A 144,179-nucleotide genomic window follows, 5' to 3' on the forward strand; every position below is an offset into this window, starting at 1 on the left:
ACCAGAGATGGACGGGCGCGTACCGCTCGATGCTAACAGTGTTAGCACTGACACCCCTTCCCCCCTCCCTCGCCCTCTCCACCCCCACAACCACTCGCGAGTGCGCAGCTGACGAGACGGCCAAATGTCCGCCGTCCGTCACACACCCGTCCTCCAGACACCGCCACTGGCATTGTCTTTTTATTGTGCTCCAGTCCACGAACTAGCAATGCGACGATTGTGTCCGTCGCAGATTTAACTGCGAGGTGGATAGTAATATCAACTAAATTGCGCCAAATGGCGCGTGCTTCATTTGGTTAGCGCTGCTGGTACAAATTGCGTGAGTCAGCTAGCTGCCTTCTCGAGCAGGGCGCAGTTGGCTCGCTTAGGCCTGTGGTGCATTCAATTAAGTACGTTCGCCCCATACAGATCTAGACTTCCTGAGCCGGCCGCGGCTGCAGTCCGGAACCGCGGGACTGCTACGGTCGCAGGTTCGAATCCTGCCTCGGGCATGGGTGTGTGTGATGTCCTTAGGTTAGTTAGGTTTAAGTAGTTCTAAGTTCTAGGGGACTTATGACCAAAGATGTTGAGTCCCATAGTGCTCAGAGCCATTTGAACCATTTTTAGACTTCCTGAAGACCATTCGGCACCGTTCCTCGCAAGCGACTTCTAATCAAACCAGTAACCCCCTACCCACTACTTTTAAAGAATTAAATGAAACACAAGGTGTGCTGGATATATAACAAGAATGTCATAATGCCAGTACGACACTGGGAACGTGCTGGCAAGTGTTTTCGGAACCACGACAAACAGCACGGGAAAGAAAAGAATGGAAGAGCTTTAAATTTGGTGCAACAGGAGAAGATTGAAGATTAGATACACTGGGAAACTAATGTAAAGTCTCTGAATCGAAATGGGGAGGACAGAACTTCATAACGTGAGTAAAAGAATGGATCGATAAACGGTGTTGGAGAAGATAGACTAACGTGAAGAGCTCCATTAAAACAGCCTTCGGACTGACAACAACAACAACAACAACAACAACAAAATAAACAACCTATGTCTCAAAAATAAAACGTAGTGGGTATATACAGGGTGTTTCAAAAATGACCGGTATATTTGAAACGGCAATAAAAACTAAACGAGCAGCGATAGAAATACAACGTTTGTTGCAATATGCTTAGGACAACAGTACATTTTCAGGCAGACAAACTTTCGAAATTACAGTAGTTACAATTTTCAACAACAGATGGCGCTGCGGTCTGGGAAACTCTATAGTACGATATTTTCCACATATCCACCATGCGTAGCAATAATATGGCGTAGTCTCTGAATGAAATTACCCGAAACCTTTGACAACGTGTCTGGCGGAATGGCTTCACATGCAGATGAGATGTACTGCTTCAGCTGTTCAATTGTTTCTGGATTCTGGCGGTACACCTGGTCTTTCAAGTGTCCCCACAGAAAGAAGTCACAGGGGTTCATGTCTGGCGAATAGGGAGGCCAATCCACGCCGCCTCCTGTATGTTTCGGATAGCCCAAAGCAATCACACGATCATCGAAATATTCATTTAGGAAATTAAAGACGTCGGCCGTGCGATGTGGCCGGGCACCATCTTGCATAAACCACGAGGTGTTCGCAGTGTCGTCTAAGGCTGTTTGTACCGCCACAAATTCACGAAGAATATCCAGATAGCGTGATGCAGTAATCGTTTCGGATCTGAAAAATGGGCCAATGATTCCTTTGGAAGAAATGGCGGCCCAGACCAGTACTTTTTGAGGATGCAGGGACGATGGGACTGCAACATGGGGCTTTTCGGTTCCCCATATGCGCCAGTTCTGTTTATTGACGAAGCCTTCCAGATAAAAATAAGCTTCGTCAGTAAACCAAATGCTGCCCACATGCATATCGCCGTCATCAATCCTGCGCACTATATCGTTAGCGAATGTCTCTCGTGCAGCAATGGTAGCGGCGCTGAGGGGTTGCCGCGTTTGAATTTTGTATGGATAGAGGTGTAAACTCTGGCGCATGAGACGATACGTGGACGTTGGCGTCATTTGGACCGCAGCTGCAACACGGCGAACGGAAACCCGAGGCCGCTGTTGGATCACCTGCTGCACTAGCTGCGAGTTGCCCTCTGTGGTTGCCGTACGCGGTCGCCCTACCTTTCCAGCACGTTCATCCGTCACGTTCCCAGTCCGTTGAAATTTTTCAAACAGATCCTTTATTGTATCGCTTTTCGGTCCTTTGGTTACATTAAACCTCCGTTGAAAACTTCGTCTTGTTGCAACAACACTGTGTTCTAGGCGGTGGAATTCCAACACCAGAAAAATCCTCTGTTCTAAGGAATAAACCATGTTGCCTACAGCACACTTGCACGTTGTGAACAGCACACGCTTACAGCAGAAAGACAACGTACAGAATGGCGCACCCACAGACTGCGTTGTTTTCTATATCTTTCACATCACTTGCAGCGCCATCTGTTGTTGAAAATTGTAACTACTGTAATTTCGAAAGTGTGTCCGCCTGAAAATGTACTGTTGTCCCAAGCATATTGCAACAAACGGTGTATTTCTATTGCTGCTCGTTTAGTTTTTATTGCCGTTTCAAATATACCGGTCATTTTTGAAACACCCTGTATATTAGATGAAACAACATATGTAGAAAACATTGATGTCCAAGTAATATGGCAACCTCAAGTAATGTCTACACATTTATAAGCTAACGAAAAATATTAATATGACTAGCCTTTCACTTTATATAGTCTTTTATAAATTAATGACGTATTGTGTGACTGATGGAAAGGGAATAGAAGCACGGCAGGGGGGAAGGGGTCTGGAAGAAGAGGAGGATATAACGATGTTAGAAATGGAACTAGCTCTGGGAAAAATGATATCAGGAAAGGCACCTGGGATAGATGAAATTATTGTGGAGATGATAAAAGTAGCTAGATCAGTTGGGCTACAGTGGCTATATGAACTAATAAGATGGTTTTGGACCCAAAAATGCGTGCCTGAAGAATAGGGAAAGGGAATAATAATCCCAGTTTTCAAAAAGAGTGACAGGAAAGTATGTCACAACTATCGAGGGATCACACTCATATCCCTAGTAGTAAAAATAATGGTGAGGATACTGCAAAGAAGAGTGAGCGAAAAAATGGAAGGGCAGTTAGAAGAGGAGCAGTACGGCTTTAGTCACGGTAGATCAACGGTGGACCCAATGTTTAGTATGAGACAGTTGATGGAAAGACATTGGCAGTATGGAAAAGATCTGGTGATGACATTTCTCGACTTAGTGAAAGCATATGACAGTGTTCCCAGGGAAAAGCTATGGACAACCTTGAAGAGGAAGGGAGTTGGAAAGCAAACACTTGAAGTCATCCAGGCAATGTATGGAAAAAGCTCTAGTTGTGTGCAGACACCAGTTGGGAGAACTGAATGGTTTAAGAATGTTACAGGGACTAAGACAAGGAAGTGTGATATCGCCACTACTATTTATAATGGTGATGGATGAAACAGTCAAAGAGGCGAAAGAAGCCCATAGAGGAAGGGAGATGAAGCTGTCACTATTTGCTGATGATATTGTGGTGTGGGGAACAAATAATAAGGAGGCACAAAAACAAATAGACATCCTAAATGATAAGGTCGAGAAATATGAAATGAAATTTAGTGTGGAGAAAAGCAAGACCGTGGTGGTAACCAGAGGGTATAGAGTGGGCTGGGGACAAATTCATATTAAGTGACAGGATATTGAAATAGTGGACTTTAAATATTTGGGAAGTGTATTAATGGGGAATGCTCGTTTGGTGACAGAAATTAGCAAAAGAATACAACAGCGTAGTACATTTTACCAGTGTGTGAGGGGGCTTGCTGTGGGGAAGGGAAGTGCCAATGAGGTGCAAGCTGGTGCTATACAAGACTTACTTTACACTCATACTAATTTACGGCTCAGAGACTTGGACTATGACTATAAGAGAGGAGAGTAGGATACAATCCAGTGAAATGAAGTTGCCCGCATCTCGTGGTCGTGCGGTAGCGTTCTCGCTTCCCACGCCCGGGTTCCCGGGTTCGATTCCCGGCGGGGTCAGGGATTTTCTCTGCCTCGTGATGGCTGGGTGTTGTGTGCTGTCCTTAGGTTAGTTAGGTTTAAGTAGTTCTAAGTTCTAGGGGACTGATGACCATAGATGTTAAGTCCCATAGTGCTCAGAGCCATTTGAACCATTTTTTTGAAATGAAGTTTCTGAGAAGTATGCTAGGGAAGACGAGGAGAGACAGAGTGAAAAATGAAGATGTTAGGAAGGAAATTGGAGTGGAGAAGTTGACTGAGAAAACTGAAAACAATAGATTAAAATGGTTTGGGCATGTGAAGAGGATGGGACAGGGTAGAATTCCAAGAAGAATGATGGAGTTCAAGATTGAGGGCAAGAGGCCAAGAGGAAGACCGAAAAGAAGATGGATTGATACAATAAAGATGAGTTTAAGGAGGAGAAACATGCTATGGAATCAGATTGTGGAAGAAGAATGGTGGAAAGACCGAGTAAAGTGACAAAGTACCATTGATAGCTGACCAGAGTGGCCGAGCGGTTCTAGGCGCTTCAGTCTGGAACCGCGCGACCGCTACGGTCGCAGGTTCGAATCCTGCCTCGGGCATGGATGTGTGTGCTGTCCTTAGGTTAGTTAGGTTTAAGTAGTTCTAAGTTCTAGGGGACTGATGACCTCAGATGTTAACTCCCATAGTGCTCAGAGCCATTTGAACCGTTTTACCATTGATAACCCAACCCGACCAGATGTTGGATAGAGTGGAAACGAAGATGATGATGATGTGTGACTAATAACCGACTGTTTTTATATCTCTCTTACAGGAGCTGGTTTTTCAAGCGCACAAGTCAATACATTTATACACTAACCAGACTTAGCGAATATGATAAAAATCTGTTAAAGATTACTACGATGTCTACGAACTCTACATAGAGATAAAAATAATCTATATACAAATCTTGTAACCCTCAGAGGACAGTCATATAGTCCACAGCAGAAATGTGCAATAATTCACGGAAAGACGAATTGTAACAAAGAAAATCAGAATTACAGAATTAAACAACAGTTTATATTATCATTCCTTCTTTCTAAAAATCGCCTAATATTCGTACTCAAGGACAACCAATCTTTAGCAGTACTCTAAGCAGTAGTGAGCATAATTAAATAAGTATTCATCCTTAACTGCCACTGAGATGATATCTTTCACCCTACAGCTAGTAATCGTACATCTACATAAATATAAAACAGTTTTACTTGATAAACAGAAGGTATTTTAAAGTAGTATATTTTTAATACTTAAATGTATTATTTCGAATCAGCTAAAATGTATTTGCAGTAGGCTAGATCCTATCCTTCCAATAATAACAAGCAAGACTGACTATGTTAGTTTTTGGTGCAGTACACAATACGTAATTTATACTTACTGCTTCTCGCTATTCATGTAGTTCTTCACGTCTCTGAAAGTTGCCTGTATGGACACGAAGTGCGCCTAATGATGTCATAGTATCGTCTGCTAATGAGGTTGGTTCCAACTTACCAGACTTTCTTCCAGCCAGAATCATTTCCTTTGCTGTTCTCCTTGGATTTTCTCGTTTTGAAGACGATGGATGTTATCAAATCACAGAGTGTGCTTATGCATGGACACTTTTTTTCTCCTGTCGAAGAGATAACTTCCTTCAATAACACAGCAGATCGTCGTCCCGTGTATGTGGCGTTTATTGTCGAATAAGCCAGTCCATCACGTAGCAGTTTTAATTTCAAATACGTCAATTATACACTTACTGAAATCATATCAGCGCCTTAAGAAACTTTCTATCCAGTATCAAGTTAAACAAGGAATAAAAATGGATGTCATCGTTTCATATCGTTCAGGGGAGTCCTTTTATAGTGACCCTTTATTCTAGTATAGTCTGACCTGTGCTCGTTTCTAGTGCAATTTTTTTTTGTTGCTGACTTTAGTAAATCACACCATCTGTTCACCTCGGGAATTAACTTGGGTAGTGAATATGGAATACAAACTGATATATTACAAGCGTGCAGGGTGTGTTTTTTAAATTAATAGGCCGAAAGGAGTGGCCGCGCGGTTTGAGGCGCCATGTCACGGATTGCGCTGCCCCTCCCGCCAGAGGTTCGAGTCCTCCCTCGGTCATGGGTGTGTGTATTGTTCTTAGCATAAGTTATTTTAGGTTAGTTTAAGTAGTGTGTAAGTCTAGAGGCGATGACCCCAGCAGTTTGATGCCTTAGGAATTCAAACACACACATTTTTAAACGAATACATTTACTTGGTAGAATAAGCATGAAACAGGAAAACATATCTCCGAAACAACAGTTCAGAAGATGAGGTTTCGTTAAAATGTGGAGTATGTCTGTTTCTGTAATTTCTTCATTTAATCTGGCTTAAAAAGTCGTTCAAATAGCCGTCAACGGGACCAACATAAACGACTTCCACAAAACTCCGTTTTCTTTACACGAATAAACTTTTTTTCTTTGTGGTTGCCTGTTGTTAGTTCACTCCATTGTAACAAAGACGAGTAAAGTAAGAAATCAATATTGTGACTGACACAACGATGTTTGTGTTCAGAGTCAAATGACAACAACAGTTTACATGTTTAGCGTATGTGTGGAAGGTAGTAATTTTGTCAAATTGAACGATTATTGTAGCACATCAGTATGATGGAAAATGCTGGATATAGCGTTTCGAAAAGTAAACAATCAGTAGACAACATGATTTTTTATGCAGCTGTTGATAATAAAGCTGTTTGGTTATTTTGCAAAGAAGGCACCGCAGTTTCCAATACGCGTGATCTGCAGTGGCATTACAGTGCAAAACATTCAGGCTACTGTTGTGAACGTTCCAAAGCCGCAAGAACTCGAAAGTTGTTCCATGTGATGGTTTCGTTGAAAAAAAAAAAACGTGCAAAAACGAGCCACGACTAAAGGTAGTTTTGTTGTGACAGGTATTATAGAAAAAGAAAACAGGGTATTTGCGGACTGTGAGATCATAAAGTAATGACTGCTTAATGTGGCTGAAAAGTTGCGACTGCACCAAATCTCCCCCATGAATCAACTGCTTTTCCCTAACGCCAAATTTAAGCTTTCTTGGGTTTATTTAGAATCCCTCTATAGAAACCAAAGACTTGAGCACTTTTTTGTGGACGCTTTTGGATCGCTTTTTCTGTCTGCAAAGTGTGAGGTGTATCTCTTTCTGTAATTCCTTCACTTATTCTGTAATTTACTAGCCTGTCTCATAATGAAGACTCTGAAACCAGCCTGCAAACAGAAAACTTTTCCCATCTCTAATAGAGATAGAGCGCAACAAAAAAGATATTTGATTCACTGGAACAATAGGCACACTAAGCTAATATACTGCAATTGTAACTATTGCCTACGTGATCGTTTGCAATGGAGGAAGTTTACAAGCTCTCTAATTAGGCAGAAAAGACTGGTAATGAAATCAATATAACCAGAGTACATGCCACCACACTCATCAAGTACCATGGTATACTTCTTCTAATTTTCTCAGTATCAGTAATAAAGGTCTGAATTTCGATTATTTTTCTAACTACTGGCTAGCGTTGGACCATGTTATACAAACCGAAAGCTAAGGTGTAAGGCATACTTGAGACTTCAAACATCATAGTTTCGTTACAAGCGATTTGATCTTCATTTACAAAATAGGTGATTGGTGTTGACTTGGAGGGAGTGTTTGCTTAATGTGAAAATCTGAAGACTCTAAAAGGCTACAGGTATCTGAACAAACATTTCTTTTTTTTTGTCTGTAAGACTTGTGTACCGACATAAATAACTTTGTGAGTTAAACATTTCATTCATTGGGACTTCATCAGTTCAGATACCAACAAGCATTGTTTGCTACCACACAAATTATGCCAAATTCAAGAAAATTAATATTTTGTAGTCCCAGTCTAGCAGAGCTGTAAATAAGGAGATGTTGAATCATCATCTTTCACCAAAGCTATTTACATTTGGCTCTTATATTTTCTGAAAACTTTCTCCTTTGTAGATTATGTACAATTGGATGTATTATCTGCTGTAAACAAAACTTTCATTTTAACAGCAATGAAAGTGGTATTTCTTTTTTTAAAAAACTTAAATGTTCATCACATCCTTAACGCCTTGTTGGTAATTACACTGATGGATTATGGACAAGTGAAGTTTAAATATAGCAACTAATTATACATTAGCCACACAAATAGTTTTATTATGTAGAGTTTTTTAATATTTTACAGGCAAGAAGGTCATATCACATATTCACTAGCACATGTCAGAACTGGAATGAAGTCTTTGACTTCCAAATTAAACATAAAATTTTCTCACAGTAAGCGGATCAGTACAATCTCAAGCATCAGTTCATATGTGAATCTAGACTGAAGCCATTTGGAGAAATTTTGACTGTGACGTTTTGCTTCGACCTGTTCAGTTGTTTGCTGGGTGAACATCACTTTCAGTATATGATATGCTGACAATGATGTTTCAGTTTGTATTTTCAGTATTCACATTACGCCAAGACAAACTCATAACATTTCACAGGGACACTCCACCATGATGCTACTGTCGAAATAGTCCACACAGTGTTGTGTTCGTTGTTAGCACTAGCGAAGAGTTATGCAGTGTTATGTCATTTGTTGGATACCTCAGAAGGTGCGCCATTGGTCCTGGTGAACCTCTGGGGAATACTGTGTGCTGTTCTGCAGTTGGCACTACTGAGGAGTAGTACAGTGGCCCCGTGGCCTCTTGTTTGCTGTCTCAACTGGTGACCGCTGAGCCTCCTCAGGCGACAGCACACAAATGAGGAGCCACATCGTTCATCTGGCAGCTGCAGGATGCCTCAGCTGGTGCCGGAACCCCTTTGTCCATCCGCAGGTGGCCCCATTTGACACCCTGTTGGCTACGTGCGGTTGGTATTACTGAGGAGCAACGTGGTTCACCTGCTGGTTGCGGGCTGGGCAGCCTCATCTCCCGCCTTGCTCCAGTGCAGGTGGCCCCATTTGACGGTCCGCCAGCTAAATCGTGTTGATGTGTAGTTGGCACTACTGAGCGGCCATGTGGGTCCCCGGGGCTCAGCTGGTGCCAGAGCTGCCGCCGCCTTGCTCCTGCTCGGACGGCTCCATTCGACCGCCCGCGGGCTACAGCGTGCTGTGGCGCAGGCCCAGGGCCTCGGCGTGCTTGCGGGCCTTGAGCCGCAGGTCCGCGATGCTGTGGTTCTTGTGCTGCAGCCGGTCGCGGTGCACGGCGGCGAGTGCTGCCTGCAGGCCCAGCGGGTAAGGGCCGGCCGGCGCCGCCTGGTACATCGCAGCGACCGCGTACTGCAACACAGCACCGTCGCATTGTAATCTACCAGTTTATGGTGATGCTCGTGGTCAAAACTCTCTGCAAAATCATTGTTGTTCTTTCTATACTCCAGCCAAGTAACTGAAAGTGTCTCAAAAGCGAATCAAACAAAAAATTAGTCACACACCAGGAAATTGTTGGCTGGGAGGCCCCATTTGTGGATAGGCACTTGGTGCAGGGAGTGGCAACTGACCCTTAAAATAGACGAATTTAATGTATTGCGAATACATAGAAAGAAGGATCCTTTATTGTATGATTATATGATAGCGGAACAAACACTGGTAGCAGTTACTTCTGTAAAATATCTGGGAGTATGCGTGCGGAACGATTTGAAGTGGAATGATCATATAAAATTAATTGTTGGTAAGGCGGGTACCAGGTTGAGATTCATTGGGAGAGTCCTTAGAAAATGTAGTCCATCAACAAAGGAGGTGGCTTACAAAACACTCGTTCGACCTATACTTGAGTATTGCTCATCAGTGTGGGATCCGTACCAGATCGGGTTGACGGAGGAGATAGAGAAGATCCAAAGAAGTGCGGCGCGTTTCGTCACAGGGTTATTTGGTAACCGTGATAGCGTTACGGAGATGTTTAACAAACTCAAGTGGCAGACTCTGCAAGAGAGGCGCTCTGCATCGCGGTGTAGCTTGCTCGCCAGGTTTCGAGAGGGTGCGATTCTGGATGAGGTATCGAATATATTGCTTCCCCCTACTTATACCTCCCGAGGAGATCACGAATGTAAAATTAGAGAGATTAGAGCGCGCACAGAGGCTTTCAGACAGTCGTTCTTCCCGCGAACCATACGCGACTGGAACAGGAAAGGGAGGTAATGACAGTGGCACGTAAAGTGCCCTCCGCCACACACCGTTGGGTGGCTTGCGGAGTATAAATGTAGAATGTAGATGTAGAAGTTCGGCCGCCAAGTCTTATTGCAGTCGACGCCACACTGGGCGACTTGCGTGCCGGTGATGGGGATGAAACGATGATGAGGACAACACTCAGCTCACGAGTGGAGAAAATCTCCAACCCGACCGGGAATCGAACCCAGGCCCGCTGCATGGGAGGCAAGCACGTTACCACTGAGCTAAGTGGGCGGACTAGACAGCACGGTATTATCATGTAGAGTGTGCATGGAATAATGTGGCCAGTAGATGTGCAATTGGCGGGGCATGCGTGGGGGTAGTGGTAGTGGTGAGGGTTATGGGCAGGCACTGTAGGGGAAATGCCATCCTAAACTGAAGCGTATGATCAGATTTTTTGTGATGATCAAGTGGAGCCCCTCCATGGCTACACATGCAAGGTGACCATTCAACAAAATATACTGTCACTTTTGCTTTGGTTAGTATCTAGAAAGAATTCCGCTGAAAATCCAACAAAAGCATCGATTTCTTTCAGTCTGGCTTGTTAACCGTTTGTAACTTTAAGAGAAACATCATGAGTGGCGAATTTTGCAAAAAACGAGCATTTCTCTTGCTGCCATGTTAAAATTCGCTTCTTTTGCCAAAACCCAGTGTAGTTGCACGGACAAAACTGCGAGAGAATTCTGAAACCATACTTTATTAACTTTAACTATACCTGCAAATAAGATAAAGATAATGGGTTTCACAGGAAAGAATCCAGTCAGATCGAAAACAAAAATAAATGAGAAAATTTAAGAACAAGTATCTCACTTCAGTTATCTACAATGTGATATTAGTTCTAGCTATGACGAAAACGTTGAAAGGAAAGGGAAACAAATGAGAGAACTTTGATAAGAAAAAGAAGAAAAGAAACCCAAATGAAATACTAGAACGTTATGGCTGTACCTACTCTTGTATGTGGTTCCAAATCATGGACAGTAACATAAAATGAAAACTCACGTACATAAGTGGCAGAGACGAAGTTCATGAAAATGTAAGAAGCTGTAATAAAATGTATAAAATAAGGAAGGAAACAATAAGTTCAGATTTAAAAAATTTTCATTTGATGACAAGATAGAGTATTGAAAGAAATAGAAGGATCATGTTGACAGACTGACAGAAAACAGACTGCAAAGAAAGATACTGAGTTATCGAATGACTGGAAAGAGAGAACTAGCTAGACCTCGTAAGAGATGGATGGATAGATGACAGAGACCTTATTACACCTACTCCTTGAAAGGAAAAAAAAAGAACCTTAGGAAAAATAAAGTTAATAGCTTATGAAAAAGCACATCATCAGTGCAAAAATAAACGTGTAATGTCTTCACTGATGCTGTTTCAAGACCCACAGCGTTTCTCATTCTACCAGCTATTAATGGCCCTTAAAAATTACATTCTTTCATAGAAAAAGTCTGTAGTAATTGGAATATCGTGGTAGATAGTGAGGTTTTTCATAAGAACCAGTGGCAAAATACTATCCTTTTTGTGTGCTATCACTTTCAAAAATGGCGTTTCTGTATCTGAGTCCGTTTATGAAAGATGAGGAATGTTGATGATATACATTCCAGCTTTACCGTTAGTGCGTGTGATCGCAAATGAGTGTGCTATATCAGATCAATTTACTTAAGATTAGCGACAGACAGAGACCTTCACCCAAGCCTAAAGAAAAATTCAATATGTTAGTTAAATTTCATACACAGCAACATATTAATATAGACCAAACACAAAATCATAGCGACCCTTATTTTTTATTGTAAAATTTTTCGAATTTCACGCAGTGTCTTACTTACATAGCCGGCCGCGGTGGTCTAGCGGTTCTGGCGCTGCAGTCCAGAACCGCGGAACTGCTACGGTCGCAGGTTCGAATCCTGCCTCGGGTATGGGTGTGTGTGATGTCCTTAGGTTTAAGTAGTTCTAAGTTCTAGAGGACTTATGACCTAAGATGTTGAGTCCCATAGTGCTCAGAGCCATTTGAACCATTTTTTACTTACATACAATTATCACGATAAGTATGACCATTAACGAAATAATGGGCTTGTCATGTAGCTGACATGTGAAGCTGTAAGTAACGCAAAAATGAATTTGTTTTACAAATTACTTTCTGTAAAATAGTTTGAGAAAGACTGCAGAGCTAAATCTATACATAAGGCAAAAATGAATTTGTTTCACCAAATAGTTTCTGTAAAACAGTTTTAGGAAGACTGCAAGGCCTATGCTTTTATTCTGTCATCGCAGTGCGTTGAGGACCAGCGGGAAGCGGGTAAACAATGTCGGCCTTTCCCCTTCCAAATAAACAAATGAACTCGCCCTTCGCTTCGGGGCATTAGTCATCGTATGCTGTATAAACTCTAGCACCGTCGAGGTAGAGAGTCAACAAGTTTCATCAGGTATTCCATATACAGCTGATGCCATCCACTAATTATATGCAACAAAACTACCAAAATGAGGCATGCTGACCATTACTTTTCACGGGCTGTCCCAAATAATCCCAGACATTTTCTGTAGGATTAAGACTGCTCATTTAGTGGCCCAGTCGAGGTGTGGTAGCATGCTAGAGTATTGCTCAAATCAGGAATGTGGTAAGCTGGTCGAGTGTTGGTCAAATCAGGAAAGTATGTGATCATGGTTCTTGTTATCTTGGACGACAGGTGTGTGTTCACGGTAACCTGAATGAGTGGGCCCAAATTATGTTACGAAAAACACTACATTACATAAACACCTACAGACTGAACTACAGGTGAGCAAGTTTTTCATTTTGAAGGTTAATTTCAGGTTCTGTTTTGCAAGGACGATTTAGAGACATAGATGGCAGAGTATTTCCGGTTAACAGTGATTGTCAACTTTTTTTATCCCACACACCTTTTTAAATTCAGAGTCCTGCTGAAGTTTTCTTGTGATCATATGCCAGCTAAAGTGTTAATATCTGTTAGCTAGTGAGTAGTTTGCTCACAGTCTTTCAAATGAAAGCATGATTGACGAACATTTTATGAAAGCATGTATGAGAAAGCAACCGGAGAAATTAAGTCTTTTGTATGTTCTGCAAATTTCAATGGCCAAACGTGACTGTAGTTACCAATTTTTTATATTTACGTGTTGCCTATCTAGAGAGGACTACATGCCTCGGCAGAAGATACCATGTTCATTATAGCCTTGGCTAATCTCCTTGTTCCAGGCCGTCTCTTTATAAAACTCCAAACTGGGTAATTGTAGCGTGTAACAGCGCGATCGGAGCAGAGGCTCTGCCCTTGAACAGAAATAAAAATGAAAAAGGTCCGCAGTTGTTTAATGCCCTCGCATAGGCTAGATACAACCTGTAGCAATTCATTCCTGCAGATAGTTACTATCAAAGAAGTCCAAAATGTCCACCTCCTGCTTGAATCGAGGCCTTACCTCGTTATCTCTTAGTCCTGTGAATACGATCCCAAATTCGAGGAGGACTGCATGTTTCCTCGTAACCTGCCACAATTCCGTTCTGATGTGATTTCATGTGAGACGACAGAGATGAGCGCACCAATGATCTTAAGTGGCCCCAAAGTAGAAACCGATGGGGTTAAAATCATGTGAAAGTGAAGACCAAGCAAATAGTCTACTCCTACCTATCCATCGATCAGGAAACATTCGATTCAAGTACCCGTGAGCTGTACAGAAACGCCATCATGCAAGAGGTGAGCTTGTCGACAAATGATCAGTGGAGTGTCTTCAAAATCAGCAGGTGTGGTGTTTCCGACGTGTTTGAAACATCCTATATTGTGCTAGATGGCAATTAGAAGAAGAGCCATCAATGAGTCATGTAAACACTGATGCTATCTTATCTATGTAATATTCACAGACGCAGAAGCAGCGCTTCCATTGTTGCCCCCGGGCAATGTATTGCTTTCTTTAGTGTTGTAAAGAGCCAATATTCATTGTGTGTTCTTTTGTGCAGGTTAGCTTCCGTGATAACTTTAGATTTTGCTGTATTCAGAACGGTCCAGATTAATTAGGTAATCGTTAATGTGAGGGGGTGATTTTCTTGATAATTAGGGCCAAGAAAAATCCTCAGAGATCAATCCAAGGGTAGAAGTGATGTAGAAAGACCAGCATGGAGATGGACTGAGGCCGTAACGGATCACAAGATCAAGATGAGTGTTGTAGTGGAACGATGATTCCATGAAATAGTTTTCTCGTGAAATAGTTAGTGAAGAAATTTACGTACTTGGTGAAATTTTGGGTTTACAGGTTACAGTAAACTGTTTGTTATATTAAAAGTAATCGTCATAACTATTAAACGGTTTATTTATCCCACTGTATCATAAAGTGGTCAGAGTCTTCATAGAAAATATTTGTGGTTGCCTATGGAACCATGATTGCTCCTCTTCGTTCGAAGCAAATCTACAGCCACGAATGTCTTTCTTCAAGGTTTCAAAATATGGAAATCGCACGGGGAGAGAATGGGAGTGTTTAGTGAATGCGTAAAGGGATTTCCAGCGAAGCTTTCGCAGCGCAGTGAAAACAACAGGTACACCAGCTCCAGGGAAGACATGATGATCTGCAAGGGTCCACTGCTCATTGACTTTCTGGAACACGGTGTCACAATTGACGCACAGCGATACATGGACACTTTGCAAAAATTGAAGCATGCCATCAGTTCCAAACGACCAGGAGTATTGATGGACGGTATCATTCTGTCGTAGGATAATGCCCACCCACAAGTTGCCGAGGTTGTTTCGATTGCGCTGCAGAAGTTTTGCTGGGAAGCCATTACACATCCTCCATACAATGTCTCCCTATGCGATTTCCACATTTTTGGAGCCCTGAAGAGAGACACTGATGGCCGTCGATTTGTTTCGGACGAAGAGTCGCACGCCTGGGTACAATCATGTTTCCGTTGGCAACTGCAAACATTTTTCCATGATAGCATTGACCGTCTTGTCTCACAGTGGGATAAATGTATTATTATAGTGATTGCTCTGGAAATAATTAACAGTTTACTTATTTTTTCCGTCAATCTCATTTTCATTTAACTGACCCTTACGAAATATCGGACCGGCGAGAGTAATATTACCTTGCAACAACTCGTAAGAAAAACTTCGTGTAAACTAGCAAAAACGTTTCACATTCCGCATTCATTTGTGTAAAAATAGTAGAGTTTTTCGGTGACGACTAAATAAATTTGAGACATATTACCTAAACAAAACATTAGGAACACTATCACAGCTACAGTTTAGTAAACATGTAACAAACTAACAAATAGCATACGCGTTATAAGAGATGGTATTATACTGGGTGGTTATAATTTAAGTATAGCTGCTTACGGAGGTCCAGTGTGGGCTATAATAATCGTATAGCAGTGAATCTTGCCGGACATGCTTTAAAGCGGAACCGATTTACGCAGAAAAAAAAGTTCCAATTCTGGACACCATGTGCGAATTTGGCACTGTGAATGCAAGAAAGACGTACAGAAATGTTTCCATATGTAACGGATTAGGAACGAGACATGATCAAAGGTCGAATAAGTGAGAAAGCCATAATGTTGATTTTATTATTAACCACCTTTCATGAAATCAGTGGTTTCCACGCATTCGCGCTCTCCCAAAGCGGGAATCAAATGCTATACAAGGTCTCGATAACGTGCAGACGTCATGGTACATCTGACAGGCTGTCTGGTGTGTTCTCTTCAAAGAAGAACGGAGCGACAGTAAAGGCGCCTATGATCCACCCCGCGCAGTGACTCAAGGCTCTTCGTGCACGACACGCGTTTTAACAGGACGCCAAATTCGGCAGTTCTGTGTTTCCACTGCACCCTGCAGTTTAAAAGGTGCCTCATGACTCCATAAAATATTGCCTTCCCACATGTTATTAACTTCGATCCGTGCCTGAAAATTAACTGCAATAGTTTCCGCACTGTTGACCATCGAATGGACAAATCTCATAACACTGCACAAACACTACCACTACGAGGGACACGTGCTGCATGGTCAGTTTCAGCAACGGCAACATCATCAGTAGTTTCCTCTGGGACAGTATACTTTCCTCTTCAGGTGCAACACCAAGTTTACCAGTGTTTTGAAATTTCATTACTGTTGTTGTTGTGGTCTTCAGTCCGGAGACTGGTTTGATGCAGCTCTCCATGCTAATCTATCCTGTGCAAGATCCTTCATTTCCCAGTACCTACTGCAACCTACATCCTTCTGAATCTGCTTAGTGTATTCATCTCCCTCTACTATTTTTACCCTCCACACTGCCATCCAATGCTACATTTGTGATCCCTTGATGCCTCAGGACATGTCCTACCAACCGATCCCTTCTTCTAGTCAAGTTGTGCCACAAACTTCTCTTCTCCCCAATCCTATTCAATACCTCCTCATTAGTTACGTGATCTACCCACCTAATCTTCAACATTCTTCTGTAGCACCACATTTCGAAAGCTTCTATTCTCTTCTTGTCCAAGCTATTTATTGTCCATGTTTCACTTCCATACATGGCTACACTCCACACAAATACTTTCAGAAACGACTTCCTAACACTTAAATCTATACTCGATGTTAACAAATTTCTCTTCTTCAGAAACGCATTCCTTGCCATTGCCAGTCTACATTTTATATCCTCTCTACTTCGACCATCATCAGTTATTTTGCTCCCCAAATAGCAAAACTCCTTTACTACTTTAAGTGTCTCATTTCCTAATTTAATTCCCTCAGCATCACCCGAGTTAATTCGACTACATTCCATTATCCCCGTTTTGCTTTTGTTGATGTTCATCTTATATCCTCCTTTCAAGACACTGTCCATTCCGTTCAACTGCTCTTCCAAGTCCTTTGCTGTCTCTGACAGAATTACAATGTCATCGGCGAACCTCAAAGTTTTTATTTCTTCTCCCTGGATTTTAATACCTACTCCATAGTTTTCTTTTGTTTCCTTTACTACTTGCTCAATATACAGATTGAATAACGTCGGGGAGAGGCTACAACCCTGTCTCACTTCCTTCCCAACCACTGCTTCCTTTTCATGCCCCTCGACTCTTATAACTGCCATCTGCTTTCTGTACAAATTGTAAATTGCCTTTCGCTCCCTGTATTTTACCCCTGCCACCTTTAGAATTTGAAAGAGAGTATTCCAGTCAAAATTGTCAAAAGCTTTCTCGAAGTCTACAAATGCTAGAAACTTAGATTTGCCTTTCCTTAACCTTCCTTCTAAGGTAAGTCGTAAGATCAGTATTGCCTCACGTGTTCCAACATTTCTACGGAATCCAAACTGATCTTCCCCGAGGTCGGCTTCTACCAGTTTTTCCATTCGTCTGTAAATAATTCGCGTTAGTATTTTGCAGCTGTAACTTATTAAACTGATGGTTCGGTAATTTTCCCATCTGTCAACACCTGCTTTCTTTGGGATTGGAATTATTATATTCTTCTTGAAGTCTGAGGGTATTTCGCCTGTCTCGTACATCTTGCTCACCAGATGGTAGAGTTTTGTCAGGACTGGCTCTCCCAAGACCGTCAGTAGTTCTAATGGAATGTTGTCTACTCCGGGGGCCTTGTTTCGACTCAGGTCTTTCAGTGCTCTGTCACTCTCTTCACGCAGTATCGTATCTCCCATTTCATCTTCATCTACATCCTCTTCCATTTCCATAATATTGTCTTCAAGTACATCGCCCTTGTATAGACCCTCTATATACTCCCTCCACCTTTGTGCTTTCCCCTCTTTGCTTAGAACTGGGTTTCCATCTGAGCTCTTGATATTCATACAAGTGGCTCTCTTTTCTCTAAAGGTCTCTTTAATTTTCCTGTAGGCTGTATCTATCTTACCCCTAGTGAGATAAGCCTCTACATCCTTACATTTGTCCTCTAGCCATGCCTGCTTAGCCATTTTGCACTTCCTGTCGATCTCATTTTTGAGACGTTTGTATTCCTTTTTGCCTGCTTCATTTACTGCATTTTATATTTTCTCCTTTCATCAATTAAATTCAATATTTCTTCTGTTACCCAAGGATTTCTACTAGCCCTCATCTTTTTACCTACTTGATCCTCTGCTGCCTTCACTACTTCATCCATCAGAGCTACCCATTCGTCTCCTACTGTATTTGTTTCCCCCATTCCTGTCAATTGTTCCCTTATGCTCTCCCTGAAACTCTGTACAACCCCTGGTTCTTTCAGTTTATCTAGGTCCCATCTCCTTAAATTCCCACCTTTTTGCAATTTCTTCAGTTTTAATCTACAGTTAATAACCAATAGATAGTGGTCAAAGTCCACATCTGCCCCTGGAAATGTCCTACAATTTAAAACCTGGTTCCTAAATCTCGGTCTTACCATTATATAATCTATCTGATACCTTTTAGTATCTCCAGGATTCTTCCATGTATACAACCTTTTTTATGATTCTTGAACCAAGTGTTAGCTATGATTAAGTTATGCTCTGTGCAAAATTCTACAAGGCGGCTTCCTCTTTCATTTCTTAGCCCCAATCCATATTCACCTACTATGTTTCCTTCTCTCCCTTTTCCTACTGTCGAATTCCAGTCAACCATGACTATTAAATTTTCGTTTCCTTTCACTACCTGAATAATTTCTTTTATCTTATCATACATTTCATCAGTTTCTTCATCATCTGTAGAGCTAGTTGGCATATAAACTTGTACTACTGTAGTAGGCATGGGCTTCGTGTCTATCTTGACCACTATAATACGTTCACTATGCTGTTTGTAGTAGCTTACACGCACTCCTATTTTTTTATTCATTATTAAGCCTACTCCTGCATTACCCCTATTTGATTTTGTATTTATAACCCTGTATTCACCTGACCAGAAGTCTTGTTCCTCCTGCCACCGAACTTCACTAATTCCCAAATTCCCTTTTTAAATTTTCTAACCTACCTGACATTCCACGCTCCGATCCGTAGAATGCCAGTTTTCTTTTTCCTGATAACGACGTCCTCCTGAGTAGTCCCCGACCGGAGATCCGAATGGGGGACTATTTTACCTCCGGAATATTTTACCCAAGAGGACGCCATCATCATTTAACCATACAGTAAAGCTGCATGCCCTCGGGAAAAATTACGGCTGTGGTTTCCCCTTGCTTTCAGCCGTTCGCAGTACCACAACAGCAAGGCTGTTTTGGTTAGTGTTACAAGGCCAGATCAGTCAATCATCCAGACTGTTGCCCCTGCAACTACTGAAAAGGCTGCTGCCCCTCTTCAGGAACCACACGTTTGTCTGGCCTCTCAACAGATACCCCTCCGTTGTGGTTGCTCCTACGGTACGGCTATCTGTATCGTTGAGGCACGCAAGCCTCCCCACCAACGGCAAGGTCCATGGTTCATGGGGGGGGGGGGGGAGGGGATTTCCTTACTATATTTTTTAAACCATTTAATGAGGTACGACTTTTCAGTCAGCGATTCTCTCTCAACGCAGCACTATAATTACTAGCATTCACATAAAACAATTTCACTAACAGTGCATGTTCTATTTTCTCGATAGCTATACTGTCCACTCACGTTATGACTTATGTGGATCTCATACCATGATAGAAACAACACACAGCGCCAGATTTGCACCTGGTGGTAAAAATTGGAACTATTTTTTTCAGCGTAAATCGGATCCGCATTGACGCACAAGCATATCTGCCAAATTTTGCTGCCGTCCAATAATTAGAGTCCACAGTGACCTCCGTAAGCAGCAGCACTTAATTTTTTTTCTTTTTTGATGAGGAGTATGGGACTTAAGTTCTGAGGTCATCAGTCCCCTAGAAATTAGAACTACTTAAGGGGGGTAGGACGACAAACGGGCCGACTTGCAGCAGGAAAGGCACCACAGGACATTTTAATACCCAGTGCCTATACTTTTACAAATAAATTCATAAAGCTTTGTCAGCACGACCAGGAAGGCTTCAAGATTCACACTCATAGCAGTGGAAGTTTAAAAACATAACAAAATAAATTTTTTTTAGAAATGAAATTTCATCATTTTTTTCACATACTGTTGGCTGCGTTTATTGTTATAGGTACATTTTTCTTCACAAGTATGAGAGATTCTTTGATGAATTTAGCACAGAATACAAATTATACTTACAGATGTATGAAACTCTAGAATTTTCCAAATCTATTAAAAACTGTGGTGAAAATTGAGATAATTAACTACAAAATTTGATTTTTTTCTAATCATTAAATTTAAAACGTAACAGCTCATTCATTTTTTCATAAGTTAAATAGATTCTAGAGTTTCAGACACCTGTAAGTATGGTTTGTATGCTGTGCAAAATTCATCAAACAGTCTCTCTTACTTATGAAGAAAAGTGTGCCTATAGCAACAAGTGCAGCCAATAGTAAGTGAAAAAATGATGGAATTTCACATGTAAAAGAATTTATTTTGTTATGTTTTTGAACTTCTGCTGCTATGAGTGTGTATCCTGAATCCTTCCTGGTCATGCTGACAAAGTTTTATGAATTTACTTGTAAAAGTATAGACAGGGGAAATTAAAATGTCCTGTGATGCCTCTCCTCCTCTAAGTAAGCCCGTTTGACGTCCTACCCCCCCGTAAACCTAACTAACCTAAGGACACCACACACATCCATGCCCGAGGCAGGATTCGAACCTGCGGCCGTAGCACTTTAATTGCCTCCCTTGTGAAGTAAGGAATCTGCACAGAGAGTCAAGAAGGCGTCGAAACAGAAAGCGGTGCAAGAGACTGGTGTGAGACTGACGTGGACGTGCCGTGGCAGGTGGCAGTTCACTGCGTGCTCACCTGGTGCAGCAGCGTGGGGTCGACGGCGGGCACGGCGAGCGGCAGCCGCAGCGCCGGCACGCTAAGGTAGGGGGCGCCGCGGCACGGCTCCAGGGGCGTGGCCACGGGCGGCGAGCGCCGAGACGCAGACCCCAGCACCAGGCCCGCCGCTGCAACACGCCAAGGCACAGCCGGGGCTCAGCAAGCGGTACTCGCTCCACAATGCGCTGCAGGGCTCTGTACAGTATCGACTGATATTCGGAAAAACACGTGACATACACTACAGGCCATTACAATTACTGCACCAAGACGAAATGCAGATGATAAACGGGTATTCATTGGACAGATTTATTATATTAGAACTGACATGTGATTACATTTTCACGCAATTTGGGTGCATAGATCCTGTGAAATCAGTCCCCAGAACAACCACCTCTGGCCGTAATAACGGCCTCGATACGCCTGGGCATTGACTCAAACAGAGCTCGGATGCCGTGTACAGGTACAGCTGCCCATGCAGCTTCAACACGATACCACAGTTCATCAAGAGTAGTGACTGGCGTATTGTGACGAGCCAGTTGCTCGGCTACCATTGACCAGAAGTTTTCAATTGGTGAGAGATCTGCAGAATGTGCTGGCCAGGGCAGCAGTCGAACATTTTCTGTATCCAGAAAAGCCCGTACAGGACCTGCAACATGCGGTTGTGCGTTATCCTGCTGAAATGTAGGGTTTCGCAGGGATTGAATGAAGGGTAGAGCCACGGGTCGTAACACATCTGAAACGTAACGTCCACTGTTCAAATTGCCGTCATTGCGAACAAGAGGTGACCGGTACGTGTAACCAATGGCACCCCATACCATCACGCCGGATCATACGCCAGTATGGCGATGATGAATACACACTTTCAATCTGCGCTCACGGAGATGTCGCCAAACACGGATGGGACCATCATGATGCTGTAAACAGAACCTGGATTCGTCCGAAAAAATGACTTTTTCCATTCGTGCACCCAGGTTCGTCGTTGAGTAAACCATCTCAGGCGCTCCTGTCTGTGATGCGGCGTCGAGGGTAATCCCAGCCGTGGTCTCCGAGCTGATAGTCCATGCTGCTGCAAACGTCGTCGAACTGTTCGTGCAGATGGTTGTTGTCATGCAAACGTCCCCATCTGTTGACTCAGACATCGAGACGTGGCTGCACGATCCGTTACAGCCATGCGGATAAGATGCCTCTCATCTCGACTGCTAGTGATAAGAGGCCGTTGGGATCCAGCACGGCGTTCCGTATTAACCTCCTGAACCCACCGATTCCATATTCTGCTAGCAGTAATTGGATCTCGACCAACGCGAGCAGCAATGTCGCGACACGATAAACTACAATCCCGATAGGCTACAATCCGACATTTATCAAACTCGGAAACGTGATGGTACGGATTTGTCCTCCTTACACGAGGCATCACAACAACGTTTCACGAGGCAACGGCGGTCAACTGTTGTTTGTGTATGAGAAATCGGTTCGAAACTTCCCTCATGTCAGCACGTGGTACGTGTCGCCACAGGCGCCAACCTTGTGTGAATGCTCAGAAAAGCTAATCATTTGCATATCACAGCATCTTCTTCTTGTGGGTTAAATTTCGCGTCTGTAGCACGTCATCTTCGTAGTGTAGCTATTTTAATGGCCAGTAGTGTAAATGTGGACCGAAGGGAAAATGAAAATTTATACAGAGCCCGGGATTCGAACCCGGGTCTCCTGCTCAGTTGGCAGATGCGCTGACCACTACGCCAGCCTGGCACAGTGGCTTTGCGCAACTGCTCGTAGTACTCTAACATTGCTCCCTCCTCAACCCAAACTCCCGTTCACACCTCAGTCCACTTGGTATTCCAAGTAAACTCGAATAGCATTTCAGAGGGGCTCCAACTGAATTGGAATAGCACCTTAGTATTGCACGGAACTGGGGATGCTACCAGAAACCCAGGCAGAGGTGCTTTAATCAAATGAAAGTATATGTTTCCAAGGACCTTTTCGAGCCTCAAACATCCATTATCTACAGGGTGGTCGATTGTTAGTGACCGGGATATATATCTCACGAAATAAGCATCAAACGAAAAAACTACAAAGAACGAAACCCGTCTAGCTTGAAGGGGGAAACCAGATCGCGCTATGGTTGGCCCGTTAGATGGCGCTGCCATAGGTCAAACGGATATCAACTGCGTTTTTTAAAAATGGGAATGTTTTAGTTGGACCACTTTTTTCGCTTTGTGTAGATGGCTCTGTAATAGTGACAAACGTATAGGTACGTGGTATCACGTAACATCCCGACAGTGCGGACGGTATTTGCTTCGTGATACATTACCCGTGTAAAAATGGACCGTTTACCAATTGCGGAAAACGTCGATATCGTTTTTATGTATGGCTATTGTGATCAAAATGCCCAACGGGCGTGTGCTATGTATGCTGCTCGGTATCCTGGACAACATCATCCAAGTGTCCGGGCCATTCACCGGATAGTTACGTTATTTAAGGAAACAGGAAGTGTCCAGCCACATGTGAAACGTCAACCACGACCTACAACAAATGATGATGCCCAAATTGGTTTTTTAGCTGCTGTCGCGGCTAATCCGCACATCTGTAGCAGACAAATTGCGCGAGAATCGGGAATCTCAAAAACGTCGGTGTTGAGAATGCACCCGTACCATATTTCTATGCACCAGGAATTGCATGGCGACGACTCTGAACATCGTGTACAGTTCTGCCACTGGGCACAAGAGAAATTACGGGACGAAGACAGATTTTTTGCACCCGTTCTATTTAGCGACGGAGCGTCATTCACCAACAGCGTAACGTAAACCGGCATAATATGCGCTACTGGGCAACGGAAAATCCACGATGGCTGCGACAACTGGAACATCAGCGACCTTGGCGGGTTAACGTATGGCGCGGCATTATGGGAGGAAGGATAATTGGCTCCCATTTTATCGATGGCAATCTAAATGGTGCAATGTATGCTCATTTCCTACGTAATATTCTACCGATGTTACTACAAGATGTTTCACTGCATGGCAGAATTGCGATGTACTTCTAGCATGATGGATGTCCGGCACATAGCTCGCGTGGGGATGAAGCGGTATTGAATAGCATGTTTCATGAGAGGTGGATTGGTCGTCGAAGCATGGCCCGCACGTTCACCGGATCTGACGTCCCCGGATTTCTTTCTGTGTAGAAAGTTGAAGGATATTTGCTATCGTGATCCACCGACGACGCCTGACAACATGCGTCAGCGCACTGTCAATGCATCTGCGAACATTACCGAAGGCGAACTACTCGTTGTTGAGAGGAATTTCGTTACACGTATTCCCAAATGCATTGAGGTTGACGGACGTCATTTTGAGCAGTTATTGCATTAATGTGGTATTTACAGGTAATCACGCTGTAACAACATGCGTTTTCAGAAATGATAAGTTGACAAAGATACATGTATCACATTGAAACAACCGAAATAAAATGTTCAAACGTACATACGTTCTGTATTTTAATTTAAAAAACTTACCTGTTACCAACTGTTCGTCTAAAATTGTAAGACATATGTTTGTGGCTATTACAGCGCCATCTATCACAAAGCGAAAAAAGTGGTCCATCTAAAACATTCATATTTCTTTACGTACTAGACGAATGTGTAATACAAAATGGGGGTTCCTATTTAAAAAACGCAGTTGACATCCGTTTGACCTATGGCAGCGCCATCTAGCGGGCAAACCGTAGCGCCATCTGGTTTCCCCCTTCAAGCTATACATGTTTCGTTCATTGTAGTTTTTTCGTTTGACGCTTATTTCGTGAGATATTTGGCCCGGTCACTATCAATGGACCACCCTGTATATACGCAGACTGAAGCGACGGAGGGAGGCGTCCGAGGGTAGTCCGTGCAAGTGTGCGACGCCACTGTGCCAGCGTGGCGTAGAGGTTAGAGCATCTTCCCATTGAGCAGGAGACCCGGGTTCGACTAACAGCCTTTGTACAATTTTCATTCGTCACTTCACTCTGCATATTTACATCACAGATGTTTGAGATGTGAAAAGATTTTGGGAAGAATATAGTTTCATTTGATTAATTGCCTTAAACATGACTCACGTCGCGCGAGAGCAAGCGATTGGGAGCAGCTAAAAAGATGCCGTAAGAACAAGCTACAACTCTGATCGAAATCCGACACTTTCGGGAGACATAGGTGGAAATGATAATAAGCCCTATCACCGTACAAATTCCTGAAATTAATTTACAATAAGAGTTTTTGTATTTATGAATTCCATATATAAACATTTACGACGTTTCACGTAAAGCTAACAGTCAAACACGAAAGTATTGTCCTTCGTAAGTATTACTTCACTCTGAACCCAATTCTATCTTTTATTTAGTTATTAGAGACCATCGTAATTTACCAAACGAATTACAAATGAGTATTTCGGTGCCTGTTCATGTATTATAATAGCGTGAAAAAGAAGTTAACAGTATTAATCAGCTTTAAAACAAGATAGCAACGCTCAGATCAGACGATGAAGAAAATTAATTGGCAATTGAATGCCTAATATTAAAGTGAGTGTAACTGTGATCGTGAGAATAAATAACAGTGGCAAGACCTGTTGCAGACATAGTACCGAAAGATTTTATTAGATCGCAGGACGAGTTGGAGCTCGAGAATTACATCGAATCCTTACTGTTACCATTTATTTATGGTTTTGTTTAGATATGACCTCCACTCTACCAGATATTGCAGTACATGTTTCACGCTTATTTTTATGATTATGATTTATAGCTCATGATTTATGATTTTTATGATTATAATCCATATACCTAACATATTGCCGGCCGAAGTGGTCGAATGGTTCTAGGCGCCTCAGTCTGGAACAGCGCGACCGCTACGGTCGCAGGTTCGAATCCTGCCTGGGGCATGGATGTGTGTGATGTCCTTAGGTTAGTTAGGTTTAAGTAGTTCTAAGTTCTAGGGGACTGATGACCTCAGACGTTAAGTTCCATAGTGCTCAGAGCCATTTGAACCATTTGAACCAACCTAACATATTAATAACGCTATGACACTTCGGGCTAATAGTACCAACAGAAATCCCTAATCATGCGGCGATGGAAAACTCGCGCAAAGCCCGAGATTTCTCAACGTGTGACGTCAACTACTCGAACAATTCGAGTCGTGTTCAAGCACAGCACTCGTTGCAACGCTACCAGAATCACTGCTAAAGCTGCCATTCAACAAGAGTTACGAGAATCTCCTTTCTATGGCCGCAACTCACGTAGGATTGCTTCACGAACACAGGTCGACCAGTTCTCCATCTACATCTATACGCTGAAAGCCACCTTACGGCGTGTAGCGGTAGGTACTTTGGCTACCACTGTCGTTTACCCCCTCTCCTGTTCCAAAGATAGTTAAGCCTTCGTATGAACTCTAATCTCTCTACTTTTACCATCATGGTCTTCCCGCGAGGTTTATGTAGGAGGCAGCAATTTACTGCTTGACTCTTCCAGGATAGTCCGCCCTCGGAATTTTAACAAAAAACCACACAACATTGATAGAGGAAATAGCGAAGATCCAAAGAACAGCAGTACGTTTCGTTACAGGTTCATTTATCGAAACCGTCTGCAGTTGCTCAGCCACTTCCAGTAACAGATGCTGCAAGAGTAATGCACAGAAGAACGGAAAAGGAAATTGAGGATCTGTTAGATGACGATCAGTTTGGCTTTGAGAAGCTAAAACTAGCGGAGAAGTTTGCGATTGATAATAAAAGTAAGACTCAACAAACATTAACACACGTTCATAGGGTTTGTCGGCCTGTGAAAAAGGTTCGATAATATAATATGGTATAAGATGTTCGAAACTGTAAGAAAACACGAGTAAGTTGTAGGGAAAGATGGGTAATATACAGTATGAACGAGGACGAAGAGGGGACAATAAAAACAGAAGACCAAGAACGAAGTGCTCAGATTAAAAAGGGTGTAAGACGATGATACACTCTCTCGCCCACATTGTTTAATCTGTTTATAGGAAAAACAATGTCGAAAATATAAAGGTTTAGTAGCGGAAAAAAATTCAAGGTGAAGAGGTATGAATGATCCGGGCAGAAGAAGACTTACATGATCTGTTGAGAGGAATGACCGGTCTAATGAGCACACACTATCGATTGAGAGGAAACCAAAGAAAGACGAAAATATTTAGGAGTACCAGAAATAAGATTAATGGTAAACTAACAACGAAATCCTGCTATCTTGAAGCAAAATAGCACATGGTGGACGTAGCAAAAAGAACATAAAAATCTGAAGACCACAGGAAAAAAGGGCATTAGAGGCCGAAGTAAGTCGAATTACATGAAGCATTGGACTTGTATTGAGAAAAAAATTTCCGAGAAAGTACGTTCACTACTGTATGGTAGTGAAATAAGGACTATGGGAAAACCGGAAAAGAAGAGAGTCGAAGCATTTGAGATTTGGTGCTAGAGAAGAATGTTGAAAAAGACTGCAATATTTACCTAACGGTCCTATGGTTCCAAGGCTCTCTAAAATGTTCACAGACTGTATTTCCCTTAATCAAGTGCTACGTTACACCAAAAATTTTAATTGTAACGTAGCAAAATACGATATGTAAAAACCTATGCCATAGTCACAGACCAATTAACTGACCAAGCCCCATTATAGGATGGGAATAAGTTGTTTTGATGAGATGTTTATTTCTATATAACACTTAAAATGGAGATTTTTTGTAACACACAATGTGACCTTCAGACTACTAAATGTTTATGTAGAACATATCATGCTCAAACATGGTGGTGTTCCAAGATAGAGATTAAGCATAGCCAAAGACAATAAAGGCAATGATGCAACAAGACAGAGATGAAAAATCGATACCTCGAAAACACAATATTTACCATCAAAATAGAGTATTTATTAAAATAAGTAATATTTTGAGTAAAAGGCATACAACACACACACTTGAATATCATAATACACAAGTATAATTACAGATTTATGGTCACAAAAAATACTGAACTTTGCACCAAAATAAAATTGTATTATTTCTCAAAAAGTACAAAATACTTGTAGAAATAGTACCATAACTTAATTGTTCTGTAACAGTTAAAAAAAGAAATGAGGATTATACATTTTACTTAATTATAGGGTGAGTTGCGCTTGTCAACATTTATAGTTTGATATTTGTACCACATTTTCCAAACACAGTGAACCCTCAAATTAAATATTTCTAGTCTAAACTGTCTTTATTACTTATTAGAATGCACACAGCTCAGTTATCGCCACTACTGAAATAAATTACAAGTTATTCGATGAGCATAGTTCGGTCATTGTACTTCGCATTAAATTCGTTAAAATACATAAAAACTGGTTCTATAAGATTGCAAAACTTACAGCTTCGAATACACTTGTTGATGAGAAATGCTAAAGTAAACAATATTATTCCTACATATAAACTCGTCTCTAAAACCGATGTCAAAGTCATCCAAACATTGTAGTGAGTAAATGCTAGGATATTCATCTTGTAGGTCAAAACTTTTGCCATTTTCTGCTGTCACAAAGTAGAAATTAAATGACACCACTATGAAATAGCGTACTGAAGAGTAGTAATACACATTAGTATAGTTCACGAATGAGGACCGCAGTGCTTTCAAAATCATCCAAACAACAAAACTGTAACATGTTTCCCCATGTCACAGTGAAAACGTAAAAAGTTGCCCTCCATGTTGCAGAAAAACTGTAACGTTGCCCCATCTTACAACAAAACTGTGTTCTACATCTACACTGCTGGCCACCGTAAATGCAACACCAAGAAAGACAAGAGGTAGCACAACAAAATTTATTTTGTAGATAACATGTTGACCAAGTATCAAATGATTACGTTTACAGACGTCTGTGACATGTGGTTCCTGCCAGAATCAGTAGCCAGAGTAGCCGCCATTGTTGGAGATCACCGCTGCCACACGTCTCGGCATTGCGTCAAAGAGACGTTGGATGTGTTCCTGGGGTACAGCAGCCCAAGCAGCTTCCACACGTTGCCAAAGATCATCTGGTGTGGCAGCTGGGGATGTAATCCGTGTCACTCGTTGAGCAACCATGGACCACATGTTTTTTATCGGCGAAAGATCCGGAGAGCGAGCCGGCCAGGGAAGCAATTCAATCTGGTTATTGACGAAGAACCTTTGGACAATGCGTGCCACGTGTGGTCGCGCATTATCCTGTTGAAATATGGCTGTGGCCGAGCCCTGAAGGTAAGGAAGGACAACTGGCACCAGCACCTCGGATATGTAGCGCCGGCTATTTAAAGTACCGGCAATGCGTACTAGAGGCGTGTGAGAGTAATATCCAATACCGCCCCATACAATAATACCCGGTGCAAGACCAGTGTGGCGGTGCATAATGCAGCTGTCCAGCATCCTCTCTCCACGGTGTCTCCACACTCGAATCCGACCATAGTGGTGCTGCAGACAGAAGCGTGCCTCGTCAGTAAAGACAACGTCATTCCATTCTGTCGTCCACATCCGTCTGTCATCACACCATTGGCGACGGAGACGTCTGTGGTTCTGCGTCAATGGTAGACGAAGCAATGGACGTCTTGCGGACAGACCAATCTGCTGTAAACGGCGTCGAATGGTACGCGCAGACACTGGATGATGCGTTACAGACGCAATGTGCTGTGCTATGGTTCGGGATGTCACTGAGCGATCCGTCACTGCCATGCGCACAATTTGCCTATCAGCACGTGCAGTGGTGCACCGAGGTGAATGCGATCGACCACGTCGGTCCGTCGTACCCTCCTGCATCCAACGGTCACATATCCGCATTACAGTTGTTTGGTTTCGTCCAACACGACTAGCGATTTCTCTGTATGATAATCCACAATCTCGGTAAGCTACTATCCTTCCTCTGTCCAACTCGGATACTTGATCAAAAGATGTTCGCTGTTGTCTACGAGGCATAACTGATCGTCTTGTGAAACAACCACAAGGTAAACACACGTGCCGAACGTACACTCGTCAAAATCGCCAAGCTTTAAATGGCGCTATGAGGTGGCGCCACAGGCGCGCGTGATGTGCGTCTGCGCTGAAATTCTAATCAGTTGCATATCTCACCGCTGCAAACTCATGATGTAAATTTCACTTGATTCGGATGCTTCCTTCAGGGTATTGCATTTACGGTGGCCAGCAGTGTACATCTACATAGATACTCCGCAGGCCACCGCAAGGTGGGTGGCGGAGAGTACCCTGTACCACTATTTGTCATTTCCCCTCCTGTTCCACTCGCAAATAGAGCGAGGGAAAAACGAACATCTGTACGCATCCTATGAGCCCTAATTTCCCGTATCTTACCTTCGTGGTCTTTACTCGCGATGTATGTTGACGGCAGTAGAATGGTCCGGCATTCAGCTTCAAATTCCGGTTCTCTAAATTTTCTCAATAGTGTTACTCGAAAAGAACGTCGCCTCCCCTCCAGGAATTCCCATTTGAGTTTCCGAGGCATCTCCATAACACTTACGTGTTGATCGACCTACCGGTAACAAATCTAGCAGCCCGCCTCTGAATCGATTCGATGTCTTCCTTCAATCTGATCCGGAACCGAGCGACTGCTATGGTCGCAGGTTCGAATCCTGCCTCGGGCATGGATGTGTGTGATGTCCTTAGGTTAGTTAGGTTTAAGTAGTTCTAAGTTCTAGGGGACTGATGACCTAAGATGTTAAGTCCCATAGTGCTCAGAGCCAGCCTTCAATCTGACCTGGTACGGTTCCCAAAATCTCGAACAGTACTCAAGAATGGGTCGCAGAAGCGTTTTACATGCGGTTTCCTTTACAGATAAACCACATTTTCCTAAAATTCTCCCAATAAACCGAAGTTGACCATTTGCCTTCCCTACCAGACTTTTCACATGCTCGTTCTACCTCATATCGGTTTGCTACGTTACGCCCAGATATTTAAACGACTTGACTGTGTCAAGCAGGACACTAGGAATACTGTACCCGAACATTACAGGTTTGTTCTTCCTACATATCTGCATTAACTTACATTTTTCCAGACTGTAGGAAGATAAAAGATGAATTTTGTCAAAGTCGTGTTGTATCTTGCTACAGTCACTCAACTTCGACACCTTGCCGTACACCACAGCATCATCAGCAAACAACGGCAGATTATTGCCCACGCTGTCCGCCACGTCATTTATGTATATGGAGGACAACAGCGGTCTTATCAACTTCCCTGGGGCACCCCTGACGATACTCTTGTCTCTGATGAACACTCGCCGTCGAGGACAACATACTGGGCTTTATTATTTAAGAGCCTTCGAGGCACTCACAAATCGGTGACCTTATTCCATATGGTCGTACCTTCGTTAACAGGATGCAGTGGGGCGCCGTGTCAAAAGCTTTCCGGAAATTTAGAAATATGGAATCGGCCTTTTACCCTTCATCCATAGTTCTCAGTATACTATGTGAGAAAAGGGCAAGCTGAGTTACGCACGACCGATACTTTATAAAACCATGCTGATTCGTGGTCATAACATTTAGTCTTAAGAAAATTTATTGTATGATATTAAGTTGCTTTCCATCTTACACCAAAACTGTGACAAGTTACCACATGTTACAGCATTTTCCAAGTATAAACATTTTCCAGTGAAACCATTTTCCAGCGAAACCATTTCCACCATAACTCATCAGAATGGAACCGAATGAATCGAGTTGGAATTTCGTTTACACAGACCATTAACAGTAGAACGGCGGAAGAGGGCCTAATGAATCCTGTCATACTTTTTTACTTCAGTCTCATATCCATGTTTTTTGCATTTTTTCATGAAATCACGTAACTTTTCCTAATCTTTTTTACTCTTTAATATGATTTACATAATATTTATATTTTCTTGGACATTTCATTCAATATACCTACAACAGCGGAAGGGATCACCATTAATACTGCTGCAATTTCTCTGCTGAATATATGTAAATTATCCAACAATGAAATGGCAACAATCAGAAATCATGCATAATTGTTTCTGGTTGTTGTTGCATGCTGATGTGTGCACATTACAATTTGCCAAAGTTTATATCGCACTTTTCAGGCAATATTGTTTGTCCATGAAAGACGTTTTCGAACACCTCTTAAAAGACGTGGACTTTCTGCTGAAGAAATGTTGTGTCTCTTAGAGAATTCCGTCACTGAATTGGAAATTGACTTCACTGATGCCGATTTTCTATCAGAGACAAGTGGAGATGAAGGTGAAGACATTTTGAACGAGGAGGGATTAGTGGAGAGGTTTAGGATGCTGGTGTACGTCAATTCTCACCTCAGCCATCGCTGCAGGCTGTGTTCTAAAGGAAAGAGGAGAAGCCTGCATCTCGTGGTCGTGCGGTAGCGTTCTCGCTTCCCACTCCCGGGTTCCCGGGTTCGTTCCCGGCTGGGTCAGGGATTTTCTCTGCCTCGTGATGGCTGGGTGTTGTGTGCTGTCCTTAGGTTAGTTAGGTTTAAGTGGTTCTAAGTTCTAGGGGACTAATGACCATAGATGTTAAGTCCCATAGTGCTCAGAGCCATTTGAACCGTTTGAAAGAGGAGAACCAGCCACTTACACTTGCCAACTAAAATTTCCAGGCGTTAAAGTGAATTTATAACAAGTTTATGTTGTCAGTACCAAAATCTGAAATAACTGCCTGTAGTGAATTATAGATCATCACTACCCACAGGTCTTCAGTTAATTCTTTCGGTTTAGGAGTAAAGTGATCGGCTGTGAAACTAAACATCAATTAACCAATTACATGTAATTTACCTACAACGTAATTCACACACAAACAGACTTAGGCACGTATAAGTGATATGAATCTCGGGTACGTTGAGTACATAAATTTGTTATTGTCTATGGGACACACCAATGCCACTGTGAACAACAGAATCCCGCAGCCAGGGAGAGGAGCATATACTTATAAACCGAATGGTAAAACCTGTGACCGACATCAGGTTCGTAAATAGAATGTACATATCGGAAATTCGTGCTTCTATTGGTACACAATCTATTACGTTATTACTCCCATGGTTCTCAGGGGTAGTGCCGCATCCAGTAGTCGAAAGTATAAGATGTTTCGGTAGACAACAGGTAGTGATCACGACCTAGTGATGGCGGAACGGTTCTCCGCCAAAATATCCTGGACTTTTGGCGACTGGATCCGGCTGTACACCCGGGAACCATGGAAGAAGTATATACGCTTGCCCGCGAAAGGCAAAGGTCCCGAGTTCGAGTCTCGGTCGGGCACACAGTTTTAATCTGCCAGGAAGTTTCATATCAGCGCACACTCCGCTGCAGAGTGAAAATCTCATTCTGGAAACATCCCCCAGGCTGTGGCTAAGCCATGCCTCCGCAATATCCTTTCTTTCAGGAGTGCTAGTTCTGCAAGGTTCGCAGAAGAGCTTCTGTAAAGTTTGGAAGGTAGGAGACGAGGTACTGGCAGAAGTAAAGCTGTGAGTACCGGCCGTGAGTCGTGCTTCGGTAGCTCAGATGGTAGAGCACTTGCCCGCGAAAGGCAAAGGTGCCGAGTTCGAGTCTCGGTCGGGCACACAGTTTTAATCTGCCAGGAAGTTTCATATCAGCGCACACTCCGCTGCAGAGTGAAAATCTCATTCTAGTATATACGCTGTGAAAGCCTCAGATCACATAATACCTTATTGTGACAGTTGCTGGAATGCTCTCTACACGTAAAAGAAACGATGACCCATGCTTTTCTGAAAGTACATTCCATTCTATCAATGTATACAATGAGCCTTTTTAACTTGATTCTCATACTATTCTCAATAAAACATTTTCTCACATGTTTGTTGTTGGACTGATGCCTTATCGAGAGTATCGAAATGCTGCCGTCAGACAGAATCGAACGGTGATGATCTACGTCTACTTCTATACCCCATAAGCCAAAGTGGTTCAAATATTGGCAAAAAATGACGTCATTTGACCTATGCCACCAGGATTTTGGAGTTTCCATGCGCAATTTTGGTCACATTACTCGAGTGTAGTCACTTAACACTCACGGGGATGATGCCGCAGGGCGACTCTCTTGTCTCCATCGACTACTCGTGGCAAGCGAGTCTACAGTCGCGCCCCTGGCGTTTTGTTTCTTTTTTGTCACACGTCGGAACAAAAATTGCGTTGTGCTGTCTTGCTGTGCAGTTTGGCTCCTGAAAAGTGAAACGGAGGCTATGGCGGACCATCTTTCTTGCTAAAAGCCGAAATATAACAATAGAATTATGTAACTAGCTATGATACAACCTTCCACCACCAACACCCCCAACATCACCCCTTCAAATCATGCACGTAACTTACCATTTTATTAAGTGAAGCCATCAACAAGCTAATTTCTGGTTTCTTCTACGTAAGCGATGTGAAACAGGTAAATAACAACGTGATAAATGTAATTTAAATACCAAGAAATATAGTGCAAATGTTATTTGAACTCTAGTTTTAGAGATGTTGTAAATTGGATTTTTAAAAATAAGAAATGTAATTTAAATCCATATATATATACTTGTATTCAAAATCAGCTGCAACTTTCGGGTATGGGAGTATTATTCAATGAAAATCTTCGTTTCAACGCAAAATATTTGAACGTTAGCTGAAATCACACTCTTTATTTTAGGTACATCCCGAAAATTACATGGGAGTCCTTAAGTGTAGCACAGCTAGTGAAAGACTATGTAATTATCATAACTGAAAATTGTTAAATTTGTTTTCCAAATCGATTTGCACACCAAGACTAATTCCGTGGATCAAAATAACCGTAAGTAATAGCACCAAGTGGACTTTATGATGTAAATAATTCGCCACGTTCAGTGCTTACATGTTCCGATTTTTTTTTCTCTGTAGCAACAGCTGTACAACGACATCCACAATGCTACAAACACTAAGAACTGCGTAATACATGATGATGAGTCGCTGAGCGACTTGAAACAGGTAGTGGCAAATTAAAAATTTTCTACCGTTACAAAAGGTGATTTGTTGCAGTCATTTATAATAACCTCGAACTTTTTTTACTGTTGAACAATTTTTATTAATAATAGTGTTCCACCTATTTAAGCGAGCAACTAATCGCTGCAAGCCGTCGCCAGTAAACGCAAATCGCACGTGTGTGGGCACATTGCTGTTCGCAGCGATCGATCGCTGATCGCTCGAAATTCCCGAGCGTTTTGATGAATCGCGTACGACGAATTGGCCATGTGTGGCAATATGGTTACCTTGTTGCGACTCGTTTGGCTGGTTGTAATGAGTGGTTGTGTATTTCTGATTCGTGTCAGTGTGTCCATATAGAGCAAGGACTTTATGTTAGAGTTTATAGTTGTTCAGTGAGGACGAACAACTCTGTAAAGTTGAATGCGGAGTTATGAATAATATTTAGAAGAAATGCAAATCTGAAAGTATTAATATTCTGATATTTTGCAGTGATCATCACTTTGAATGTTAAGTTGTAGAAGTAGAAATTTACAGGAAGTTCATAGTAATAGTCACAATATATTAGACTCCAGCCAGTGAATTTGAATGTTTATTAAACAACTAGACGCATTATAACGTTTTTGAATTCAAAAGAGACTGAGGTAATATTAAATAGATATTTCAATTTAAATGTATAGGAGACACATATTCTATAACTATAATTAAGTCCCTTGCATTTTATATAGTCTAACTCACCCTTACACTCTTTAAATAAGAGTTATGAAAACCAGTAATAGTGCTGTCGATAACAATTCTACGGTCTCAAGCAGACTGCAAGCCATTGTGCATATATTTGTAGCAGAAGTAAAAGTCTGGTAAATGAAAAAGGAAGTGAGGACTTTAAAATGAATTTTCGAAATACAGACTTAAAAGATGTACACATCACTGTAACGTAGTCTACAGCTCCCAAGAAAAGCGTTCGTAAACAAGCTTAATAAATTTCAAGTCCTTCTTTATTACTTTTTGTTGTTGTTATAAGTATTGGTTGAGATACGGAGCTCAAGAGCTACTGCTGCTAAACATAGTTCACTTTCCACAGCAGAACTTAAACACAGTAGTGTCTAAAATACTGGGTGAAATTGCTTGGCTAATCGCTCTTGTGTGGCCGGCTCGAAGGGACGACCGATTGCAGACATCACCAGCGATTCGTCGCTTATGTCATTTATGCACAGTGCAGGATTTTCTTTGCACAGGTACTGTAAAACATATTTTTTCTTTTAGATTTTGGTGCCTCATTTGGGAAAGTTAAAATATCCGCATGTAACTTTTGCAGTGTGTCGCGAAAACGAAACTAACAATAAAATAAAGAACAAAGTAGACACGAATGCACAAAATCCATTAGTATAGGCGTGGCCAAACAGCCGCTGAGCCGGACGTCGTTAGAGCAACGGAGTCGGCTTGTTACACGCCAAGAAATTTGCTAACAATACCAAAGGTCTTAAATTAGATTTATGTTCTGTATTAGGAACAGTGTAGCGTCTATGTACTTTTGCTAAAAAAGAAAATGTTTGGAAACCATGTCAATCAGTATGGAATGGGAATTGCTTTACTCTTTTGAAGACTGTGCAAATTGCCTAATATGAATTGCACTATAATGAGCTGGAAGAAACACACTCATTAGACGTCACTATACAGTATAATCAGACACAAAGACGATATGATGGACCTGTCTTCTGACGAACAAGAGCGAATGCTGGCTGAACTGCAAGCGGTCATTAAGGGGAAAATACTGAGGTACACATAAGTAGAGCAATGAAAAAATCCTTTACAGTCGGCGTCACAAATTATTTGAATTCATTACATATCTTAAAGGAAGTGGAGGTTCATTGGTTAACAGATATGTGGGCAAGATTGATACACTCAATCAAAAATTAATTCTGTGGAAGGAGCAACTTTAAGTTCAAGACATGTAACATTTCCCAGAATTCAAGGCATTCATTTGTGAACTAAACATGATTGACAACATTTCATTAATTGAAATATTTGATTCATCATCATCGTTTTCATAGTGCTTTGTTCCACTTCAACGTGGGGTGGGCCTTGTTGGTATTGATTTGGTGATGTTAGTGTTGGAGGGTGGCCGGATGCCCTTCCTGCCCCCCCCCCCCCCCAGGACGGAATTTTGTACCCCAGTTGTCTGCGTCTAGTATAAGCCATGAAATAGTGCGAACGTTTGCAAATGTCTGCGAGTCGTGTAACTGAGATGTATTCACCTAGTGCGATGTGGAAAACCGCCAAAAAACCACATGCAGGCTGGCCGGCACACCGGCCCTAGTCGTTAATGCGCTAGATGGATTGGATTCGGGGCCGGCGCGCCTACCCGAGTCCAGGAAGCAGTGCATTAGCGCCCTCGGCTAACCTGGCAGGTAACTGAAATATTTCATTAAGCACTCTAAAAGAGACTCCACGAATTTGCGCAATTGAAGACTGTTTTCGATTTACTTTTCGACCGTTCATGTTCCTGGCTTCTCATGTACCTCAGTTTAGTGGCCAGATGTACAACGTAACTTCCGGCGCAACGAATTGTTGGCCAATCCAGGAATTTTCAAGACTTTTATGAAATGTTTTCCCACGAGCAACATCCTCGACTGCACAGACAAGCCGCTGAAGTTAATTCAATGTATGGTTCAACAAATGTGTGCGAAAATTTGTTTTCTGTTATGACATTCACAATGTGCCGCCAACGTTTGTGTTTAACAGATTTTAATGTGTGTAACTCCATGTGTTTGACTGTATTACGAACCATAGTTTTAAATATATTCCATATTCAGAAATCGAGAACCTCATTCGAAGATTGAAGTCCTGGTCCAGCACACAGTTTTAATCTTTCAGTAAATTTCAAATCAGCGTACACTCCGCTGTAGAGTGAAAATATATCCCGTGGTCAGAAGTTAAAGTTAAATGTCTGTATGTAAAGCTTGTTGCAGATCTGCTCATCATGTTAACACTATTTAACACAGGGTGTTCGGAAATTCCCATTACAAACTTCTAAGACTCGTAGAGGGGAATGAATAGATAATATTTTGATCTAAAACCCATGTCAGGGAACGTACTGTTTCCGAGCTACAACCGTTTGAAAACACGTTGGTAACGCGGCCACTTTGAAAAGTAATTGATTAGGTGCGACCCAGAACATCACTTGTTTTATTGTTCCACCCATTAATAGCCAACGAAACTGCTCGTGTTCTCTTTGATGGGTTCTCTTCAACGTGCTGCAGTACGGCCTCATCCAGTTCGGTTGTACGGCGTCTCCTTGGAGCACCACGGTCACTCCTGCTGACGGTGAACGTATCCTTTCTCGAATCCGTTCCGTAATTGTGGCGGAAAGGCTATGCGATGGAGTGCGACGTTACGGAGAACGATTTTGATAAAGGCTATGAGCAGCTCTCCGATTATCGATGAGCTTCACCATTCAGAATGACCTTGTCGATGTATTCTGCAAACGTGTGCTTAGCTATGTTGCTCTAACACTAACAGACACGTGAATGAGGCTGGAACTGTTTTATGGATATGTAGCACACAATGGTAAAAAAAGTAGGACATTATCGGTCGATGCAGAAATAATGTAAAGTTATAATTTACAAGTTATTTATATATATCAACATACATATAAATTTATGTTTTCTTGAAATAGTGACTCATACATTGTTGCATGCGATCATCAGTAGTAGTCAGTTGTACTTCCTGAAGAACTAACCTTACGCAAAACATCTAGTTTATTTGAAAGATATTCAAGAAATTCCAAACAACTGAAGTTTTTAAAATTGTATCTCAAAAGAGCAATACCTCTCACTGAAACAGTAGATAATCTGTTAATTTTATCTGTCCACTGTGCTGTCATTAGCGCGCAGAATAAAAACGAACACTTATATCTTTCCGTGCGAGCTCTGATTTCCCTTATTTCATTATGGTGATCGTTTCTCGCTATCTAGGTCGGCGTCAACAAAATATTTTCTCATTCAAAGAAAGTTGGTGATTGAAATTTCGTAAGAAGATTATGCCCAAAGAGTAACGCCTCTGTTTTAATGATGTCCACCTAAAATCCTGCGTCATGTCCGTAATACTGTCTCCCCTATTTCTCGATAAAACAAAACGTGCTGCTCTTCTTTGAACTTTCTCGATGTACTCCAATAATCCCCACAGGGTCTTCTGTGTGCTCTTTCCATTTTAAGTTGTTAGTAATGGTAATTCCTAGGTATTTAGTAGAATTTATGGCCTTTATATTCGACTGATTTATCGTGTAACCGAAGTTTAACGGATTCCTTTTAGCACTCATGCACACTTTTCATTATTTAGGGTCAGTTGCCAATTTTACCACCAGACAGATGTTTTATCTAAGTCGTTCTGAAACTGGTCTTGATCTTCTGACGACTTTTGTAGTCGATAAACGACAGCATCACGTGCAAACATCGTACGAGGACTGCTCAGACTGTCTCGGAATTCATTTGTACAGATAACGAACAGCAGAGGGCCTATAACGCTACCTTGGAGAAGGCCAGAAATCACTTCTATTTTATTCGATGACCTTCCGTCAATTACTACGAAATGGTACTCTCTGACAGGAAATCACGAATCTAGTCGCATAACTGAGACCATATCCCATTAGCACGCAATCTGCTTACAAGCCGCTTGTGAAGTACGTTGGCAAAAGCCTTCTGTAAATCTAGAAACACGGAATCAATCTGAAATTCGTTGTCAGTAGCACTCAAAACTTCGTGTGAGTAAAGAGCTAGTTGTGTTTCACAAGAACGTTTTCTAAATCCGTGTTGATTATGTGTCAATAGACAGTTATCTTCGAGGTGATTCGTTATGTTCGAACACAGTATATGTTCTAGAACCCTGCTGCATATCGACGTTAATGCTATGGGCTTGTAATTTAGTGGTTTCCGGTGATTTGTGGAGCTTTCCGATCTTTGGGTACTGATCTTTCATCGAGAGAGCGGTTGTATATGATTGTCAACTATTGAGCTGTTGCATCTGAAACGAACGTAATCGGTATACGGTCTGATCCGGAAGACTTGCTCTTATTAAGTGATTTAAGTTGCTTCACTGCTCAGAGGATATCCACTTAGAAGTTACTCATGCTTGCAGCGGTTCTTCATTCTATTTCTGGAACATTTACTTCGTCTTCTTTGGTGAAGGAATTTCGTAAGGCTGTCATCGATAGTACACTACTGGCCATTAAAATTGCTACACCAAGAAGAAATGCAGATGATAAACGGGTATTCATTGGACAAATATATTATACTAGACTTGACATGTGATTACATTTTCACGCAATGTGGATGCATAGATCCTGAGAAATCAGTACCCAGAACAACCACCTCTGGCCGTAATAACGGCCTTGTTACGCCTGGGCATTGAGTCAAACAGAGCTTGGATGGCGTGTACAGGTACAGCTGCCCATGCAGCTTCAACACGATACCACAGTTCATCAAAAGTAGTGACTGGCGTATTGTGATGAGCCAGTTGCTCGGCCACTATTGACCACACGTTTTCAGTTGGTGGGAGATCTGGAGAATGTGCCGGCCAGGGCAGCAGTCGAACATTTTCTGTATCCAGAAAGGCCCGTAGAGGACCTGCAACATGCGATAGTCCACTATCCTGCTGAAATGTATGGTTTCGGTGGGATCGAACGGAGGGTAGAACCACGGGTCGTAATACATCTCAAATGTAACGTCAACTGTTCAAAGTGCCGTCAATTCGAACAAAAGGTGACCGAGACGTGTAACCAATGGCACCCCATACGATCACACCGGGTGATACGCCAGTATGGCGATGACGAATACACGCTTCCAATGTGCGCTCACCGCGATGTCGCCAAACACGGATGCGACCATCATGATGCTGTAAACAGAACCTGGATTCATCCGAAAAATTGACGTATTGCCATTCGTGCACCCAGGTTCGTCGTTGAATACACCATCGCAGGCGTTCCTGTCTGCGATGCAGCGTCAAGGGTAACCGCAAGCATGGTCTCCGAGCTGATAGTCCGTGCTGCTGCAAACGTCGTCGAACTGTTCGTGCAGATGGTTGCTGTCTTGCAAACGTCCCCATCTGTTGACTCAGGGATCGAGACGTGGCTACACGATCCGTTACAGCCATGCGGATAAGATGTCTGTCATCTCGACTGCTAGTGATACGAGGCCCTTGGGATCCAGCACGGCGTTCCAGATTCTGCTAACAGTCATTGGATCTCGACCAACGCGAGCAGCAATGTCGCGATACGATAAACCGCAATAGCAATGGGCTACAATCCGAGCTTTATCAAAGTCGGAAACGTGATGGTACGCATTTCTCCTCCTTACACGAGGCATCACAACAACGTTTCACCAGGCAACGCTGGTCAACTGCTATTTGTGTCTGAGAAATCGGTTGGAAACATTCCTCATGTCAGCACGTTGTAGGTGTCGCCACCGTCGCCAACCTTGTGTGAATGCTCTGAGAAGCTAATCATTTGCATATCACAGCATCTTCTTCCTGTCGGTTAAATTTCGCGCCTGTAGCACCTCATCTTCGTGGTGCAGCAATTTTTATGGCCAGTAGTGTATTTCCACTGCCCTGTATTAGTATGTATGAGATATGCGAGAGTTGGTTATCTTCCGTTGTTAGCAGTCGACGTCACTGCTCTCGATTTCTGCTCATGTGCAAGATTTCAGAGAACTCAGGATTTTTGAATTCAACACTCGGCACAGTCGATCGGTCACAGACGTCACGTGACCCACGCGCGACGCGGCTGGCGGCTGATCTAGACACTTACCTACCACGAGCCTGGATTTTGGGCAGAGGTTCGCCGTTGTAAGACGGGCCTCAGTATGGATCCCGGCAGCGTTTAGTAGCTGCGCCGCTTCATTAGGCGGTAGTGGGGGAGCAGGGCGCCGGCTGCGAACTGCGCGGGCGATGCTTAAGCGAGCGGCAGTCCGCCCCGGCTGTGTTTGACGAGCCGACGCCGTCCCCAGGGCGCCGTTTGTGAAACACGCCGTGCTGCGGGGCGGGGAGTGGGGAGCGCAATCCGATTACCGCCACCCGCTGCAGGGGGAGCGGAGAGCCCTCTGCCCCGCGAGCACGCCTATTTGCACCAGTATGGTCCGCGGGTGCTGTCCAAGTTCCGCGCCGCCTGTACTGTCCATACACATTATTACAGCCACCTACACTATATCATCGAAAGTGTCCCGACATCCCTCTTTAATTCGGATTTGACAATTAGATGTCACTAGAGGTGGACCCGCCGGTATCTACATCTACACAGATACACTGCTGGCCACCGTAAATGCAACACCAAGAAAGACATGAGGTAGCACAACAAAATTTATTTTGTAGATAACATGTTGACCAAGTATCAAATGATTACGTTTACAGACGTCTGTGACATGTGGTTCCTGCCAGAATCAGTAGCCAGAGTAGCCGCCATTGTTGGAGATCACCGCTGCCACACGTCTCGGCATTGAGTCAAAGAGACGTTGGATGTGTTCCTGGGGTACAGCAGCCCAAGCAGCTTCCACACGTTGCCAAAGATCATCTGGTGTGGCAGCTGGGGATGTAATCTGGGTCACTCGTTGAGCAACCATGGACCACATGTTTTCTATCGGCGAAAGATCCGGAGAGCGAGCCGGCCAGGGAAGTAATTCAATCTGGTTATTGACGAAGAACCTTTGGACAATGCGTGCCACGTGTGGTCGCGCATTATCCTGTTGAAATATGGCTGTGGCCGAGCCCTGAAGGTAAGGAAGGACAACTGGCTCCAGCACCTCGGATATGTAGCGCCGGCTATTTAAAGTACCGGCAATGCGTACTAGAGGCGTGCGAGAGTAATATCCAATACCGCTCCATACCATAATACCCGGTGCAAGACCAGTGTGGCGGTGCATAATGCAGCTGTCCAGCATCCTCTTTCCACGGTGTCTCCACACTCGAATCGGACCATCGTGGTGCTGCAGACAGAAGCGTGTCTCGTCAGTAAAGACGCCATTCCATTCTGTCGTCCACATCCGTCTGTCATCACACCATTGGCGACGGAAACGTCTGTGGTTCTGCGTCAATGGTAGATGAAGCAATGGACGTTTTGCGGACAGACCACTCTGCTGTAAACGGCGTCGAATGGTACGCGCAGACACTGGATGATGCGTTACAGACGCAATGTGCTGTGCTATGGTTCGGGATGTCACTGAGCGATCCGTCACTGCCATGCGCACAATTTGCCTATCAGCACGTGCAGTGGTGCACCGAGGTGAATGCGATCGACCACGTCGGTCCGTCGTACACTCCTGCATCCAACGGTCACATATCCGCATTACAGTTGTTTGGTTTCGTCCAACACGACTAGCGATTTCTCTGTATGATAATCCACAATCTCGGTAAGCCACTATCCTTCCTCTGTCCAACTCGGATACTTGATCAAAAGATGTTCGCTGGTTTCTACGAGGCATAACTGATCCTCTTGTGAAACAACCACAAGGTAAACACACGTGCCGAACGTACACTCGTCGAAATCGCCAAGCCTTAAATGGCGCTATGAGGTGGCGCCACAGGCGCGCGTGATGTGCGTCTGCGCTGAAATTCTAATCAGTTGCATATCTCATCGCTGCAAACTCATGGTGTAAATTTCACTTGATTCGGATGCTTCCTTCAGGATGTTGCATTTACGGTGGCCAGCAGTGTACAATCCACCGTAAGCAGCGTGGGAGAGGTTGGTTACCCTGTACCACTACTAGTTCCACTCGCAGACAGAGCGAGTGAAAAACGATTATGTGCCTCGGTATGAGCCCTAATTTCTCGTATCTTATCTTCGTCTTCCTTACGCGCGATTATGTTGGGACGCAATAGAATCGTTCTGCGGTCAACTTCGAATGCCGACTCTCTAAATTTTCTCAATAGTGTTACTGGAACAGAATGTCGCCTTCCCTCCAGGGATTCCCATTTGAGTTTCCGAAGCATGTCCGAAACACTTGGCAGAAAATCCTAAGAAATTTTGGTCTTATGTCAAAGCGGTAGGTGGATCAAAACAAAATGTCCAGACACTGTGACCAAAATGGAACTAAAACAGAGGATGACAGACTAAAGGCCGAAATACTAAATGTCTTTTTCCAAAGCTGTTTCACAGAGGAAGACTGCACTGTAGTTCCTTCTCTAGGTTGTCGTACAGATGACAAAATGATAGATATCGAAATAGACGACAGAGGGATAGAGAAACAATTAAAATCGCTCAAAAGAGGAAAGGCCGCTGGACCTGATGGGATACACGAAGGAACTTGCCCCCCTTCTTGCAGCGGTGTACCGTAGGTCTCTAGAAGAGCGTAGCGTTCCATGGGATTGGAAAAGGGCACAGGTCATCCCCGTTTTCAAGAAGGGACGTCTAAGAGATGTGCAGAACTATAGACCTATATCCCTAACGTCTATCAGTTGTAGAATTTTGGAACACGTACTATGTTCGAGTATAACGACTTTTCTGGATACTAGAAATCTACTCTGCGGGAATCAGCATGGATTTCGAAAAAGACGATCGTGTGAAACCCAGCTCGCGCTATTCGTCCACGAGACTCAGAGGGCTATAGACACAGGTTCCCAGGTAGATGCCGTGTTTCTTGACTTCCGCAAGGCGTTCGATACAGTTCCCCACAGTCGTTTAACGAACAAAGTAAAAGCGTATGGACTAGCAGACCAATTGTGTGATTGGATTGAAGGGTTCCCAGATAACAGAACGCAGCATGTCATTCTCAATGGAGAGAAGTGTTCCGAAGTAAGAGTGATTTCAGGTGTGCCGCAGGACCGTTGTTATTCACAATATACATAAATGACCTGGTGGATGACATCGGAAGTTCACTGAGGCTTTTTGCGGATGATGCTGTAGTATATCGAGAGGTTGTAACAATGGAAAATTGTACTAAAATGCACGAGGATCTGCAACGAATTGACGCATGGTGCAGGGAATGGCAATTGAATCTCAATGTAGACAAGTGTAATGAGCTGCGAATACACACAAAGAAAGATCCCTTATCATTTAGCTTCAATATAGCAGGTCAGCAACTGGAAGCAGTTAATACCATAAATTATCTGGGAATAGGCATAAGGAATGATTTAAAATGGAATGCTCATATAAAGTTGATCGTCGGTAAAGCTGATGCCAGACTGAGATTCACTGGAAGAATCCAAAGGAAATGCAATCCGAAAACAAAGGAAGTAGGTTACAGTACGCTTGTTCGCCCACTGCTTGAATACTGCACAGCAGTGTGGGATCCGTACCAGATAGGGTTGACAGAAGAGATAGAAAGATCCAACGGAGAGCAGCGCGCTTCGTTACAGGATCATATAGTAATCGCGAAAGCGTTACGGAGATTATAGATAACCTCCAGTGGAAGACTCTGCAGGAGAGACGCTCAGTAGCTCGGCACGGGCTTTTGTTGAAGTTTCGAGAACATCCTTCACCGAGAAGTCAAGCAGTATATTTCTCCCTCCTACGTATATCTCGCGAAGAGACGATGAGGATAAAATCAAAGAGATTAGAGCCCACACAGAGGCATACCGACAATCCTTCTTTCCATGAACAATACGAGACTGGAATAGAAGGGAGAACCGATAGAGGTACTCAAGGTACCCTCCGCCACACACCGTCAGGTGGCTTGCGGAGTATGGATATAGATGTAGATGTAGAGGTGTTGTTAGAACCTACCAGTAACAAATCTAGGAGCCCGCCTCTTGAGTTGCTTCAAAGTCTTCCTTTAATCCGACTTGATGTGGATCCCAAATACTCCAGTAGTACTAACGAACAGGTCGCACCAACGTCCTATATGCAGTAATACTGTGCACTGACGGTCTGCCGTGGAGAAACGTAATGCGTTAGGATAACACCATCTCAGTTGTACACGAGAATCACCATAACTTTAGACGTGTGAGTAAAACCAAGAAAGTGTGATATTCAATCGATCGAAATATTTCATCGGAAAAACTGAAGGAATAAAGCTAATTAGAGTCGAGAATTGTATTCACTCTGTGGAGAAAATCTTGGTAAGAGCTAGTTGAAAGCTTCCAACATGTTCATGGTTACGAAACTACGAGTATTCTGGCTAAGGGATCAGGCAGAAACAAGTCTTTTGCGACACACATAAACAATTGGTGGCATTAAGGCAGCACTGATAGGCCAAGTTCTGAGGTTTGTGGACTTATCCCACAGTTGTGAAAGAGATACCCAACGTAATGGTTGGAGTGGGCAGCAGCTGTAACGAGGGTGGAGGTGATGTCATCCCACTTAGGCGGCGCTCAGAAGCATCTCCTACTGTCCCGTGACTTTTATGGCAACCTACTGTGGAGGAGCAAAGTCACCCCTCAATGACTCTTGAGATTCTCAGTGAACTGTTTGCCATAGCTCCAGTATTTGTCTTGGTGAGTGAGAACAGACATTGTCATCCAAAAAATCACTTCCTCTGTCAGGAGTCAAGATTGTTTGCGGCCTGCGGTGTGCCATAGTTCCTGCAGAGAGGTACTATGAACGCACCATTAGCAGTTCACCGAAATGACACTCTGAAAGTTATAAAATGCAGCTAGCATGACCTTGAACCACATAAGTAGTGCGGAATAATTCAAAAAATATTGGAAAGACAGGTAAGTTTAGTGACTGCGGACATATAATGAAGGGATTCCCCCAGGATTCAGTTGTGGATCCATTCCTATTTCTTGCATATGTGAATGCCCTCCCAACTAACATTCATCAAAAAGTATCCTAGTTTTTACAGATGATACTAGTGTACAGTAAGTCCCATTACAGAGAAATCAAAAGAAGAAATTGTTAATGTTTTTCAGAGTGGTTTTCTGAAAGTAGACTCTCCCTCAAAGATGAGAAAAGGCATTACAATCAGTTCTGTACAACAAATAGAGTCATACCAACAACTGATGTAGCCTATGAGCAGGACTAAGTCAACACACTATAGTGATCCAGATTTTTAGACGTAAGTATTGATGAAATCTTGAACTAGAAGAAACGTATTACTGAGCAGTTCAAATAATTGAAGTTCAGCTACTCTTGCTTTTTGTATAATTGCTAAGCTAGTTTGCATATGTATACTGAACAACGGATTATGGAATAATTTTCTGCAGTGACTCATCACTTAGAAAATAGTACAAAAGCAGGAGGTAAGAATAATACTCGGTGTTCACTCACAGTCATTGCCCCCATGGTACCGCTGACACCATTGAAAAAGTGAGTGAAATAGATATTACTGTCAGTGGGACTCAAAAACATCTTAAGTCATTAAAAATGAAGAAAGGTCAAGGGACCAGTGGAATTCCTGTCAGATTCTATACTGAATTTTCGGCTGAGTTAGACCCTCCTTTAATTATAATCTATCGCAGATCGATCGAGCATTAGGTCGAGAAAAGCACATGCCACACACATCTACAGGAGGTGTAGTAGAAGTGATTCACAAAACTGTCTCCAATATTTCAGATACAGATTTGTCGTAAAATCAAACGTAATGAAGTATCTTGAACAGAATTACCTCCACCATAGCAGTCAGCATGCATTCCGTGAACATCTACCACGTACAGCCCAACTTGTACTTTTCTCATATGACGTACTGAAAGCTTTGGATCAAGGCAGTCATATGGATATAGTATTTCTAGATTTACAAAAGCATTAGCCTAAGTAGCACATCTGCGCTTATTACCATATGGGGTACCATGCGAAATTTGCGAATGGATTGAGAAGTTTTTGTATCAGACTTATCGCAGATGATGCAGTTATCCGTAAAGAAGTACTGTGAGAGAGAAGCTGCATAAACGATCAGTCCGAACTTGATAAAATTTCAAAGTAGTTCAAAGAATGGGAACTTGTTTTAAATGTGCAAAAGTGTAAAACTGTCCACCTTACAAAACGAATAAACTTTCGTATATTATGGTTATAATATCAATGAGTCACATTTGGAATCGATCAATTCAGACAAATGTCTCTGTAGCGGTATGAAATGGAACGATCGCACAGGCACACTTATAGGTAAAGCAGGTAGCAGTCTTCACTGTGTGGGTAGAATACTAAGAAAATGCTATCAGTCTACAAACGCGAACAGTTACAAATCACTTGTACGACACATCCTGGAATATTGCTCCAGTGTGTGGGACCCATAGCAAATAGGACCAACTGAGGATACTGAACATATACTGAAAGGGGCAGCACGAATGGCCACAGGTTTGTTTTGAGCCATGGGAGGGTGCTACAGAGATTCTGAAGAAACTGAACTGGCAAACTGTTGATGATTGACGTAAACTACCCCAAGAGAGGCTACTTACGAAGTTTCAGGAATCGGCTTTAAATGATGGCTTTAGGAATATATTACAACCCGTACATGTCGCTCCCTTGGGGATTATGATGACAAGATTATAATAATTACAGTGTGTACCGAGGCAATAAAACAGTCATTCCTCCTGCACATGATCGGAATGGCAGAAAGACCTCAGAACTAGTACCACGGGACATAATCTCTGCCATGCAGTTCATAGGACTATGCAGAGTATAGATATACATGTTGGTGCAGGTATATCCTCAAAGATATTCGCTAATGAAATTCGTCATAAAATGTTTTGATGAATAGCCATGTCCAAAAGGAGAAGAATTACCTTTATTACTCATTATTAAAGCTCTTGGAGGCTCAGAAAGGATTTAAATAAGCCTCACCAAAACTTCTGATTATTTGCCAAATAGCATGAAATGTCTACCAGGTAGCAAGCAAATTTTAAATCTACCCTAAAATCATTTCTTCTATACTACAAGCAATTTTTTATTTAAAAGCTGAAAACTGTAAAAGAGAAAAAAATAGTTTTACGTTTAGTTGAATGAGTAAAACAGAAAATTAATCTGGTCATTAATGTTACCGTAAGGCCAGTATGCCATTAGGAAGTTGTAAATGGCCAGTACGTAGATACCCACTGAAATTAGCCATGCAGCATCCTGTAAACTGGCTCATTCCATATCATTTAGATGAAAAAATCCTTTAATTACCTACAGAACATGTAACTAACTAGCTTAAATATTTTGAACATGACTGTTCTACACCAGGAACAGTAGGAATAAAGGACAGCCAACCAGTTGCAAAAAAATGGTCGTTTTCAAATAACCTGGACCACGGTTTCGACGGATCTAAACCCGCCTTCTTCAGACGGCCAGACAATTTTACATTAGCAATTCAGTCGGTAAAAGCTGTCTCCACATGTCATTTATCGGCAACGATCTGTACGTCCATATGTAAAAATTAAGGCCACTAGGATCAAGGGCTTGTCACATGAGTAAAAACAATCTATAAGAATAATAGACAATGTTAGTAGCTACATGCCGACTCGGCATACCACTGCCTCGACTTTCTAGTCATACCTGTATAGTGCTAGGACTGGAGACGATATTAGCGGTTCCTTAAGGACATAAAACATATTTCATGCGCCTCATTCCAGGAAAATTTAGTGTTTCCAGGCAATACTTCTTGCAAGGGATGGTCTTGGTGTGGAAGTCCTTTATGAGTTTCCAGTAGCACGAGCATATTATGTATGCATACAGGTGGGGAAAATCAGCTGCTACATAATCTCTGAAGTTCATAGTGAAATCCTTCAGCTGTGTTTTATTTTGCACCATGCTGCTAGTTTCCTTCCTAGGCCATTTTCAAGTTTCGTAGGCATAAATGACAGGAATGTTATACCAGACGTGAACGATTAAAAGTTGCTGTTCTGGGCCAACTATAGTCAAAAAATTGGCAGCAATATAACTGTAGAGAGCAATTGTCACTAGAATGCTAATTCACATCGACAGTCAATAACAAACTAATTATTATTAGTAGTCGGCCTGCAACCGGACCTTGTAATCGTTTACATCATGATATAACATTCTTGCCACATGTGCCTCCGAACCTTGCAAGTGGGCTATCACTGAAACTAGTAACACTGTGCAAAATAAAAGACAGCTGTAGCTTTTCACCATGAATTTCAACGAACATGTGCTAAGAAAACTTATCTCGTTACGAATGTGCCGAGGAGTCTAAAAACTGTGACTGCTTTTATTGCCCCTGGACCTGCATATACCCCATCGCCATTAACTTACTGCAAGCAGAAGCTTACAGTTTGAACACACTTTAATAAAGTTGTCAGACAGCTTACATGTCCTTCAGATGTCTTCAAAGTAAAGACAAGTCATCCACTTCAGGCATGGAAGCAGATCGTCCATCATATGCTCGAAGGTGGTGGGAGTGTTACATAGTCCAAATGGTAATAAATTCGCAGTCATAGAGGCCATCAGGTGTTGTGAGGGCGGTCTTTTTCCTGCCAGCCTTGTCGACATGGTATTGCCCTTAGCCTGTCTGTATGTCCATACATTAGAAATACTTGGCTCCCTTCAAGTAGTCTAGGATGTCAGCATTGCATGGCAATGATAAGAAATCTTTTTTGTTTTGTTCAGTCGCTGATAATCGATGCAAAAACGCCTTGTGCCATCCTTCTCCTTCACGAGGCCCACAGGAAAGGACCCTATGAAAGTTCAATGCTCTCATTTTGCAGCATCTTCTCCACTTCCACCTGAATTATCCGGTGTTCAGCTGGAACACCCCATATGAACACTGGATATTTGGTCGATCTACCACTGTGTTAATATGGTGTTTTACCTTGCGCTGTTTGGTCTGCTTTTCTCCATTCCGGATTTGAAAACATTCGAAAATTGGAACAGAAGAGCTAACATCTGTCGATATTGTTCCTCGTTCGGACCAGATCATGTTAACATTTCGACAATTGCATCCTCTTCTACGTTCTCAGCAATGATAATGGAGCACGATTCTTCATCGAAGACACTAAGCTGCTCCACCCGAACCGGTTCGACTGTCGCTACGAACATGCTTTTAGGGATAAGTTATGGTTGCTCATGACAATTATTGATTCACAGTCCTTCTTGACCACCTAAAATGCTTATGAACTTCGCCTGAGTAGCTTTCTCAAATCGACAAAAGCTTCACAGTTTAACAGAATTTTGACGGACTACTGGAACTCGTCTCGTTGATGACGGCAGGATAACAACGTTGGCAACTGCAAACAAACAGACCGATCATTTTTTATGTGCGCTAATTACAACAAGCACACATAATAAAAATTGCTCCAACCGGCTGGACCTCTGATTTTCCGCGGTCTATAGCTGCTTGTGATGACTGCAAGAAGTCGCATCAGAGAATAACATTATGATTACGTTCTGATAAAATGACAAATTTGAAAGGCTTATATCACGAGTAGCATGTAACGATAATACTGCATCTCTCAACTACAAGATGTTAACGATATAATTATTTCATTTACTGACAGTTTGAGGAAAGGAAAGTAGGTTTAATGTCCTGTCAACATAAAGGTGACTGGAGACGGAGCACAAGGTTCCTTCATTTGGTGGAAGTTTGAGGAAACGCATAATGATGAGTTTGATTAACAACAGTGATTGCAAGCAGATTACAAACTATATGGTTTATTACCGAAATCGTTACTCATTTCAAACACTTTTGAACACACTTAGTTTTATAAATATTCCACATGCCGGTATATGACATTAATCGTTACATACTGAAACCTTTAAGTGAACAGAACGGAGCATGAATAATTGTACAGAAATCAAATTCACAAATACATTTGAGCAATATGGGCACTAACATCGTCTGAACTCCACTAGCCATCTAGCACTGACGTCACCCACACTAAGTGTTCGTGCCGAACAACACAATCACTGCTACTGAATGTGCGGTTAGTGGGCGTGATTCCTCTGGCTGTTCGATTCGGCTAAACCAGCGGAAGTTGAATCAACATAATATACTCTGTGGTGAAGCAGATCGATAAGTTTACGACCAAATGTCACAAAGGACGACATCCTCAGATCTCAAAACAGAAAAAAAGAAAAAAATATTTATAGAGACATAACGTTAATGTGAAATAAATAGATAAGGGCCTTAGTAGATAGGAAATATAGAAGAGATCATTTTTTTATTTTTATTTGTTTAGCGTATGGCTAATACAGACATATCATGAAATTAAATTACATATACATATGTAGATATTGACACACAAGAAACTTAAGTTTGTCTTTACAACTGAATATCCAGTCCTTCAATCCGGCGCACTGCATCTGGAGTTGCTAGCAGGAAGTCCTCTTCGGCGCAGGATAGGCTCGAATCCTGCATTCACTGACAATGTGATGAACAATCTGGTATGGAGCCCCGCAGTCACAGGCTGGATCAGGCAGCTTCTTCCACTTAAAGAGAGCGTCCCTGCATGGGCCATGGCCGGTACGGATTCTGTTGATAATAGTCCAGGTCTTGCGTGGTAGGTCGAATCCACTTGGAAGTTTAGCACCTGAGGAGATGTTATGCAGGTGCACATCTGTCACTGCTTCCCACCAACCTTTCCATTCTTCAAGAGGTTTGAAATCCTTAGCAGCCATGTCAGCAGCACCGCACAGAGTTGGATTGCGTGATTTCAGTCTCTTGCGATTTAAAAGTGGCAGGTCGTTATGCACGGGTAGGTTAGAATTCCTGGATATCTTGTGGAATTGTCTCATGAGGGCAGTACGTCTGTGTAGATCAGGAGGCATTATACCGATTAACAGTGGAAGTCAATAAACTGGAGTAGATCTGATTGGGCCAGATATTATGCGCACTGTCGTATTCAGCTGAGTATCAACAAGCCTAGTATGATGACTGTTCGTCCAAACAGGTGCACAATACTCAGCACTAGAGTACACCAAGCCCAAAGCTGAAGATCGCAGAGTGGTTGCTGAAGATCCTCAGGTAGTTCCGCATAGCTTATGGAGGATGTTGTTTCGCGTCCTCAGCTTTTGAGCTAAGTTAAGAAGCTGTTGTCTGAATCATAGTGTACGATCCAGGATGACACCAAGATATTTTGGGTTCCAATTATGACGAAGAATTCTGCATCTGAAACTTACCTCCAGTTTTACGTTCGCCAACTGATCATTTAGATGGATCCAATACACTTCTGTTTTACTCACACTGGGTTGGGGTCTCCAGATTTTGAAGTAATTATCTAACACAGACAGGTCATTGGTTAGAATCTCTTCTGTTGTCTTCATTTTCTGGTGTTGTACAGCTAGAGCCAGGTCATCGGCATAGCAGTATTTTCTGGACGAAGTGTCAGGTATATCAGAGAGATATAGGTTGAACAGTAATGGTGAGAGAACTGATTCTTGAGGCAATCCGCTGTTCAGCTTCCTCTCCTTACTTATGTTGCTTCCAGTGATTACCTGGAATTTCCTATCGCTTAGCATGCTGTTAATCAAATGGTTCAAATGGCTCTGAGCACTATAGGACTTAACATCTATGGTCATCAGTCCCCTAGAACTTAGAACTACTTGAACCTAACTAACCTAAGGACAGCACACAACACCCAGTCATCACGAGGCAGAGAAAATCCCTGACCCCGCCGGGAATCGAACCCGGGAACCCGGGCGCGGGAAGCGAGAACGCTACCGCACGACCACGAGCTGTGGACTGCTGTTAATCAGTCGAGCCATTGTTCTGCATGGTATGATACGGAAAAATTTGTAGATTAGGCCATCCCTCCACACTGTACCGAAGGCGGCAGTTAGCTCAACAACCGCCACAGATGTTTTCTGCTTCATTTGGTATCCTAACTCTATGAAAGATTTGACAGACAATACTTGGTCGCAGCAGCTACGCCCTGGTTTGAAGCCTGCCTGATCAACTGGAACGTTGTCTAGGATACAGCTACTTATTCTGTTATATACCAGCCTTTCAAAAAGCTTGTAGCAGTAGCTAAGCAGGGCAATGGGGTGATAGCTTTCTACCGTGTTGCTGGGTTTGCCAGGTTTCAGAACAGATATTATCTTCGACTTTTTAAACTCCAATGGAAGTTGACCAGTCAGTAGGATGTCAGTGAAGAATTCTGCCAGCCATTTCTTAGCTTTTCCTTCCATATGAATCAGGAATTGTGGATGGATACCATCGAATCCAGGCGCCTTAATAGGTTTGAGGTCCTTCAGTCCAGAGCCAATTTCTGAAACTGAGAAGGGATGGGTATACTCAGATGAGGGAGATGCCTTCTTTTTCAGGACACGAAGCTGTCGTCTGATATGTCTTGTATGTTTGTCAGGGGGCACTCTTGAGATAGTAATGATGTGGGAAGCAATTTGGTCTGGTGTTACTTCGGAATTTTTTCTGCATGCTGGTGCACTTCCTCCCAGTTTTCGCAGAAGACTCCATGCTTTCCTGCTCGAGTGGGTAATGTCCATATTTTCGACTGTTTCCGCCCATTTTTGAATCCGAGGCTATCCATAGGATCGCCTGGAAATGACATATCAACTAAACAGCAGAAAGAATATATCAATAATATATAATGTTAATTTAACAGGCGCTTGAACCATTTACACTTAATGAATGTCACCACATGCTGGCGCTGTGGCAACTTGTTCCACCGGTCGATTATGCAATGTCGACCGCAGAAGCGGACGAGAGCTGTTACAACACTTGCAGCTCTACTCCGGGATAACGTCCCGTAGCTGGGGCTTAAAAAATTTTCGCTCAGCGTACATCGAGAACCAAGGGCCCTAACCAGAAACAATATAAACAACTGAGCGAAAGAAATATGTTTGTGGCATACAGGTTACAGACCTATTTACATAAATACCAAGGAGTTTGTAATATCCAGTTCTACATATGTTGCGTTCACTATTTTATCTTAACCATTCGCTGCTCTTGCTGGTGCTCTGCTTTGCAAAGGGGGACGCTATAAATATGTCACACGAAACTGAAGACTCGCGTCATCACCTTGGTCCACGCGACCTTGCTGACAGACAGCTCCCACGTTGCCTCCCGTGGGGAGATGGGTGCGCAGCGGATCCACACAGGATCGTCGTGTGCGCGACTTGATTCACGCATCGTCGACTGGAACGCCGCTCGGCAGAAGGCACGCCCACTGTTTGTCTTGCATTTTTGACGTGGTGCAGCTTCCATCAATCTGTTGTCCGCATTCATGACGTCACGGTGACATAGTGTCACACACCAGAAAATCGCAATCATATAAAAGAAACCCTCGCGCCGCCACATCATAAAGATTAGTCACACGACAAAAATGTGTTTGAAGTATTGCAATGACGTTAAATACTCACTCATTTATGGAAACACAAATAAATCCCTACACAACACAAAGTAAAGTTTTGGAAGGTATCACTAGTTACTATTCGTCGAAAGCAAACATTAAATTTAATCCTCTTCTCTTTCCAGTCGCTTTATCCTTCCTCATGAAGTGAGGGTACAACTTCCTTCTGTTTCTTCTTCTCACGCTGTTTTTCGAGCTACTGTTCTACTTGAATTTCTCCTCAATCATTGTTGTGCAGTTCCTATCACAATTTTTGGAATGCTCGTCGTGGTTTAATAAATTACGTTACTTCTTTCTGCTGATCCTTGGCCGAATATGCAGTTGAGAACGTAGTTTTGAATCTTTGTGTGGTAAGATTTTCAATGCTGCACTTTCCCTCTATGTAGTCTCTAATATACAGAGGGCGCGAGAAAAAATGTATACACTCTTTGACAGTTAATATCTTTAGAACAAAATGGCATATCGTTGTAATTTTGCGTGGTAGTGTAGTTCATTGTTTCCTCATCAGATCTAGCCGTGCATTTTCCAGCAGATGACAGAGCAGCAATGAAAGAAGTAAGAGTGTCGTTTGAGCAACGTAAGGCCATATTGAAGTGGTGCTGGAAATACGAAAACAGGACGGAGTTACAACGGGTATTCGGGATAAATTTGAAGCCGACTGCACTGTTCAGGATGTGCATAAGGAAAGTCTGGCCGACCAAATACGTAACAAATCCACCTTACAGCATTGCTGTGTTGCAACATTTTACTACATCACCTCAAAAATCTGTGAAGCAAGCTGTACGTGAAAGCGGGGTAGGCCGATTAAGCGTACGACGAATTATGAAGACTGCAAAGTGGAAAGTGTACATTGCAAGATCTCTGCACGCTATTAAATAGGATGACCCGGATCGAAGGATGGAGTTCTGCGAGTGGTTTGAAGACATGCTTCTTGAGGATGAACTATTTGCAGGGGTGGCTATCTGGTCTGACGAGGTGCAATTCAAACTGAACGGTACAGTAAAACCGCCACAACTGCGTGTACTGGGTCCTGAAAACCCTCAAGTTCACTTGGACAATCATATTAATCTACCAGGTGTTAATGTGTCATGTGGTCTCATGGCGCTGTTTGATTGGCCCATTCCTCTTGGAAGGTACCGTAACTGGTGAGGTGTATCTTCATATGCTGCAAACATAGTTATTACTTACCATCCGAGAGGTGTTTGGAAATGAAACATTTAACCTACAACAAGATGTCCCTCATCCTCACTATCACAGAAATGTCTGAGCCTATTTGGATGAAAATCTACTGCGATGATGGATAGATCGAAGAGGAGCCGTTGAATACCCACCACGGTCTCCAGACCTTACGCGTCTTGACTTCTAGCTGTGGGCGACCTTGGCAAATGAAGTTTATCGACAGAAACCAGCTACACCGAACGACCTACGAGAAACCATCGAGGCGTCCTGTGCGGCTGTCACACCGGCACCATGACAGCCGTAGTTGGTCAACAGTTCAGCGGCATCGGCGTTGTTTGGCTGCAAATGGGTGTCTTGTAAGTAGGCTGTTTAGGTTTTTATGGTGGTAATGCCACGTAGTGCTCTGTATGAAAATCGCTGACTGCACTGTGTGCAGTCTGTGCCTGATTGGAGTCATTGTTGGAATATTCGCTTGTGTAGTGTTGGGCAGTTGGATGTGAACAGCGCGTAGCGTAGGGCAGTTGGAGGTGAGCAGCCAGCAGTGGTGGATGTGGGGGGAGAGATGCTAAAGTTTGGAGAGGTTACTATGAGCGTACGATCTGGACGTGTATCCGTCAGAAAAAGGAAATTTGTAAGACTGGATGTCATGAACTGAACACTATTAAGGTAAATACATTGTTTGTTCTCTATCAAAATCTTTCATTTGCTAACTGTGCCTATCAGTAGTTAGTGCCTTCAGTAGTTAGAATCTTTTATTTAGCTGGCAGTATTGGCGCTCGCTGTTTTGCAGTAGTTCGAGTAACGAAGATTTTTGCGAGGTAAGTGATTCATGAAAGGTATAGGTTATTGTTAGTCAGGGCCATTCTTTTGTAGGGATTATTGAAAGTCAGATTGCGTTGCGCTAAAAATATTGTGTGTCACTTTAGTGATGATCAGAATAAGTAAAGAGAGAACTGTCTGAGTACGTTCAGATCTGCTCAGCTATTCGAAAACAAATAACGTAAGAGTTTTTCCAGATCTGTCATTCTTTACATACAAAGGGGAAGTTTCAGTCTCTTTGATCACATAAAACAACCTTCCCCCCACCACCGATGCAAAAATTGTAACAGCATGTAATTTTGCTTCATTAATATCGACTATCAAAAAGTATCTACATTTTTCTGGTCTCCTCTGTACATTTGCTGTGAACAAAAACCGATCTGATCTGCCTCATTAGAAATACGTGAACGCGAAACTTTAAATTGCCCGTTGGTAGTGAAATCGTCGTTCATTACGTTGAAATACCAGTTCTTATTGCAGCTTCCTTCCATCAGCATATAACGATCTTCTCATGTGAAACTTCAGTCACTGTCAGCATTGCATTTATGCTTGGCCTTGAGAAATTGATCGAGTCCATTAATGTTAATTTCAAAATCAGAAGAGTTTCGTCACACATCAGAAGTCAGCTTGGTGCCTGCACTATTTTCCTCCAATGACCTTTTGCATTTCAAGAGTGCCATCATGAATTACTGCAGTTGGTTCAGTAGTCTGATGAATTTCATATCGCTTTTAATATTAATAGAGATCAGCGTTCAACCACCTGGTCTTCTTCCTTTTCATTGTATTGCTTACTGTACTGAGTGTCGTCAGAATGTTCGGTGTCCTTCGGCCTTATAATATCGTTTTTCAAATCTGTGAACAATTATAGTAAGTCATTATACATATCTACTACCGTTTGATCCATCATAAGGCTGCAATCTTCACTTAACTTTTCACGACGTTCATTGATTTTTTTGCTCAAACTTTGCTCATAATAATAAAGTTTTTTGTTCAAATGCGCGTTCAGTTATTGCTTAGTATCGTCTAGCCTTTTGTTCAAATCTAAACTAATTTTTGGCTATCGACCTTCATTTCTCGTAGCAACAGCAACGTCATGTCATCCATTACTATGTTTTCAACACGAATATTGTCTGTCCAGTTTCTCGCGATACAATATCCACGTTCAAATTTGAACTTCCGTTATGAAATGCCTTTACGATTTGATTTCTGCGAATTAATCTCAATTTATTAATGAGATCCATAGCAACACTGTCCTCTTCATTATTTACATCGCCATTCTCTGTGTGACTAATTGTTACAGTATGCAAAGATGTACATTGCACACGAAATTTGTAACTAACAGACCGGAGTCTATATCCCTTTTCCTGTCCATAGATGCCTGAAAAATTAGGTCGCCGCTGAAAATTTCAAATGTACACTTGCAATACGGTATTGCGTCACAAGTAAATGAGAATAAGCTTCTGAATTTCGTTGTTACCAGTCAATGATCCGTGTTTTCTTTACTAAACAATGTCTCTAATCACAGAAGAAGGGAGAAAAGGAAAGAAACACAAAATAAGAACAGCTTTTTCTTGGTTACGTCGAGGACAGTAAACCTATAACATCCCAAAATAAGTGCGAAATTTGCAGCTGGCCGCTGTGGCCGAGCGGTTCTAGGCGCTTCAGTGTGGAACCGTTCATAATGGGAGGAAACCTCCATGGTATACAGTCACTGTAAAGAAACTTCTACAGAAACAGAGAATACTGCATAATAGGCTTAAAACAAAGCGTAGGGCTACAGATAGAGAGATGCTGAATGAAAAGCGTTTGACTGTCAAGACACCAATGCGTGATGCTTACAATGACTACCGGAGCAGAATATTGTCAAACGACATTTCACAAAATCCGAAGAAATTCTGGTCTTATGTAAAGGCTTATTAGTGGCATCAAAGTTACTGTCCAGTCACTTGCGAATGAGACAGGAAATGAAACTGAGAGTAGCAAAGCAAAAGCTGAAATGCTGAACTCTGTTTTCAAATGTTCCTTTACAAAGGAAAGCCTGGGGAAATTGACCCAATTTAATCCTGGTACCACTGAAAAGGTGAATGAAATATTAGTTCAAATGGCTCTGAGCACTATGGGACTCAACTTCTGAGGTCATCAGTCCCCTAGAACTTGAACCTAACTAACCTAAGGACATCACACACATCCATGCCCGAGGCAGGATTCGAACCTGCGACCGTAGCGGTCATGCTGTTCCAAACTGAAGCGCTTAGAACCGCACGGCCACACCGGCCGGCCGAAATATTAGTTTCACTGGTGTTGAGAAACAGCTGAAATCGTTAAAATTGTACAAAGCTTCAGCCCCGATGGAATCCCTGTCAGATTCAGTCTGAATTTGCGGATGAGTAAGCCGCTCTTCTAACTATAATGTATCGTAGATACCTCAATCAAGAAACGTGCCCAGTTCTTGGAAAAAGGCACAGGTCACACACGTCTACAAGCGGTTTAGTAGAAGTAAGCCACAATATTCTGAGCTCAAACATAATGAGTTATCTTATACAGAATGAGCTCCTCAATACCAACCAGCATGGATTTCGAAAAAAATCGATCGTGTGAAACCCAGCTCGCACTTTTCTAACATGACTTCTTGAAATCTTTGGATCAAGGCAACCAGGTAGATGCAGTGTTTTTTGATTTCCGAAAAGCATTTGACTCAGTATTGCACCTTCGCTTATTGTCAAAAGTAAGATCATATGGGGTATCGAGTGAAGTTTTTGACTGGATAGAGAACTTTTGGTAGGGAGGACACAGCATGTCATCTTGAATAGAGAGTCATCGCCAGACGTAAAGGTAACTTTGGGTGTGCCCCAGGAAAGTGTGTTGGGATGATCGCTGTTCATGTTGTGTATTAATGACCTTGCAGACAATGTTAATAGCAAAAGCAGGCTTTTTGCAGATGATGCAGTTATCTATAATGAACTCCTGTCTGAGGGAAGCTACATAAATGTTCAGTCAGATCTTGATAAGATTTCAATGTGGTACAGAAACTGGCAACTTGCTCTAAATGTTCAGAAATATAAATTTTGCACTTCACAAAACGAAAAAACATACTGGGGTAATCCCAAAGTAAGGTCTCCTATTTTTTTAATAAGTACTTAGACCTGTTTATTTCTACAATGATTTACACCAGTTTACAGCTTGAACATTTAGCTATTTTTCGACGTAATCACCATTTCTGTCGATGCATTTTTGTAGACGCTGTGGCAGTTTATGTATGCCCATGTCATACCAGCTCGCCGCCATGCTGTTCAGAAAGTTATGAACTTCTTCTTTTACCTCTTCGTCGGAGCTGAATCGCTTTCCGGCCAAATGTTCTTTTAACATTACTGGGCGTCAAGTCAGGACTATAGGGTGGGTGGGTGATTATGTTCCACTGAAACTGTTGCAGGAGAGCAACGGTTTGCCGAGCGATGTGTGGGCGAGCGTTGTCATGGAGAATGTGTACGCCCTTGCTCAACATTCCTCTTCTCCAGTACTGAATTGCCCGTTTGAGTTTTTCCAGAGTCTCATAGTACATGTCAGCGTTAATTGTGGCCCCAGTGATTCAGCTCCGACGACGAGGTGAAAGACGAGGCTTATAACTTTCTGAACAGCATGGCGGCGAGCTGGTATGGCATGGGCATACATAAACTGCCACAGCGTCTACAAAAACGCATCGACAGAAATAGTGTTTATGTTGAAAAATAGCTAAATGTTCAAGCTGTAAACCGATGTAAGCCATTGTAGAAATAAACAGGTCGATGTACTTGTAAAAAAATGGGAGACCTCGTAGTATCCTATGACTATAATATCAATGAGTCACTGTGGGAATCGGGCAACTCATACGTATGCCTGGGCGTAACACTTTGTAGAGGTACGAAATCGAAAGATCACATACAATCGCGGGGAAAGCAGGTGGTAGACTTCTGTTTATTGGGGAAGTACAAAGTCTACAAAAGAATTGCTTATAAATCACTTGTACGACCGTTTCTAGAATACTGCTCAAGCGTATGGGCCCCGTACCAGATAGGACTACGAACGGATATTGAACGTATACAGAGATTGACAGCACGATTGGTCACAGGTTTGTTTAATCCGCGGAAGAGTGTCGCAGAAACTCTGAAGCATCTGAACTGGCAGACTCTTGAAGACAGATGTAAACTACGAGGGTTGTTTTTTAAGTAAGGGCCGTTTTTATTTTTAAAAAAAGATACAAATACTTTTGTAAAAAAACTTTTATTTTCTGATTCTACACACTTTTACCTATTTTTCTACATAGTTGCCTTGTTTATTTAAGCACTTGTCATACCGTACAACTAAGTTTTTAATTCCCTCTTCAAAAAATTCGGCCGCCTGCTCCGACACCCAAGAGTTCACGGCCGCTTTCACTTCATCGTCGTCATTGAAGCGCTGCCCACCAAGATGGTGTTTCAGGTACCGGAAAAGGTGAAAATCGCTAGCAGCAAGGTCGGGGCTGTATGGTGCATGGTCCAAAACTTCCCAGCCAAAAGAATCAATCAAATCCCGAGTCTTTTGAGAGGTGTGAGGCCTAGCGTTATCGTGCAGGAGCAAAACTCCTTTTGTCAGCATGCCGCGCCTTTTGTTTTGAATTGCTCTGCGGAGCTTCTTTAGAGTTGCACAGTAGGCATCTGAGTTGATTGTCGTTCCTCGTGGCTTAAAGTCCACTAGCAAAACACCGCGCCGGTCCCAGAACACAGTTGCCATAGTCTTGCGCTTTGACAGCGTCTGTTTGGCTTTGACCTTGACGGGTGAGGTTGTGTGTCGCCATTCCATCGATTGTCGATTGCTTTCGGGAGTGATATGGGATGACCATGTTTCATCTCCAGTGACAATTTGACTCAACATGTCATCCCCTTCTTCCTCGTAACGAATCAAAAAGTCCTATGAAGTGGCAAATCTCTTTGTGGTCCTCTGTGAGGAGTCTGGGTACCCACCGAGAACACAGTTTCTTAAAATTTAGGTTTTCAGACACAATTTTGTACACAACCGATCTTGAAACTTGTGGAAAATCCAAAGAAAGAGTGGAAATTGTGAATCTTTGTTTCGACTGCAGCCACCAAATCATCAGTGATCACAGAGGGCCGGCCTGAGCGTTCTTCGTCATGGACGTTTTGACGGCCATTTTTAACCCATTGACGAACTTTACCTTCACTCATGGCATTCAAGCCATAAACTTCTGTTAACTGCCGATGAATTTCTGCAGCTGATAGGTTTCTCGCGGTCAAAAAACGTATAACTGACCGTATCTCACACGCGGCGGGCGATTCAATAATCGTAAACATTATAAAGTAGCACAGCGATGCGTACACGTCAGCTACAGAGCTGCAACTTGCATCAGTGTGAACGAGAAGGATGCCGGCAAGTGGCGCGGTGGCTTGTTGCGGCGTCCGCGCGAACTACGGGACTATACGCGCGAACGGCCCTTACTTAAAAAACAACCCTCGTATCACGAGAAAGTCTATTAACAGATTTTCAAGAACCGGCTTCAAATGGTCACTCTAGGGATATACTACAACCCCCTACGTGTCACTCACATGGGGATCATGAGGATAAGATTAGAATAATTACTGTACGCACACAATCATTCTTAATGCGCTCAATACGTGAATGGAACAGGAAGAAATCATAATAACTGGTACAAAGGGACATACCCTCTGCCACACACCTCACGGTGGTTTGTAGAGTGTAGACGTAGATGCAGAAGAACTTAACGATATACACTCCTGGAAATTGAAATAAGAACACCGTGAATTCATTGTCCCAGGAAGGGGAAACTTTATTGACACATTCCTGGGGTCAGATACATCACATGATCACACTGACAGAACCACAGGCACATAGACACAGGCAACAGAGCATGCACAATGTTGGCACTAGTACAGTGTATATCCACCTTTCGCAGCAATGCAGGCTGCTATTCTCCCATGGAGACGATCGTAGAGATGCTGGATGTAGTCCTGTGGAACGGCTTGCCATGCCATTTCCACCTGGCGCCTTAGTTGGACCAGCTGTCGTGCTGGACGTGCAGACCGCGTGAGACGACGCTTCATCCAGTCCCAAACATGCTCAATGGGGGACGGATCCGGAGATCTTGCTGGCCAGGGTAGTTGACTTACACCTTCTAGAGCACGTTGGGTGGCACGGGATACATGCGGACGTGCATTGTCCTGTTGGAACAGCAAGTTCCCTTGCCGGTCTAGGAATGGTAGAACGATGGGTTCGATGACGGTTTGGATGTCCCGTGCACTATTCAGTGTCCCCTCGACAATCACCAGTGGTGTACGGCCAGTGTAGGAGATCGCTCCCCACACCATGATGCCGGGTGTTGGCCCTGTGTGCCTCGGTCGTATGCAGTCCTGATTGTGGCGCTCACCTGCACGGCGCCAAACACGCATACGACCATCATTGGCACCAAGGCAGAAGCGACTCTCATCGCTGAAGACGACACGTCTCCATTCGTCCCTCCATTCACGCCTGTCGCGACACCACTGGAGGCGGGCTGCACAATGTTGGGGCGTGAGCGGAAGACGGCCTAACGGTGTGCGGGACCGTAGCCCAGCTTCATGGAGACGGTTGCGAATGGTCCTCGCCGATACCCCAGGAGCAACAGTGTCCCTAATTTGCTTGGAAGTGGCGGTGCGGTCCCCTACGGCACTGCGTAGGATCCTACGGTCTTGGCGTGCATCCGTGCGTCGCTGCGGTCCGGTCCCAGGTCGACGGGCACGTGCACCTTCCGCCGACCAGTGGCGACAACATCGATGTACTGTGGAGACCTCACGCCCCACGTGTTGAGCAATTCGGCGGTACGTCCACCCGGCCTCCCGCATGCCCACTATACGCCCTCGCTCAAAGTACGTCAACTGCACATACGGTTCACGTCCACGCTGTCGCGGCATGCTACCAGTGTTAAAGACTGCGATGGAGCTCCGTATGCCACGGCAAACTGGCTGACACTGACGGCGGCGGTGCACAAATGCTGCGCAGCTAGCGCCATTCGACGGCCAACACCGCGGTTCCTGGAGTGTCCGCTGTGCCGTGCGTGTGATCATTGCTTGTACAGCCCTCTCGCAGTGTCCGGAGCAAGTATGGTGGGTCTGACACACCGGTGTCAATGTGTTCTTTTTTCCATTTCCAGGAGTGTATATGTTTCATTTACTGATCGTTTGAGTAAAGGGAGGAACATAAGGGTTTAATATCCTATTGTCATCGAGCTCATATAGAGACGGAATGCAAGTTCGCTATGTTTCAAGGATGGATGGAACAGGAATCTGGCCATGCCCTTTCAAAGGAACCATCCCGGAATTTGCCTGGAGAGATTTAGGAAAATCACGCAAAACCAGATTCTGGATGGCCAGACGCAGATTTGAACCGGCGTCTTCCCAAATGCGAGTCCAATGTGCCAAGCCACTGCACCACCTCGCTTGATGATCGTCTGAGGAAGCGGATAATGATGGGGTCAGTTAAAAACAGTGATAGATATAGGATGACAAACTGTGCGCTCTATTACCGACATCATTACTCATTTCAAACAGTTTTAAATACACTTGGTTTTAGAAATATTCTGTAAGCCAATACACGACACTAATCATTTCACAGTGAAACACTAAAGCAAAGAGAACGGAGTGCGCATAATTATACCGAATTTACTTGACAAGTACATCCCAATAATGCCAGCACGCACATCGTCTGAACTGCACTGCCAACTAGCACTGATTTCATCGAAGCTAAGTGCTCGTGCCAAGTAACAACAATCACTGGTGCTGAAACCATTGTCAGTGGGCAGCGATTACTCTGCAATGCTGGACTCAGCAAAACAAGCGGTAGTTGCATTAACGTAATATACACTCTGTGATGATGCAGATCGATCAGTTGACGATCAAATATCACAAAGAATGACAAATATGTGACTTTTCATGCTTTCCCGACGGATCTGTTGCAAATACGCTTCTCGGGTTTGCCGCCGGATCGTATTGTGTAAATCGTACAATATTTCTTCGATGCAACTGCTCGACATCATCAGGTGGTGGTAGCTGCTGCTGTCACTGCTGCAAGGCGCGACTGATGATAATCGCGCGGCGGCGTCGGAATTTATCATGACGGGAGCAGGCAATTCGCGTTCGCGAGAAGACGCTCATAGTTGGAGAGAGACATTGTGGCGTTGTTTAAACATGTGCTTACCTCAACTTATTTGTTATTTAATGACCAGTATTTTGAACAAGTGGACGGTGTCGCCATGGGAAGTCTTCTGTCTCCCATGGTGGCCAACTATTTTATGGAAGACTTTGAGGAAAAAGCACTGCAGTCGGCAAGTCTCAAACCTTCTTATTTTTGGCGGTATGTAGACGATACCTTTGTGGTGTGGCCCCACGGAGTGGAGACATTACCTGTGTTTCTCGGACATCTGAACTCGCTACATCCCAATATACAGTTCACTATGGAAGTGGAAAAGGATGGCCTCTTACCATTCCTGGACGTCTTAGTCAGAAGAAGAGCTGACGGTACATTGGGACACAGCGTCTATCGCAAATCAACTCATACAGAGCTATATTTGCAGGCCACAAGTTGCCATCATCCTGCTCAACGCGGTAGTGTACTATGCTCTTTGGTGCATAGGGCACATGTAGTCTCAGATGCCGACAGCCTACCCGGTGAGCTACAACACCTGAGAACGGTATTCCAACAGAATGGCTATTCCGAAAGGCAGATATGCCATGCATTCCGTTCTCAGCAAACTCGACGCAGGGATGTATTGAAGATGCGGAGGCACCCACTGCAACAGCGTTCTTGCCCTATTTTGGCGGCATGTCTTCGAGAATAGAAAGAATCCTCAAAAAGCACGACGTCAAGTGTGTTTTTCGGCCACCAGCAAAATTGAGGAATTTATTGTGCTCTGTCAAAGACGACCTTGGCCTCAGAAAACGTGGCGTGTACAAAATCCCATGCCAATGTGGAAAATCTTATATTGGACAGACATGCCGAACCTTGCAAGAACGCTGCGTCGAACATCATCGTCATACACGCCTGGGGCAACCTGATAAATCAGCGGTAGCGGAACATTGCCTGGACACGGGACATTGTATGCTTTACAAACAGACGGAAATTTTATCCCCAGCGTCATCTTTCTGGGACTGTGTTATTAAGGAGGCCAAATATATTCGCACGGCGGAAAATCTAATCAACAGGGATGCAGGTTTTCAACTGAGCGCCGCCTGGAATCCAGAACTGGCTGCCATTAAATCAAAAACAGGGAAAATAAGAACTTCCGTTTCCTCAAGTGACGCAACGCGTAGCTGAGATTTAGTTCAAACTTTATCCGCAGGAGCGTCCGGCAGCACAGTTATTGCCCAAAGCGCACGCGTGGATGGCCTTTCTGCAGCTCCCAGGAGGGGGCACCAGGAGCGCCGCTTTCTCCAACTACTAGCGTCTTCTCGCGCACGCGTATTGCCTGCTCCCGTCATGATAAATTCCGACGCCGCCGCGCGATTATCATCAGTCGCGCCTTGCAGCAGTGACAGCAGCAGCTACCACCACCTGATGATGTCGAGCAGTTGCATCGAAGAAATATTGTACGATTTACACTATACGATCCGGCGGCAAACCTGAGAAGCGTATTTGCAATGACAAATATATTGACATGGGAGGATATACGATCCTCACAGGCTGTGTTCTGTCGCTGATAATTAATTGTTCTTGCAATAGTTATTCCTATTGACTGAACGTATTTACCCATTCGCGAGCCGGTCGCTTTGACCGAGAGGTTCTAGGCGCTTCAGTCCGGAACCGCACTGTTACTACGGTCGCAGGTTCGAATCCTGCCTTGGGCATAGATGTTTGTGATGTCCTTAGATTAGTTAGTTTTAAATAGTTATAAGTCTAGGGGACTGATGACCTCAGATATTAAGTCCCATAGTGCTTAGAGTCATTTGAACCATTTGAACCCATTCGTGACTTTCAGCCCAATCGTTTTTTATATCATGGAAGATAGTCTTATTTCGCTGACGACTGCAGGCATCTGAAATCACCGACAAGGAAGCCCCTGAGTCGATTAGTGTATGTCGCTGAGATATATCTTTGGATGTCGAATTTGAATGGTTCTCGAGTCAGTTGGTAGTTGATGATTGGAGTGCAGACACATTATCTGCGTATCCAGTAATGCTGGCAACTGATGTGTTAAGCATGGGGGTCATATCAACCTGTACCGCATCAAAAACAGCCTGAAGATGACGCACTGAAGCGTTGAAACTGGTAGCGACAAAATAAAATAAAATCATAAGGACGGCTGTAGATGTTTTTATTTGTCACGATTGTCTTAGAGATGGCTAAGTTACAGCTCTCTGCTTCGACGGTAAATTACAGTTACATATTAATGCAAATCTTAATATATCAGCGATCTCAGATAAACGAGACGCATCCAATGACGCAACAGCACTTCAGTATCTTTAAAAGAAATTCATATATCACAGCGAATAAACATTTATACAATGAACCTCTGAATTAACAACTTTTAAAAACTTCATGCGATTTCAACAAACGATATCTCAGATTACAGCACTGCACTATAGCTGTCATCCCTGAAAGCTACGTATCTATTCTATTTATTGATTTAAGAGGTCTTTTATATCTATTTCATTATGCAAATGTTTGTCAGAACATTGTATCTGCTACAGTTACACAGTAAAAATAATATAAATGTCGTGTGATTAGGGCCTTCCGTCGGGTAGACCGTTCGCCGGGTGCAAGTCTTTCGATTTGACGCCAGTTCGGCGACTTGCGCGTCGATGGGGATGAAATGATGATGATTAGGACAACACAACACCCAGTCACTGAGCGGAGAAGATTTCCGACCCAGCCGGGAATCGAACCCCGGCCCTTAGGATTGACATTCTGTTGCGCTGAACACTCAGCTACCGGGAGCGCAAAGTTACACAGTAAATGAACACAGCATTAATACCTCATATTGTCACACCTGTGTAATTATTTAAGGAACAGATCACTATTTTTCCAGTAACTTCATTTAAATGTTGATCGTTAGTATTATTAAAAATCTGTGCTAATTTATAAGTGGCCAATCGCATATGTTAGCGGATAGCACGACTGAACAGAGAACTAAAAGACCCTTCTGTCACCACGGTATAAATAAGTGTTTAAACAATACTAAGGACATTATGTTGTCATTCATCGTGAACACACTTGCACAAGAATACTGGCTTATTTATTTATAATAAACTATTATTTATATTTATTATAAATGACTTGAGTGCAACCAAATGTTATTTAAATATTGTTTAATATATTAATTTAGTACAGGAAGTGGTCAAATTGAATCCGATCATGTCTGTACAGCTTAAACACGATTTATTTTTTGAGGGGATGGCCTTCAGCTAATGGAAAAGCAGATAGTAGCGGAGTCAAGTCGAGACTGGGACTTCTCGAGGGAAAAGCTTAAGAGTGATATTCGGGACGCTTACGTCAGTTCTGGAAGGAAGCAGACCTGTCTGTGGTAATGAGTGGCATTCGATAGGAGAGATGTTTGGTTCTGGGCGGTAAACGGCGCCGCGCGGGGTAGCCGAGCGGTCTAGGGCGCCTTGTGACGGCCCGCTCGGCTCCTCCCGTCGGAGGTTCAAGTCCTCCCTCGCGCATGGGTGTGTGTATTGTCCATAGTGTAAGTTAGTTTACGTTAGATTAAGTAGTGCGTAAGCTTAGGGAGCGAAGACCTCAGCAGTCTGGTCCCATAAGACCTTACGACAAATTTCCAGTTTTCCAGTAAACGGGCACTACCATACTTTAGCTTTTGAAGGAACTTTATATTTCGAGAAGTCTGAATTTGCCCCACAATAGGACTCTAACTTTTGTCGCTTGATTTACAGAACTGAAAATAGAGTAAGAGTGTATCATCATGCTGAACTCTGAAGTATTTCGAGTTGGTGAATCTTTTATGTACTGTGGTCACTAAATAGACGTAGGTTACGGGAGTGTTTGATGACTATTTAGCTTGGGGATTTTGCTACCATTCTCGTATCAGTCTCCAGTCCATGTGCAGAATAAGAAAACATGAAAGTCATGTTTCCATGTTTATACAAGTATGTTCAACATAATCTTATCGTCGTTGCAACATATGGGGATAGTGAGTGCAACTGTGACTCAGAACAGAAATAAGTTATCTCCTAAATATTTACAGCAGTTGCTCGTTTTGGGAAACATTCCAAAAGTGACATTTTGTTTTAGGACCATCGTCAATAAAGAGACAAAAGTATTAATGCATTTTATTAGAGCCGGCCGAAGTGGCCGTGCGGTTCTAGACGCTGCAGTCTGGAACCGCGAGACCGCTACGGTCGCAGGTTCGAATCCTGCCTCGGGCATGGATGTGTGTGATGTCCTTAGGTTAGTTAGGTTTAACTAGTTCTAAGTTGTAGGGGACTAATGACCTCAGCAGTTGAGTCCCATAGTGCTCAGAGCCATTTGAACCATTTTATTAGACTACATAAAATAATCAGTCGAGTGAGATATCATATGTTCTCAACATTACTTCAGTTGCGTTAAAAAAATTAAGAACGTATCGACAGTAGTAGGCATCGATGCTTTTGGAGTATTCATGTGAGTAGAATCGCTGTACGACTTGAGTACTACTCAGCCGGCCGGGGTGGCCGAGCGGTTCTAGGCGCTACAGTCTGGAACCGCGCGACCGCTACGGTCACAGGTTCGAATCCTGCCTCGGGTATGGGTGTGTGTGGTGTCCTTAGGTTAGTTAGGTTTAAGTAGTTCTAAGTTCTAGGGGACTGATGACCTCAGAAGTTAAGTCCCATAGTGCTCAGAGCCATTTGAACCTTTCTTACTACTCATCTGATTAGGTACTGCTACTTCGATTGTATGGGAACATCCCAAAAAAGACCTCTCCGTAGTACTGGCTTCCACATTCAGCCACATCGCAACTCCTCTGTTAAGAAGAGAAGAAGCGCTGTTGAAACAATATTCCAAAATAATGAATAATCTTCGACCTCGCATCAGTGAAGATATTTCCGTACTGATAACAAACCGACTTCATTTCAGAAGCCAACAGCTTGCTTATAGGAACTTCACTATTGACAGAAAATCGTGTGGAACCTAAACTACGAATGTTCCATCTGAAGTCCGACATCTTATTGACCTTCTACAGAGAAACAAGGGCTTTGAACTCCCACGACATGGGTGGAGGAATATAAATTGCACCGGAACAGGTTGCGAAGCTTGTACGTACAACTTCCACAAAGGGTAAGCACTGCACACCAAGATGTAATCGTGGGGCAGCGGACCAGACCATCGAGTACGCTGTGTGGCGTGTAAATTGAGGACTTACCTTTTCATGCGTATACAATCAAGCCTTCGCTGGATAAGAAAACTAAACATAGCATACGAGAATAGCTGTTTCTTTGTGTAATATATAATTTGTATTTATGTCTTTTTTCCCTACTTGTATTTTTGATCGTATAAGGGCAATCAAAAAGTTTGCGTTCTAAGGTTGTGCATTCCAGAATCGGTATCCCAAACAAGCAAAATCGACGTGAGCATTGAGGAAATCTTGCCACCGACGCACCAGGCTGAAGATACCCGTTTGCTAAAACACTGTGTCCTGCTACTTGAAGAAGTCCATAAGAGCCTGCTGCTCGCCCATTTCCGACAGGAATCGTCGACTCCTCAAAGCCTTTTTTGTAAGGGAAAGAAGGCGTTATAGTCGCATGAGGAGAGATCAGGGCTATAGGGCACGTCCCCCACTTGCGTTGGCGTAACTTCTGCGTAACGACATTTGCGATATGGGGACATGAGTTATCACGAAGCAGCACCACACCTTTCATTAGTTTTCCCGGACGTTTCATCTTAATTGCACGCCATACTTTCTGTAGCGTCTCGCAGTATCGTTCTCCAGTGATGGAGACACCGGGTTCCTTGAAAATAAATAAGCAATGGGCCCCAGTAATCGAAGAACAAGGTGAGCATCACCTTTCCAGCCGATAACTAGCTCTTGAACATCTTGGGACGAGGGAACGATGGATGACATAACTGTAACGTCGACGCTTTCGACTGTGATTCGAAGTGGTGGCACTTGTTTTTGTCGCCTGCGTTGCGCTCAAGGAACGTGTTGTCTTCAAAATTGACACTCATCACGTGCTTCAGGCCAACAGTTACTCGGTTTGCTTTTTGTTCGGCACTCAACGCCCTGTGTGTCCACTGGCTGTAGATGTTACAGCTTACAATAGTCTAACTTCTGTCGAATAATGTGTTCGCGCTACCTAAGCCGACTTCGATGTCCTTTTCTAGCTCACGAATGGTCATGCGGCGGTACGCTCTAATCGCACCATTAACTACCGGATTGTTGTTGTCTGTAATGGATGAGGCTGGCCTCCCAGATTGATCGGCGTCTCGTATCGAATCGCGACAAGAACCGAACTTGGCGGACCATTCCAAAATGGTGGTTTTCGTTACACTTGCTGCCAGTTCACATTCTTCATTCTCTGATGGATGTCTACAGCATTTGTCGTTCGGCAGCCGGGTAAAGAACAACAGCACACTGGTACTGTTTGGACGCATTTGGTAACAACGTCACCATAGTTCACGATTCCGCATTCACTGCACACGTTGGAAAGACACGAATGCCACACTAATGCCTTGCCTACATGCTGGTGCTTATATCCCGTATCGGAGTCGAGCGGATTGCAATATTCTGCTCCAACGCCCTCAGACGGCAACTTTTTGATCGTCCCTTATACAACGAAGAGTCAAATAAACTAGCTGCCTAATGTCGTGTAGGGCGCCCGAGAACACGCAGAAGAGCCGCCACACGACGCGACATAGTCTTGACTAATGTCTGAAGTGGTGCTGGAGGGAGTTGACACCATGAATCCTGCAGGGCTGCCCAGAAATCCGTAAGAGTATGAGGGGGTGGAGATCTCTTCTGAGCAGCACGTTGCAAGGCATCCCAGATATGCTCAATAACGTTCATGCCTGGGGAGTTTGGCGGCCGGCGGAAGTTTTTAAACTCAGAAGAGTGTTACTGGAGCCACTCTGCAGCAATTCTGGACGTGTGGAGTGCCGCATTGTCCTGCTGGAATTGCCCAAGTCCGTCGGAATGGACAATGAACATGAATGGATGCAGCTGACAAGACAGGATTCTTACGCACTTGTCACCTGTCAGAGTCGTATCTAGATGTATCAGAGGTCCCATATCACTCCAACAGCACACGTCCCACACCATTACAGAGCCTCCGCCAATTTGAACAGTCCCCTGGAGACATCCAGGGTCAATAGATTCATGAGAAAGTTTCTATACCCTTACACGTCCATTCGCTAGATACAATTTGAAACAAGATTCGTCCGACCAGGCAACATGTTTCCAGCCATCAACAGTCCAATGTCGATGTTGACCGGCCCAGGCGAGGCGTAAAGCTTTGTGCCGTACAGTCATCAAGAGTACACGAGTGGGCCTTCGGCTCTGAAAGTCCATATCGATGATGTTTCATTGAACGGTTCGAACGCTGACACGATGGACGAGCGCTGAAATCTACAGCAATTTTGTGGAAGGGTTGCACATCTGTCACGTTGAACGATTCTCTTCAATCGTCGTCGTTCTTGTTCTTGTAGGAACTTCCTTCGGCCGCAGCGATGTAGGAGATTTGATGTTTTACCGGATACTTGATATTCACGGTACACTCGTGAAATAGTCGTACAGGAAAATCCCCACTTCATCACTACCTCGGAGACGCTGTGTCCCATCGCTCTTGCGCCGACCAGAACACCACGTTCAAACTCACTTAGGGCGACGTTTACTATCTTTTGGTTTAAAAAATCAATTTTTCTTAAATTGCATTTTTGGATCCATAAAAGTGTTTAGAATCAACCCCTGAAACGGTTTTTCCGAATACGTAACGGAAATGTTTGTTATTCGCGGTTGAAGAAAAAATGCACCTGCCTGAAATCGGACTTTTTCACGCACCAGTTTTTTTCTTTCGGAGGACGGGTTATTGTACCGGTGCTTGGGAGGAAACACACAAAATTCAAATGAAAGTTTGAACGCGTGTGTTTGGAAGTTAGCCCCCAAGCATTTAGATTCTGGTTGGAAGACTGTGGGGACTGCGACTTTCCTGGCAGCGAGCAGCTTCAACGAAGGGCATTCAGAAGTTCTGAAGACCATGACAACGATGGACGTCACCCTGGTACTCTATTCGTCGCAGTTCGCCAAGCATTCGGACGACCACTGGATTCAAGCGGCCGAAAACCGCTTGTCACCGGCCGTACGAGCGGCTCTGGAGCAGCGCGGGATGGCCCAGATCAAGCAGAACGCCCTCTGTGAGGAAGAGGAAGGACTAGTTTATGGACCCGGTATAGCAGATTGAACGTAAGTTGCATAATATTGCATTTATATGTAGTAAAAACTTCAAACAAGTTTTTCTCGAAATGACTTTTTTTATCGCGCGGTATGGTAACTTTAATCTACTGAATCGATTGGCATGATTCTTTGTTTCCGACGAAGCTAACTAATTTGCCTTGGAGTTGTACCACGTTTATTCCGATTCATCAGCTATAAATATTTTTACTTGGCCGACGAAGTCGAAAAATCTATGAAAAATACCCTATTTTTTCAAATGGCCGCCATTTTGTTTCCTGTGGTCCAAATAAGCGAGGTACAACTCCTAAAGAATCTTATATACTTCGCCAACGTCAACTCAATTTTGATTTCAGACCAGCCGGCTGACCTGTGACATACCGCGCGTGGAGATCTACATCGAAATTTTGTTTCGTTCCGACGGCACTTCCGCCTTTGCTCTTCGACATTTCCGGTCGAAAAAATTCCAGTTTGTAGAGGAAATATCAATAAACATTTTGACCAAATTTGACTGATATCTGTAACACATCCCCCCAAAAAGTTCTCAAAGAACATGCTTTTTTCGGGCCAAAGATAGTAAGCAAGCACTCCGTCATTAGACCACAAGTGGCCAATCGGGACCATCCGACCGCCGTGTCATCCTCAGCTGAGGATGCGGATAGGAGGGGCGAGTGGTGAGCACACCGCTCTCCCGGTCGTTACGATGGTTTTCTTCGACCGTAGCCGCTACTATTCGGTCGAGTAGCTCCTAAATTGGCATCACGAGGCTGAGTACACACCGAAAAATGGGAACAGCGCATGGCGGCCCCAATGGTCACCCATCCAAGTGCCGGCCACGCCCGACAGCGCTTAACTTCCGTGATCCGACGGTAACCGGTGTATCCACTGATCCACTGCGGCAAGGCCGTTGCAAATATAGTAAACCTCCCCTTAAATCTTGATAACCTGCCACTGTGGCAACAGTAACCGATCTAACAATTACGCCTGACACTTATCTTGTACAGGCGTTGTCGACCGCAGCGCCGTATTCTGCCTGTTTACGTATCTCCGTATTTGAATACGGATGCTGATACCAGTTTCTTTGGCGCTTCAGTGTTTTTCACGTATAGAGCGATACGTCAAATAAATAAATAAACCTACAAATTTAATCATATACTCTACCTATTATACTACGAGTACATTCGTGCATTAAGCAAAATTACTTTTCATGCTGCCTTTGTGTTGCCATTTTAATGGCCAGCAGTATATATGTGAAGGGAGTATTTTTGTCAGCGCAGCAGACGCTTCGCCACGGGACAAACTCGGGCTTGCCCTCCCGGAGCCCGGAGCAGGCCGCCTGGTTCAGGGCACCCCCGCCAGTATATCGCGTTCCCCCAAGGCCACTTCCCGCCGTCCAATTTGTATATTACGGCCGTGATATAGGGCTGGGCAGCGCAGCGCTAAGCGCAGAAATACGCGCCGCTGATTCACGGCCGTCGGCGGCGCGCGGCCCTAAATCACAGCGAGAAACTTCTTGTTTCTTCTCGCAGGGTAAGGACTCTGCTCTCAGCTAACGGCTAACTTATCGCCGCACTGGACAAGGGCCGCCAGGAACTGCAGAAACGCCGACAGTTCGGGTCACAGCTTCTGAAAACAACACCACACCATGCACAGCTATGTCTGCTTCTACGTAGGTACTCCGCAAGCCGCCGAACGGCATGTGGCGGAGCGTATCCTCTAGCACTGCTAGTCATTTCCTTTCCTGTTCCATTCACAAATAGAGCGACTTTCTATATTCTTTCGAATGAGCCCTAATTTCTCGTATTCTGTTTTCGTATTGGCGGCAGAAGACTTCCGGCATAAGAAGTCACCCTCATTCTGCCAACGGCCTTTTCAAGAGGGCAGAGGAGCAGAAAGAGGTTCAGGGCACTCTCTTGTCCTAGGGGTGGGAAATTGCCCCTGAAGGCGAAAGAATCAGCAACGATCAACGGCATGAGGATGCAGAAAGCAATGGAAACCACTGCCTTAAAGACACTTAACGTGTATCCACAGGACATGTGCCCTCTAATTGAAAAAGTGTCATGATAATCCCTCCATTGGCAAAAGATTCCGGAATAGTCCCCCATTCAGATCTCTGGGAAGGGACTGCCAAGGGGGAGGTTACCATGAGAAAAATATTGAATAATCAACGAAAGGATAACGTTCTACGAATCGGGGCGTGAAATGTCAGAAGCTTGAAAGTGGTAGGGAAACTAGAAAATCTGAAAGGGGGAATGCAAAGGTTCAATCGAGATATAGTGGGGGTCAGTGAAGTGAAATGGAAAGAAGACAAGGATTTCTGGTCAGATGAGTATAGGATAATATCAACAGCAGCAGAAAATGCTATAACTAGAGTAGGATTCGTTCTGAACAGAAAAGTAGGGCAGAGAGTGTGTTGCTGTGAGCAGTTCCGTGATAGGGTTGTTCTTATCAGAATCAACACCATAACAACACCGACGATAGTTCAGGTATAAATGCAACGTCTCAAGCTGAAGATGAACAGATAGAGAAAGTGTTTGAGGATATTGAAAGGGTAATGCAGTATGTAAAGGGGGACGGAAATCTAATAGTCATGGGGGATTGGACTGCAGCGTTAGGGGAAGGAGAAGAAGAAAAGGTTACAGGAGAAAATGGGCTCGGGACAAGAAATGAGGGAGGAGAAAGACTAATTGAGTACTGTAATAAATTTCAGTTAGTAACAGCGAATAATCTGTTCAAGAATCACGAGAGGAGGAGGTGTACTTGGAAAAGGCTGGGTGATACGGGAAGATTTCATTTAGATTACATCGTGGCCAGACAGAGATTCCGAAATCAGATACTGGATTGCAGAGCGTACCCAGGAGCAGCAATATTATTCGGATCTCAATGCAGTAGTGATGAAGAGGAAGCTGAAGTTTAAGACATTAGTCAGGAAGAATCAATGCACAAAGAAGTGGGTTACGGAAGTACCAAGGAATGTTGAGATACGCTTGAAGTTCTCTAAGGCCAAAGATACAGCAATAAGGAATAGCTCAGTAGGCAGTACAGTTGAAGAGGAATGGACGTCTCTAAAACGGGCTAACACAGAAGTTGGAAAGAAATACGTAGGTACAAAGTAGGTAACTGTGAAGAAACTATGGGTAAAAGAAGAAATACTTCAGTTGATCTATGAAAGGAGGAAGTACAAAAATGTTCCGGGAAACTCAGGAATTGAGAAATAAAAGTCTCTGAGGAGTTAAATAAATAGGAACTGCAGGGACGCTAAGATGATATGGCTGCATGAAAAATGTGAAGAAACTGAAAACCAAATGATTGTCGGAAGGACAGACTTAGCATACAGGAAAGTCAAAACAATTTTCGCTGACATTAAAAGCTAGGGTGGTGACATTAAGAGTGCAACGGGAATTCCACTTTTAAATGCAGAGGAGAGAGCGCGTAGGTGGAAAAAAATACTCTACTGGCCATTAAAATTGCTACACCAATAAGAAATGGAGATGATAAACGAGTATTCATTGAACAAATATATTATACTAGAACAGATATGTGATTACATTTTCACGCAATTTGGGTGCACAGATCCTGAGAAATCAGTACCCAGAACACCCACCTCTGGCCGTAATAACGGCCTTGATACGCCTGGGCATTGAGTCAAACGGAGCTTCGATGGCGTGTAGAGGTACAGCTCCCCATGCAGCTTCAACACGATACCACAGTTCATCAAGAGTAGTGACTGGCGTATTGTGACGAGCCAGTTGCTCGGCCACCATTGACCAAACGTTTTCAATTAGTGAGAGATCTGGAGAATATGGTGGCCAGGGCAGCAGTCGAACATTTTCTGTATCCAGAAAGGACCGTACAGGACCTGCAACATGCGGTCGTGCATTATCGTGCTGAAATGTAGGGTTTCGCAGTGATCGAATGAACGGTAGTGCTACGGGTCGTAATAGATCTGAAATGTGACGTCCACTGTCCAAAGTGCCGTCAATGCGAACAAGAGGTGACCGAGACGTGTAACCAATGGCACCCCATATCATCACGCCGTGTGATACGCCAGTATGGCGATGACGAATACACGCTTCCACTGTGCGTTCACCGCGATGTTTCCAAACACGGATACGACCATCCGACCATCACGATGCTGTAAACAGAACCTGGATTCATCCGAAAAAATGACATTTTGCCATTTGTGCACCGAGGTTCGTCGTCGAGTTCACGATCGCAGGCGCTCCTGTCTGTGATGCAGCGTCAAGGGTAACCGCAGCCACGATCTCCGAGCTGATAGTCGCGATAGGCTACAATCCGACCTTTATCAAAGTCGGAAACATGATGGTACGCATTTCTCCTCCTTACATGAGGCATCACAACGACGTTTCACCAGGCAACGCCGGTTACCTGCTGTTTGTGTATGAGAAATCGGTTGGAAACGTTCCTCATGTCAGCACGTTGTAGGTGTCGCCACCGGCGCCAACATTGTGTGAATGGTCTGAATAGCTAATCATTTGCATGTCACAGCATCTTCTTCCTGTCGGTTAAATTTCGCGTCTGTAGCACGTCATCTTCGTGGCGTAGCAATTTTAATGGTCAGTAGTGTACTTCGATATCTTTCTTTAATTCGACCCGGTACGAATCCCAAACACTCGAGCAGTGCTCAAGGATAGGTCACACCAGCGTCCTTTACAGATGAACCACACTTTCTTAAAATTCTCCCAAAAAACCGAAGTCGACCATTCGCCTTCCCTACCACGATCCTCACATGTTCATTCCCTTTAATATCGCCTTGCAACGTTACACCCAGGCATTTGAACGACGTGACTGATGGTAGAGCGCTTGCCCGCGAAAGGCAAAGTCACGATTCGAGTCTCGGTCCGGCACATAGTTTTAATCTACCAGGAAGTTTCATATCAGCGCACACTCCGCTGCAGAGTGAAAATTTCATTCTGGAAACATCTCCCAGGCTGTGGCAAAGCCATGTCTCCGCAATATCCTTTCTTCCAGGAGTGCTAGTTCTGCAAGTTTCGCAGGAGAGCTTCTGTGAAGTTTGGAAGGTAGGAGACGAGGTTCTGGCAGAAGTGAAGCTGTGAGGAAGGGTCGTGAGTCGTGCTTGGTTGCTAACATGATAGAGGGCTTGCCCGCGAAAGGCAAAGTCCCGAGTTCGACTCTCGGTCCGGCACACAGTTTTAATCGGACAGGAAGTTTCATGTATACAGGGTGTTCAAAATTTAAGGCACAAACTAACAGAGATAATACAGGATACAATAACAAGTATATTTCGTAGAGCAATCATGTGTCAGAAACCAATATTGCGTGAACATTGAGCATGTGTAGATATTGCACGAGTGGAGCACATAAATGTCGTTGTGTCTAACTTTGTTACACCAAATTTTAGTTTGAGATACGTTGTATGCTATGATGTCATTCCCTTCGACACTGAGTCGGTAAACTGCGGATTGCACTAGTGCCTATATGACAGTTGCAGTGACAACATGAAGCTCTACAAATGGGAAGAACTGCGAGACTTGCACTTTGTATACCGTGTTGCTGAAGGCAGAAGGAGAATGTGGTTTCAGCATGATGGGGTTCCAGTACACATGGCAGAACCAGTTCGAATGGTAATAACCAGTACTTATGGCAATCGGTGGTTCAAACGGGGAGAATCTGTGCATTGGTCTGCAAGCTCCCCAGACCTCTCCCCATCAGACTTCTGTCTCTTGGTCTACATGAAAGTCGAAGTGTATTCGATCGCTGTAATTCTGGGGTGGAATTGGTTGCAAGAATTCTTGCAGCAACAACACAATCACAGAACACACCACACATCTTGCCGTGAAGACGAGACTCTTTGCTATTCGATGCCGGATCTGCACAGAGATTAATGGTGCTCATTTTGAACATTATTCTGATGCAATAGTGATCAGAACAATAAAGCAGTGAAAAAAATTTAACACAGTTTCGTTCTCAATGACACACTATAACCTCCTGCATACTCAGTACGCCAACAAAATGAGTTTCCGACACATGGTTACTTTACGAAACATATTTGTTTTTGTCTCTGTCGTCTCCCTGTTAGTTTGGGCACTGAGTTTTTGGACACTGTGTAGGCTGTCAGGATAAGCATGGATTTGCAACTATTTCCATATTACAGATGGCATTGTTCTTTATTTAGAAGAGTTATAAAAAAAAGTTAAAAAGGTTGTGTGCCATGTCAGAGATGAATAATAATGAACTTAAAAGCAAACCAATATGGAGCATAGAAGGGAAATGTGGTGTCACCGCCAGACACCACACTTGCTAGGTGGTAGCCTTTAAATCGGCCGCGGTCCGTTAGTATACGTCGGACCCGCGTGTCGCCACTATCAGTGACTGCAGACCGAGCGCCGCCACACGGCAGGTCTAGAGAGACTTCCTAGCACTCGCCACAGTTGTACAACCGACTTTGCTAGCGATGGTTCACTGACAAAATACGCTCTCATTTGCCGAGACGATAGTTAGCATAGCCTTCAGCTACGTCATTTGCTACGACCTAGCAAGGCGCCCTTACCAGTTACTATTGATACTGAATAATGTACCGTCCAGAGCGACGTTCACCATTAATGGATTAAAGTTAAGTAATCCACCAGCTACGTCCGTTTTTTCTAAATTCTAATTTCCTGTTCCAGACCTCGCGCCAGCCTGCGTGAGCTAAAACGCGTGCCTTTCGGCTCTCCTGCCAACCGCAACAGGAAACAGGAGAACCTATCAGGAAACAAGATGATATTTTAATTAAAGATAATGATAAAATGCTCCTTGATACCAAATATACAGCATTTTTTTTAAGTTTCCTGGCGGATCGAATATGCCATCAACTTACGGTCGTGCATCCGGGATATTATTAATTATTGTCCCGATAATTCGGCTCACAACTTTATTGCCATTCGCAAATGTTATCTCTGACGCACGCTCGTTTACTCCACAGTATTGTGTAATGTGATTTAAAAATCTTCCAAGCGACCTACCGCGAGAATGGCTGAAAGATTGTGAATCGAAAAATCTGAACTAGAATTATTAATATAAGGTTCAAATGGCTCTGAGCACTATGGGACTTAACATCTGTGGTCATCAATCCCCTAGAACTTAGAACTACTTAAACTTAACTAACCTAAGGACATCACATGCATCCATGCCCGAGGCAGGATTCGAACCTTCGACTGTAGTGGTCGCGCGGTTCCAAAGCGTAGCTCCTAAAACCGCCTGTTTTACTTATTAATATAAGTAAAACAGTTTTCTGCGTGGGTCACTTAATTATTTTGCCACTGCGCGTCTCAGTGGGTCACACCATCATCTACAGGAGGAGAATTGTTTATTTACTTAGATGGTGTTCGTGAAGAGTACAGACGCATTTTCACAGCAGCAGACAAAGGGCAGTGTAGGTTATAGTGCGTATTTTGCTGACGATAAAACGTTTTTTGAAAAGATAATTTTAAAATTAAGAAACACTGATATTTAAGAGTAAATTGTACCTACATGAGTACTATAAACGTAAATTGTCGGCATTCTGAAACTTTCTGGCAGATTAAAACCGTGTGCCGGACCGACACTCGAATTCGGGATCTTTGCCTTTCGCTGGCAAGTACTCCACCGTTGCCCACGAAAGGTAAAGGTCCAGAGTTCGAGTCTCGGTCCGGCACACAGTTTGAATCTGCCAGGAAGTTTCATATCAGCGCACACTCCGCCGCAGAGTGAAAATCTCATTCTGTCTGGATACTGTCACTTGTTGTGTGTGCTCTCCGCTCTACATTGTGTTTACCCTGTCACTTCAAAGATGTTATGCATGTTGGAGATATGCTTGCTTACATTGGATACAAAAATAACTGCAAGATGCTGTAGCTGGAGCTTGGTTATTCATCACTCTACATCATAATTCAATTATTACATGGTTTAAAAAAAATGTGAGTGGGCTGCATAAGCCAACAATATGTGCACAATTCAGTCATTGCATTATATGGTTAAATGTACATAAATATGTTATTCTTGTATATTAAAAAATATGAATGGGCTGCAATAGCATATGGACATGTGCGCAATTCAAGCTAAGAGCGGTGCCTTTAATCACGGGTCCGTTTAATACGTATTAGAGCGTAATTTGGATTTTCATCAAATTCCTGTAGCAACTGCTAGAAGAGAGTTGTGAACTGTGGACAGATTTATTACAAAAATTCTGAAAATGTAGTTTCCAGGAAGAGACAAGCAGCTAGTTAACTTTTCTCACATACATCTCGTGGAATGAGATAGTGTGTAGTTGATTCCAGTTTGCACTCTTTGGCGTCCGAGATATGTCAATAGGACTGAGGCCAGGTGATCCTGAATGAGAGGTTAGTGGTGCTTACAAGTATCCTAAAATCAGTGGTGTGGAACTAACTGAGTTTCGGAGCTGTAGACTGACAAATAGCCTTGCTGAAAGTACATGTTGCCTACGAGCCATGCATGCAACTTAACGGGTGCACGTTGCCGGATAGCAGGGACCTGTAATATTTGACGGTGACAGACGTTGGTAGACAGGCCGAGGACCCCTGTCCATCTCGTATAAGAATCCCCCACATCAGAATAGCTTCATCGCCTGCATTGTTAAGTGGGATGCATCGTATCACGCGATTTTCAGTGAACACTGTTAATTGCGTGCATCAACATGTACTGTGATTCACCACTCGAGGTGATCTTCTGTGGAAGCTTCCTCAACTCTCTTTTAGTTTAAATAAATAAATAAATAAATACAATACTGGGAGATAAACAACTGTACGACACAAAGTAATAATGCTGGCTCATCTTAAGAGTGAGTCACATGCTGCTGTAATTCATACCCTGCAGCTACCCCAGTTCAAATTCATAAATATTCAAGTTATCTTACGGTCAAGCATCTAAATAATATGAATAAAATCATTTTAAAGGAATGAACACCATAAATCATTGTCAGATTCGAACACCGAAATCATCAAAATTGCGCTTGCAAAAGTTAAAGTATTTCACATGCGCAACCGACTCTTCGAAATTACACTAACTCCATACAAAAGTTAAAGTATTTCACATGAGTGGCTGACTCCTCACCCACAATCGATCACTTGCATATCCACACCGCAGACTGACACAGGTTCTTCCTGACCTGATGATCAAACATGCAAGAGCCCAAAGGCTCAGCTTCCGCGTCATTTATACTCTCTGGTTTCCCCGACTCTTCCATGTAAATCACCAGTTTTATAAAATGGGCCATCATTCAGACTTAAAAACTCTTACAAAACTCATACGCATGCGTTCATCAATAAATATGCGGAAAGATGTTCAAATACATATGACACATTAAGATTAGCGTGTTCATTTGAAGTGTCTTTATGGTGGTGCCGTCAAATTTTACAGTGAATTGTGGACAGATTTATTGCAAAAATTCTGAAAATGTAGTTTCCAAGAAGAGACAAGCAACTTGTTAATTTTTTCCACACATATCTCGTGAAATGAGATTTTTATTACCGTTAATCGTTAGCATGATTCATTACTCAAATTATCAACAATCTAACATAAAACTGCACATGTTACATATCAAATGGAAAGTAAACGATTGTAGCTTTCTCGTGTTCGTTCATATACTGTGTAGCTATTGAGGACTCAAAGATATGGCACAATTTGCATATTCAGTATTAATTAACCAGGTAGTAACCTGAGTTGTGCAATGACCGTGGGTCTGAGACGTTTAGTTGCAGAAACATAGTAACTTCTGTAAGAGCAATGCTAATGGGTAGGGCTATGACAGGAAAACTCGCGTGGGGCAAAAATGTCTAGCAAACATGGGCTCTAAAATGTATACTTTAAGGGCTATGAGCATGTCTTTATCTTCGATAATGTGAAACAAATCTCTTCAAAGGTATGCATTTTAGAGTCCATGTGTACTAGACATTTTTTGCTTCAAATGGTGATTTCTGTCGCAACACTGTATTGACCATTCCTCCTGGAACACCCTGTACTGTGACCTTTATAAAGCGTAGCTCAGAATTTCATGAATATAACTGCTGTGTCCCACAGAGTACAAATATCTGTCGAGTGAGCTTTCGGATGCTCAGAACAAGAATTCTGTCAGCAACATCTGCTGCACCTCAACTCGCATGATTTTGGGATGGCGCATTTTAGGCCGTACAACACTTAGCGTATTTTGACTGTTATTCGCTGCTATGGATAGATAAACTTCAGAAGTAGACTGAAACCTCGCATATGTGTTTTATAGTCATCTCAAAAATTTGTTACCAAGAACTGAAGTTGGCTTAAAGATTTGGAGAGCAAAGGTATTGTGCTTTTTCGCCGTAGTATAATAGCTGAAATTCCCCTTTATTTAGGTTTGTTCGGTAACAGGATAAGAAATGACAACCAGCGATATTTTTTACGTTTCCCATTGCACTTATTCATATTGTCGAATCTCTGTGCTAATTAATTACATTACAATGCCCTGTAGACAACACCGAAGTGTGACGAAAAAAAACAACGCATCTGGAGCTGTGAAATTCTTACAGTAAACACGGTAAGGGATTTGCACCATCTGCTTGTCCATTATTATCTTCAGTTTTTCTTTATTTATCCTTCCGATTTTTATACACAAGTAAAATATCTATGACATTTTTTCGCTGTCTAATCGGAAAAGTAAAATCATTCACTACGCACAAAAATAATAAATACAATATCAATTCTCGAATTTTGCAGTAACAAAAGAAATGACAGCCAACAATATTTTTATGCGTTTTTCGGTTGCACTGATTCATATTCTCGATTCTGTTGAATTAACTACGTTACTATGACACCGTATAGGAAACGTGCTCATGCGGAAATGCTTAGATACATACAAGAGTTCGAGAACCTGCATAAACTGGAGGAAATTAATCAGACTGTCATGTATAAATATTATCTGCATGTGAACATAGCACCGATATGTATACACTGACTAGCAGTCTCCTACCATATATATAATAGACTGGCCCTGACGTCATTTTCGTGGCTCCAACATCTCTGGGCTAAAGTCACGTGAATGTTGGCAAAACATGGTTGTTTCGTGTTGCGCTTATGGCTGTACTGAGCGGTAACCTTGACTGAGCGTTTTGTCGGGGGAAATGGCATTACATTTCACGTGCAAGTGTTTCTATGATAGTGTAGATGCGTTTATTGAAATCTGCTGAGGTGACTTTTATATGTTTTTTACACTTGAAATAGAGTATCACGTAAATTAAAGTGTTGAAAGTGATGCCTGTAAAGTCAGACTCATATTACATTTTGGACAGTATCTGTGATAATTCGGTTACAGAAGTAAGTATAACTGTTTCTCGTTCCTACTCATAGGTTCCCTAAGGATGAAAACCGAAGGCAGCTTTGGATGCAGGCCCTGAAACGGAAAAACTTTAAGCCATCTGCACATACGCGCCTTTTTGTATATACAAGTGAAATTATAATAAGGTAAGAGCACCTATAGTCGACACATGAAGAGAATTTTTTCCTACCTTCTAATACTATTAAATAAATGTAGGCTCCAAAATTATTTTCTGAAACTTCAAAGTCTCACGTTTCATCTAAAATATCATTTTTTTTAAACTGATAGTTTAAAGTTTTGTAAAAATAGTAGGAACTGAACCTTTGACGTGCACCTAAAATTGATTAAAATGGACCTGCTCCTTAAGTCGACAATTTTGGCACCTACAGTTCACATAATTCCCATATCCCATTTTCTTTTATAAGTGACTAGAGCTCAAAACGCGGCGAATCTAATGTTTAAAGTTTTGACACGAGCCCACTCTAACTGTTTAAAAGAATTTTAACGACACTTTAATTGATAGTTTATAGTAATTTCGTCCCGCTGCCCACCAGATGTATTTGTTAGATTTTATAAATGGTACTGTGAACAAATCCAGGTCAAATGTAGTTCTGACATAATTTTTCGCAAATAAAAAAGTAATTTTTGTTGGAAGCGTTTGGCAGTCAACTGAGAAATGTGGGTAAAATACGATACAAACATAGGATGGCAGACCGCTGATTTGAAATCCCGCCACGTTTTGCCAACAGTCACATAGTTTATGTTGGAGCCACACCAGCCCCATAGCTTCTGCACAGCAAGGCCAGTCTACTAGTATCTATGGTCGAAGCTAGCAGTTCACTCAGACAGTCTTCTAAATTTATCTAGCGCTTGTTTCGTAAACACTTAGCCATAAAATCGCAGAAATTATCTCTACAATACAAGACTGTATAATATCGTATCTCGATATTTTTCAACTTACAAAGTGCCTCATGACATTCACAATTATACATTTGTTGTACATATGTATGAAAAATGATTGGTCCTCCTTCCACACACTTGTCTTTGCATTCGTAGCAACGACAGTACTGCACCATACCTGTCCCTAAAACTCAAAAGTGCGGACACTTATATAAAACAAGGCGAACACGTGTAATATCTGCCCATTACCACAAGTTGTAGACTTTCAGCGTCGTCACAAAATCGCTAGATTGGCTAGGTTTGATGTTGAGAACATGCGCAGTAAGCTACGCTCAGTTCATAGATATATGTACTTTACGCTGTGTCCTTCAGAGATTCGAGATACAGCGATATAGAAAGGGTGGCACACGGTGAGGCCAGCCTCCAGTGTAGCACAACCTAGTTACGATCTGACGCCATAGAGGACGCACGAAATTCGGGCTATGTTATGCTCCTGCCTTACGTCACGCAAATATTTCCGAAGTGAAAAACCTTCTGTCAAATGTGGATATAAGCGGAAGCACGTTTCCATTAAGACAAAGTGTATCAACAGTTCGAGAGCGTCAACACCGTGCCTCAAGACAGTTTCAGCTATCTACAGTTGCCGCCAAGGAGAGCCCAACTGGCCAGTTATGTTAGTCATAAATCATTCGATTCGTACTGTATTAATTAGTGTTCAAAGATTGATAAGTCCAAATGAACTTCAAACTGCATTGCCAGTCATGTATAATTCATTTTAATAAATTATTGTTAATTGTTGCTAATCTGTGTTGCTGTCAATTTTTGCGTAGTGTGCCTAAATATATTTGTCCCCGTGACGGGGCTGCATAGTTGCTGCGTGCAAGCAAGCCTTTTCAATAACAGCAACTACTTTCGGTGGCTTGCATTTGTGTTGACGCCAAGAGTATTTGGTGAATATAACAATAACATTTCATCATATTTCGTTGGTTCACTAATTCCAACATTACAACCTAAGTTCCGTAGTTTTCCTCCTTTTTCAAACTCGGGGAAAACCGTAATACTGGCCTTCTCTTATCTGTGGCATGTGACACCTCATATCCTCTGCTTTTCACACTGTTTACTTTCCGTCTGTAATGGACAGTTCAAGTCTGATCTCTTCCAAATCTGTCCTTGTCACACAGTCTGTTATCATCTCATTCCGCGTCCCCATAAATATAAATTTGTGCCGCCACCACTTTCAACATGCTACACATCTTGAGATTGAAGGTCTTCTGTCAGTGTTCGCTTAAAAATAATTTTTTTTTTTGGGAGGGGGGTCCTGCCTTCAGCAAAATACAGTTTTATCTTTTCTTCTATTTCCCAGACATGTTTCGCTGATCATGTTTTCGTATTTTGTGATAGTGAAAGTTACAAAGTTTTTCAGTTACAATTTTTTCACAATGACAGTGATGCAGGAAATAGAAAAATGACACTCTTTGAAAGAAAACAAGTGCAATTAAAACATAAAAAACAGCAAAACCACAGTAATTTGTAAGAAGAAAGAAAATAAAAGCCTACTGATGACGCTGAAACTTCAGCGAAACATGTCTGGGAAATAGAACATAAGATAAAACTATGTTCTGCTCAAGGCGGACCCTATCCACAAACAAATCTAATAATACTTAGTTTACAGCAGTGTTAAGTACATCACTTTAGCATAACTTCCACGAAATTGAAATTTAGAGAAGTACAGCATTTGAATTGTATTCATCCAAAAATATGAGAAAGTGATATAAGTGGCCTGAGGGATTAAAACAGAGGGGGGGGGGGGGTACTCCTTGCATAAGATTTCCTAAGCCTAGGGATCTCTCGCACACAACTAATGATCGGAATACTTAATAACCGTGTGCCTAGATTGCACGTAACCGTTTCTTCTCGTCACTTATCTTCTCAATTCTGCAAGCACCAACTATAATTCAATCCTGTAATTGTTTATTTTATTCGTTGCAGGCTACGGTACATGCACATAATGAAAACCACAAATCAGTCATATGATACTTGTGAGCTGTTATCGGCATTTCATACACAGGGTTATTTGTAATGCATTGCACTCTATTGCCTGGCTGTTCGTTTACTAGCACCTGGACTATCTGAACATCTCTATTCGGCTTTTTAGTTTTACTTTTGATAGTCGTCACAGTTTCTTGAATTAGCGTTAGTTCATCGTAACAATGCTCCTGATCGATCACTTTCACAAGTGGAAGCATGTCTTTCGTGACACACATCGCTATTGGTCTCGTGGCACAATATACGAACAGAAGTATCTTCACTCGCGAATTTTAATTACACACAGTTTATAAGCCTATCTGAATTAGAATGTTCTCTGAATGTTTGTTGATCCCGTAATCAGCACGACGCGACCGATTGTTACATCGACAACATGAGACGCGAATGCGGAAAGTACACTTTTCGTAATAATTAACAAATACATTTTCTGACAAACACTGATACAAAACATACAACTTCTACTATGAACATTTTAACCGTTTTTGGCAACACAACAGTTGGTGTTTTTGTATGCAACACGTCCAGCAATACCCGTGGGGCACACATCAAAAACTCATGCAGCACCATTAAAACCTCATGCACCACTTACTAACAATTACATCTGCACTGTAGAGAGATGCAACTATAGATTCTGAGGCGGACAGCCATACTACAGTAGGCATACAATGTGTAATGCAATTGATTTATGAATTATGACAGCAACAATTTATCACAACTTTGACATGATATGTGACACATAGACTAAGCGTAGTACACACTCAACGTCATCACTGTTTCACTGAGCGCTGGGACTGTAAACAAAGGTATGCAGACTACGCAAGTGTGAAAGTTGAAACGTTCCCTTTGAAAAATTATGAATGATTGTGGTATTAAACTTCTTTGTTATTTGATTTTCAAACATCTGAGCTAAACTCAACGTACTCAAACAGTTTTCTCTTTACTTATTCTGATCATCACTAAACTCACACACAATGTTTTTAGCGCAACGCAATCTTTCAATAATCCCTACAGAAGAATGGCCCTGACTAACAATAACCTATACCTTTCATGAATCACTTACCTCACAAAAATCTTCGTTACTCGAACTACTGCAATACAGCGAGCGCCAATACTGCCAGCTAAATAAAAGATTCTAACTACTGAAGGCATTAATTACTGATAGGCATAGTTAGCAAATGAAAGAATTTGATAGAGAACAAACAATGTATTTATCTTAATAATGTTCAATAGTCATCATATATATATTGGGGCTATGTAAGTAGGCTGTTTAGGTTTTTATGTTGGTAACGTCACGTAGCGCTCTGTATGAAAATCACTGACTGTGCTGTGTGCAGTCTATGGTTGGTTGGCATTGTTGGAATATTCGCTGTTGTAGTGTTGGGCACTTGGATGTGAACAGCGCGTAGGCTTGGGCACAGCGCTGCCACCCATACGATAAATTATCGCGATATACGATAATTACAACGTGAACACGATATACGGTAGTACATTGCTGATAATTGCGGAATGTACGATAAATTTTTGAAGATTTAAAATGAAAATAAATTGATATTTGTAGTAGTTTCATAGGTTAATAATCTGTTTTCATATATTTAAGTTCATACTCCATTCAATATAAGCAATTTCCTTTTTTTCCCTCGTCCACTCCCCGCAACAGTCTAACGACTCTTAACACTGTATATTCGCTTCCGGGGAATACCCTTACCTCCTAACAAATATTGTTTCACAACAATATAGGCTATTAGGGCTAGGCCATCGTCATCAGTTGCTGGTGAAATTGGGACTTGTCTTTGTTCTCTTAAAAGAATATTAATTTCTTGTTCTTAAGGGAAATTAAAGTGTGGTGTTCTTTTAAATAAATACTGTAGTAGTGTATTCAAATATAAATAATGGAAAGTGACAACAGTGATGTAGATTCTCGGCGGACCCCACAGAAGAAATTGAGGCTGAGTGGTGAGTTGAAATTAAAACGTTTGAAACAAAAGTTCAGCAAGGAATGGTTGACTGATTTATCTTTCAAAGATTGGCCACAACCTGTTAGTGATGATGCATATAAAGCTCGGTGTAAAGTTTGTAGATGTGAATTCAGTGCTGAGTTGACATTAGTGAAAAATCACGCTAAATGGAAAAAACACTTAAGTGCCGCAAAATGTGTCGGGCCTCTACAAAAGAAACTTGACTTTTCATCACAGCCTCGTGATGACTGGGTGCTGTGTGATGTCCTTAGGTTAGTTAGGTTTAAGTAGTTCTAAGTTCTAGGGGACTGATGACAATAGATGTTAAGTCCCATAGTGCTCAGAGCCATTTTTCATCACAATCAAAATCGTCTGATACACTGATAAGCAGGGCAAGAGGGCTGAAATATTGCTATGTGGATTTTTGGCAGAACATAACATCTCTATTAATACAGCCAATTACTTAACAGATTTAATTAAAAGTGCCTTTCCCGATTCTAAAATAGTTGAGAACTTGCAGTTGGGTAAAACAAAAGCCACAGGGGTGATAAAGAATGTCATAGGTAAAAGTCATTTGGATGAACTGAATGAAGTTTTACGGAGACAAAAGTTCAGTTTCATAATTGATGAATCTACTGACATTTCCGCTACGAAAAATTTGTGTATTTGTGTGCGGTATTTTGATGAAGATAGCTCCAAAACACATACTAAATTTTGGCAGTTGTTACAGCTGTTTGACGAGAAAAATGCAGAGCCCGCTCATGAAGCTGCCACTGCTAATCGTTTGTACGATCTCGTACGTGAAGCCTTGTCAGTACATAATAGTCCTCCTGAAAATTTAGTAGGATTTGCTTCGGATGGGTGCAACACAATGATGGGGAAAGACAGTTCTGTTGCTAGTCGACTAATTAGAGATTTTCCTGGTATTTTTATACAGAAATGTATATGTCATTCATTGCACCTATGTGCAAGTGAGGCTTGCAAACAATTGCCAAGACTATGTGAAGACATAGCAAGGGATACGTATTCATTCTTTAAGCATAGTTCAAAAAGAATAACCCAGTTTGTGCAATTCCAACAGTTTTGTAATGTCGAACCTCACAAGATACTGCGTCAAACAAGATGGTTATCTTTGTTAACTGTTGTTTCACATATTCTAGAACAATGGAATGCATTGCAATTATTTTTCACTTGCAAGTGGGAAGAAGAAAGCCTGTATGCAGCTGAACAGTTAGCAAAGGCATTCAGGGACAACTTTGTACGTGTATTTTTTATATTTCTCGAGTGGATTCTACCGAAATTTGTGTCTCTGAATCAATATTTTCAAAGCGAGAAATTAGTAATTTGCTCTTTGCATGATAGAATGTGCAAAACCTACAAAGAAATCCTTCTCTGCTATATGTCTCCTGATTATATCAATAAAACAGATTTGACAGACATAGATCCAGCAAACCCAGCCCAACTTGTGCCTTATACGCAAATGTATTTAGGTGTAGGTGTGATGGATTTCATGAGCCAATCTGAAAACATCTCCCAAAAATCTAAAGTGTCTGATTTCTACTACAGAGTGCAACAGTTTCTTATAGTATCTTGTTATGAGATAAAAAAGCGGTATGATTTCAACAATTCTGTTCTAAAAATGTTGAGTTGATTAACACCAGAAATAGCATTGTCAAAAAGTGCTGCAAGGCCGTCAACGCTTGTTCCACTTATAAAGTCGGTTCAGAGGATTTCTCCAAAAGACAAAAGGCTTATGCAAATGATTGCTGATCAGTGGAGAGCATTGCCACATGCAGAATTTCCCGAAAATCTACGGTCTAAAGAGGTGGACGAATTTTGGGTGTTCATAAAGAACGCTAGGGACCTTCATGGTAACAAAGAGTTCCTCCAAATAGGAATCGTTTGCTACATATATTAGTTTTACCACATTCTAGTGCTGATTGTGAGCGCATCTTTTCAAAAATGAATCTAGTGAAGACACCATTGAGAAATAAGTTACATTCGGGTACAGTCAGCGCAGTAATGCTCACTTCCCAGCGTGTGAAGAATTGTGTACAGTTCGAACCAACCAGTGCAATGATTGCATCAATGAACACGTCGAAAATTTATGCTAAAAAGAAGGAATCTCATCGGGACAGTGACGCCGATTTCGCCGATGTGGAGTTCGACAACGATGCTTATTAGGGTGAGTTTAATTATATTATTATTTTTAATTATATCACTACACAGTGCTACTTTTTGATCGGGGTTAGCGAATTTTGCATAAAATCTGTGATGCTTTGGACACTTCCGAGTTTATCTGGTTCTGAACGTATTTTTAGTACTTAGCATCGCGATTAGAGATGTTTTGGTTTGTAATTAGGAGGTTTTGTGGATAAAAAGTTTAAAAGATGAGAAGACTTTGCCATTCGCGATTGAAAACGAATATTATGTATGTCATATTATCAGCATTATTGTTTTCTTTTTTTAAGACTATCAATATACGATAATTTTAGATAAAAACGATAATTTTAAATACAAAATGCCATAATTTTATCTTCTGGGGTTGGCAACGCTGCTTGGGCAGTTCGAGGTGAGCCACCAGACAGTGGTGGATGTGGAGAGAGAGATGCCAGACTTTTGAGATATCACTATAAGCGGACAATCTGGGTGTGTGTCCGCCAGAAAAAGAAATTTTGTAAAGATGGATGTCATGAATTGATAGATATATATATGACGACTTTTGAAAAATATTAAAGTAAATACATTATTTGTTCTCTATCAAAATCTTTCATTTGCTAACTATGCCTATCAGTAGTTAGCGCCATCAGTAGTTAGAATCTTTTATTTAGCTGGCAGTATTGGCGCTCGCTGTATTGCAGTAGTTCGAGTAACGAAGATTTTTGTGAGGTAAGTGATTCATGAAAGGTATAGGTTATTGTTAGTCAGGGCTATTCTTTTGTAGGGATAATTAAAAGTCAGGTTACGTTGCGCTAAAAATATTGTGTGTCAGTTTAGTAATGATCAGAATAAGTAAAGAGAGAACTGTTTGAGTTTTGCTCAGCTGTTTGAAAATCAAATAACGTAGAAGTTTACCAACACAGCTACTGATAGACATAGTCAGCAAATGAAAGATTTTAATAGAGAACAAACAATGTATTTACTTTAATAGAGTTTAAATATGTATATATATATATAAATTCATGACATCAATCTTTACAAATTTTCTTTTTCTGGCGGACACACGTCCAGATCGTCCGCTTATAGTAACTTCTCAAAACTCTGACATCTCTCTCTCCACATCCATCACTGCTGGCAGCTCACCTCCAACTGCCCAACGCTACACGCTGTTCACATCCAACTGCCCAACTCTACACTAGCGAATATTCCAACAATGAGTCCAACCAGTCAGCGATTTTCATACACAGCACTACATGGCATTACCAACATAAGAACCTAAACAGCCTACTTACATAGCCCCAATGCTCCACAAAAATTTTACAAATTGTTTTGGGCAGTGCCCAATACTTATTTGCTAATTTTTTTTATATTAACGATAACAAATATATCAAATGCACACAATTATTGATACACTGTTGGTCAAAAGCAAAAATGTTCCTCACGGTCCATAAAGAGTCCTGATCATTCATCACAGTAGTAATTGCAGTTTTTTTCTTTTTTTTGCACAAAGTCTGAGCAAGTGATTTATGAAAGGTATAAGGAATAAGGTATAAGGTTAGTCAGGGCCATTGTTTTAAAGGAATTATTGAAAATCTGATTGCGTTGTGCTAAAAATATTGTGTGTCAGTTTAGTGACGATCAGAATAAGTAAAGAGAAAACTGTTTGAGTACTTTGAGTTTTGCTCAGCTGTTTGAAAATGAAATAACGTAGAAGTTTACCACCACAGTCATTCTTAATTTTTCAATGGGGACGTTTCAATGTGAGCGGAATGATTTTTCTTTCAGTCGTTTCCGCCTACGTTCGCAATAATAGTCTTATCTGTTATTATTTATTTCAGTGGATGGTCTTCCCCTTTCTGAGTTGACACGAAGAAACAAACAGTCTTGGTTGAGGTGTTAAATTTTTTTGTTGTTTCCCTTTGATGCGTTTCACCTTTATTTTGGTATCTTTGGATTGGCTGATATTTGGGATATCACGTATAAAATATCTCAACAGGCAAACGCCCCTGTTCAAAGCTTTAAACACACTGTACGATGCCCTTATTATGGCATGTAGCACAGTCCAGTGCAAACCAAATGGGATCAGGCCAGGGACATTTAGCTGCTGGGATATTTTACGTGCAGTATCCCATGTACCCACGGCTACCAAATATTAGCTAACCGAGGATGCCTAAATGAAGATGAAACGCGTTATTGGGAAACAAAAAAATTAACACTGCAACAAAGACTGCATGTTTCTGGTTGCTGTACCAAACCCATTATGAACTGGTAAAGGCTTGCTGAGTTGCCATAACCGACTTGCTATGATTTGCAGGCTACCTGTGACTGGTGAACCAAGTTGGATTAGTTGTTGATAGCAACTACGGTTAGCATGTGTATGGGTGCCTTTTCCTGATTGTAATTCTCCCTGAAACCTATTAGCTCGCAAAACCATCCACATTGACGGGCCCTCGCACAAGCGACTGTAAACATTCTGTGTTGAACATGCACTCTGAGACGAACGATTATAATTTCGCAAAAATTAGATGATTGATTTATTTAAGAGAAAGAGCTTCACAAACTGAGGAAGTCAATAGAGCTTTGCTCCACATATGACCCGTGTACAAGAAGTTATTCGGTTTCGCATTGACTGATGGAGTTGTTGGATGTCCTCCTGAGGGATATCGCGCCAGAGTCTCTCCAACTGGCACGTTAGATCGTCAAAATCCCGAGATGATTGGAAGGCCCTACCCATAGTGATCCAATCGTACGCAATTGGGAAGAGATCTGGCAACCTTACTGGCCAAGGTAGGGTTTGACAAATACGATGACAAGCAATAGAAACTCTCGCCGTGTGTGGGCGAGCGTTATCTTGCTGAAATGTAAGCCTAGCTCGGGATTTTGATGATATAATGCTCTAATTGGACAGAATTTGGTACAAATCTATCAATCAGTGCCAAGTTGGATAATTGCTAGTATAAGGGCCAGGGATGGACCCAGACGTTATTGAATTGCTCCATTTGTGAATAAATTATCAAATTTTTATGAAATTCTACTCATTTATTTGTTTGTATATGTACATCACATCTACCGATATGCATCCCATTCGCATGGTTCCTTCGCGGTTCGTCACTTTTCTGTCTTAGAATGTAGCATGTAATTTCTAGAAATCCTTGCCCTTTTCAAAACTCTTAGTTTTCATGCTACATTATTCTCTGAACAGAGATGTGCCAATAGGTACTGCGATTCTTTACCCTAAGAGACCTAGATTCATACTTCAAGTGTCCAATGGTAGTAATCCAGCGCCCAAACCTACTAAACAGGGACACTTATGTGTGCCACTGTTTTCTGCAACCCATAAAGTACAGGAGGTCTATGTAGTATCCTCATTAATCCCTTATGCAGCATATATCTACATCCAACTTTTATTTTTTTCTAGCTCAAGGAATAATCAATATTCACTGTACTTGATTCTGGCATATACTCCTCATCATGTACTTTCTGTGCATTATTTCTTTTCCTTTTTGCGTGTTCCAGTAGCTGACAGAATCTGCTTGTGGTAAGCTGTTTATAGCAGTATCAGCATGTCTTCGAAAAAAAAAGATATTTATTTTTGTTTTCAGCGCTTTTGGTCCAGAAGGTTTTCACAACAGGCTATAACGTACTAATATACCCTATGAATTTTGCTGACTGTTGCAAATATTTCAGTTATTTTCCAGAATAAGTAGTATTTACTTTGAACGCCTCATAAAATTTGGTGAAACACATCAATTTCTTAAATGTAGTATTACAGTCTTATTTTGTTCTAGAACAGTGCATTGATTACCAATGCAAACTTCACATCCATAAAGTCTAAGCTCAGGACAGGGGATGGTTTAGCTGCAAACCAGTTGTAGTTGTCCAGCGCTGAAGTAGCGTCTATGATCCGTAATAGCAACAGCCACACATTCTATCACATACTGTTGCCCTCAACAGTACACTCACAGTAATCAATGGTTTGGCTGAAGCAAGATATTCATTTTAAAATATTAATGCTGACGTTTGAATTGCCCAATTTCTCCGTTACTCACTAATTGAAGTGACCAATGAGTCGAGTAGCGAACAGATGCAGTCATATTGGCCCCATTTCCTATCATGCCCTTGACTGTCACACTTAGAGCCTGTCTTACAACACCCCACATGCGATAAGCCACTCGATTACATTCTCACTGGTGACATGGTGCCCGGAAGCGCTCTGACTCTAGCATAGCACTCACCTATAATTCACATACTAATGAAATCAATACAAAATCTTAATTGCATTTCTGATCATTGGTTCCACCTATCAAAGTGCTCCATTTACAGTGCACTATCGTCAGTGTAACTGACTCTAAAGGTTTAATTTACAAATCAGCACACACTCCACTGCAAACTGAAAGATTTATTCTGAAACATCCTGCATAATAGATATGACAATGGGTATCCACATATTTATTTGGCTTACCTTTCTGCATTTGGCTTTCATGCTTGCGACACTTAGCACGCCTGTTCTGGAACCACACCTGCAAAATACCAAAGGGACATTCAAAAACGGACATATATCCTCCACATCTATGAATGAACATTCCTACCTTACATTGTGACGCGGTGAGTGACATTATTTGAACAGCAGAAAAAACACATAGCAATGTGTTTCGTATGTGAATATGACTAACAGTAATGCAAGTTATCAGTTACAGTTTCAGATTATTACACATCTTCCTTGTTCATTTTAATTGATGTTCACGACAGGACACGATTCTGCTGGATACCAGTGAATGTGGGAATTGAGATAAATGAAATCGCAAATGATGGAAAATATGCCTGCATGGGAAACTGTGGCGACCCCCTACCCCTACCATCAGCCATTTCGCTGTAGAGGTACAGGATCAACAGGGTCATGTATCAATGAAAGGAAAATAGAAAATTGAAAATTAGGATTTATCTTCTCATCAAGAAAATGTCATTAGTCATTTAGAATGGAGAATAAGTTCGGAAACTATACGGATGGCAAAGTAAATTTGCAGTGTCCTTTGCAAAGAAACCATACCAGTATTCGAGTTAGTTGCCTTAAAAGGGTAGACATGCGCGAAACCGGCTCAAGAAATCGAAATTTCTTTTATGGTCATTTCAAATGCTTTGTAGTTTTCTTTGTAAAATGAGTTTTGTTTCATGCAAATCTGACGATAATTTTCCGAGATATGGTCAATTTTACAATACGTTGTCCGTCAAGTGCCACACCCATTTTCATGTTACTGTAATACTTCGTGCATATGACCTCGTGGTATGTCCTTGTGATGTTAGTACCTTTGATTTACATTTCAATGGCTTTCCAGACTGTAATCAGGGTGACAATTGAACGTCATTTGACAGCAGACGATGATCACTTTGTTTTGTTTATTTACACACGTGAATTACTGTTGTGATTCATATCTGCAAAGGGAATGTCTTTTGTGAAAACTTCTTTATTTTCGGCAAGATTAAAAGAAAATCAATACACAAGTAATAAAAGCAGCAAACAAGAAGACGTCTGCTTTCACGTACTTCGAACAAGCAACCCGTAAGTGCATCAAGAATGAAGTTGTAGGTAAAACTTGATTCTGTGTTTGACTGTCACATAAACCTTCAAAACAGAGAAAACTGTGAAAATATTATAACTGACTTGAAGATTGTGAGTGAATTTATCAGTTCACATACACGATGTAAGGAGTGTGGTGATATTATATCTTTGGATGAGAACAGAAATATTCGCAAGGCTATTGTGAGTCAGCTAGTTTTAGAATGTGCTAAGTGCAAATCTACTGCGGCAACAATGACGTCTAGCTTAGGTCCAACGAAGTTGTATGACAATAATATACGCCTTGTATATGGACTCAGATCAATAGGTAAAGGTATGCAGGCAGGAAAGATTTTCTGTGCACTTTTAGATGTTGCTCAGCCTCCCACGCGATTTTCAGTTTATAATAAGGTCAGGCGACGCCACTCGGCTGATAACCCGTGAAGATTTCATAGCTGAAATAAGCTGAGAAAGCCGGAAATCGCAAATAATAAAGTCATTTGTTCAGCTGTCATTGAGGTGTGTAACTTGTCAATGAAAACAGCAGCTCAGCAAGCGATAAATCGAAACACCGAAGATAATTCCACACACATAACAGCTTGTTTTGATGGTTCATGGCAGAAACGAGAGCACACGTCTCTCAACAGCATCGTTTTGGTCACATCTTTTGACACTGGAAAAGTTTTAGATGTAGAAGTGGTGAGTAAATTTTGCTTTGTTTGTCAAAATGACCCAGGAACATGACACATCTGTGAAAAAAATTTCAGTGGACCAAGTGGGGGTATGGAGATGGCTGGAGTACGAAATATATTTCAGCGCTCTGTCAGTGCAAGAGGTGTCATGTACACGAAATATCTCGGCGATTTCGACAGTAAAGCCTGTGAAGATAAGCCACATGGCCTTGACATTCAGATTACAAAACTAGAATGCATAGGACATGTTCAGAAAAGACTTGGCTCAACGCTGGGAAAGCTTCTAAAGGAAAAGGCAGGAAATAAATTAGAAGATGAAAAAAACTTGGAGAAAAAGAACATCTTACAAACTCTGAAACAGACAAGCTGCAAGTTTGCTATGGCTTAGCCACAAGAAGGAACTGTAATGATTTGGAAAATATGAGAAGATCTGCACGTGCAATATTTTTCCATAAAGTATCAAGTGATGAAGACCGACAACACAGCCTTTGCCCAAATGGTCCTGAAAATAGGTGCAAATATAATCGGGCATTATGTTCTGGTGAAAATTATAAACACGAACACTCTTTACCTCTAGCAGTTATGAATGGGATAAAACCTATATTTAGGGACTTGGCTAGTACTGATCTACTCAAGAAGTGCTTACATTGAAAAGCTCAAAATTTGAATGACTTTGAACTCTGTAATTTGGAATCGCCTACCGAAAACGGTCTTTGTACGCTATGAAACTTTAAAATTTGAGGTATTAGGTGCTGTTTTGTGTTTTAATGATGGAACATCAAGAAAACTAAGGTACTGGAGAGACCTGGAGTAAATGCAGGTGGAATCACTAGACCGGCGTTGCGTAATATCGATTTTTCAAGAATTCCTAAAGCAGACATAGCTGGTCTCAAATGCACAAAAGAAGAGAGAAAAAGAAGAAGAGCCAAGAACAAAAGAAGGGAGGATGCCTACAATTCAGATGATGCTGAATATGGTGCATGAAAATATTAATTATATGTACTGTAACAAAAATTTGTAAGTAATATACAAATAAAACTGTAAACCAAGTTTTCTCAAAACTACATTTTTTATCCTGTAGGTACCATTACTTCCTGAATGGTTTGTCACAGAACATTGAAATTTTGTACAGTTGTTCCAAGACAACAAATGAACAAACACATGCACATTTGTCATTGTGTGTGTATTTCTTTTTAGGTAGGCCAAAAACAATTACAAATTTTATCAAAAAAACCGAAACCAAATGTTTGAAAAAATATCAAACGGTCTCTACAAATACGATGTGCCTGAATTTGCACTAGATTAAAGCAATTATTACTGAAAATGTGAATACCAAGTTTCAAGTTTCTATGTTTAATAGTTCGTCCAGAAACGATATCTGAATACCTCAGAAATTTGCATTGCCGGCATAGGGAAGGTGGCTCGCGCCTGTGTCTTCTTAGGGAAATCGTTGCAGACTACTCAATAAGGAATTACAGGGATTTTAATGTGGTCGAATGACTTAACCATTGGTCCAATTGGCTTAGGATGAGAAACAGTACTTAGGTGTAACAAATCTATGATCATAAATGGAAAAAAAGCAATGGTATGGTCCTTGCATTTGTCAGTTGGTGGCTGAGTGGACAAGTATCAGACTACAAAGACAAAGGTTTATGTTCAGTCTTTCTGTCACTTACCAGCAGATGTAAACTAAGGCAAAGAGGTCACTTTAGTGTTTCACATTACTACACTGAAAAATGTGCACCGAAGCCTATTTCTTTTTTTAAGAAATCGAAAATTTTGTCACTTTTCGTATTAGTAGTCTCACACTAAATTTCACTACTCTTACACTACATTTAAAGTATAATCTACAATACAACTGTATAAAAATATCTAGTGTATAAATATACAAATTATACAAAAATACACTAAAATATCAATATAGAAAACACGCCGTATTTATAGAATTAATATGTTAAGAAAATTTAGTTTCATGCATTAGTATTTCGTTCTCCATATCCTTTTAACCTGTGTATGTTCTAGAAACAGGTTTACCATTTAGCATTGACAGTGCATTATTATAAATTTTTCCATTTGTGCGAAGTAAACTACTTTTGTATCTAGCATTTAAAATACTGTTAACTTTCTTGCCATATTTGTATCAACAATTTCAGTATCAGTAACTTCATGTTTTTTTATTGATCCTAAGCTTCGATAGTTTAGGAAACTCAAGTATCTTATTCACCTTTGTCAGTAGCTGATAAATTTACATACATAACAAACGCATTAAGACACATCTTGGACATTTTCTGTAAAAATTTATGTTCTGACTAATAAGACAAGTTTTGTTCCCCATACATTGCTACATAAAAACCTTGAACATGGCTGTAAACAGCAAGTGTAAAGCGAAAGTCTTGAAAATCACGAAAAACCCTCAAACCAGTTATGTAACACAGGTTTATTACAATCCTTTACCTTGGTATCTTTATTTATAAAATTATATTGTTCAGAAGAAGAGTGTGTTGTCTTGTGAACTTCACAATCTTGTCAACTGTACTAGGCTCTTAATATAAGGTAACTTTTTACAGAGGGCATCATTTGTGTAATGTGCGAGAAAAGCACAAATATGAATGCTGAGTGGCTTACATAAAATCAATTGACAGAAATTGCACATGATTAACCACAAATAATCAATAACTGCCAAAAGAATAGTGCATGATTATCGAAAATTATAAGCTTATTATTAACACTGCTCTTTCATACAGAAGACTTTTCTAAAGCAAATGATGCTAAAAACGAATTATTTCATACCCTTGTCTCAAAACTCATTATACACTCCTGGAAATGGAAAAAAGAACACATTGACACCGGTGTGTCAGACCCACCATACTTGCTCCGGACACTGCGAGAGGGTTGTACAAGCAATGATCACACGCACGGCACAGCGGACACACCAGGAACCGCGGTGTTGGCCGTCGAATGGCGCTAGCTGCGCAGCATTTGTGCACCACCGCCGTCAGTGTCAGCCAGTTTGCCGTGGCATACGGAGCTTCATCGCAGTCTTTAACACTGGTAGCATGCCGCGACAGTGTGGACGTGAACCGTATGTGCAGTTGACGGACTTTGAGTGAGGGCGTATAGTGGGCATGCGGGAGGCCGGGTGGACGTACCACCGAATTGCTCAACACGTGGGGCGTGAGGTCTCCACAGTACATCGATGTTGTCGCCAGTGGTCGGCGGAAGGTGCACGTGCCCGTCGACCTGGGACCGGACCGCAGCGACGCACGGATGCACGCCAAGACCGTATGATCCTACGCAGTGCCGTAGGGGACCGCACTGCCACTTCCCAGCAAATTAGGGACACTGTTGCTCCTGGGGTATCGGCGAGGACCATTCGCAACCGTCTCCACGAAGCTGGGCTACGGTCCCGCACACCGTTAGGCCGTCTTCCGCTCACGCCCCAACATCGTGCAGCCCGCCTCCAGTGGTGTCACGACAGGCGTGAATGGAGGGACGAATGGAGACGTGTCGTCTTCAGCGATGAGAGTCGCTTCTGCCTTGGTGCCAATGATGGTCGTATGCGTGTTTGGCGCCGTCCAGGTGAGCGCCACAATCAGGACTGCATACGACCGAGGCACACAGGGCCAACACCCGGCATCATGGTGTGGGGAGCGATCTCCTACACTGGCCGTACACCACTGGTGATCGTCGAGGGGACACTGAATAGTGCACGGTACATCCAAACCGTCATCGAACCCATCGTTCTACCATTCCTAGACCGGCAAGAGAACTTGCTGTTCCAACAGGACAATGCACGTCCGCATGTATCCCGTGCCACCCAACGTGCTCTAGAAGGTGTAAGTCAACTACCCTGGCCAGCAAGATCTCCGGATCTGTCCCCCATTGAGCATGTTTGGGACTGGATGAAGCGTCGTCTCACGCGGTCTGCACGTCCAGCACGAACGCTGGTCCAACTGAGGCGCCAGGTGGAAATGGCATGGCAAGCCGTTCCACAGGACTACATCCAGCATCTCTACGATCGTCTCCATGGGAGAATAGCAGCCTGCATTGCTGCGAAAGGTGGATATACACTGTACTAGTGCCGACATTGTGCATGCTCTGTTGCCTGTGTCTATGTGCCTGTGGTTCTGTCAGTGTGATCATGTGATGTATCTGACCCCAGGAATGTGTCAATAAAGTTTCCCCTTCCTGGGACAATGAATTCACGGTGTTCTTATTTCAATTTCCAGGAGTGTAGCAGAAACAGCTGAAGCGTAACAATAGGAATTACTTCGCTGGCTTTCCGCCCTTACTCATGGCCACTTAAGAGCTGTTTACTGGGTGCATGTACTCTGTTGAGGATGTCATTTACTTCATGTACACAGTATTTTATGTCACTTATTCAGCACTAGATAGTTTAGATTGCAGTCCAGTTGTCATATTGAAAAAAAAATCCAATATGCACAACTATTTTATGGTATCATGTTTTATTTTATATTGTCACAGTTGTAATTAGAATTTAAAAATTTTTTAGCTTCATATTTCATCTCGGTGAATCAACAGCCTATGTTGCTGGAGAGGGAACATTCATGCAGTGTACCTGTAATTGTTCTGATAATTTTATGTTTTTTATAGAATTTTTCTGTTGTAATGAGTTTTAAGACAAGGATTTTTTAAATAATTTTAAATTATTTCTTCTACGTTAAACATGTGTTCTGTGTATTTAGAGTTATAGTAAACTTAAGTGCCTAGTATGTTAGTCAGTTGACAAGTTTTATATGAGAAGTTGACACTGATGTTATCTGATGATCATGACTTGTCATTTTATTGTTTTTGAAGTGAAATTATATTCAACAAGAGCCAGGCCTCTTTATTCCAATGTACCTTTCCAACACAATATGTAACTTGGAAGTGTTTATGGTAAGCTTCTAGTATTTACTATTTCTGTTTTACTTTAATTTTCTGTCTCTAGGTGTAACAATCTCCTTCTAAAGAAGATAATTTTATAATTACCTAAACCTAGCTCGAGGGTTCTAATAAACCTGTGTTGCATAACTTGTCAGCTGATTTTTTTCATCCTTTACAAGACTATTGCTATATAACCTAAAGTATTTTTAGGTGTCTTACTACCAAATACAGAACACAGATTCACAGCTGTTTTTTGAGTTGCTAAGAGATTCCTCCTGCAACTCATATTTATAGCATAAAAAGAATAATTTGCAATAAAATTATAAGGATTCACAAATGCATTTTCTTTCAAATTAATAATGTATTTAAAACTGTAGGGATAATCAAAGGGTTTCAGAAATTTATCTGTTGTCTTCAAATTCCATATCTCTAGTGGAGCTTAGATAAAGTATAAGATGGGATAAATGGCAATGAGTGTTATTCTCTCTCTCTGTCTGAAATACCACAAAAATGAAGGAAAGCCTATCAAATTCCATTGATGTATACTGACTTGTGATATCTGATTCGAAATTACTTTTGCCATTTAATTTTCCAAACTCTTTAGCTTGTAGCTCTTAAGATGAGATTGGTATTTTATTATTCTCAAGATTATTTTTAACTAACTCAATGCTGTGTACAGAGACATATCTGACAATTGGAAATTCATACTCCATACTTCCCACAGTAGTTTTTCATTTTGTTGCATCATTAAAATTTGCCCTCTCCAGAGAAAATCTACATTGCTTGATATTTAGGTAAAAAGTACAGTTAGATTTCCTTTCAAAATGTTTCTTTATAGCATTTAAAGAATCTCTCCAGCAATGATAATAGGGAAAGAATTTAATTCTTCCTTTTAGTTTTATTACCATTTTACATGACATCACTTTCCAAAAATCTTTTATCAGAAACATTTCAAGTTAACTATAGTAATGGATGATGATAAAAATAGAAATTCAATTCTAGAAATAATTTCCTTTCCTTATGCTAATGAACTCAAAAAGCTTTGCAATACAGAAATCATTAACATTTTTTTAAATTTTTCCATCATATATAGGTTAACCTGTCCCATCAGCTTTAAGAATACTAAAAATCATTCACAAAAAAGGCACATTTAGGCAGTACCCACTCATTACCAATATTTATATTAATCTCTACATCTTTATTTGAACTAATGTAATTACACTACATTTGTCATTATTTGGAAATGATTGAAACTGATGGTTTCCAACTTTTTCATTTATATAGGACAAAAAATCACTTCATCTCATTTCGAAAATTACTTTTACGTCAGCTGACTTAAAATCGTTAGCTCACCATTCTCATCACTTACGTTATTGTTAGATGTTGAACTTTATTATGAATTAGTACAAACAAACAACGATTTGGTTTCAAAATAAGATACACATCAAACTCTGTATTAGGCTTAAAACAAGCACTGACATTCATTTATCAGCGAAAAGATCACCATGGTTAATGAACACTGAAGCAGCTAAATTAAAACTGACATTAATTAATTCAAATGTAATAATCTTAAGAATATGATTATTAACAGCCTTTCATTTCTGCAAAACTGCTAGATCCTAAAAGATTTCCAATACTATATTTTACCTCCAGATACAGTTTAACATCTCTCTCGGTAACAACCCTATGTGAAACTTAATCTGCCATAATATTTATGACAGGTTTCTTTGTACAAATATTAGTAGTATTGGATGTAACGCTTGAATTGATAAATGTAGATTCATATTCAACTTCTGAAAGTTGTTTAAACTCATCTCTGAAAGAAGTACTCAATTGTTGTCTGAAAATTGAGGTCTTATCATTGAAAAGGAATAATCTACTCATTTATAAAGTAAAAGAGGTTGAAGTTAGAAATGAGTAAATCTGATTGGGGTGATAAGATATGACTAAAGGTTATTAAAATGTAATGTCAATGTGAAAAATTATAATAATTCTATAAGTCTGTATAGATATGAAAAACAGTTCTAATGATTGTCATCATATTTTAGCAGCATGATGATTAAAAAATAATAAGAATTATTTGTATTAGCTTGGATTAACCTAAATATCATGTAATAACACAGAAGACAAAATCGATACTAATATAATTATTTTAGCTGAAAACAATGATAATGATGATGATCTATGTCTAGATAAGTGCAACAATAATTCAGATGTTTTACTTGATGATGTTACTCTCGAAAATGAGGTTGTAACAAGAGAATATATTCTAGAGAAAGAGAGAAGCGAAGAGTCTGATTTTATTATCTCAAATATGTTAGAAAGTTCCTACACAAACCATGAGAGAAAACCATAATTTCTTATATATGTTCTAACAAGATGATACCTATTTTAAGTCTTATTTATGACGAATTTGAAGGTGGAGCTTTAAAGTTTCATAAAACGAAAAAACGTTGAGTAAATTTTGGAATGACAAATTTCACTTTATTACATTGGATTGAAAAACAAATCTAGAAAAAAAAATCTAAATAAGATCAAAAATTTTAAAAAGTTAAATATTAACTATAATCATAAAGGTAAATGTAGTTGTAACCTTAAATGTTACAGGTAAATGCCGAGCTACCAATTGCAAGTTGTAAGTTGAGCACCATGTTCAGTATTGGTTGATTAGTTTATGAAGAAATTCCATATGATTACCTATGAGATTGTAATTACTTCTTAGAAGAAAGTTATAAACACAAATTAGTTGAAGACAGACCTCCAAATTGTAATGAGGTATTAAGAGTTAAATATAATCCAAATCAGTTAACATATACAACAGAATAAAACAACTGTTGAACAGAAATATTATTTTTAAAGAAATTATTTTAATTTAAACAACAAATACACTAAGCTGGTTACAGAAGATGTAAGTAATCATTTACAAGATTAAACCATACCATAAACAATTACAATATCTATATTTACAATTTATTCTGACATTTATTAAATCCTAACCATTTAGCATATACTTCATTGTTTACCTTTATTATCACTTCTTCAGTGTTACATAAATGTGGATAGTTTGTTGTCTGTATTCATATTCATAGAAAATACCTTCTATATATTTCAAGTTAGGTGTCATTAGATTGCTTACTACTTCATCAGTTGCTTCAAATATTTATTTTCACCAGATGGTCGTACATCCCATTTCAAATATACCTTTTGATTTGTGGAGTCTTACTTTAGCTCCAACTTGAAACATAAAATATTGCATGTGGTGCAGTTTTAAAAAATGGATGTCTAACTAGCTCATTGTGCTTAATTACATCTTTATTGTTGCATGTATTTTCATATTTTTTCAACTAATTTTGGAATTGTATCAACCTACTGCTGTAGCAAATTTCTCCAAATTTTCTTTTTGTGTGTTCCATTGAACTGTTCTGCAACAGATACCTTCGTCTATATGAAAGTAGAATAATGATTACCTTAATATTCATTCATTCATGTTTTTAAAAATTCTGTTTGAAAATGTTTATGAGATCTTATTTTGAATGGTATGTGAAAAACATCACATAGATTTCGACTTGTTTTACTTTCAACCAATGAAAACTTTAAAAATATGCTAATTTTCATTATGAAAATTACTTCTGAAATTCCTTTCAAGTTTCCTGAAACTATTTCTAATATAATTGCTGGTCATAAATTATCAATCCCAATTAAACAATATCTGTCGCTATAAAATTGTTACTCATCATTTTTTGTAATTATTTAAAGTTTCTTCACATACATTTCTATCTCTTGAACCTCTTCATAGAAATGCAATTAACAAATTTACATATTATGCTTTTCCATATTGTATAATTACCTTCAGCTCACTGTCTTCTGTTTGTAGTTGTTGTTCTTTGCTGATGATGAGTTTCTGAATACTTCTTGGTAGTCACACATCAATTATTGTTTATCGTAAAAATATAATAAAAAATAAAAGAGTTAATTCTTTTCATTGATATCTTGAATAAATGATAGACAATTAATCAAAAATTAATATTGTCAAATCTTCTCTGCTTTTACTTAACTAATTTACTTTTATCTAAAGCAATAAATCAATGGATGATTTCTGAAATTAGTTACTCAGTAGTCTTCAGAACATCAACTGATTGTTCTCCATTATACCCTGGTATTTTCACTTTATAATCAGTAGGATGTAATTTACATTGACCCCTACCAGAAAAAATGATTTCATCTTTGATACAGTAATCTAAGTTGCTTATCAGTTTGTACAAACATGAATTCAGTTTCTATTAATCACAGACTTTATTCATCAGTTTTGTTGTTGGCTACTACAAAGGCTGTAATCTATCTTTTTTTTATTTTTTAAAATGCTTGCTCAATCAGTTTCTTAGAACTATAATTATTAAATGCTGTCAAGAGATCTGATACTGAATATTAGTTTGTGCAAGATTGGAATTTAAATATCTCTTATTAACTAAACCATTCGTGTGGCTAGGGCCAACCGTCGGGTAGACAGTTTGCCTGGTGAAAGTCTTTTGATTTGATGCCACTTCGGCGACTTGCGCGTCGAACTAAACCATTGAAACTGCTACACTTCAATTAACTAATCATCTGTTTATGAAATTGATATATTTTTTATATTTATTAAGGATAACAGCAAAGTACTTTCGAAATTCGATGTTCTCTTAGCTCATCTCACTCGTCTTTTTTCCAATTTGTGTATTTAAAAAATCTATTTATTAGCTTCAAAATTTCAGTAAACCTTCACAAAATAGTTTTAAACAAATAAACACAAAATCACACATATGTATTCCTTGGAGTTTGGAATTTTATTTTCATTATGACATAGCTTAATGATCCCACATATTTAACCCAATATTTTCATCATTTCGTCCAAATAAATCAGAGACAAATCTGTTATTAGTGTAGCTATAACAACAAATCCAGTGTATACAAACAGGTTCCAATAAATTTAATTTCTCATTGCCAGATTTAATTATTTCTAATATTAAAGAAACTTAATCAGTCAAAAAACACTTCCAAAGTTCTTAATCTCAAATGCCTTTATTAATTATTCACCAACAAAATAACGTAGAGGATGCATCCAATTTATTATTTTTTCTGATGTTATTAATGGCTGAGTGATTCTTTCATTAATTTCGAAGTTACACGTCTTTTCTTCAGCTTATTCAGCACCTTCTTTTAATGAGCTGCACTTGTAACTGGTGTAGCTTAACCAGCTAATGATCCAAAAGCTTCTCATGCAGCAAATAGCAGTGGACGAATTCTGGCTTCATGTTGATTTAATGCAGAAGTTTCTTGCTTTCTACAATCTGTTATAGATGTGGACTGGGTAACGGTAAAATCAAATTACTATCTTCTTTAATTCGATTCCCTTTAGATTTTCTATTTGTTAAATAGTAGTTTAATCTCTGTATATTTTAGTTTAGGTTTTCACACACAGTAATATTATGATAAATATTAAATTTCATTTACTAGTGAAAAATTTCAAATTCCTTAACCACAGTCATTAGTTGCAATACCAGCTCCTCTTTTTTTCTTTTTCTCTATTTAATTTGTACAACAGATGTTGCAGCTCTCTTTTTTTTCAACTGAAATTTCTGATATGTGTAATCTTTCCTTTGTAGCTATATGACGCTTTTTACATGCTGTTTTTGTACTCTAAATTGCAATAACCCGTATATGTAATATCACATGTTTTACAAGGTTTAACTTCTTTGTCACTTCTAGATAATCCTTCATCTGATATACTTCCTGGACCACATTAAGAGTAACCAGGTAGATGCATTTGAAAAGGAAGTGTATTAATGATACAATTAACTGATCCTTCACCATACAATATTGCAGTGCTTGTGTTAGTATGATTAGAATGAAAAGTTCCTTTTGCCATGCATGTATGTCCTAAGGAACAGGCACTTTGGCGACTACAGCCATTATGAAAGACATGAAATGAATTCGCAATTGCGAATAACGACAGTCATCAGCGTAGAATGGAATGATGACAAGGAAAATCAGGACTTGAACCCGGATTTCCCGCTTGTCGCGAACGGTCGCCTTACAATTTAGCGACCTGTGCACGACTCTCAGCCAGACCCAAACTTTCATATGTCACCAATCATGCATATACGACTTATACTTGTACATCCATTATGTATATTGCTATACTGGTCAGACACTGTACTTGAAAGTCGCTTGCCCAGTATTGGCAGAGAAATACAATATTGCATTGCCTGTGTTATTCTGATTACAATACAAAGCTCTCTTCGAGATGTGTTCATCTCCAAAGAACAGGCACTGTGGCGACAACATCCATCATTCACATCTGCGATTTCATTTCATGTGTTTCATAACATTGAAAGGAGGGACTGTAATATGATCTTCCACTGCAAAACAGTTTCGGAAGAACAAAATCAGTATTTCGGCTTTCTCCGTCATTTTCCATTTCGGTGTCATTATGGTCACTAAGCTATTGAATAGATGTTTTCAAGCCACTTATTGATTTTATGTAAGACGAAAACATCTTAGAGTTTTTAGTTAGTTCAGTTAAATTAACTGACAAAGTCGTGAACGCTCCTCTCATATTCTCCTTACACTCATTTCTGCTTTGTCCAGCTTTTGTGTCTCTGCTAAGTTTTAGATCTTCTTTCATCTATGAAGAAGCTGTCTTTGTTTAAGTAGCAGTTTTCTAGCATAGCTATTGAACCAAGGTGGGTCTTTCCAACACCTTCACGAACTTTGAAATTTCAAACATTTAGACAACTGATCGTGCAACAGAAAAACATCTATTATTGCTTAATATTGGAATGACATTAGAACCAAATGAGGTACCTTTAAGATTCTACAGAGATTATGCGAAAGAACTTGCTCCGTGTCTGCAGCAGTTTACTGTAGGTCGCTGGATCAACCAAGTGTACCTAGTGACTGGAAAAAAGCGCAGGTCATTGCCGTTTTCAAGAAGGCACATAGGACAGATGGACTTCATTATAGCCCTATATTGTTGATGTCAATCTGTCGTAGAATTATAGAATGTGTTTTACGATAATGTATTATGATGTTTTCGGAGAATTAAAATCTTCTCTATAAAAATCAACATGGATTCCGCAAATAGAGATCTTGTCAAACTTAACTCACTCCCATGAGATTCACAGTGCTATAGCATCGGCACACAGGTTGGTATCTTGCAGACAGAGCTTGATATGTCGCTCTTATCAGAACCAACTTGGAAGAGGTGAAGCTGATTTTTAGGATATACCAAGGAAACGTGATAGGACCCATGTTGTTTACAATGTATATAAATGATCAAGCACGATGAGGAAAATTTGATAAATTTTTATTTTGTTTGTCTCTGTTGCGTGATTACACAGTAGCTGGTGTTTATGGGGATAGATAGGTATAAAAGATCTCAAGATTAAGGAATCTGTAGGTTTGTTAAAGGAAAGAAAAAATTTACAGAACTTTGCAGAGCAATGTAAATGACATATTTTAAAGATTCATATTACTGAATTTTTTTGTAATGACCGCATTGTGAAGTTTCTGTTTTATTTAATGAAACTATTCTTCAGTGACTGGACATAGAGTTTTTTGTACACCTCTATAGTGTATAATATATATTTTTAAAGATTTGTTATTATTGTCATAAATCTATTTGGCTCTTTGATATTGAATAAGCAATTTTACAATCTTTGATGATCTATTATTTATAACAGACCTTTTACTATAGTAACATCTTTTTCCTGAACTTTATAGTTATATATTTTAGTTATGAATTCTATAAATTCTTTCATAATTTTTCCACTGTATTAATTTTTCAACTTTCTTAAAACTTCCTTTTATATCTGTGCAGAAATATTCATTTTTCATATTATATATATATATAAGAATCTGGATCTTTATATCATAATTCAATATTGTATTCACAGTTTGGTGCTATAATATTATAGTAAAACATACATTAGTTCGTTTAATCAATCTGAAATAGTGATACCTATAAAAATTTGTCAGCTAAGCATAATTTCTGTCTTCTGTATAGATACTGCTGCTACATCCTCATTAATGATTGTTTTGCTCTTAATCAAGATAAACTCCTCTGCTTGTAACTAGGGCTACTCTATGTTCTGAGAAAACCTTCTTGATATTCTTAATTTGATCTTTATTCAAATAGGATGGTACATTATCTAATGATGAAGCCATAAACCTAAGTGGATCAAAAAACCTTAAGTTTAACCTGTTTGAATGCTTTCCTAAGCTTATATTATTATTTGGGATTAAATCGGTTTTTCTTAATCATATCCTAATTCTTTAAATCAAGAGATATGCATAAAATGCTGACATATTGCTGGATATATAGACATGAAGTTAGAACATCTATAATTAAGTAACAATACCTATGGAAAAAGTTTGTCACTTACTACATTTTCGCCTATCATGCAGTAAAACTATAGCTGGCATAAGACATGACATTTTAATTCATTATTTCTTTACTACTAACATTGTTTCCAACACATTTTGTAGACAGTATCCATATATACCACTGAATGTGGTTCAGAAGATCATCTTAAATATTGTGATGTTGAAAAACTAGCTTTTGCTTAAAACAGAAAGCAAATTAGCCAGGCTGTAATTATTCTGTGTGTGATAATGAGAGCCATTCATGACTCCCAACAAACATTAAACATAATTTTCTGAACTTTTTCTCACTTATATGCTCAAGATCAAAATTTTAACACATTAACTCATTTGTAAAGTAATCAGACATTTGGAACTGTTTTACACAAGGGAGATCGATATTTAAAGAATCGAAGGTGGTAGACTTATAGTTTTTTAATAGATTTTGTATATTTCTGTATGATATACTTTGGAATATTTGTAGAATCATAGATTTTACTTTAAATATATCATGACACTACTGTAATTTAGTGTGAGACAACTAAAACTAAAAGGTGATGTGATTTGGTAAACAAAAGGGGTTACAGAAGGTATAAAATGGGGTTAAGGGTACATATTTGTGCAGTATGAGACTAAATGCAGAAATGGTCTGATAGCCCTGCTTTGTAGCTACACTCCTTTCACCTTCAGAATTGATGTGTATGTGAAAAAGTCAAGTTTCACTATAGTTCAGTGTCTACTCTGAGCTGTAGGTGCTCCTGAAACTGGCTGGGTAAGGACCATATCTAGTACAGGACAGTGGTGTTCAAGCCTGACTTGATGAGTGTTAGCTATTCTTCTGATCACCATTTAATCTAGATTATGTAATTTAAATCTCCAGCCAGGAATTTTCATATAATACTAGGGTCCCTCCTTCAGCAACATGACGTAGCTATCAGTGTGTGGTGATTCTAACAACTTCCCCTTTCCTCTTCATTTCAGAGTAGTACTTGCACACAATGGGCTCAGCTCCCTGTGCTACCATGGAAGTTCTGCCCCAACACGTGTCCTTTCTTCTTGTCTCTTCTTCTAGTCAGTATTTTCCACAGATTTCTTTTCTCATAGATTCAGGGATGACCATTTCATAGATTTTCTTACCTGTCCACTTAATACTAGCCATGAGCTAACAATGAGTTATGGTGCTTTGGCAATCCAATTTCGTCCTAATTCAAGTTGGATGTGATAAAAGGGAAATTGAATTTTATCTCTTTCTCAGTGATGATAGTGGAAAGCTATTGGTTTCATACCTGCTTGCAGAGACTTCCAGCAGAACTATGTTGGAAACTAAGTGTGAACCGAGATTCCAACATATGAAATGAGTTATTGTAGTGAATTTGGATATATTGAGATAAATTTAATTCATACAGCAGAAAGCAGCCGTTAAGGATCATCGATACTTCCTCCATAAGAGAGAGACACTAACAGAGATGCAAAGAAATCAGCACAGAAAAAAACAATGCATTAATAATCACTTAAAAGGCAGAGGCATTATTGGTGCACTACTAAACCTGGGTGATAGAGACATAGACAACATTCCGTTACACTTGCGAGTAGTTCTATGCTTTCAAAGGTGATACTGTGTGTGGATAATCTCACGATAGGTCAGAGAGATCGCAGAGTGAGTTGAATGGATCAGAGAGCAATCGAGAAGATACTGGATGGGATGTGGTGACTTTTTGTCACGTGGCTCCTGCACGACTTTCACGTGGCTCCTGCACGACTTAGTTGCACTTGCAAAATGGTGGCATCTAATTTGCAGTCGACCTTGTGAGCTTCTGTCCAAAGTAATGGATGACAGAACCGTATCAAGACCCAAGGACACAAGGGCCATGAGTTCATCACAATGACTGCTGGTCTCTTCCAAATGCACTGTCAAATTATTTGAATATACGGGAATCGGGACAATGCAACTGAGCACCAAAATGTTATTATAAACTCGGAGTGGCTGGACGTCTGCATGCTGCGAACCTCAAAAAATGTCTCATACCAACTGCCTGGGAGCGTAAGGGGCAGTGGTCATGGCCAGGACACAGAACACAGACAACACCTTCCGCACACAGGTATTCCTCGTCCTGCCTTCGTGCCAACTGTGTCATGAGAAGTGTCGTTTTCTTCATTTCACTGTGCCTCTTTGAAGAAGATGTAGTCTTTTAAACTGTTGGCAGAATTTAAATGGAGCTCCCATATTTAGGAAATAAGTAAATCCTTTCATAATGATTGTATCAAAAGTCAGATTCCGTATACTGCTTTGTAGCAGGTAAGGCATCTAGCTCCTATTGTCTCCTTTTTCTCCAATGTTTTACTGAGGGACTAATTACAATATAAAATTTTAGATGTTTTGAAAAATAAAAGCAACATAAAAAACAGAAGTTCATCAGGGTGTTAGTCGTAAGTAATGGACCAAAATTCTGTACGGATATGTATGGATTTATAATTACTTAGCGTCATTGTCTTTATTTAGGACACTGTCGAATACTCATTTACACGTTCCACAACGAAATTTCTATGACTGATTTTATTCCTGGCGTATAGGCTACATAATCGCAGTAACTACGGTGGGAGCTGAAACTAAAAACTGTGTACACAAAAAAAGACGTAGATTCGACCAGTCAGTTGTGTACAGGTGATGCCAAGTAGTAGACGTGCGGCTGTAGCATGTCGAAGTTATTGGGTCACGTAACACAATGGGGCATCAAGTATGAAGATATTTTCCATAATATTTTGAGGAGGAGAAAAGTGTGCGTCAAGTTTATTCCGGACACGTTCACTCCTGAACGAAAACGACACGTTGACGTCTGCCACGACTTGATTAAAAGCAAAACGCGGCAGTTCTTTTCTGTAAAAGTCACCACTGCTGTCTACTTGGTTGTATCAATACAAACCAACTACAAAACGAGCAACTGCAAAAATTCACATGTATGGTCAAGGACTAGTCTGACCATTTAACGTGATAGTATGAACGTCCCGTGCATTCTACTGAGTCATGGTTGTATGTAGAGGGAGGGGCAGGGCGAAGGGGGGGGGGAGGGGGGAGCTGGAAAGCATCTCAAGCATAAAAACCACCATTCTAACTTTTATCTAACTCTTCATTAATTCAGACTCTAAACATTTTGTCCTTATGGTATATGCTTTCCAGCGCATGTCGAGGCTGTCTAGGGTCATTGTGTTACAACTGTAAGTGAAAGTCAATGTACGAGGGTTGTTTTTTAAGTAAGGGCCGTTTTTATTTTAAAAAAAGATACAAATACTTTTGTAAAAAACCTTTTATTTTCTGATTCTACACAATTTTACCTATTTTTCTACATAGTTGCCTTGTTTATTTAAGCACTTGTCATACCGTACAACTAAGTTTTTAATTCCCTCTTCAAAGAATTCGGCCGCCTGCTCCGACAGCCAAGAGTTCACGGCCGCTTTCACTTCATCGTCGTCATTGAAGCGCTGCCCGCCAAGATGGTGTTTCAGGTACCGGAAAAGGTGAAAATCGCTAGGAGCAAGGTCAGGGCTGTATGGTGCAAGGTCCAAAACTTCCCAGCCAAAAGAATCAATCAAATCCCGAGTCCTTTGAGAGGTGTGAGGCCTAGCGTTATCGTGCAGGAGCAAAACTCCTTTTGTCAGCATGCCGCGCCTTTTGTTTTGAATTGCTCTGTGGAGCTTTTTTAGAGTTGCACAGTAGGCATCTGAGTTGATTGTCGTCCTCGTGGCATAAAGTCCACTAGCAAAACACCGCGCCGGTCCCAGAACACAGTTGCCATAATCTTGCGCTTTGACAGCGTCTGTTTGGCTTTGACCTTGGCGAGTGAGGTTGTGTGTCGCCATTCCATCGATTGTCGCTTGCTTTCGGGAGTGATATGGGATACCCATGTTTCATCTCCAGTGACAATTTGACTCAACATGTCATCCCCTTCTTCCTCGTAACGAATCAAAAAGTCCAATGAAGTGGCAAATCTCTTCCATTTGTGGTCCTCTGTGAGGAGCCTGGGTACCCACCGAGAACACAGTTTCTTAAAGTTTAGGTTTTCTGACACAATTTTGTACAAAACTGATCTTGAAACTTGTGGAAATTCCAAAGAAATAATGGAAATTGTGAATCTTCTGTCCTCACGAATCTTTGTTTCGACTGCAGCTACCAAATCATCAGTGATCACAGAGGGCCGGCCTGAGCGTTCTTCGTCATGCACGTTTTGACGGCCATTTTTAAACTCTCTAACCCATTGACGCACTTTACCTTCACTCATTGCATTCAAGCCATAAACTTCTGTTAACTGACGATGAATTTCTGCAGCTGATAGGCTTCTTGTGGTCAAAAAACGTATCACTGACCGTATCTCAGACGCGGCAGACGATTCAATAATCGTAAACATTATAAAGTAGCACAGCGATGCGTACACGTCACCTACAGAGCTGCAACTTGCATCAGTGTGAACGGGAAGGATGCCGGCAAGTGGCGCGGTGGTTTGTTGCGGCGTCCGCGCGAACTACGGGACTATACGCGCGAACGGCCCTTACTTAAAAAACAACCCTCGTAGTTGGCCCGTGGCAGAGAAGCGAGTTTAGACACCTTTAGTTACTTCTGTTTAAAGTTTGTGATTTCGCTAGTACCTGTATTTTCCTTTATTGTCTGATTTTGGTTCGTATTATTTTATGTTTTTATAGTTTTGGCACTTTTGGTTGAGATGCCTACATTTTTAGTGCATGCATGACTCACCTGCACCCTGGCCTCGCTCAGCCCCAGCCGCTGGCTCAGCTCCTCCCGCATGAAGGCGTCCGGGTAGTGCGTCTCGTCGAACAGCCTCTCCAGCTCGTTCAGCTGTTCCAGCGTGAAGTTGGTGCGGCTGCGGCGCTGCTTGTTCTGCTGCTGCTGCTGTTGGGGAGGCGGCTGGGGCGGTGCGGAGGCTCTGGAGGCGGAGGCGGCGGAGGCTGTGGGCACCGGGGGCGGCGGACTGCCCCTCAGCTGGGACTGCGGCTGCAGGCGGGACCTGGCAGACAGCTCCTCCGCCTCCTCGGGGTCCACGTCCGCCTCCAGATCGCCGCCTGCGGGCACAACAACCGAACACAGGCGCTCAGTCTGGACACCTATCACAGCACATGTGCCTCCTGGCGTCACATTTACTTTAGTATAGGTACCAGTAATCTTTGCAACCATGCCTTACAAACGGTTTCTAATCAAATCAATAAACCCCCAACTCCAGGTCCTTTAAGCAAACGATCTTCCACGTAAAAAACAGGTTGGAACTTCTAATTACTTTACAATTACACGTAAGTTAATGTGTTAATAATTTGATGTTACGCATGTAAAACTTTTATTGTTGAAGACACAAAATTCTAACTACTGATTGTTCACTAACAGACTTATGGAAACATAAAAAGGCTATTCACGCATTTCAAAGTTTATGAAGTCATGCCTCCTGAACTACACGTCGTACAATGATAAAATGTTGTATCTACATTCAATGATATATGTGGAGACTGTGTGCAAAATGTGTTGCGAATAGTGTTAATAGTAAAGAAGTAATAAATGAAGACATCATGCGTAATGCTGAAGTTCGATTAAATGAACAGCGAAAGTATAGTAAGCGATAACATTTTTTCCTTTTATTACTTTGTGGGGAATGAGGGAGGGAGATTGCTCGTCAGTGAGAAAAAAGTTTCGGAAGGGTTGGATATTACGTGTAAAGTTTCTTGGAAGTCGCTAAATGCTGTCATTCGCAAATACTGGATGACTATAGTCAGACATTTGACTTACTGTTATACCTTTGACGTAAGATTATACCTCTTACTGAGTAGATTTTCGCAGCCCTTTAAATTTTCATATCGGTTAATAATTACAAGAATTAGTGAAAATCACGTATTTGTTGCTTCTAGAAGCCGTCAGATAGGCATCGTGCAGCTGGCACAGGGCGACCACGTGTGTGTTACGGCTATTTACAAATACAGTCACTATACGTGGTGTTGTAGAGGCTAGTGTAACACAATCATTTTCCCCCATCAACATCAACATTTCCACATTGTCGCCTGGTAAACAAAACACTTGCAAAACACTTGTATATGGAATATCAGAACATATGCTAGTGAGCCTAAACATTATGACCTCGTGCGTGTTGGTCTACCTTTGGGATGCATTACAGCAATCATTCTGTGTGGCATGTATTCGACAAGTCTTTGGTAAGTTTCCGCAAGTACGTCGCAACAGTCTGCTTACAGGTTACGAAATTACAATCAGTTACTGACCGACGTTTGTGAGAGCGAAGCAGGCCCCCAAAAGCGTTCTAGAGGTGTCTATAATGACCCTCAAAGCATTGCACTGGAAGGAGGGTAATACGGAACGCCGTGCTGGATCCCAAAGGCCTCGTATCACTAGCAGTCGAGATGATAGGCATCTTATCTGCATGGCTGTAACGCATCGTGCAGCCACGTGTCGATCCCTGAGTCAACAGACGGGGAAGTTTGCAAGACAACAACCATCTGCACGAACAGTTCGACGACGTTTGCAGCAGCAGGGAGTATCAGCTCGGAGACCATGGCTGCGGTTACCATTGACGCTGCATCACAGACTGAAGCGCCTGCAATGGTGTACTCAACGACGAACCTGGGTGCACGAATGGCAAAACGTCATTTTTTCGGATGAATCCAGGTTCTGTTTACAGCATCATGATGGTCGCATCCGTGTTTAGCGACATCGCGGTGAACGCACATTGGAAGCGTGTATCCGTCATCGCCATACTGGTGTATCACCCGGCGTGATGGTATGGGGTGCCAATGGTTACACGTCTCGGACACGTCTTGTTCCCACTGACGGCACTTTGAACAGTGGACGTCACATTTCAGATGTGTTACGACCCGTGGCTCTTCCCTTCATTCGATCCCTGCGAAACCCTACATTTCAGCAGGATAATGCACGACCGCATGTTGCAGGTCCTGTACGGGCCTTTCTGGATACAGAAAATGTTCGACTGCTGCCCTGGCCACCATATTCTCCAGATCTCTCACCAATTGAAAACGTCTGGTCAGTGGTGGCCGAGCAACTGTCTCGTCACAATACGCCAGTCACTACTCTTGATGAACTGTGGTATCGTGCTGAAGCTGCATGGGCAGTCGTTCCTGTACACGCCGCCCAAGCTCTGTTTGACTCAATGTCCAGGCGTATCAAGGCCGTTATTACGGCCAGAGGTGGTTGTTCTGGGTACTGATTTCTCAGGATCTATGCACCCAATTTGCGTGAAAATGTAATCACATGTCAGTTCTAGTATAATATATCTGTCCAATGAATACCCGTTTATCATCTGCATTTCTTCTTGGTGTAGAAATTTTAGTGGCCAGTAACGTAGGATGAACCACCTACATTTTCCATCCCCATGACTTTTACTCTACCATTTACGACCTTCCTACACACTTAACTAACACACTAAAATACTCAGTACTAACCCTCGACCCGCAATTAAAATCGAAACCTCACCTACTAACCATCCAACGAAAGCCCACAACAGACTGAAACTATTAAAACTACTAAGTGGCTGATCTTGTGGAGTACAAGCTTCCATCTGAGCCATCCTATCCTATTCTGATGATGTATGAATATCCCCCTCTCCCCAAAGTCCTGTACGTCCCTCGAAATCCTGGAACGTCATGCACTCTGCCTCACTTTCCACATTCAGTTGCCTCTCCCCACTTGCCGGCGGGGTCAGGGATTTTCTCTGCCTCGTGGTGACTGGGTATTGTGTGATGTCCTTAGGTTAGTTAGGTTTAAGTAGTTCTAAGTTCTAGGGGACTGATGACCATAGATGTTAAGTCCCATAGTGCTCAGAGCCATTTGAACCATTTTGAACCTCTCCCCACTTGGATCCTCTGCAGCTTCATCAAATTGAGTGTGTGTGTGTGTGTGTGGAATCTTATGGGACTTAACTGCTAAGGTCATCAGTCCCTAAACTTACACACTACTTAATCTAAATTATCCTAAGGACAAACACACACACCCATGGCCGAGTGAGGACTCGAACCTCCGCCGGGACCAGCCGCACAGTCCATGACTGCAGCGCTCTAGACTGCTCGGCTAATCCCGCGCGGCTTCATCGAATTCACCCCCCCCCCCCCCCCCACACACACACATCAAACACCTCCACGTATCCTACACTATCTACAAATTAAATTCCAGTAATCCTACTGTTTCCCTTCTAGTCACCAGCCCGGCACGGTGCTACGTCTTTACAAACACATCCCACCAACCTTACACCTGCAAATACTCCGAATTCTGTCCCACCGCAACTTCAGCCAACTGTCTTTCGCAGAGAATGATATCCCCCTCAATATTTACCCGTGCTACCAACTTTAACTCTTCCACATGTATTCCACTCCACGTCAAGGTTCCCTCCTTCTTTTCCTTATGAACCTCTCTCCATCTCTTTAATACCACTACTCTACGCCCACATCCAACTACTCCTCCCGTGCACCATACCACCTTCTGTCTTCCCGCTATCCATTCCAACACCTGCATACATCTCCTTAGTTTACTACCTAATAGACCTCTATATTTTTTGAATCACACTCTTCAACCTTGTAGAACGTGTTCTCTCCTCCCAAAATCTGTCTCTCCCACTGCAGTTCCTTCGGATTTTAAGTGAAAGTGCAGTGCTTTTTCTTAGAAGAATTTCACCTTTCTGGTATGTATATGTGAAGATGGTCATGTCCGAAAGATGGACGGTGACCGAGCAGCTCGTTTGAATGAAATTACAATGAAATGAACACCCTTAGCTGCATACAGGCGTTGATATGTCAACAGGGACTGTTGAAAATGTGTTCCCCGACCGGGACTCGAACCCAGGATCTCCTGCTTACATGGCAGACGCTCTGTACATCTGAGCACTGTGAATATAGTGCGGGACAATAAGTTGCGAATGTGGGTCTCACGGGAGGCGTGCTAGAGATAATTACCTGCAGGCGCACTATCCTCTGTGTCCACGGTGGCTCAGATGCATAGAGCGTCTGCCATGTAAGCAGGAGATCCTGGGTTCGAGTCCCAGTCGTGGCACACATTTTCAACTGTCCCCGTTGGCTTATATCAACGCCTGTATGCAGCTAAGGGTATTCATTTCATTGTAATTTCTGGTATGTGTTTCAAAATGTATATATTTTTTGTCTTAGGGGCTAGTCCTTTGATTTTAATTTAAAAAGAAGGCATCAGTTTCAATGTTTCTTATGTAGAAGCCAACAAAATTCATCACATTTATTGCGTTCAAAATCATGTATAACGTATGTTCTTTGATAACATTTGTTTTCGTCTTTGTTATACTTTTAAAAAGCTGTTGGCTGAAAAGTGAATTGTTGTATCGTTGACTGTCTTTATGAGATGAGGGGTACGAAATAAAAATAAAGATAAAAATAGAGATGATAGTAACGGGAGATATTTAACACAACTGTGAACACAATATTGTTACTGAGCCGTACCTGTTACGTAAATAATATTTTACGCAGTGGACACATAATTTTTAATGGGATACAATTGATCTTCAAAAAGGGGAGTTTCCACCACTCACAACATTCCTAGTTAGCTTAAAGTAAATTATAGACATGTTTCAATGCTTTTCTTCTTGTCATTTCAATTTCAGTAATTTAAACAAGTTTATATCATTCGTGCATTTCGCCATAATAAACAGCCTGAGACTCGTCTTGGAACCTAAGGCTCCTACGCACCTACAGTTTAACTGCGCAATTATCTGTCCAACTCACATCTCTACAGGTATCTGAACTGAAGGTGTGGAGGCGACATCCAGTTTCCGCCGCAGTTCCATTCACGCTTCCTTTAGCTGTAACTTCCCGTGCAGTATTCGTGACGATAAAACGACAATGGGTGACAGAAAAAGGAGAGCCGCAGTTTCTTATGTGGTAGCAGCTGTCTTGCCTCTTCTCTACGTCAAAGTTCGGAAAGATTATAGTAGCTTAAAGCGCAATTCTTTTTACTGTAGGACATGATGGCAACATAATAAGGATGAAGGCTGTGCGAGCTGCAGGTCATTCACCTCCGCGAGAGACTCTCCTTTTACGACAATAAACACACAGTTCCTTCCTTGAACCTCACCTTATGGTCATCACCACCTCGAAGAAAAATAAAGATGCCTTTTGACACCGGCAAAGAAGCATCAGATTAAAACACTTGATATTGCATATCGAACCGACTACGGATAAAATGGAACGCCGAGAAAGTACACCAGAGGCCTACGTGGCTATGCCGAGTCAACCGACAGAGACATCTTCCTAAAGACCCGATAATGAAATATTCAAAAAATTCTGACAGTACAGCGTATCAGATACGATCACGAGGTGCATAATTACATCCAAAGCTAAACAGAATCACAATAAACACTACTTAAAACCAGCAACTTCGGAGTTAACGACAGACAAGACATTCGAGATCGAATCCGCTTTTCAGACAAACGACAAGCGCCAATTTCTATTAAAAGACACACTAGAATAACAGGCAAAACGCACTTGATCCTTGCTGTGTCGTCCTGAAAATACGGATCACAGCCGTGCATAGAAGAGCGCCGAGTTGCCTAGTGCTCAGGTTCATCTGAGCTGAGGCTACCCTCCAACAGAGCACATATAAGGTAAGAATTATTTTATGCTTCCACCTTACGTCACACAAATAGTTCCCAAGCGGACATCTAACCGCCGAAAGTGGATAAAGCAGACAAATGGCTTTAATCAAGTCAGTGTCTATGCAACACCCTCATGTTATCAAAGACACATCAAAACAGCAATGGGACTCATTCATTGTCGACGCCAAGAAGAACCAAACAGTATCATCTACAAGTGGTCTTAGTCATTATTCACTGGATTCGCTAGACGAGAGTTAGAGACACATGAGTAAAAGTAAACATTAAACTAATGCCACTTTCTATTTTCATTGTACAGTTAAGAAATGATTTTAAACCGTTGATAATCTGTGTTACCATCATTGTGTAGTAGTTGTTACTTTACCCTGCTTGCCCTGTAAAGAGGCTGTATGGTTGCTACATGCAAGTAAGTCATCTCATGTCAGCAATTACTTTCTCAACATGAAACATATTTATATTGACACCAAGAGTATTTAGTGAATATTAGGCCTTCCTCCCCAGCTTCACCCTCATTTGTGTTCAACACAATATTGCCTGCACCTCCTCTGCCCTCTCTGTTTCCACCTCATCCTCTGTCACTCTGTCCACCTCATCCTACCACATCCATCTGTCTTCTCCTCTCCACTCTCTCTTCAGCACCTTCTCTTACTTCTTCACCCCCCTCCCCTCCACAGTCACTGTATGTCTCCTCTTTCCCACTCTGTTCTTCTCCTCCTCCCTCTGTATCTGTCCCTACTCTCCTTCCACCTTCTCTCTAGTTATCTCCTTTTGCCTCCTTCACTCATATCCATTCCTGCGTCCAGGCTGACACTGCTCCAACACAACATACTCATCATGCACAGCAGCCTACAAGTCAGGGGGGCTGGAAAACCATTTCTTACCCCTGGCATGTAAGCTGCCCTGCAAAGCAAGTCGATCAGACAGTTGAGATTCTTCCTACACAATACACCTCCCATGTACGGCAGCCTGTATCCGAGGGGGTGGAAGAAATACCTTTTTGCCTGTATCATTACTCGTACTGGAGCTAGGAGGTTATAAAACCCACAGCCCTGCAGGATTCATTATTCAGTTCCCTCCAGCACACAGTGCCACAACATGAGGTGGCATGGACTCGACTAACACCTAAAGTAGTGCTGGAGGAAATTGACATCAAGAATCCTGCAGGGCTGTCCATAATTCTGTAAGACTAAGAGGGGGTGGAGATCTCTTCTGAACATATTTCAAGGCATCCGAGATATGCTCAATAATATTCATGTCTGTGGATTTTGGTGGCCAGCGGAAATGTTTAAACTCAGAAGGTTGTTCCTGGAACCACTCTGTAGCAGCTCTGGATGCGTGGGGTGTCGCATTGTCCTGCTGGGAGGGCCCTGTCAGTTGGAAAGCACAATGAACATGAATGGATGCAGGTGATCAGACAGGATGCTTACGTACATGTCACCTGTCCGAGTCGTATTCTAGACATGTCAGCGGTCCTATATCACTACAACTGCACACGCCCCACACCATTACAAAGCCTCCACCAGCTTGAACAGTCCCCTGCTGACATGCAGTATCCATGGATCCATGAGGCTGTCTCCATAACTGTACATATGCGTCCACTCGATACAATTTGAAACGAGATTCGTCCGACCAGGCAACAAATCCCGTCATAATCAGTCCAATGTCGCTGTTGACGAGCCCAGGCGAGGGGTAAAGTTTTGTGTCATGCAGTGATCAAGGGTACACGAATGGGTTCGACTCCGAAAGCCCATATCGATGATGTTTTGTTGAATGGTTCGCACGCTGACACTTGTTGATGGCCCAGCATTGAAGTCTGCAGCAGTTTGCGGAAGGGTTGCACTTGTGTTACGTTGAACGATTCTCTTCAGTCATCGTTGGTCCCGTTCTTACGGGCTCTTTTTCCGGTCGCAGAGATGTCGGAGATTTGATGTTTCACTGGATTCCTGATATTCACTGTACACTCTTGGAATAGTTATACGGGAAAATCCCCACTTCCTCGCTATCTCGGACATGCTTTGTCCCATCGCTCGTGCGCCGATTATAACACCGCGTTCAAACTCACTCAAGGTTTGATAACCTGCCATTGTAGCAGCAGTAACCGACCTAACAACTGCGCCAGACACTTGTTATCTTATATAGGCGTTGCCACGGCAGCACCGTATTATGCCTGTTTACATGTCTCTATATTTGAATACGCGTGCCTGCATCAGTTTCTTTGGCGCGCCTATATATATGAGAGAGAGGGAGAGAGAGAGAGAGAGACCACAATCCTATTTGCAAATAAATCATGTTTCTGTCGGGAAAGTCGAGGTAATTGTAGAAAGTGCTCAATTGCCGATAACGCCAAGACTCCAATACTCGTTAACAGAATAAGTAGACAGATGCCTCTGTCTTTGAATAACTGCATCCTGATATCATTTCTTCTTAGTCGTTGGAGCGAAAGCGTTCTTTGTCTCTGCACTCCCAGAGAATATTCAGGTACATTACAAGATATCGTAATAAGTAAGCGATATGTGAACACGGATTATAGAAATGAAAATATCACCACCTATTTGTAAAAATTACATAATAATAAACTAACAGCATCACCCTAGTTCCCAGAACTCCTGAAGATAGACGTTGACTGTGGATATTGCATCATAGACACAGCCCCTTTGACTCTTCAGAGATGTCACTAAACCCGTCCAAAGATGTAAACAAACATGCATGAGCAGCGCCTATTAGACGGAGGGGTCCGACAGCCGGTCAGTTCCAGTCATTCCACCAGAGAAGAGATGCACGGCTCGTGTTGTCTGTAGTTCAACCATGCCTAGACGGTCAATACCGCACTTCGATCGTGACCTTATTGTTACTCTGCGCCAGGAAGGGCACTCAAAAAGGGAAGTGTCCAAGCGTCTCGGGGTGAACCAAATGTTCAAATGTGTGTGAAATCCTATGGGACTTAACTGCTAAGATCATCAGTCTCTAAGCTTACACACTAATTAACCTAAATTATCCTAAGGACAAACACATACACGCACGCCCGAGGGAGGACTCAAACCTCCGCCGGAGTGAACCAAATCGATGTTGTTTAGACATGGAGGAGATACAGAGAGAGACAGGAACTGTCGATGACATGTCTCGTTCAGGCCGCCCAAGGACTACTGTAGTGGATGACCGCTAACTACGGATTATGGCTCGGAGGAACCCTGACAGCAACGCCACCATGTTGAATAATTCTTTTCGTGCAGCCACAGGACGTCGTGTGACGACTGAAACTGTGCGCAATAGGCTGCATGATGCGCAACTTCACTCACCACGTCCATGGCGAGATCCATCTTTGCAACCACGACACCATGCAGCGCGCTACAGATGGGCCCAATTACATGCCAAATGGACCGCTCGGGATTGGCATCACGCTCTCTTCACCAGTGAGTGTCGAAAATGCCTTCAACCAGACAATCGTCGGAGACGTGTTTGGAGGCAACCCGGTCAGGCTGAACGCCTTAGACACACTGTCCAGCGACTGCAGCAAGGTGGAGGTTCCCTGCTGTTTTGCGGTGGCATTATGTGGGGCCGACGTACGCCGCTGGTGGTCATGGAAGGCGCCGCAACGGCTGTACGATACGTGAATGCCATCCTCCGACCGATAGTGCAACCATATTGGCAACATATTGGTGAGGCATTCGTCTTCATGGACGTCAGTTCGCGCCCCCATCGTGCAAATCTTGTGAACGACTTCCTTCAGGACAGCGATATCGCTCGACTAGAGTGGCCAGCATTTTCTCCAGACGTGAACCCTATCGAACATGCCCGCACTAGATTGAAAAGGGCTGTTTATGGATGACGTGACTCACAACCAATCTGACTGATCTTCGCCGAATCGCCGTTGAGAAGCAAAATTTGGAAATTTGTGGTAAGTTCCTATGGGACCAAACTGCTAACGTCATCGGTCCCTAGATTTACACAGTACTTAATTTAACTTACGCTAAGGACAACACCCACACCGACGCCCTGGGGAGGCCTCGGACCTCCGCCGGGGGGGGGGGGGGGGGGGGGGGAGCCGCGCGAACCGTGGCAAGGCGCCCCAGACCGCATGGCTACCCCGTGCAGCCGTTGAGGAGTGGGACAATCTGGACCAACAGTGCCTTGATGAACTTGTGGATAGTATGACACTACGAATACACGCATGCATCAATGCAAGAGTACGTGCTACTGGTAGCAATCTGGACCACCACATCTGGAGGTCTCGCTGTATGGTCGTACAACATGCGCTGTGTGGTTTTCATGAGCAATAAAAAGGGCCGAAATGATGTTTATGTTGATCTCTATTCCCGTTTTCTGTACAGGTTCCGGAACTCTCGGAATCGAGGTGATGTAAAACTTTTTTTGATGTGTGTATGCCAAACGATTCGCAAGTTCAGTTCAATATTTTTCGAAGGCAGATTACTTTCATACCTAAAACATAAGGACTCTTTTTGTATTGTCAACATGAATATAGTCTTTTAGATTTAACAGTATGAAATTACAAATGGTTCAAATGGCTCTGAGCACTATTTGACTTAACTTCTGAGGTCATTAGTCCCCTAGAACTTAGAACTACTTGAACCTAACTAACCCAATGACATCACACACATCCATGCCCGAGGCAGGATTCGAACCTGCGACCGTAGCTGTCGCGCGGTACCAGACTGTAGCGCCTAGAACCGCTCGGCCACTCCGGCCGGCAGTATGAAATTACAACCCCCATATGATCCAGTTCAGCGCATCCAATTAGCTAGAAAATAAATGTAGAAAATTCACAAAAGAAATTTTTGTGCATATTCCAGTAATGTTAGACTGTGCCTGAAAAACAAATATCTGAAACACACAAGAAGTCTGAAAACTTGAGAAAATCCTGTCGGTTAATAACAGAAACAACTAATTTAAGTGTCACTGATAAATGCTCTCTTAAGTGCGATATACGTATTTAAACTTTAAAAACGGTTATATAGCTTTTTACAATCTACAACGCATCATTTACTTACAAAATTTCGCATCACATTATGTTAGCGCAGTTATTGAGTTGTGTTTACACATTTGCTGGGAATAGGGACCGGAACCTGTTCGCCAGCGTGTTGGAATAGTCCTTTTCTGCAGGTCGAGGAAGGCTTGAATGCTGAATAGGATGTACTGGCAACTTTTTGACAATGTCCTGTAAATCGTCACATTCGCCATACCTGCAGGACTGCACCGAAACGAGCACCGCTCAAAGGATAAGGTATAATTGCCCATGACTAGCCCAACAACCAAAGAAAACCAAGTTATATGGTCACTGATAAAGTCATAATATTCCCCGTAGGACTCAGCAGTGGTATATCTACGATGTAGTACAATCACAAACAATCATTTCTAGAAGCCGTGAAAATTCTTTGACGAATAAAAAGTATGTATCCCAGATTCCAGGAGGGATGAGAGCTCTGCCCCCCTCCCTCCCCCTCCCCCCGGCCCTCTACAAATCCCACTCTGAACACCCCGAGGATATCATTCACTTGAATTTTACTGAATTTTCTATCTCTTACTTATTTTGCGACAAGCTGTAAAATTTGAGCCATAGACTCTAGCAAAGAAATCACATACATAAGGCGCCACAATTGTTCAGTTTGTTTCTTTTTTTCATTTTTGTGCCATCTTCATTTCTTTAGTTGCCATTATTTCTACACTAGACGTGAGTAACATGGTTTTAGCTTGCGTGCACGCTTCGCCAGCGATGCTGGCTTCCTGTCTATGCAGTGTAAGGGAGATCAGTACTCACGAGAATATGTGCCTAAATACTGTGTACGCTTCGATTTTACCTGTCCCTGCAACGGTGCGGATTAGTGCATGAAGAAAAACGCGAGTCGGTCCACGGAGAATTAAATTACGCGGACGGTGCGCCCCGTGTTTACTGCTAAACGAGTGAAATCGGAACGCTGTAAGCGGAAGGGAAACATTGCGCCGAGATTATTCGGAGCCCCCTGCTGTAATCAAGTATTTTTGAATAAGTCCGTTAGCTCCCCCAGCGCCGCTTGCAAATTTGATTGTCGGCGATACGTGCGAGGGGAAGCGCCTGCTGGGAGCTTCCACTTTCTGACACCAGGTGTCACTGTAATACCGACATGCATTTTATACTGGAGTGCTACGCGTAACCTTACTATGTGATTAACCTTCATGGCGCAGAAACGATAAATAATAGCTTGTTAAAGGCTTACTGAGTACTGAGTAGGCAGGAAATCAGAACTGTGCCCTGATGGGTACTGCACCTTTTAAGTAGAACTTCCCAGCGGCGCTGCCGGACGAGACTACAGCGCAAGAGACTTGAGATGGCGATATGCACACATACAGACGGCTGTAGTATCGTGTACACAACGTATAAAAAGGTAGTTCATTGGCGTAGCTGTCATTTGCATTCAGGTGATTCATGTGACGCGCTTTTCAACTTTGCTATGGCCGCACGACAGGAATTAACGCTTTGCTTTACCCACGTGTCGTACAAATTTATTCGCTTCGCGCCGGCAGCGCTAATTCAGATTACTTGGCTTGTCGCCGGCCGCTTGTCACCTTTCCGATGATGACAAGCTTCAAACAGATTGACTTTTTCGCGCTTTAATTTTTCAGGAAATCTTCTATTTTGCGTATCGTTCCACAAACTCGAATTTTCTGCTCAAGTACCATCTCTGCAAGTTCTACACTTTTATAATAATTATCCATGTAGAGGTGATGCCACTTTCCATAAGAAGATGTCAACAGTTCCATCACTGTTTTTGCTAAAGGGTGTCCAGCGCCGGAATGTATCTTGAACCAGGAAATGTATCGCGTACTCGAATCACACAGCATCCGATGTCTATGCCATATTTCGTAATTTTCAACGGACTGTAAAATTTACAATTTAACTGTCCACGCCACGGTATCATTCCTTCATCATTTGAGATGTTTTGACTTAGATGAAACGTTTTTTTAAACTTTTTGGAAAAATAACCCATTACGAATTGCACTTTGACAAGCCGGTCGGCATTATCCGGTTTATTATTGGTGTCGGAAAAATGTGAAAATGATAATATTTGTCTGAATCGATTGGGGGACATCGCTTTGCGAAATATCGGTGTGTCTATCAACAGATTCGTTGACCAATAACCATCGATCCTTGCTTTTTTTACAATTCTCATAAGGATAACAAGCCCAAACCATCTCCAAAGTTCGAGTCCCGTAACGTCGACAAATTTGGCATTTTTTTATCAATTTCCCTTCAATTGTAATTTTGACTGTAATACTTGTTGGTTTCGTTGCTAATATATTCAAAGAGATCGTTCCCACCATGCCCACGACACCACGGCCGTTCACCGCTATTTCGCGCACGACACCACTGTGATGTCACTGGACGGCAAAGTGTTAACAGACTTTGAACGCGGAAAGATAGTTGGAGCTACACCCATGGGAGCAATTCATTTCGGAAATCGTTAGGGAATTCATTTTTCCGAGATCCACAGTGTCAAGAGTGTGTCGAAAATACCACATTACAGGCGTTACCTCCAATGGCGGCTCGTGGGATTCTGTGTGTCCACAAATTTTTAGGTTCAGATACATATGCGAGTGTGAAATCAATAGCATCTGCTTTATAACAGTTATTCACTACTAGTAATAATAATAATAATAATAATAATAATATGCAAAACTTGTCTGAAAAAAGGAAGAATTGTTTATGTGGAATTTTGTTGTTTTGTACATAATTAAGAACGAAATAATTTTTAATCTTTCGCTACTCTCTGCTTCGCATTTTTATGTACGTGAGAGATCTTGCGCGTTCTTTTTTTCGGACAAACGTGCAAGACCACTAACACATGTATTAGTTTATGAATTACCTTCCGGGCTGAAAATCAGACATTCTTACGTTGGACCCACACAACTTACGCTGATTATAACTTACTCGTATTTATTAAACGTTCACTTGCAGTCACTTATTTGATTTCGTCAGTTTCTCAGTTAACGGATCTTTTCTGGGAGCCCGTTGTTCTTTTGCACCTAACTTTTACTGGTAGTTTTCTTTTTTGTTACCACTTAAAACAGATTTAACAGAGTTCATGCTCACACTGCACACGAAAGCCGATTCGCGCACAGTAAACAACCAACTCCAAACACAAAATGCCGATTCCGGAAATGATTAAATTCAAGTAGTATTGTCTATCAACATTGTCACTTGACTAGAATACAAACCGTAAGGGCCAAAAGCACACTGTCGTCGATCCCACATTTAAATGAATATCAGAAAAACCAGCTGTTCGTGAATGTTTATATACACCTTGAGGGCCTATATTAACGACATAGGAGACAATCTCAGCTGGCGTCTTAGATTGTTTGCAGAATATTCTGTCATTTACCGCCTTGCAAAATCATCAATTGACCAAAACGAATTGCAAAATGATTTAGATAAGATATCTGTGTGGTGCGAAAAGTGGCAATTCACCCTGAATAAAGGAAAGTGTGAAGTTATTCACATGACCAATTCTATTAGTTATGTGATCTACCCATCTAATCTTCAACATTCTTCTGTAGCACCACATTTCGAAAGCTTCTATTCTCTTCTTGTCCAAACTATTTATCGTCCATGTTTCACTTCCATACATGGCTACACTCCACACAAATACTTTCAGAAACGACTTCCTGACATTTAAATCTATACTCGATGTTAACAAATTTTTCTTCTTCAGAAACGCTTTTTTTGTTCCCCAAATAGCAGAACTCCTTTACTACTTTAAGTGTCTCATTTCCTAATCTGATTCCCTCAGCATCACCCGACGTAATTAGACTACATTCCATTATCCTTGTTTTGCTTTTGTTGATGTTCATCTTATATCCTCCTTTCAAGACACTGTCCATTCCGTTCAGCTGCTCTTCCAAGTCCTTTGCTGTCTCTGACAGAATTACAATGTCATCTCAAAGCTTTTATTTCTTCTCCATGGATTTTAATACCTACTCCAGATTTTTCTTTTGTTTCCTTTACTGCTTGCTCAACATACAGATTGAATAACATCGGGGAGAGGCTACAACCCTGTCTCACTCCCTTTTGAACCACTGCTTCCCTTTCATGCCCCTCACCTCTTATAACTGCCATCTGGTTTCTGTACAAATTGTAAATAGCCTTTTGCTCCCTGTATTTTACCCCTGCCACCTTCAGAATTTGAAAGAGAGTATTCCAGTCAACATTGTCAAAAGCTTTCTCTAAGTCTACAAATGCTAGAAACATTGGTTTGCCTTTCCTTAATCTTTCTTCTAAGATAAGTCTTGGAGTCAGTATTACCTCACGTGTTCCAACATATTTACGGAATCCAAACTGATCTTCCCCGAGGTCGGCTTCTATCAGTTTTTCCATTCGTCTGTAAAGAATTCGCGTTAGTATTTTGCAGCTGTGACTTATTAAACTGATAGTTCGGTAATTTTCACATCTGTCAACACCTTTAGGATTACAATTACAAATACCGTAAACTGGAACGATCACATAGATAATGTTATTGGTAGAGGCAACCAAAGCCTGTGATTCACTGGCAGAACACTTAGAAGGTGCAAGAGGTCTACTAAAGAGACTGCTTACACCAAGCTTGTCCGCCCTATTCTGCAGTATTGCTGTGCGGTGTAGGATCCGCATCAGATGGGACTGACGGATGACATCGAAAAAGTACAAAGAAGGGCAGCTCGTTTTGTATTATCTCGAAATAGGGGAGATAGTGCCACAGACATGATACGTGAATTGGAGTGGAAATCATTAAAACAAAGGCGTTTTTCATTGTGACGAGATCTTCTCATGAAATTTCAATCACCAGTTTTCTCCTCCGGTTGCGCAAACATTCTGTTGGCACCCACCTACCTAGGGGGAAATGATCATCAAGGTAAAATAAGAGAACTCAGGGCTCACACAGAAAAAATTAAGTGCTCGTTTTCCCACGCGCCGTTCGAGAGTGGAACGGTAGAGAGACAGCTTGAAGGTGATTCATTGAACCCACTGCAAAGTACTTTACTGTGAATAGCAGAGTAATCATGTAGATGTAGATGTAGATGTAGATGTAGACAGTACAGATAAACCTGACCCACCATAAGCTCAACAGATGTCAGAAGCCTGAAAAATGCTTCAGTCTCACAATCGACGATGATGTGCTTTGTGGTTCTTAATACACTACATCTCATTGAGAATTCCACGAAATAGATTTTTCTACTAGTATAAGTATAACACACACTGACGTCCGATCTAGTTTTGCTATATAGTGAATGATTTGTCATATCTGAGGATCGTGCTACAGAGTAGCGGGTATCACGGGAAACAAACGGGGATAAAAATCTTCTGCAGTGTGCTACCAGCTGGTGGCATTGACGTAAACGTGTAGTTGATTGGTAGAAGCTAGCAGTGCACGCCATGAATCGTGCACATTATTTATCAAATCCCTATGTATTTGGCCCATAAGGCAATTACGTCACTCCAGTTGCGCATGCAGAAAAGCTCCTTAAAATGTGCAAAACTGAAGGCGTGCTCGCGATCCTGATACCAAGGTACACAGAGTCTACAGGAGTAGCAATCTAGTACAGCGCGGTAGATTTTGCGCCTTGCATTTCAGATCACCGCACCTGCATTGCGTTTAACAGCATTCGAAGAAAAATAACCAATAAATCCGCAAACTGTCAAAAGTTTGAGTGTTAACGTGCTCTCTTACACAATAGTCGCCGCTGATTACCTCTCACCACAGCCGACGCAGTGGCCGACAGTCTTCACTTAACGACCGAGAGCAGCGGCGTTTGCTCAAATGGCTCTGAGCACTATGGGACTTAACTGCTGTGGTCATCAGTCCCCTAGAACTTAGAACTACTTAAACCTAACTAACCTAAGGACATCACACACATCCATGCCCGAGGCAGGATTCGAACCTGCGACCGTAGCGGTCACGCGGTGCCAGACTGTAGCGCCTAGAACCGCTCGGCCACTCCGGCCGGGCGGCGTTTGCGTAGAGTTGTCAGTGCAAACAGACTAGCTACTCTGCGTGAAATAATCGCAGAAATCAATGTAGGGCATGCGACGATCGTATCCTTTAGGTCAGTGCGGCGAAATTCGGTAATGAGGTGTGGCAGCAGACGACCGACGCCAATGCCTTTGCTAGCAGCACGACTTTTCCCGCAGTACCTCTCCTGACCATCTCGGCTGGACCCTAGACGACTGGAAAGCCGTACGTAATCAGATAAGTACCGATTTCAGTTGGTAAGAGCAGGTGGTAGGCTTCGAGTGCGGCGCGGACTCCACGAATCCGTGGACCAAAGCTGTTAGCAAGGCACTGTGCAAGCTGGTGGTGGCTCCAGAAAGGTGTGGGCTGTGTTTACGTGGGATGGACTGGGTCCCCTGAACCAAGTGAACCGTTTGTTGAGTGGAAATGGTACTGTTTCGCTGGGTGGAGACCATTTGTAAGCATTCATGGACTATATGTTCCTGAACAACTATGGAATATTCACCGAGCCACAATAGTTCGCGACTGGTTTGAAGAACTTTCTGGACAATTCGATCACATGATTTGGCCATCCATATGAATCCCGTCGAACATTTATGGGACATAATCGAGACATCAATACAAGCACAACATCCTTCACTGGCAACACTGTTTAGAGCCGCTATCTGTTCCACGTCTGCACGATAGTGAGCTCCGGTCGCAGTGTACTACGTTTTATGATACGAGGGCTATCCACAAAGCACATTACGTTTTGGAATTAAAAATAAATAAAGAATTGGAATTTTTTTTATTATATACAGATGAAAGCCACACTTAAATACTACTTTTCTACATAGTTGCCATTTAAATTAAGGCACTTATCGTAACGATGGACGAGCTTGGAAATTCCTTCGTCGTAAAATTCGGCCGCCTGCCCCTTCAACCACGTGGTTACCTCTTTTGGGACAGAAAAGGTGTGATTTTTGTGGATTTCCTGGAAAGAGGCACTACATTAAACTCTCAAAGGTATTGCCAAACTCTGCACAACCTCAGAAGAGCAATACAAAACAAGCGCAGGGGAAAGTTGGGCTCAAAGATCTTGCTGATTCACGACAACGCCCGGGCCCACACGCCAAATGCCACTCGTGAAGTTCTCGAATCTTTTAAGTGGGAGTTGTTTCCTCATCCGCCGTACAGTCCCGACCTGGCACCGAGCGACTTCCACTTATTCCCAGCAATGAAGAAGTGGTTGGCTATGCAGCGTTTAGATGACGACGCACAGCTTCAAGAAGAGGTAACCACGTGGTTGAAGGCGCAGGCGGCCGAATTTTACGACGAAGGAATTTCCAAGCTCGTCCATCGCTACGATAAGTGCCTTAATTTAAATGGCAACTATGTAGAAAAGTAGTATTTAAGTGTGGCTTTCATCTGTATATAATAAAAAAAATTTCCAATACTTTATTTATTTTTAATTCCAAAACGTAATGTACTTTGTGGATAGCCCTCGTACTTCGTAGTTCGCTGCACGGCCACAGTGGTGCGTCGATTAGTCCCCTGTTCGATATGCCAATACAACGTTGTCAGTGGGGTTTCCAATTAGAAGTTATGAAATACTGGCATGTCCCACCCTTGCAGCACGGAGGTGGGGTCCCATGTGTATTAACATTCAAGAGCTATTGAGTAGCATGTCATAAACTACGACTGTGAACCCAGTTCTATTCCTCCGATTATTGAGCCATCTGTGAAATGAAGAAAATGCTTCAGACAAAACGTATGTAGATTTTGCTGTAGAATAGTAATCTGCAATAAAAACTGAGGGTCCCATTGATGAATTATATGTTTCCCCCACCACCCAAGCACGGGGTGGCATGGGGGTTCGAGTGTGGTATCATTGGATGTCGCGCTCCAAGACAAAAAAATGGAATTATAACTTTTTTTTGATGCAGTGTGTAATTCCCGAAATAATTCAATGTCTTCAGTTAAAATGCACATCCTGTATAGAAACAGATGCTAATGTGAAATTCAGTATATTCCGCAGTAAATTTCTATCAATGTTTGAAAGTGGCTTTCCTGAAAAAATTACAGAAAATTCATTAAGAAATCAAGTAACCCATGGATAACTAATGGGATTAAAATTTCATTTAAGAGAAGAAGGGAAATTTACATAGAGGCCAGAATAAGTTGACATCCGAATTTACTTACATTCTACGGAAAATACTGTAATAGTTTAAGGAAAGTCGTTAAGAAGTCCAGAAATATGCATGTCCTGGAAGAAATTAATAATGCAGATAATAAGATTAAAACGGTGAAGTGGGAGAGAAGACATAAAGTCAGGTACAAGGTACCACAACAATTAAAGTAAATTACATTATGACTGACAATTCACAAGTTACAAGTTTTTTAACAATCACTTTATAAATGTAGCAGCAAAAATAGGATTAAATGGTTCAGTTAAACAAGCGAGTGTTAAAAATATCATTCCACAAACTTTAAGCATCTAGAAGTAGCACCAGTATACTTCACTGTAGTTAACAGAATCACAAAAGTTATAAAAAAATGAAACCTTATATGGTGCTGAGGTAATTTTAAATATAATTCTGAAAAGTTGTTCTAACTTAATAAGTAATGTCCATAATAATATATGTAATGCTTCACTGGCATAGTGAATTTTTTCAGACAGATTAAAACATGAAATTGTGAAATCGCTTTACAAGAAAGGCGACAAGAAATACTTAAATTATTCTCGATGAATTCCAAAATATTCGAAAAAGTAATCTCATATTTAAGAAGAAACAAATTCCTTAGTACATCACAGTCTGCATTCCAGAAAGGTTGCGGGACTAAGAATGCTAGTTATATGTTCACTCACCAATATTACAAGCCTTAAATAGTAAAGTATCGCCAGTTCGTATTTTTTGTGGTTTCTTAGATCATGATATTCTCTTAGAAAAACTCAAGTTTTATGGAATTGATGGGTTTTTATACAACTGGTTTTAATCATACTTAACAAGCAGGATGCAAAACGTTGTGCGGAATAATTCAAACAATGTTGGAAAGGTAGCAAATTATAGTTACTGGGGAGAAATCACAGCCGGCCGCTGTGACCGAGCGGTACTGGGTGCTTCAGTCCGGAAGCGCGCTGCTGCTACGGTCGCAGGTTCGAATCCTGCCTCGGGCATGGATGTGTGTGATGTCCTTAGGTTAGTTAGGTTTAAGTAGTTCTAAGTCTCTGGGACTGATGACCTCTGATGTTAAGTCCCATAGTGCTCAGAGCCACTTGAACCAGTTTTTGGAGAAATCACGGACGGTATCACACAGGGTTCAATTTTGCTTCTGTTTATATTCCTTATATGTGTGAATGACCTTTCACTTAACATTAAACAAACAGAATTATTACTTTTGTGACGATACTTATCTTCTAATTAATCCAAGTAGAAAGAAAGCAACAGAAGAGATTGTTAATTCTGATTTTCAAAGAATTATTACGTGTTTTTCTGAGAACCTTCTTTAATTTAGTGAAAACACGCTATATTCAGTTATGTACAACTGTGTGTACATAATGAAGAAAACTTGAACTGGAAGAAACGTATTATTTTGCTTCTCAAACAGCTAGATTCAGCTGCTTTTGTTCTTTGTATGATTGCTAATCTTGGAAACAAATGAATCAGCCTCTGACATGTTTTGCATATTTCCATTCCAACGTCTCATGAAATAATTTTCTGCGGTAACACATCACTTAGAAACAAAGTACTGATCATTGCACGGAAGCGAGCAGTAAGAAGAATATGTGGTTTTCACACACGGTCCTCACATAGGTACCTCTTTCATGAGTTAGTTGTTTTAACTGCACCATCACAATAATATATTCGCTAACGAAATTCGTCATAAATAATCCATTACAATGTGCATACCTACAACACTAGAGGAAGAAATAACCTTCATATTTATTATTAAAGCTGTCAGTCACTCATAAAGGCGTTCAATATGCAGCAACAATAATTTTTTATCATTTCCTCAAAACATAAAATGTCTGACAGGTAAGTCTTAAATCTAACCCAAAATCGTTTCTCCTGGACAACTCCTTCTTTTTACAGACAAAATTTTATTTAAAACCTGGTAGCCTGTAAGAAAGCTAATTTTTAAGTGTAGTTACATGATTCCTACTAAAATATGATATGTTCATGATATGTTAACAATAGTCGCATATGCGAGTTCCGGAGTGGCCGAGCGGTCTTAGGCGCTTCAGTCTGGAACCGCGCGACCGCTACGGTCGCAGGTTCGAATCCTGCCTCGGGCATGGATGTGTGTGATGTCCTTAGGTTACTTAGGTTTAAGTAGTTCTAAGTTCTAGGGGACTGATGACCTCAGACGTTAAGTCCCATAGTGCTCAGAGCCATTTGAACCATTTTTTTTATACGAGTCCATACCCTATAAACTGACTTGTTCCACATCATTTCGATAAAATTCGTCCAAATTATCTTCAGAACATGTGACTAACTAAGTAATTCTGTAACACTAACACTTTAGGTCAGTCACAATTTTGCGTTGTGTATAAATAATGTTTCGCTTGCCTTTTGTGTATGTATATTTACCATTGACTTATTTCTCAGTGTGTACTGAAATGAAATGGTCGCCTGGTGCAAGTCATTTGAGGTGACGCCACTTCGGCGACTTGCGCGTCGAGGAGGACGAAATGATGATGATGAAGACGACACAAACACCCAGTTCCTGAGCGGAGAAAATCTCCAATCCAGTCGGGAATCGAACCTGTGCCCTCTGGCATGACAAGCTGGCGCGCTGTCCACCCAGTTACGGTGGCGAACAGTGTGTACTGAATGTGAACTACATTTACACACGCAATGTAAACTAGGAAAACACAGTATTGTTAGTGGGACACCTATAGTGTACATAATTACAACTGTAAACAGAGGATACTGGAGAGAAGTCCCTCTGTGTTAAGGAGGCAAAAGCCAGTGGAAAAGATGAAACGCGCGAGGAGAGCCTGCCACAGCACCAGTCAATAGTCAGCCACGATAGTGAATACATGTTGGATCAGTAAAGAGGCTAAAACCCAGACTGTTACAGGGAATTATCGTCACAGATGATCGTTTGCTCCGTTGGTAAACACGTAGTACGTTGAAGCGGTGCTCCATGTGATTTGTTAATTGGAAGAGGAGTCATGTAAATGCTGGTTCCCTCAACCGTATAATATCCGACCCAGTGGTTCGTATTGTTGCCTCCAGGTAACGTATTGTTTTCTTTGGTATTGTAAATCACATGGGTCAGTAATTATTATATAACCTTTCATCAATATAATTTATTTTATGCGTGTATACAATCTTTTGCTGACGCAAGTCATGCTCCCAGTTATAGATTCCTGGCCCCAAACCTAAAACTAACCTTAGTGTCATAATTATAATGAGAAACTGCACATATTCTTAACAAAGATGGTCACAGATCTGGGCTCGTATTATCTGGAAAAATAATTTTTCTGATTGAGCCTCGCAGTCAGATAGTTGCGCAATTTTGTAACAGACTTTGAATTTTATGAAAAGATAACAATCAATCTAAAAGTAACTCGATTCCGACATTAATATTAAACAAATACTCATGACATGTGATTAAATTGTGTTTATCATTTCATTGTTGTCGTTTTGTGGCATGTGTATGTTCATCTGCATGTAATTGTGAACATGGGATTTCTGTGAAATGAAAGTAAGGTAGTAGGTTTACTTCGTCGTTTACTTTAGATGTTACTTTACTAAATCTACTCAGAATATTTTCATAACCGTTAACGTGCATGAGTGTTTTCTGGTTAATTAGTGTACCACAGTAAAATACGTAATGAACACTACAGCTTAAAGCTGGTTCAATAGCTTTTTCATTAAACAGTTAATGCCTCAATAGCTTTCTCATAAAATAGATAATATAAAGAATAAATTAATTACTTACATTTTAGGTTTAATTATTACAATTTCTTTTCTCATTAGAAAGTATGTCCGAATTGAACTGACGGTCGTAATTTTGCCTGGATACAACTTGTAGCTACAATTTTGTGTGACCTAACAGAAACGATTTACTATTCTTATTGTTCTATAGACCGATTACCGTATATTTCGATGGAGAATACATAAATTGAGTCCAACAGCCTTAACTAAACGTTAATATAACGATAACGGTCAAAATGTAGTAAAGTAGGAGTTCACATGACATTTATATACAGTTGTAAGGGGGCGGGGGAGTTTTGCATGTAGAACCCGCATGATAGGACACTATAGGCAAATTTACTGTTAAGTGGTGCGAACTGATTATATTACAGTTAGCTAGAAAATAATAAAAATATGTAAGAATTCTTAAATTCTAAAAAAGTTGGTATTACAAGCTGTAAATTATGGAAAGAGATACAAGTAAAAAGGGAACTTAATACAGTAAATGAAAGTAGTATGCAGACTCAGGGAGCCCGAGTTAGCGACAGGATTGTGAGACACCCAGTGTGACACCATCAGATAGAGTACGCCTTTAATTCTCACACAAATCAAACCGACTAATAATAATTCCGACCTGGCAGATGTTAAACATTCAAGAAGTAGGAGAGGGTGGAAGAATTTGATGTGGCAGGGGGTATGATGCATCTTTGTATCTTGCTAGTTTCTAAACCAGTATGTCTCTGAAGGATACTGCGTCCTTCACTCGACAGGGTGAAGAAGCCTTCAGCTGCCGTTGGCTTATTGCACAGAAATGACGTGTTTTGTCGCCATTTTTGTAATTTTTCGACTGTACATTTTAAGAAGGAAGAGCAACTGTGCAATTTATTATTAAATATTTGCATATTAGGAACACTTTTGACATGTTGCTGCATCCTAGGTAGAGTGTTTAACAGATTACATTTCATACCTTTTTTGTAAAGTATTTAATCAACCACTGTTCGCTGAGATAATATGGCCCACAGTGGCTGCATGCATCGTATGAGCCGCACTATTATACTTTTATTTTTATTTTAATCATACCGTTGGAAATATAATAGCAGACTTAAAAAAACACAAACGGAGAAAAGCAACACTACACTATTTTCACTGGTACCTCATACAAAGAGGTGTTGACAGTTCAAGAAAAACTGAAATCAAAGAAAATGCTAAGATAGGAAAACAACAAAAATGATCAGGTCCTTCTAAGAGAAAACGTACAAATCATAAGAGAAAAAAAATTCATTAACTGGTTCTGTAAAAGAAATATACTTGGCCAACTTATATGAATATTAACAAATTTCTTGTGGATTTCAGTGTATAGTGGAATGTTCCATAATTAAATAACAAGATAGCTACCGAAGCACTCATGAACTTACGCAAAATTCAAAATGATAGCCTTCCTTATCAACAAATGCTGAGCTTAATCAATGAAAGGCGAAAAACGTCTGGCTGACGCAATGGGATTTGACGAAGATATCAGACGGCGTACAACATGACCAAAATAGCATTAACCCCTTTTGTTTACAGAGTGGAATAGCTTCAGATGATTCATAAAAACGATTACGCGCATGCGCTTAAATCATGGCAAATTACCAGTCCACATGTTCCGAATAGAACTGAAGGTATTTCCGTTATGTGAGTTATGTAACGAATTAAGAGACGTGAATGATCTACACTACTGACCATTAAAATTGCTACACCACGAAGACGACGTGCTACAGACGCGAAATTTAACCGACAGGAAGAAGATGCTGTGATATGCAAATGATTAGCTATTCAGAGTATTCACACAAGGGTGGCGCCGGTGGCGACACCTACAACGTGCTGACATGAGGAAAGTTTCCAACCGATTTCTCATACAAAAGCCGGCCGGGGTGGCCGAGTGATTCTAGGCGCTACAACCTGGAACCACGCGACCGCTACGGTCACAGGTTCGAATCCGGCCTCGGGCATGGATGTGTGTGATGTCCTTAGGTTAGTTAGGTTTAAGTAGTTGTAAATTCTAGGGGACTGATGACCTTAGAAGTTAAGTCCCATAGTGGTCAGAGCCATTTGAACCATTTTTTTTCTCATACAAAAACAGCAGTTGACCGGCGTTGCCTGGTGAAACGTTGTTATGATGCCTCGTGTAAGGAGGAGAAATGCGTACCATCACGTTTCCGACTTTGATAAAGGTCGGATTGTAGCCTATCGCGATTGCGGTTTATCGTATCGCGTCATTGCTGCTCGCGTTGGTCGAGATCCAATGACTGTTAGTAGAATATGGAATTGGTGGGTTCAGGAGGGTAATACGGAAAGCCGTGCTGGATCCCAACGTCCTTGTGTCACTAGCAGTCGAGATGACAGGCATCTTATACGCATGGCTGTAACGGTTCGTGCAGCCACGTCTCGATCCCTGAATCAACAGATGGGGACGTTTGCAAGACGACAACCATCTGCACGAACAGTTCGACGACCTTTGCAGCAGCATGGACTATCAGCTCGGAGACCATGGCTGCAGTTACCCTTGACGCTGCATCACAGACAGGAGCGCTTGCGATGGTGTACTCAACGACGTACCTGGGTACACGAATGGCAAACGTCATTTTTTCGGATGAATCCAGGTTCTGTTTACAGCATCATGATGGTCGCATCCGTGTTTGGCGACATCGCGGTGAACGCACATTGGAAGCGTGTATTCGTCATCGCGATACTGGCGTATCACCCGGCGTGATGGTATGGGGTGCCATTGGTTACACGTCTCGGTCACCTCTTGTTCGCACTGACGGCACTTTGAGCAGTGGACGTTACATTTCAGATGTGTTACTATTCGTGGCTCTACCCTTCATTCGATCTCTGCGAAACCCTACATTTCAGCAGGATAATGGACGACCGCATGTTGCAGGTCCTGTACGGGCCTTTCTGAATACAGAAAATGTTCGACTGCTGCCCTGGCCGGCACATTCTCTAGATCTCTCACCAATTGAAAACATCTGCGTTTCCTCCAAATGTGAGGAAACGCAGATCAGCAAATCGTAAGTAATTACTTTTTTTTACAAAAAATCACGAAGTGAACTGTTTGATAATCTGTAACTATCAAACTGTATCGTTATAGATCCCACTGATGATGCCCTAGAACAGGAGAAGGCAAAACGCGTATGGGAGAAATAAAGTAACTAGCAGCAGGAAAAGGCAGTTTTATTTACAAAACCAGTATCGATGAATATACTTACTGCAGCAGGGCCATGGACAACGTACTTTGCTTTAGGTAGCCGCAGAGAGAGATGTCTCTGATTTAGAGCAGAGTAAAGAGATCGGACTGGACTCAGTACTTTCAGCCGGCATTGCGGCTGTCTTCCACACCAGTTCCGTCCAAAAGTGGCAAGCACAGCCAGCGATGCGGTTACCGAGCCGAGGGAGACGCGAATCTGCTTAATTCACATTAAGGTTTAAGTGTGCAGTTTTAACGTTCGCAGCCAGCTACACTGGTGTCCAAAAATTAAAGCAACAAACTGCTATTTCCCCGTCCTATGTCTAAGACACGATATAATCAACAGATGTCGTTACGATCGTGTTCTGCAGGGAAGATGGCATTCCAATCAAGGGACAACCACGCCAGCAATGTCGTCAGAGCACCTATCAAGCGGGGTAGTGTTTGCAGGGTAGTCCCACATCCACAATCGTTGCGTACACAGTCACAGGTGGTGCAGTATGGCACAGAGAAGTCGCGTCGAGACTCTCTGCTGTGGAGGGCCATAGGAAGAATGCAAGCACGAGAGCTGCAAATTGATGCGGCCCGATGGCTTAAAGAGAATCGTTCTGTTCTTTCCTGGATGAGGCGACAGTTTATTGAGATGGAAACTGTATCCAGGAGATCAGGACAGGGCCGACCACGTGTGACAACAGAAAGAGTTGACCATTAATTGGCTGTAAGAACACGGTTGGTTGATTGGTTTTGGGGAAGGAGACCAGACAGCGACGTCATCGGTCTCATCGGATTAGGGAAGGATGGGGAAGGAAGTCGGCCGTGCCCTTTCAAAGGAACCATCCCGGCATTTGCCTGGAGCGATTTAGGGAAATCACGGAAAACCTATATCAAGATGGCCGGACGCGGGATTGAACCGTCGTCCTCCCGAATGCGAGTCCAGTGTCTAACCACTGCGCCACCTCGCTCGGTGTGTAAGAACACGACGGTACCGTCTTAGTACAACACTGTAACTGGCATCTGACCTCACAACGTCCCCTGGACGTGTTGTACCGAGGCGAAAGGTATACGAAAGGCTTCAGCAAAGTGGCCTTTATTGTTGTAGACCTGCTCTCTGATTATCTATGGCGTGTCTTCACAGAAGGGAACGTCTAGAGTGGAACCGTCAACATGCCACCTGGACGGTAGAACGGTGGGCCAATGTTCTTTTCACAGATGAGCCCCGATTTGGTCTGGAGAGTGATTTTCGACGGATTAACATCTGGAGGAACGTGGAACGCCGGCCGCGGTGGCCGAGCGGTTCTAGGCGCTTTAGTCCGGAACCGCGCGACTGCTACGGTCGCAGGTTCGAATCCTGCCTCGGGCATGGATGTGTGTGATGTCCTTAGGTTAGTTAGGTTTACGTAGTTCTAAGTTCTAGGGGACTGATGACCTCAGATGTTAAGTCCCATAGTGCTCAGAGCCATTTGAATCATTTTTTTGAACTTGGAACACGATTTCGGGACCCAAACATTGTGGAAACAGACCGATATCAAGGAGGATCCCTAATGTTGAGGGCAGGGATTATGTTGACCACTCGAACATGTCTTCATGAAATTTTACGGGTGAATCAACAAGATTTAACTGCTGTCAAGTAGTGTGGGGAGATCTTGGGATTTCATGCGCGGTTGTTTCGAGGTACTGTGGTCCCAGACTTCGTAATGATGGACGATAATGCACGACCTCAAAGAGCACGGGTGGCTGATGTTTTCTTTTGGAAACAGAAATTATTGCACGCAAGGCGTGGCCTGCTCGCTCGCCCAATTTGAATTCCGTAGAGCATGTCTGGGATGTGCTACGGGGACGGGTTACATCACGTCAGCATCCAACAACCACTCTCCAAGACTAGTGAGCGGCTCTGCAGGAAGAATGGGCGTTATCGGCTCAACATGAGATTGATGACATCATTTACAGCATGTACCGCTGTTGTCAGGCCAGAGGTGGTCACACCCCGTACTGAGCACATTAACCAGTTGTCAGAGTGAGTGTGGGCAAACCCGTAGAGTCGG

The 144,179-nt window shown here is 41.8% G+C and overlaps 1 protein-coding gene and 1 non-coding gene across 2 annotated transcripts; both read right to left on the reverse strand.

Annotated features, from left to right (window-relative positions):
* Positions 1–9,161: 9,161 nt before the first annotated feature.
* On the reverse strand, positions 9,162–116,562 carry LOC126088296 (short stature homeobox protein 2-like). Its single transcript, XM_049906426.1, has 5 exons — positions 116,347–116,562; positions 116,125–116,280; positions 96,313–96,370; positions 20,981–21,129; positions 9,162–9,341 (listed from the first exon to the last, which is right to left on the reverse strand). Exons 1-5 carry the CDS (start codon positions 116,560–116,562, stop codon positions 9,162–9,164), a joined length of 759 nt encoding a protein of 252 aa, XP_049762383.1.
* On the reverse strand, positions 22,676–22,747 carry Trnas-acu (transfer RNA serine (anticodon ACU)). The gene has a single exon. It is a non-coding gene; the product is annotated as a tRNA-Ser (tRNA).
* Positions 116,563–144,179: the final 27,617 nt, after the last annotated feature.

Source organism: Schistocerca cancellata, chromosome 6 (assembly GCF_023864275.1).
Source record: "Schistocerca cancellata isolate TAMUIC-IGC-003103 chromosome 6, iqSchCanc2.1, whole genome shotgun sequence".
Classification (NCBI taxonomy): domain Eukaryota; kingdom Metazoa; phylum Arthropoda; class Insecta; order Orthoptera; family Acrididae; genus Schistocerca; species Schistocerca cancellata.

Excerpts from the sequence above, each read along its gene's own strand:
- LOC126088296 (XM_049906426.1), bottom strand. The coding sequence starts at position 116,562 with ATGGTTGCAAAGATTACTGGTACCTATACTAAAGTAAATGTGACGCCA. Across the intron at positions 116,281-116,346 it reads GGGGCAGTCCGCCGCCCCCG|CAGCAGCAGCAGAACAAGCA; the intron begins GTGCCCACAGCC and ends CCTCCCCAACAG. Across the intron at positions 21,130-96,312 it reads TGAAAGCCAAATGCAGAAAG|CGGCGGGCCTGGTGCTGGGG; the intron begins GTAAGCCAAATA and ends GGCGTGTTGCAG.